The sequence below is a fragment of the Rhopalosiphum padi genome, chromosome 4 (assembly GCF_020882245.1).
Source record: "Rhopalosiphum padi isolate XX-2018 chromosome 4, ASM2088224v1, whole genome shotgun sequence".
Classification (NCBI taxonomy): domain Eukaryota; kingdom Metazoa; phylum Arthropoda; class Insecta; order Hemiptera; family Aphididae; genus Rhopalosiphum; species Rhopalosiphum padi.
Window position 1 is genome coordinate 19,005,593 of NC_083600.1, and position 144,179 is coordinate 19,149,771.

General features: G+C 29.7%; 5 protein-coding genes and 2 long non-coding RNA genes across 9 annotated transcripts; 3 read left to right on the forward strand and 4 right to left on the reverse strand.

Annotated features, from left to right (window-relative positions):
• Positions 1-9,445: 9,445 nt before the first annotated feature.
• LOC132929194 (heme peroxidase 2) lies at positions 9,446-19,181 on the forward strand. Its single transcript, XM_060994368.1, has 20 exons — positions 9,446-9,664; positions 11,312-11,487; positions 11,555-11,704; positions 11,777-11,912; positions 11,974-12,172; positions 12,242-12,431; positions 12,498-12,630; positions 12,731-13,009; positions 13,116-13,327; positions 13,392-13,530; positions 13,651-13,922; positions 14,005-14,178; positions 14,243-14,629; positions 15,323-15,577; positions 15,664-15,836; positions 15,929-16,082; positions 16,144-16,405; positions 16,467-16,613; positions 16,966-17,119; positions 17,213-19,181. The coding sequence occupies exons 1-20, from the start codon at positions 9,636-9,638 to the stop codon at positions 17,540-17,542; spliced, it is 3,951 nt and encodes a 1,316-aa protein (XP_060850351.1). The 5' UTR covers positions 9,446-9,635; the 3' UTR covers positions 17,543-19,181.
• A 4,589-nt stretch (positions 19,182-23,770) lies between these two features.
• Positions 23,771-49,949, forward strand: LOC132928812 (axin-2). 3 transcript variants are annotated; one of them, XM_060993708.1, is made up of 17 exons: positions 23,771-24,267; positions 44,899-45,084; positions 45,170-45,256; positions 45,331-45,622; positions 45,719-45,940; positions 46,022-46,258; positions 46,584-46,757; positions 46,863-47,013; positions 47,083-47,202; positions 47,262-47,367; positions 47,832-47,989; positions 48,052-48,193; positions 48,255-48,363; positions 48,491-48,627; positions 48,695-48,869; positions 49,021-49,227; positions 49,345-49,949. In XM_060993708.1, the coding sequence occupies exons 2-17, from the start codon at positions 44,967-44,969 to the stop codon at positions 49,469-49,471; spliced, it is 2,562 nt and encodes an 853-aa protein (XP_060849691.1). In that variant the 5' UTR covers positions 23,771-24,267; positions 44,899-44,966; the 3' UTR covers positions 49,472-49,949. The 3 variants fall into 3 exon arrangements, with proteins under 3 accessions (XP_060849691.1, XP_060849690.1, XP_060849692.1); XM_060993707.1 differs by lacking the exon at positions 23,771-24,267 and adding an exon at positions 34,886-34,955; XM_060993709.1 differs by lacking the exons at positions 23,771-24,267; positions 46,584-46,757 and adding an exon at positions 34,886-34,955.
• A 452-nt stretch (positions 49,950-50,401) lies between these two features.
• Positions 50,402-53,469, reverse strand: LOC132928813 (IQ and ubiquitin-like domain-containing protein). Its single transcript, XM_060993710.1, has one exon. The coding sequence runs from the start codon at positions 53,215-53,217 to the stop codon at positions 51,139-51,141; it is 2,079 nt and encodes a 692-aa protein (XP_060849693.1). The 5' UTR covers positions 53,218-53,469; the 3' UTR covers positions 50,402-51,138.
• Positions 53,470-53,605: 136 nt separating this feature from the next.
• Positions 53,606-54,903, reverse strand: LOC132928814 (uncharacterized). Its single transcript, XM_060993711.1, has 4 exons — positions 54,622-54,903; positions 54,121-54,333; positions 53,957-54,044; positions 53,606-53,704 (listed from the first exon to the last, which is right to left on the reverse strand). Exons 1-4 carry the CDS (start codon positions 54,662-54,664, stop codon positions 53,632-53,634), a joined length of 417 nt encoding a protein of 138 aa, XP_060849694.1. The 5' UTR covers positions 54,665-54,903; the 3' UTR covers positions 53,606-53,631.
• A 3,249-nt stretch (positions 54,904-58,152) lies between these two features.
• Positions 58,153-64,654, reverse strand: LOC132928578 (uncharacterized). Its single transcript, XR_009662047.1, has 4 exons — positions 64,585-64,654; positions 62,075-62,218; positions 58,702-58,815; positions 58,153-58,256 (listed from the first exon to the last, which is right to left on the reverse strand). It is a non-coding gene; the product is annotated as an uncharacterized LOC132928578 (long non-coding RNA).
• A 5,821-nt stretch (positions 64,655-70,475) lies between these two features.
• LOC132930095 (poly(A)-specific ribonuclease PARN-like) lies at positions 70,476-76,299 on the forward strand. Its single transcript, XM_060995765.1, has 15 exons — positions 70,476-70,870; positions 70,929-71,142; positions 71,212-71,354; positions 71,419-71,572; positions 71,825-71,918; positions 72,671-72,862; positions 72,929-73,050; positions 73,123-73,241; positions 73,303-73,413; positions 74,160-74,226; positions 74,310-74,365; positions 74,798-74,884; positions 74,962-75,268; positions 75,342-75,406; positions 76,086-76,299. The coding sequence occupies exons 1-15, from the start codon at positions 70,852-70,854 to the stop codon at positions 76,235-76,237; spliced, it is 1,902 nt and encodes a 633-aa protein (XP_060851748.1). The 5' UTR covers positions 70,476-70,851; the 3' UTR covers positions 76,238-76,299.
• An 8,957-nt stretch (positions 76,300-85,256) lies between these two features.
• On the reverse strand, positions 85,257-123,215 carry LOC132930940 (uncharacterized). Its single transcript, XR_009662299.1, has 3 exons — positions 122,435-123,215; positions 116,845-116,887; positions 85,257-87,423 (listed from the first exon to the last, which is right to left on the reverse strand). It is a non-coding gene; the product is annotated as an uncharacterized LOC132930940 (long non-coding RNA).
• Between the last annotated feature and the right edge of the window lie 20,964 nt (positions 123,216-144,179).

A 144,179-nucleotide genomic window follows, 5' to 3' on the forward strand; every position in this document is an offset into this window, starting at 1 on the left:
CTTTCATAATAAATGTCACCAACTATATTATATTAATATTGTTGTTGACTAGACTCGACTTAAAAAACATTATATCTATATGTATAAGGAAGGTACAATATGAGGATTTTTACAAAACTTTCTCGGAAGCTCAATTTAGTATTTTAGTGTTTAATATTAAATTAATTTATTGATATCATTGAATGAAAAATCATAATATTACTAAGAGTAGCTATTTTGTAATGTACGCACTAACAATTAATTAATTTATTATAGTAACTAAAAATCATTAAAATTATCATAAAAATGATATTTTCATATTTAATTATTGGCATAAAAAATTATTTAAAAATACTTGTGACAATACATAAAATCCGGATTTTATCAATCTATTTTATACTTCGGATTCAACCGATGTTCAAGTATTCCTATTAAACATTTATTAATTTATTATATATTTTTATGCTTTTGATATTAAAAGTTATGATTAAAATGTAAAAGATCTACCAAAGGTATATTTTATACTACCTAGACATATTATAGGTATATACTATATAAGTATTTAGACGGATTGTTAATGATATTTACTTTAATTAACAACTAATTCTCTAATTTAATAGGAAATAGCAAAATTATGAAATCACATAAACGAAATAAAAAAAAAGCTGCATAGAAATATATACCTAGCGTATTAACTAATATACATAATAATTATTAATTTTATAAATATTTTAATAAAATGCATATATAATTCAACGCAATAATAATATTTATAATTTTTAATAAAACAACTGAAGAATATAAATGTGTAAGAGTATTGTTTAATATACGATTACTAGATTATGTGGGAATTATTTTTGTTTTCAAAACAATTTTATATTATTTTTTCTTTTAATTTATCATACACGGTAAAATTAATTTAAAAAATGTATATAAATGTACGTGACCATTTTTTGTAAAAGCCTACTCGAGGGCATTTATAGACTCTAAAAAAAATAGTTTGTAAATACGTGAATTAAATACATATTCTCAATTTTATACCTTGCTTAACGTAATAAACAGGTGCAGCATTATATTAAAATTTAAGGGTCTTTGGACTTTTAAATTACTATTTAATGATTCCTATGGTTTACGCATTCTAATTTAGTTCTATCGTAGATATTTTTCGTTGTTTATTTTATTTTATATTTAATGATAAGTATTTATTTCTACATCATAAAAGTAAATGCAATGGTTCAATCGCTCAACGCATTGACAATTTTTACTCAAAAAATATTTGAACGATTAGTTTTAAAATTGAATTTAGTTAAAATATATTATTATAGGTGATTTCATTTTTATTATTAATAGGATAAAATTAGAAATCAAGCAATAAAAATTATTTAAATAATATTGAATGCATTTGGAAACATTAATAATTAAGAAATAATGTTTTCATTAATTTCCTCATGATGAAGATTAATCATCTGTATAGTGTATAATATTAAATAATGAATAATAAAACATTAAAAATGGTTTTACCCAGTTAAAATTGTAAGTATAGATTTCACTAGTGATTATGAAAGTGGATTCCCTCTTACTCTTGTTACAGCTTCTTTAGTGTGTTATTTTGAAATAATTTCATGAAAAAAAAAAAATTATATTAAGTCATTTAATGTAAACATAATATAACATACAAGTACATCGGAAATACATTTATAAATTAATATTAAAAAAATATAATAAGTAATGATAATTTAAAATATTATCTATAATTATTTACAATAATAGGTATATAGTACCTACTTATATAAATTCAATATAATTATTTAAATGTATAGGATTTCTATCTATAAGACGCTGAATATAGCAACATAATTAAATTATATATATATCGTTGTTATTACTTTATAACCATGTTTCAACATATTAATGAAGACACGAAGTCATGAATTTAATTTAATTTCAATAAATTTATTCAATCCTTATTATATCTTATTTTAATTTAAAGATCTATAAATAATGATCAATTTGTTTATTTTATAATCGCTCACTATGCAAGCAATTTTTTGTTATTCAAACATCCATTACTATAAAGTTAATAATACATTAAAAATAGGTAATATAGGTAATAGGTATAAATTGTATAATATAGGTATATCGTGTGTTTATTTTTTATTTTGTCGAGGTAATAAATAATAATATAATATGATATCACGGCGTTATTTTCTGGCAAATTGTATTTTAATACGAAAATTTTAAAATTATGATTTAAATTATTTTAAATTTGAAAAAAGATAAAACCAAGGCCGTCGTCATGTTTATTAATAGTAGCCAGTAGGTATGTTTTAATTAATATAACACGTTTATAATTATACAGTTCACGACATTAATTTAGAGTAATACATACTATAGTAAATTAGATGTATTAAATGTTTATAATGAAATAAAAAATAACTGTAATATCGATCATATTATGTTGTATATTATCCTAATATTATAAATTACCCCTGTTATTTATGCAATTTATGTATTAATATCCAAATGAGAATTTTTTTCATTTACAAACGTTTTTACATATTTTCCATTTTTTAGATACCATTTGATTAATTAATATATTATATAGTTATTTAATAGTAATATATAAATATATCATTACAATGTTTTTGGATTATCTAGATCAAAATTTAACTGTCTTACAAAATAAACACAATACTCACGAAGAAGAGAAAATCGCATTGCGGAACGATAAAGCGCCGAGTATACATTTCACGGTGAATAAACAGAGGATTTCCCTATTTGGATTATACGACGTATTATTATTATGCGCATTTTATACAATTAAACTCGTAAAATGTTACGTGAAACGGCTTTGATCATCTTACAACGAAATAGTTTACGATAATTATGAATCTAAAAAACTATATAATCAGGTATCATCTATGTAGAGTTAATTATTGTATTGATCTCGTATCAAGAAAAATTGTATACACTTCAACATACTTCATATAGTTTCATTTTTGGTTTGTACGAGTATACTTTACAGCGTAGTTACAGAGTATTATATTTTATACAGTGTTTTTTGGAATAGTCAATTTTGCATTTTGAAAAATAATTTAAATGAGCTAATATAAAAAAATTCTGTAAAAAATATGTGTTTTATCAATGAGACACGCGTATAAGGTTTTTATGTATGTACATATTTACTATTTACATTATAGAAATTTATAAATTTATTATGTTTTGAAATTGAAAACTTTAATATTACTGTATTTTTATTCTATTTATTTTATTCTATATTCATATAATTATGCGGATTTAATGATTTATTGTATACATCATATACATTAATACATTATAATTTTTATTTAATTTATTAATTGTTTCAATATAGGTACTTAATAATGTTTTTACAAAAATTAATATTAAAAATATAATAATTATTGAATCTTGAAAATTTAGCTTTCATTATTATTATTCTATACATAATATTATTAAATTATTTACAAATCAACATAATTTAAATAGTATTTCTAGTTTCTAGTAGAAAAACGTATCTATTAAAATTAATGCTCATTTATATTTTTATTTCCTATTTACAGTGATGTGTTTCTATTTTATACAGGTATATGTGATTACATATGATTAAAATAATAATAAACATTTCATATTTACTTATGTCACACCTATATATATATATATATATAGCCATATAATATAATGTTATATTTACCGTCAATTATTATAAATTATAAGTAACAGTATACTACATTTATGTAATGACTAACAACTAGGTAGGTACATATAACATATAATTATTTTTAAAAAATAATGACGATTTTAGATTTAAAATGAAGAAGCTATTGATTATGTAATATATTTTGTTTATTTTTCATGCATATCTGTAATCAGTGTAATCTATTGTATACCATTCTCTAAATAGTGTATATTAGTAATTACGTTGTTTTTTTTTTAGTTAAAATAAATATTTTTTTAAAAACATTTTCAGTTCCTAGTAGCAGTTCTTCTTATAGTAGTTTATATTTTAGAAATTGTTGCAAAAAAAAACTCTGGATAATTAATCAGACATCTGCCATTCAGCGGACTAATTAATTAACTAACTTCGAGTATTGAAATACCTGCGCCTTAAAGAATTTTAAAAGAATTTAGCATCTTGCAATAAAATCCTCGCCCTCTGAACAGTCATCTTTTATTTTATTTTTTTATTTGATGTTAAGTGCATCTGGTCGGTGCTCGTTTACGCTTGCCCACAGGCCCCACAGTAGAGGTTTTGTAGCTGCTGCACTATGGTCATATCGTAAAAATCGTGAACCGACTATTCACTTGAAGGACATTTCGAGTAAATGTCAATACAAAACACGTCAAAAAAATGTCGCACGATAAAAGTAACGCGTATACCTACCCAAGTAGGCTATGTTTTATGCATATTATTAGAACGCGATGTCAAAATAGTTCACATAAGAAAACTTGTCTTACTCAGGGACAAAATGTCGCGCTAATAACTATTACAATAACGTAATAAAGTCATATAATATATTATATCTATCGTGTATCAGTAGATTTTAATTCATCATATATCGTACTTAATTATTTCATTAACATTTAGCGTTCACACTTAAATTAATCAATCCCAAGATAGTTTTTATTAACTGTTAATAAACTATTAATGTTATAGTATAGAAGTATAGTAGTACGAATACAAATAATTAAATTTTAATTGACATTTAAAATATCAAAATATTCAAAATTAAAATGCGGCCATATTTTCATATCGTCATAGAATTTATACACATCACTCTAAAACACACTAATTTTTATTTGTTACCTTGTTGTGGATACATATTAACATGACTTACGATATTTTTTATTAGGTTTAGCCGTGAACAATTTACGGAAATTTGTTTTTTTACTTATGGTTAATAAGAGATTGTTGAGATATTTTAACTCTATAATCAAATTATAACGCAACGACCAATATACTATATGATGATGTTTTCAGTTTTGGTATTATTTTATAACACTTACGTTCCACACACGTTATAATAGGATATTCAATTCGGATTAAACTTGAATAAATCGTACGGATACCATTATTATATTAGTAGGTATAGTTTTTGAATGCAAATATTTGATAATTTATTTATATTAATAATATCATACTACTTCGTGATAATTTTGAAAGAAAGCGATATATGGGCGATCACTTTCAATTTTCATCCCTCATCGAGACTCGATTAATTTATTCCCGCATTAATATGTAAATAAAACTAAAGCGTAATCATTTTTGGCAATTATTAACAGTAAATATCATAAAACTTTTAAAAAATAATTGCAAAATTGTATCATGATACAATTATTACCCTCCCCCCCAACTTGAAGTTTAGTCAAAACCGCTATTGTACTACCTTTGGATAGGTACCATGTAGTATAGATGTTTTTTGTTTTTGAGTATGTTAGAATCTTAACAAATCTACATCAAAATTAACGATTTATTATACAAACATTCAAAATACAAATTAAAAAAAACTTGTGTTCGAACTTGGCTCATAAATAACAGTTATATTATTGTCTATTGTTGATCGCGAGCTCTAACGTTGTATGTTATTATAGAAACATGTGCAGTGCGCTTGGACTACACACGAATATTATACGATGACCGTGACTTACTAAACACGTGTGTACCTATACGTTCAAGATCATTTTACGGGTATGTATATGCGAGCCTATCCCTGCAGTACCTATACGTATACGTCCAGACGTCCGTCAAGAGTGGTCACGAAAATCGAAATTATTATTAATTCATTATAGATAGAGGTACTCGTGTTGTGCAACAATATAATATAATATATATATATATATACCTATCGAATTGGTTTAATATTGTTGTTAAATTTATCGACATATATATTTGTACGGGATGACAATCGCCGCCGCGCGCCTTCCCCGTCCATTAGACGTTGGAACAATAGAATTGCCCACAACCAACACTTTTATTTATTTATTTAAACGCTCCTTGAACCGATGACGGTCCATTCGGTCTTTAACCTTTGCGTAGAGTACACCTATACCTCTGTACGACACACTGCAGCCGAATGAGTTGGATATTTTCAAAATCGAAATCGAAACATTGTTTACACGCAGTGTTCGTAGTTTCGTACTATTATGTTTCACTGTACAATATAATATGTTTCTGAATGTGTGTATATTTTGGAAAGGTTTAGCCTTTATATCGAATCTACTCGTGACCTACTGACACTATAATATAGTGCGCCCGCTATAATTATGTACGGTAATGCGTTTTTTTTCTCTACAGCTAGGACTTGTTTTCGATAGATTTATTATCATCGTTATACATTATACGTAACGACGTAGGTATAATATAAGTTCCCCAGATCGGATATTATAACAGCTCATTTACGATTAACCCCGCACACTAATATGCATAATTTATTATTTAATAAATTATTATACATCAAACGCGTGCACGTAACCTGCTGCGGACAACCGCAAAATATATGTATATCATATAAAATTATATATATTGACCCTATACTGGCTATACCTATGTGACGGTGTTAATTAATTGAACGCTCGCCGGTAATTGTTTGAATGCTAATAATGATAAAAAAAACTTGACGAGAGCGCGTCGGACACGCGAGATAAAAGCGTTTTTTTCTGTTCGCACACGGGGTGAGAACGTGGTGGGTAAGTCTAAGGACATGTCCTTCCCGCGGGGTGATCCAGCGATTAACTGCAGTGTTATGGCCGTTGTGGGTTTTCCTACTCACAATTGTCGTGACCCAAGTGAGCACTAAAACATTATAATTTATAATAATAACGTCATTACACACCCCCTTATAGAAAAGTGTTTATATTATGTACTTTATCAAATTAACTATATTATGAGAACGAACTTCAAAGCATGAAAATGTATAATGTAAATTATACGGTTACTCCCGCATACAAACAAATTTATTTAAAAAAAATAAAACCTCGTCAAACAATATGATGTTCATTGTTTAAATAGAATTATCAGAGTTATATACAATGTAGTATTTTAATATGTTCAATACAATTTGACAGACATTAAAAAAAAAAGTTTTCACTTTTATAGTTTTAAATATTATACTTAATAATTCAGAAAGAGGTTTGATTTAATTACATTATATATTTATACAACTAATGACATTTTTATTTAATAAAATATGTTTAGGATTTAGTAGACTTTTTATACATATAATATACTATTGATAAGTTTTAATATCTGATATTACGATCATTTCTATACGATATCACTATTATAGAGTGAAGACCATGATATCCATTGACAGAATCTAAAAATCGGTGGGAATTTCATATGTATATATCACAATTATTATCAAATTTAATATCTTGTAAGTGAAAATAATTCACACCAGGTACATAAAACAGATAAATTTCACTATTTTAAATTCTTTAGGAAGTAAACAATTTTAATTTAACACCACTTTTAATTAACTAAACAGGACTAATAAACCTATAACTTTGTTTTAACTTGACATTTATAATTTTTATAAATATATATACGAGTGATTTCTCTGTAAATCTGTTGTGATCGTGTAATTTCTGAACGACTTCATCGTTTTAGATAAAATTGTATTGTTTATAATTTATTTTCAACGATTTCAACAATTGGTTTATTAATTAGTAGAAATACTTTTAAATAAAAATATTTATGAAAACAATTACATTATTTACTTTTATGATTTACAATCATAACTTGCTATTTTAATTCTGAATTTATTTTTTTATAATAATCTTATAAGCATTACGCTGAGTCTTTCACCAGTTTTTTGTATTTATGTCAAAAATAAATCTAGAATATAAAAAGGTAGAAAAATTATAAAACTATTTATTGTAATTTCAGTGTTTGTACTTTTTATTACATATTTTATCTGAATCAAAACGAAAAACGATAGAGATAGATTAGTTTTAACCCTGGCAAATTCGGGTAATGCAGCTAGTTTTATACATAATATTTTATCATTTTGTGTTTAAAATTTGGTGTAATTGCTTAGACATCGATATTTTCGACGTTTGTGTTGATTAGTTAAACGAACCTATACATATTGTTAATAATATTTTGTTTTCTATGTATAGTACCTAGTGTGGTAATTCTTCCTGACATTTGTTTAACCATTAGTGTTGCAATTTATTAAAATGATTGTATAGCAGTCAATGTTGTTATCTTTATAAGTTAGGCATGATAATTACGTATACTAACCGTTTTTATGGTCATTTTTTAAAAAAGACAGCATTACAGAGTGCTGTAGTTGAATATGTACCTACCATACATTTATACATACGCAACTATATGAGATTAATATAAATAAGTACGTATAACATATTTTATTATTTACTAAGTTCTCGAGTGTAAAAATTATAATCCTTTTTTAATTATCATAATCGTGATATTATGTTTATTATGTACAATAACATGTTTTTGGCAAGACCTATGTTTACGTAAATACTTAGCGTTTATTGTGAAATAAATATATTTCTAATAAGTTTTGAAAATCTCAGAACTTGTAACATAAGATAAATACATATTTTAGTGTAGTTAATATATTTATTTATTTTCAAGTATAAATATCGATTTTTGATAACTATATAACCACATACGTATATTTATGTACATTGTACGTAAAAATTTATTAATATTGTTAATTTACTTAAAAGTTAATACCTAAAAAAAAAAAATTAGGAATACATATAATAAGACCAAAAGTAAATTAATTTGAATAATTAAATAATATTTAAACAAAAAAAAAACTTTTTCAAAATTATTCGTATTCTATAAAAAGTAGTATAATTTCTTTTGGCTCGGAGTGCTAAAATAAGAATAAGAATAATAGATTTGGAACTAAAAAAAGATGATAATTTTTTATTAAAATGTTTTTTCCCACAATAATAATTGATTGTTTTAATCGAACATTGCTAAATTAAGTATTATATTATTTTAATAAGAATAATATATGTTTTCATAATTTCGGACAATTCGACAGAAAAAACTGAAGTTACAAAATTACTCATTTTGAATAATATTATATTATATTTTACAACACTGTGTTACTGGACATAATATTACTGATTATTGCATATTGCTGTTCGTATATGCCTCTATTTCTTATTTTTATTTTATTTTATAAATTATAAAATTTTTTTGATTATTGTGGCTGACGTACCTCTGTTAAAGCGTATAACGCGTCGTTCGTATAGAATATCAATACGTATATTGAATATTAATTATTAATATTAAATATATTATGCGGTTCATTCCACGCTCCTTTTTTCGTCGTTTTGTTATCCAATAACAAACGATAGGGAAAGTAGTATTATACTTCGCGGTAAACAGTGAAAAGTAGGAGGACATGTTGGTGGACAAGGGCGTTCTTCGTCTGCGAATCGGTACGTATAGTGAAGAGTGATAGTATTAGTTTGTGATTTGTGAGCGCTCATAACGGTGGTTAATTCGAATGAATATAATGATGTGCACGCTACGTATTGTTTGACTTACTAAGTTAAATCGTTGTGTTTTTACTTTGTATCATATAAAATTAATACAATTAATAAAAGTTCAAAATTAATCAAAACTGATAAGAAGAAAATACACAAGCATGGATGTTCCGAAAACGTTACGGTTGAGGTAAGACCATTATATATCTTAGAAACAAAATAATATATCCATTATTTATTAAATTTATTAAATTGTACAAAATTGTATAACGAAAAATCAAAAAATTAAAAACATTGAGCAGTGCCTTGTTAAAAACGATTTTAATTTTTATGTAGAAACGATAATAATTAACACATATATACAATATATCAATATGTCTAGACAGGAAATATTCTATTCGGTAATATAAATATTATATGACTATAGTTTATTAGGGTGATATTATTTTAATAATTTTCACGTCTAGAAATGATTTAGTCATTTTTAATAATATAAATTAAATATTATAATATTATTAATATATTATTATTATTAATTATTCATATTATTTTAAATAATGTTTCATTTAAATTATTATAATACTACATATTTTATCTCAGTATCATCATATTGTAGGTATTTATAGCAAATGCAATTTTCAAATGGTTATAAAAAAATGGTTTTTTTGTTTTCCATAAAAAAAAAACCATACGAGTACATAATATATCTACTGATTGGGAATTGTTTATTTATAGGTACACAAAAAAGTTTGTAAAGCCAAATATCTAAATATCATATTAAACATTAAGAAATTAGCAATTTGATTATTTTTTTTTTATTTACTTATTATTTTCAATTATTTCACATCATTATTGTTATCATATATTTTAAAATACGTTAGGTACATCATAACTCATTTGAGTATAACAACGTGATAAATAAACATGATATTTTTCTTAAAATGTGTCAGTAGCTTTAGGAAATATGAATAATCAAAACTTTCTACAGTGCGTGATACGTATTACGTTAAATGTTATGTAAATATTTGGGTGAGGTACTTGTGCACATTTTCTAGGTGAAGTTGATAATGTGGGATGAATAACATTTTTGAATATTAAAATCACTAAATTGACACTAATTACGTGACATCTCTAAAATCGTGAATACATTTTTTTTATTGTGTACATTTTGATGTTTATAAAAATTTGAAATATATTTGACACGTCACGCGTATTCTATATCTTATCGATCAACTTCCTCATTCCTAGAAAGAGTATGAGTATACATAATACAATTTTCTCGACATATTAAGTTTAATGTAAGACTATCTGTATCTAATAATACACACCTATATAAAAATACAAATTAGTATATAAAAAATTATATATCTGTACAAATGTAAGTAATTAAAAGCTTGAAATATTTGAATAACTTATCCGTTTACTATACCTATGTGTCTACACCTATAATTAACTATTACTGCTGTAACCTGCAGACTGCTACATCACACGACAGCTGTCATATATAGATATGTTATGTGTTATGTATAGGTATCTCTCAGCGTGATACTATTATAATGACACTGAAATTAATCAGTTAATTGAAATTCTTACAGTAGCATAATAGTTATAAAAAGTACTCAATATATATACATACATGTATACGCTATTCATTTGTCTCTAAATATTACATTTTGCTTTAAAAATCAGTTAACAGTAAAAAATATTTAATACAATTTTTGCAGTGAAAGTGATACTAGAATCTATAGCAGTTTAACTTCTTATTCGTTTTTACATATATACAATCAACGCAATCGTAATGTTGATTTCTAAAAAAATAATATATTAATTTAATTAGGTTGTTCCTGATGCTGGGAGCATATCTTATATTTATTACAACTGCAAGTTGTTCTGTTAATGAAAAATGCACAGTGAGCAAGTACAGGAACGCCGATGGACGGTGCAATAACGTCCATCGACCGAATTGGGGCAAACGGAACTCTCCGTTTCTTCAATTTCCATCGGAAATTCAAAGTAATGTCATTGTATAATGCTTTAAAACAAAATCTTTATTCAATTATTATTGTTTATGATTTTTAAGATGAATCGTATTCGACTAAATGGCCTGAGGCTTCGGATGTATCAGAAATATTAAGTAGGTCTTCACTAGCTGGCAATAAACATTTGACTGTTATGTCGGGGATGTGGGCCGATTTTATCAGATTGGATTTAGCCGTAGAAAATATAACTGGTAAACTAATTGAATATAATATCCAATAATCGTAATATATAACGTATAATATTTGTATTTTCTAATGTTTAGACAATGCGGTTTTTTTAAACGCTGCGACTAGTTTCTTAGATGCATCTCCGATATATGATAGTGATTCTTGTGAAATATCCACTATGAAAGTCACTAAATCTCAATCTGGTCATCTAAAAATGACTCCATGTTCTAGGTTTGTTTATAAAAATTATAAACAAAAATATATATTTATATTTTAATCAGTTTTATTTTAGCTCTTTGTCCGAAAACTCCGATTATTCGACCACAATTCATAATTTATTAATATTGGAACATAATCGTTTAGTTGAAAAATTAAGGGATGTTAATCCAGAATGGTCAAACAATACACTTTTCGAAGAAGCTAAACGAATAACAATCGCTCAATTGCAACACATCACGTATAACGAATTTATTCCCAATGTCATTGGACACGTGAGTAATTTTTTTAATCGATTTACTATTAATTCAATTTTAAGTGTTGTGAGAACTTAATTTTGGCAGGCAATGATGAATGAATGGAATCTAAATCCACTAAAACACGGATATTATTCAGGTTATTCAAGTTCAAATCAACCTGCTATTATGCAAAGCGTATACGCAACGGTTTTACCTATATTGCCATCAATTATATTCGATAAATACAATCAAAACAATTTGGGCGATACTGAAAACTATAGTTTACCAAAAAAAAGTAAATTATAATTTAAATATTTATGACGATGAACACAATAATTATTTGGACTTATATATTTCATAGATATTGAGATGCTGTTGAATTTGGGTAGACAAATGAAAATTCCTGGTTATAAGATATGGAAAAATGTATGTTCAAGTGGATCATTCCAATCCGATGATAAGGGTGTAGATAAAATTAATAAAACATTATACAGGTATATTAGAAATCAATACTTATTTTTAATATTTATCAATGTTATTTTATATAATAATCTGGTTATTGCATTTTACTTATAGTATAAATATTTTTAATAGAACTTACAGTGATATTGACTTGTTATCTGGAGGTTTACTAGAAACACCATTGAAAGGAGCTGTTTTTGGTCAAACATTTTCTTGTTTACTTTCAAATCAGTTTTCTTTAATCAAGAATAGTGATCGATTTTGGTATGAAAACGATTTTCCCCCTTCTACGTATAGCAAAGGTCAATTGCAAGAAATTAGACAAAGTACATTGGCTGGATTAGTTTGTGAAAATTTTGAAGACGTAACAATGATACAACCGAAAGCATTTATTGATCGAGATGATTATTTGTAATTATTTTCAATTTAATATATAGATATTAGATAATACATATACATTTTACTATGTAGTTCTTATAGCATAAACACATGTTTAACTTTTATTATTTATTTTCAGAAATCACCCAATAAATTGTGACCAACATTCTAAACTAGATATTTATCAATGGAAAGATAATTCAGTAATCGGTAACGACCAAATGACAGTTAATAAAACGGAACAAGATTCTGAACAGATTAACAATCAAATTTTAGTAAGAGAAGCGTGGAGAAAGGCCGAGGATGACGTTAGCAGAAGAAAGCAAACTGAATTTCTGTTATGGTCAAAAAGTATGTTAATAGTTATATATTATAAATTTATATTAATGCAATATTATTTATATTTTATTTTTAGAAGGAGGAGTAGACCCTAAGTCTCCTCTTGGAACTGCTGCTGCATTTAGTAAAGCAAGTAAATCATCATTAATATTGGCAAATAACTCATTATTATTTGAATATGCTTCAAAAGAAATATTGAAATCATTAGAAAAGCGGTTAGTTAATAGTTATATATAAATCGTATAATAGAATAATAATATTATAGTTATTTACTTAATTATTATTATTTTAAATATAAAATACTCATATACATATTGTGTATACATGTGTTTTAGACGTCGTCGTCGTCAAGTCTTGGACAGCAGTGGTGATCCATTATTTAGCTTAAATTCTTTAGGACATAACTTCTTCGATACCTTAAAATTTACTGAACTTTATACTCCCCCGATACATTTTAGCGATGGCGAATGTCCTATTGAAACACACCCTTGTGACGTTAATAACCCATATAGATCATTTAGTGGTTATTGTAATAATTTAAATAACCCAAATTTTGGTAAAGCATTGACGACTTTTCAACGTTTAATGCCAGCTGCTTATGAAAATGGTAAACCTTAACAAATTCATTTTACAATAGAAATAATAATAATAATAATAATACATTATTGATAAACAATATATTTCTTTAGGAATAAATCATCCAAGAGTGACATCCGTGACTGGTGTACCATTACCATCGGCTCGATTAGTGAGTGCTATGTCTCATCCAGACATCAGTCATTTACATGGCCGTTACACGCTAATGCTTATGCAATTCGCTCAGATCTTAGATCATGACATAACATTTACACCAGTTCACAAAGGTAGACGTTACTTATAATGTTATATTATTATGATCATTCTATAAATACTATTTTAATTTTCTAGGATACTTCTCATCTATACCTGACTGCCGGTCGTGTGATAGTCCTATAACAGTTCACCCTGAATGCATGCCGATACAAATACCAGAGGGTGACCCGTTTTATCCTCATATAAACCCGACTACTGGAGTTAGAGTGTGTTTACCGTTTATGAGATCATTACCAGGCCAACAACGTATGGGCCCTAGAGATCAAACAAATCAAAATTCCGCGTACTTAGATCTGTCCAGTGTTTATGGTTCAGATTCATGTATGGCTAAAGACCTAAGGGCGTTTCACATTGGAAAACTAAATGTTACTAGACATCATATACCATTGAGAAAAGATTTAATGCCTCAATCTTCTATACATCCTGAATGTAAATCTTCATCTGGCTACTGTTTTATAGGAGGTTTGTAAAGTGTTAATATTAAATGAATAAATTATGAGTAGAGTGCGGATTTATATACATTAAAAACCAACCAAATATGCGCTAAAAAACCCTAAATATGCATAACTATATGAACTAAAATGTTAAAAAAAATAAATAAAAAATATGCATAAAAAAGATTAGCAAAAAAAATTTATTTTTTAAACATTTAATTAATACAATCAAAAATTTTTTTTTTACAATTTAAAAAAATTATCGAACCCAACTATAACTACTTATCTACTTTTCTTCATTTTTTTCATTTTTTTTTGTAGGTAGTTTAAATCTATAAGAAAAAAATAGGAATCAATTTATATAAAAAATGTATCCTAAAATAAATTAACTTACCTAAATGCGAATTGCATTGTATGACAATCATTTTATATTATTATATTATAATACTATATATTTAAAAAATGTCTAAAAAAACAAAAAACATCGAAATATGCACTAAAATATTAAATATGCTATTAAAATTGTAAAATAAGCCCTTAAAATAGAAAAATGACAAAATATGCAAAGATATGCTCTAAAAAAATTTAAAATTGTTATGTCATGAAACAAATTTTGTGCTCACTTAGCATATCATACGATCAACCAGTATAAATATGCAAACGCATACAAATGCGGGCTCTAAATTTATGAGTTATTATTTATTATATTTGTATACTTTAGGTGACGGTCGTGTGAGTGAACAAGCTGGACTGACTTCGCTCCACACAATTTTTTTGAGGGAACACAATCGTATTGCCGAAGTCTTGCACAGACTTAACCCACATTGGAATGACGAAATAATATATCAAAATACAAGAAAAATATTTACAGCATCTTACCAACAAATCGTATACAACGAATTCTTGCCACGGATTTTAGGTTGGGATGCTGTGGATAAATATGACTTGAGACTTTCTTCAGCCGGATATTACAAAAGTAGTTTTTGTTATTATAATATTTATTATAAATATTTTCATAATGATTAGAATGATGCTATTAATAACTATTTATATAAATGTAAGGTTATTCTCCCGATTGTCATCCGGGACCTTTTACTGAGTTTGCTGTAGCCGCTTTTCGAATTGGTCATAGTTTATTAAGACCTCATATTCCTAGAATGTCGCCATCATACCATCCTCTAGAACCAGCATTATTATTGAGAGATGTATTTTTCAATCCTGACGTAATTTATAGGGTAAGTTTTAATTTAAAACTGTGTATATAAGCTATTAAGATTACCAATATTAATTTTATCTATTATTATTGTATTTACTATTATTATTTCAGGACCAAATGGTTGATGAAATAGTAAGAGGTCAAGTTAGCACACCTATGGAAAATTTAGATCAATTTATTACTGGTGAAATTACTAATCATTTGTTTGAAAACGTGAAAGTACCACATTCTGGACAAGATTTACCCGCTTTAAATATTCAAAGAGGTATATAATATTAATAATGTAAAAATATTTTAAACATAAATCATATTATTGAAACGATTAGGACGTGACCACGGTGTACCATCATACAACTCGTTTAGAGCAAGATGTGGTCTTCGGCGTGCAAATACCTGGGAAGACTTAACAAGAGAATTGTCTCCAGAAGTTATTGTCAGGTTCAAAACGATATATGCTAGTCCAGACGATATTGACTTATTCCCTGGTGGTTTAAGCGAATATCCAGTGAAAGGTGGCCTCGTGGGGCCGACTTTTGCATGCATTATAGGCTTACAATTCAGACATTTAAAACAATGTGATCGTTTTTGGTAATATTTTCTATCGGATTGAATCTATTTTTGTTATACGATTTAAAATATGTTTTTATAGGTTTGAAACTGATAACCCATTGTTAAGATTTTCTGAAGCTCAACTTGCAGAAATCCGAAAAGCAACACTAGCTAAAATATTATGTGAGAATATGGATGTGCCTAGTGATTTGCAAAAGGCAGCATTTGATCAGCCAAATGATTACCTGTAAGAAAAAACAATTATTTTATTTAGTTTAAATATATTATGCATGTTTCCTTTTTAAATTTGTAAGGTATGATTTTATAAAAATAAAATAAATACTTAAGGTAATATCAAATTATTTTATGTAATTGTTTTTCATCGTTTTGTTTTACCATATATTTTTAACTAGTGGTCCTCCGTATATTTTATAATAGATATATTTTTTTATTTTTCCCTAAATTTTGAACTAATTAAAAATGATCTTAATTACCAGTTGCTTACAGTGATATTTTATATATAATTTTGTCAATAAACATTAAAAAAATTTTTTTTTAAATAAATCGTTTCTAAACAAAATTTTAAATTTAAATTTTAGAAATCCACGTCTACCTTGTCCAGTATTACCAACAATCGACTTAACACTATGGAAAGATAATCAACAAGGTTGCAATATTAATGGTCATATTGTTGCAGTTGGTGAATCACATTTGCCTTCACCTTGTACTAGTTGTATTTGCACATCTGAAGGGGTGAGTATTTTTATAATTTTATATTCATTAATTTTTAATACATTTTAAACATTCATAATGTAATTATATATATATATTTTATTCTATTATTAGTCTAACTGTGCTTCATTAAGAGTTACTGACTGTGGTCGTTTGATGAATGAAGTCGGGATCGAGAAAATGATGCGAGATGATGTTTGTGCTGCACAGTGTTCTGGATTTGTCGAACAAAGTTTATTGAGCTCAGATCCTCTGTTATTATCATCTAGACCAGATGTGCCCTCATTTTTAATACCTCCGGAGAGAGGTTCAAGGTTTTTAGAAGATATAGATTTATTACCACCTCCTCATACAATAAGAACTCGGCCATTTAGAAGGTTAAAGGGTAGAAGAAGGCCATTCAGGAAAAACTTTCAATTTCCTGAGGAATCAATAATTATTTAATTTGAAATTATTATTAGTTTTAGTTAACCATTAAGTATTTACGTTTTATTGATTGCATAATATTACCAACAGATGATGACATCATTTTTTTATACTTTATAAATTCTACTATTTATATAGTTACGATACTTAGTTCATAATTTTAATTCAATCAATTCCAATAATTATTGTGGTATAAAACAAATAAATAATGAAGGGTTTTATCATCAGAGCAAACATATTAAATAATTAACAATTCAAATAATGCCATTCTTTAGTAGGTATAATATAATAAATATTTATAAATAAGTAAGTTTTTTAAAATGTATTTGTAAATTATTAGTAATTTTGTTTAAAATAATTGCTCCATAAATATTATTATAAATACTACTTGAAAACCATTGAAAGATTAGTCAAGACTGTTAGTACAACATCTAGTTTCGATTTTTTTTGTAAAACCAGATGCATTAAGATATAAATCAAATAAGTACTTACGTTTTCTAATGGACTAAAAAGTAAAACATAATGTTTTTCTTTTATAGTTTCAAATAATAGTTTTCACAAAAAACATATTGTATCATAAATATTAATACGCTTTTTAGTTTTTAATTTCTTATAAATTATATTATTTAAAATCTATAATTTTTATTTCTTATTTACATTAATTATTAATGTGAATGTAAAAATGTATGTTGTATAAAGTATGTAGGTATTAAATATGTAAGTAATTAAATTTAAATGTGTATTCTGCCAACTTTAGGTATTTATAAAAAGTTGTGTATTAAATTTATTATAAAAAATAATATAATATTATTTTTATCTAAAGTTGGCAGTATATTATATTAAAATATACTTTAAGTTAAATTGGTAATTATTACTAAGTATAATATATTGTGCCTATATTCTGTCTGTTATGGCTTATGACTTTTCTAGTTTTTATTTTTATTTTATTAATTGAAACATATAACGGCACTTATTTAAAATTATTTCAATTTATAAACAGCAATTAAATTCAAATGATATATTTTTTCAAATTAAATTCTTCTACAATACTTTGCTTGAACATAAATACACTTCTTTATAGTTATAAAAACTAGGACGATTGTTGCCTGAAAAATTATAGCAGCATAAATAATCTTCGAGCCATACAGTCGTTTCCACCATTTACCACTAATAAGATTATTGAGTGTTATACTTTTAGAAATTTTTTTCTAACATATAAAATATAAATATAAATGTATTTGTCAGCATAGCCATATCAAGAGAATAAATAAAAAAAAGGATAAGTACTAAAACAGTGCTAAGAAGATGTAAAAAAATATAATTCCGAAATAATTTGATGATTTAACTTTCCCTTAAATGTTTTTTATTTATACATAATACAAATTTGTTTTTCTCTTTATAAGTACCATTATAATAAAAATAAACTATAAATTAAGTATTTTTGTACTAACAAATATTAATATATAAGTATTATTATAACTGTATTATTATAGCTTATAGATGTTTATACTGATAGATCAAAGTGCTAATATTAAATGTAACTAGTAATTTAATTAAGATTATGTATATAGTATGAATGTATGATATTTATTTTTTTTATCTTTTTGTTCAAAATGTTGTCATATTATACAATAATAAAAGTTTATTATTGAATTTATTCCAAAAATTTTTACCTTGATAAAATGGTTGCATGTCCCTTAATAGTGTTTTAAACTTTTAACAAATGTTTTCCATACTTAAAGTAGTTGAAGACTGAAGTATATACATGTTACATACATAACAATTTTAAAAATTGGAAAAATATTTAAAAATCATTAAATGTGCCAATGTGTAACATTCTACACGGAGTGATGTATTTAGGGGTATTAAGGGCGACCATCTGCCTAAGCCTAGGGGACGACAATCATAAAATAAAAAATACTTTTTTCTTAGCACATAAATATATTTATATACACATTAATACATTTTTATACAATAATACATACAATATATACAATATATATATATATATGTAGCTGATTGATCGACATAGTATTACGACGTACGAATGTACGACCGTAATCGATTAACAAAGTACCAGTATGAGTATGTACATTATTATGTAGAATTATTATTAGAAATATTAATTTATTATTCATAAATCACACCTAAAAATATAACAATAATTTTTTTGGGGGATTAACATGTTACCCCTTGCACCCCCTAATATGCGCTCCGAGGGGTACTAATGATAATGGAGGAGAGTGATTTTTTGTTTGACTATATTTATATTTGTCAAAAAATGTAATTTATTAAGATATGTGATTAAAGCGGGTAAAAAATAGTAACACTGATGTGACAAATCTGAGCAAATATCTCTGAGGGTACATAGTTGTTCGATAGAGGCTGTTATTCCTGAACCTGCAATCATCATATATTTTATTTTACTAAACTGAATCTTCGATTTTCTAACAATTTTTAGTTTCTAATCAAAATCAATAATAAAAATGAAAATAACTGTTCGGAGTAATTTAGTTAACCATATTGATACTATACTTGAAATATATTGTTATGTCCTATTAGTTTTGAACAAGCTTAAAAAATTTTAAAATAAAATTTGTACAATTAAGTTTTTGAAACGAATTTGAAATTTGAATATACGAGTATGCGTATAGCGTATACTAAAGAATAAGAGTAGTCAATAGCCATTATCTGATACATAATACTATAATAGTACATACTTATTAACTCCTGTAGAAGTATATTATGTTGTATCATTCTACTTTTTCTAAGGCACTTACAACATATAGTTTAAATTAATAATATTATTTATGAGCAACTATTTAGTAGGTATTTAATATATAATGAATAAAATGATTATTAAACGATTTAATTTTTATATAATCATGATAATCTTATCTGGATTATTATAATTTTTATTTTGTTTGTATAATATTACAAAAAATTAAAACAATTTAATATTAATTTTATTACCTACATTTTTAATAGCAATTAAAATATACTTAGAAATGAATAATAACAATTTTAACATCAAAATCGTTTTTATTGTAATTAATTTTATTTGTTATAAATTATTATACATTTATATCAGGATATAGTTAGTTTCTATTTAGTTCATGATACATAATATTAATCGCAAATGAATAACATTTATAAATAACAATGACTACATAGCTAAGTATTCAATTTCACAGAATGTCAGTATCAAACGCGAATCCCGTACACAATTACAAGTACCTAACTACTTGTAAATCTTATACTTAGGACTTGGGTAGTAATATTTAATACTTGTTGTATTACTCATCTATGAAAATCATAAGTATATTGCCTTAGTCGTTTGGGAAATTAGGATTTCATATTAACCTTGGTAAGATTTATTGTGGACATTTTTAGTTATTGAAATATAACGAAATGTACCTGTATTATCTATGCCATTATTAATTTTTATAAGCAAATAAAATCACGAAATACAAGGTATTAGTTTGTATTAATGTGTTTTAAAAAATATTCACAATTATCGTATTATATAAAATGTTAGGTAGACGAGAATAATTTACAATTTTAGGCAGAACTAACTTAAGTTAAGTTGGATTTGAGGTTTTAAGATTCTTTATTTCGTTATGACCCATCATAAACTGAATTTTATCCACCTGTTATCACCAATATTATATCCTTCATTAAATAATCTAGCTTCCTTATATATAACCACTTTTATAAAATTATAAATTGTAAAATTCAATATCGTGTATTTATAGTTAATTTTTGTGCCATAAACCATATAGTGTTTTGATTGATTATGGTAAAAAAAAATTGTTGCTCTTGTTATTTGTTATACATATTACATAGTACTCATTTAAGACTAACGAGTAATCGAGTAAGTAATGACACATTCATAATATTTAAATAACTTTTGTAAATTAAATAGAATTATGACTACATGTTTTATTGTCTATATACAATCGGTTATCGGCATAATATTACTGATCGTAGAAACAGAAAAAACGTATACTATTCATCTAAAATTCAAAAAAGAAAATGTATTTATTCAAATTAATTATCTACATATAATATACGCTTTATGGCAAATCATAAATCATAATTAAACGTTAATAAGTACTCAGTATAATAACATATTTTTATTAAATCTTTTTATTGAGTGCTTAATCTAATAAAGCGTAGTGGAAAATTCATTTACATGTCGTTAGTCTGGTTGATTAGTGTGAGGGGTGGTCGACCAGGTGCTAATCGCCAATTACTATTTGTGTATATTAAAGTCCATAATACGTCACGCGCACAGTTATACACTCACACTGTCATTTGGCACAGACCACACTATCATTTACCAGTGCCGGATGTAGGAGTGAGGGGCAAGTGTGTATCCTTTCCCCCAAGCGCTGTAAGTATAAGGGCGCTTTTAAGTTTATGAAAATTAAAAAAATTCTTGAACATAAAATATGTATAAATTATAATATATTACAAAACTTCCATAAAAAAGAATAATATTTCGCATTAGTTATTTAAATATATACATATAATGTTTATCTTTAAATTATTTTTGTCCAGTGTTGACGTCTTTTAAATAATTGCTAATTCTTTGTCAATTTATTTGTTTCGGAGAAAACCCAACCCGATAACCGACGATAATTGCATATTATTTTAATGTTAAATGGAAGAACGATGCACGAATATATGATAAATGATAATACCTATATTTGGTAGTATTGTTTAATTATTTCCATCGATTTTATTTAAATATTACGATTTTGTTATATAACAATCATTTTACAAAAAAAAAAAGATAATGATTTCAATTAAAAAGCTTACTAAGCTTAGTTTTTAAACTAATTTAAAAAAAATAGAATTTGAAAATTAAAGGAGTTCAAGCAAATAATCAATGCATGATTAATTGAATTTAATAAACTTGCAAGATTTATCTCATGCTCAGCTCACTCCTTAAATTTAATTTGTATATTACTAAATTAAAATAAAGAGATTTTTAATTTGTTTATGTTTTTATATTTGTTAATGATGTTTAAGCATAATATTGATGTGTCCTATTCTATAATATAAAATATATATGAAGACAATGGTTTCAATGAAAATATACTTTTTGTTTTATTTTAACCCCCGGCACACTGCACACCACCTAGGGCGCTCCATTTTTATTGGCCCTCGGCGTCAAATGTCCTAGATCCTGCACAGCCATTTACTCATAATGTTAAATACTATATTAATATATATAATATATTCTTATAAAGTGCAGTGCAATGGGGAACTGCAGTAACCTGTAATGTGTGGTGTGTACCTATACGTTTCTCCGGTCGATCGACATGAATGGGAAAAAATAGGTTAGGACCAGATACTGGCGTACCTATATTATTATAATACAAGTCACCAAGACCGCATAATAAATAGAAATACAATTAATACACATGAAGGGCATCGACGGATAGGCATCTATATAAATATTATTGAAATAATATCGAAATCGGCGGTTTCGCGCAATAAACTATATACACCTATAATAATAACGTGTAATATTATTACACATACACTTATTATATATATAACATGGCGACGTAATATTAATAATATAATATCATAATCGTGTTGTGCAGGCACTACACACGCTGCACGGGCACGGGCAAAACGACAGGGGGTAGCAGAATTACTGCAGACGAACGACACGGGCACACGGCGATTCGAAGAGGGCCGCAGAGAGCGCACATCGGAATATTATTATTTTAACGTGCTCGCACTCTGCTCCGGTACACTTGGGATACCGTCGGCGTCCCGAAATTTTCGCCGCAAAACCAGTTTGGAAACGGTGCCGGGTATTGTTCGGGAGGGTAAATAATGGGTACCCATATAATATTATTATTATTATTAATATTATAATGCCGAGTGCCGCCGCCGACCGGCGTACATAATATTTTATTTTTTGTGTTCGTTTTCAAACCGCTAACGGTCGTCGCATAGTCGGGATGCCGACGGACGTTTCGCCGTTGTCCCACAGGTGGCGGTGCGGGTCGCGCCGGCATCCCCGCCACTCGGCGTTGTTGCCGTCCGAGTCGGTGGCGGGGGGTGCGTTCAAAAATCTCGTCCGCGTGCACCGCGCGCGACGCTCGATCGGCGACCGCCGCCACCGCCACCGCCACCCGTCGCCCGACCGACGCGTTCGCCCCCTTCCCGTTCCCGGCGCTGTAACAAACTATATACCGTACACGGCGTACGCACAAGCGGCGGCACATCACACATTGGCCGCGTACGCACGCACATGATCCCGAAACGCACGCACACGGTCGTCGCGTAAGGGGAAAGAAGAAAAAATAAAAGAGAGGAAAAAATCGAAAAAAAAAAAAAGAGAGAAAGAAAAAACTCCGACGCACACAGCCGCGACCAGGCCAGTGATCATCAGGAATTCCGTCCGTCCGTCAGTGTCCGTCCCGTCCGGTCCGGTCCGCCGCCTCCGCCGGTTTTGTTTATTTATTTAATTTTTTGTTTTGATTTTTAATTTCATAAATATCGTATATTATATTTTACGTCCAACACCGTCGGTCTAGTGCTGTTTTGCGTCCTGTGACATCGTTGGTCGTGCGCAACATGTCCCGCGACGGTATCGTCGTCGTCGCGCACAACGAGTGTCATCGGATTTCCGGCACGTTTCTACGCGGCACGGCGGCAATAAACGTGACGACGATTGCGCGTGGTGTACAACATCAAAGGCCCGTCTGACAGTGGAGGTGAGTGTTCTTCGTCAAAGGCTTTCCGATTCTGCTTTGATGTGGCGGTGCGCGTTTTGCCGTTTAACTCGATACCCTCCCGCTCCGCGCCGCTAGCACTACTGCCGCCGCCACCCTACACGCTACCGACTCCCAGCCCCCCATCAGTTGTGTTTATAATATTAAAATCCCTTTGAAGTCTCCCCAAAGCCCTTTTCATATATATATATATATGTATGTATGTTTGTGTGTAAAACTGTACGACACACGCAACCCATTTATTTTATTTGTTAACAATGAATATCATACTTATACAAATGCCCCAGCTCCCTTTGCGACCTGTTCTTCTGTAATAATTAATCCGATTTAAATGGGTTCCGATTATATTATACCTACCCCCCATCGATACACATCAACACTTGTAGTGTGTACAAACAGTGGCTACTTTAACGTCCATTTGACTATTTGTCGGTCACACAGCGATTAAGGTTGTGCGCATCATGCCATTTACCGAGATAATGTTATACCTAGTGAAAGTAAACCCTTTTATGTATGGTCTTTTGATCTTACACAAGTGTTTTGTAGGTTTGTTGTTTCCTTTGAAAAGTCTACAAACAACGCTTTAAACTTTTTTGATTTGTCGTTTAAACCACAAACTGTTTACAAACTAGTTAGTAACTGCACAAACACAATATCACACACTTCCAGATTGTAAAGATTAGCATAGCAATAGTTACATTAAACAAATTGGACATTTTACAATAATAATGCCTACCTATATGTTAGGACTAGAGGTACATATAATAAATATGTATGTTTTTTTACTAGAAACATTAAGATCATCTACTTGGGCCTATGTTTAATTTCTCACATTAATTTATACAGTTAATAGTTATATTTGTGTTTATTCACCTTCATGGCTTTGCATCTTTAAGGTTACATTTACAATTTTTACTCTATTAAATTTATTTAAATATCTCTAGAATATCATTGTTAACCTAACTTAACCTATAGGTAATAATAAGGTATACTTATGATGCTGGTAAATCGACATGTTAGCATTAAAGATAACCAAGGAATATTAATTATTCATTTATTCATTGAATTATTATTACCTATTGGCTATTCCTATTAATTATTAATATCTAAGTAATGTTTAATATTTATCATTGTGTTGTATACATTATTATATTTGGTATAGTTGCATTGATACATTCCTTCTACAACATTATCGTTTAAAAACTTTATACTTTATTTGCATGGATAAAATATTTTATAGTAATTAAATATGGAAATACCTAAATAAGAGTTTTTTTTTTGATATTTTAGTAAGTTGCTATATATTCTTCTAAAATTCTTGCACTTATGTTGATGTGTAATGGTCAATTTTGTTACCAGAATTGCTACTTACCTATACAACTTAAAAGTAGACACAGAGTTCTACTTTAGATTATTTTGTTTTTAACATGAAATAATTACCTACTTACTAGTTACTAGTTTACTACTACTATTTACATTGTAAAAAGTTTGTTTGAATTTTATTTTTAGAATTAGTAGTTCACATAATTATGATTTACTAAATAATGAGCAATTAAATACTTACACCACTGTCGTAGTATTGTCGAGGGTATTGTTAACAATCAATAGTCAATTATAATTTTTGTTTCATACAATTATTTTTAAATTATATGTTACAGATAAGGTATATTTTGGATACCTAAAACAATAAACAGATATAATAGGCAATTGTAACTTAAATTAACTAGTCATGCATTCAATGATAGATTAATCACAAGTTACCTACCTATAAACAAATTTATACTTAGATAAGAAAAATTTGATTGAAAAATGTTAGGTTCACAAAGAATGATACTTATGTTTATGTTTTATTCCATTTAATTTAAATTTGTTTTGAATCATATTAAGTAATGACAAAACAAACTTAATAATTAAATTATAATTTAAGATCAATGATTCAACTTAAGTTAGTATCCAAAAGAGAATAGTTTTAATATGCTTTATCTAAATTCTATTTTAAATGTATTAGGTATATATTATGTATTTTATCATAAAATGTATTATGAGTTAAAATAAAAGTTAAGTACTTTTTAAAGCGAGGGTTGTCTTTAAGTAATGTATCATAATAATAAATACAAGAATAAATATGAGTATTCTATGCTAAATGCTAGACCATAAGTCTATGTTGATTTGTCAGTATTAATCAAATGAATGTACCTACAATAATATTTCCAAAATAGAATAAGTATAATAATATAATATGTATTATCTAAAAGTAACATACTGCCCTAATTATCTTTTTGGAATATCGATAAATTTAAATGTCTATTTGTCAACAGTAATCTATAAGAATTTTATATCAATAAATTGGAATTTTCTTCTAGTTTGTTGCTGAAAAACACATTAAAATTGTTTATTAATGTGTAATGGTTTTATACTTGGGGTTATATGAATTTTTTGGGACTCTATAATTATTATTTGTTTACCTAATTCGGAAATTTTAATTTTAAATTCGCATGTTCAGAATTTAAGATATTTTAAACCTTTTAGTTATTATTTTTATAGTATGCAATATAGATGTTGGTACTTATCTATAAATAATTAATACTTATAATGCTATTCTTGTTTTAAATTACCTATTTTATAGTTTTATATTATCTACTTATTATGATACATAATTACTTTTAAATAATATTTAAAATATAAAAAAAAATTTTTTATTATTTTTAAAACCACTTATTATGTTTTTTTATTACCTATTCTGTATTTATGAATTATGGTGTTTGGGTCCAAAGTGACGCAGTGGTTATACTGATGACCATGAGGCGCACAGTCACTGGTACGTTTAATAGTATAGTACAAAAAAAATGTGTGGGTCCTGGCGGTCACTATTCCCTGTGCTGTCTTCCGATTGCAATATTACGTCATGCAGTTTAATAGATAAAAATTGTTATATTTTACAATAAAGATTTTAGATGGAACTATTACATTGTATATTAAATATTGTCACATTTATTTTAATTTACACAAATATAGTACATAAATAATTTAAATTATAATTATGGTTAGGATTCATGATAAAATTGTAAAATAAGTAATTTTTAATTAAGAAATAAAATAAGCAATAGCACTAAATTAAATTATCTTAACAATTGAACACAAATTTAAAAACATTTGAAATATTTAAATAACATACTTTATTTATTATCAATATCTAATGATTCCACCCAAGATCCTTTTGGGGGATACTTTAATAAAGTGTTCCATAGTTTCATCACATATTTTAGTTGACAGTTTAATGTTATGTGTTTTATCGTCTTAGTATCTACGCCCTCAAGCTTTGCTTTAGGCTCTTAAAATTTTTCATTTGTGCATACATTTTTCCCCCTTTTTTTTTCTGTGCATTTCTGATTTAATCTGACCCAAGTTTTCTTAAGAAGATCTATGTGTAGTACTAGAATGCATATTTTCAGTATAAATGCCTCCCTGTCTCTTTATCATCTATTCATTTTGTTACACCTCACATATCTGGGGTTAAAAAAATAAGTAATACTATTATAAAATTACAAATCCAAATTTTATTTATGATGTAAGAACTTACTTATAATACACATATTTGTATGTGGAAAGTATCTAAATGTAATTTTGTACTATTTTTATACACAATAGAGAAATTAATGTACCAAGTAATTAATTTTTAAATTAAACATTAAGATGAAATGATTATTTGACATTTTTTTAAACAATTTTATATTATAATAATAATTACTTGTGTATATAGTTGACTACAAAATATATTATTTACTAATTATTTATTTTTAATAATTATTCTTTTTAAACAATGATTTGATATGAAAATAGAAATATACTGTAGTTAATTCAAGTATAAACTTCTACTTACCTAATAATATATATTTAAAGTCGTAACCACTTACTACTATAAACCAATAAACTAAGATTAAACTAGGATTAAAATATTTTAATTAGGATTTTATTTTATTTTTTTGCAATATCTACTGTAATTAATTAAGATTTTTTAAGTTATTACAGTTTTAAGACAATTATGATAAATTTGTTTGATATTTATAGTTTTTTTTTTTTAGAAACCCTGTTAAACAATTATGGCTTTAAAGTTTTTTTGCTATGAACTATGTATCTATGTATACAAAAAAAAAAATAAAAAAAAATATACACAACCGCTTCCAAAACTGTGTAGATACCTATAGAAAGTTGAGAAACTGAAAGGCAACAGTGTGTGAAACGTGATTGGTCACATGATTTGATTTCAAAGAGAGAAAAAAAGAATTGTCTCTCCAAATTTATCAAACCTTGTTTTGCCTTTGATCTGGGGCTACTTCACATCAAAAGAAACTTTTCCTCTTGAGTATTTCCACAGCCACACGTTTTTATTATTATTAATTATATATTGTAAAACCTAAAAAATAAAGGAATGAAAAATATTAATAACTTTGTTGTCAAAGGTCTTTTGTGGAGTTATTTATTAAAAAAGTTTAAGTGGTTGCTTGTAGTTTCGATATTTTATTGTACAGTCACCTGTTTTTGTGATGTCTAGAAACCTCTTCATTTTCCCTCTTTTATTCTAGCTTACGTGTTGGTTGGTACTTGATTTAAAAGTCTTTGGCCTTCATTACATCAAAGGAAAGTGATAAACTTTGAAGACCCATACACTTTTGTTCAGAAATTGATAGATACGACATAATAAGGTAAAAGACTTCGTTTCATGTTTATTTTTAGAAACCTTGTCCATTCTTGTTTTGTTTTTTATTTATTTATTTTTTTGTGAAATATAATGATGTTGAATTGGTTTCAATTTTTATACAAAAAAAATTGGCTCCAGTTCAAAGGTTTTTTTTTTTCGTTAATATTTGAAAGGTTCCCCTCAAGTACACAATTTGGCAGTTTTGCAACAACTAAGTAGCATGGTTTTATTATTTTTATTTTTGATTGTTTACAATTAAACTTTTGTAAACATAACGGTAATAAGAAGGCATTATAAATGAAAAAATTATAATTACATTAGGAATAGGGTTTTGATTTTTTTTTTAAATTTGTTATTACATCTGTTTGTATTTATAATGAAAAAGGAGAATATCAGAGAAAATAAATACTTAATTATGTTTTATAAAATCAACTTATATAAACTCCATATTAATTTTGTAAGAGAATCAATTTATTAGATTGAATAATATATTATATTTAATGGTCGATATAATCGTTTAATATTAAGTAATGAAAGTTGAAAGCTTAATTCACTTTTAAGACAGCCTATGAAAACGCTCCTCAAACTTCGCTTGAGTGTATAACTAACAACGCAGTGACATTTATTCTCAATGACTAGGTAATGCATTTAACATTATAAATTCGTGTATAGCTTGTTCATTTGAATACGAATTAGTTATGAATAGGTGTAGTATTGTAGTACTTGTAATGTTTTAGATGTCTAGAATGTATACATATGTAAATAATAATATATTATGTATATTTTTTTGATAAAATTTGGTAAATTTTTATTTTCGTACTAATATAGAAAAGTATAACGCGATCGAGGTGATTGGCGACTATAGAGGTTTTGTTTTTCTATGATCATTTTCATTCAAAAATTAACTCTTCCACCACGTTTCATTATATATATATATATATATATATATATTATATAAAGTATTCATTCTATCGATCGACGATTATGCAAAGTCGTCGCATGTCCATATGCGTGTGTGTCTAAATCTAAAATTCAAAACAGAATGCACACCATTAAGTTTAATATCCCACCTCCTACACACACACACTAAAGCCATTGTAAATTGTAATATTAAACGTAATCTATATGTATCCATCGTACTCATCACGGAAACAATACCTGCTGCTACAGCTCTATATTATTATTGTTATATCATATTATCAGCTGTGGTTTACATAATATATTATATTCGTAGGATATTAATATTAATTTTTTTTTTGTCGGTCCGAGAAGACGGTAAAATTTGAGACGCACTGCGCTCGCTGTTCGAACATGTGGCATCTCTACTGGTGGCCGTTTGCGCGTACCGATTCAACGCGTCGTCTCCCCGTCTCAGTCGCGCGCGTCGGTTTCTCTCTCGTCCGCCACTATACCACCGCCACTCAACCGCTCGCTCTCGCCCCTCGGGCCATTGTGTGGCGATTGCTTTGATCTGTGACCGACACGTATACGTATATAGCCCCGCGGGCCACCACTGCCGCCTCCGCCACTACCACCGATCGTCCACGTAATATTCTTTCTCGCTTTAATAAGTCCCGATACACAAACGCAGTCGTCGTCGTCGTCGTCATTATCTCGTAATTACAGAGGACCCGTCGCGAGGTGGGTATGACGGGCCTGCTGCACTACAGTTGTATACGTCTTCTCGCCGTATATAATATAATAATATTATAAGCCGCCACGGGGCCGTTGCCGGTGGTGGTGGTGGTGTGCCGCGGTCGACGGACTCGCCGCCGTATTTTACGAAGCGTCCTCGTCCGTCTCACACGCGAGCGCGCGCGACGTCTTTCCGTTGCGCCACACGTTCGCGTATAATTACCCCTTTTTAAAAATCGTTTTTAAATAGCGCCGCCGCCGCCGCCGCTTGTGCAGACGTGGGACGAGTGGTGTTTGGGCGGTGCACCATTAGGAGGCGGCGGCGGCCAGGTCGCGTGTAACGGATTTTTGATTTTTATTTTTTCCACTATACTCGACTCGTCTTTCTTTTTATTGGACGTTATAAAATCCAACAAAACGCAGTACTTCGTTTGAGATATGTGTCTCCTAATCTATATAACATAATGTACTGGCTGGTACTGTATGGTCCGAGCGCGTATAATAAACGTATTATTATATTATATCTATACGGCTATACGTATTATAAATCGTGATATTATGCAAATGTCCACTGTCCGACCTATTGTTTATTTCGGTTTGTTGACGGTGTATAATAAACTGACGTAAAACGAGTCTCTTATCGTGCCGGGCAGATGACAGGGGCCGATCGTGGGGTGGTCGAAAACAGAATTGACGGCAATATAATATACTAACACATCTATATAATATTCGTCGTAACCGCTGCCCGCGAGTTGTTACAGGGCAAAAAAGACGCTGACCGATAAATAAATTAAAAAACGTATCCTATAATATGCTATCACACACGCGCACACAGCGAGCTTAAATGTGAGCCGCGCCTAATGTTCAAATTACCGACCGTGACTAGTTTTTTTCCACTTCCGCGTACAAACGGTTTGCCGCAACGATGCAAACGTTTTACGAAACAATATATTATCATATATTATTCGTGGCGTATACATAAGGTGCTTGATGACCGGCATGGCGTTATTCGTGCTATTGTGTGTCTTATGACTTCTTTAAAAAAGGGGTACGAAAAGCCTTATAAATTATAATATGTTATATTTATATGTATATGTTTATGTAAATAACTAATAGTGAACATTTGGACAGTATCTAACCCCTATAAATAAGCGTTAATAATACTCATATCAACGATATAATATTTGGTACTTAAGTACTTATATATACATATGCGCTAAATCGACATGTATCATCATTACTGATTCATTAGTGTACTGGTTATGAATTTGTAAAACGAGGGTTTTTGTTGAAATAAAAGCAATGTAGGTAATGCTCTGATGACAAAATTGCAATAATTCAGCGAATAACGAATATTATATTTTATCCGTGAACTTAGGGGACACAATGTACCTATTGTATTTTATGTTTCGTATCTTGTCACGGTCCACATAATGCCATTTCCGGTATCTATATATTCTAACTAATCGTTATGCTGCCACCTAGTATACCGTATGTTAATTTAGTTCGATCAATAATATCGTCCTAATATCTATCAATTATTAAATATGCGTCATTACGTGACCATAATATCATTTAATAGTATTCTGTAGATTGACATTAGAAAGGTAGTGGAAAGAAATACGTCATACATCTTAGCAGTCGATGAACTAAACAATTTGGCACTGCAATTTATAGGTTAAGGTCAACAGCGAGGTCCATTTTTAAACGTACGTTTTCTGGGTGTGTGTTAAAAGTGAGATTATTTTTCAAAATAGCCATATAATATATTAGTTTACGTAATGTAGCTGCTTACAGATTTTTCTTTCATATTTTTGAAACGGAAAAAAGGATTCACTATTCTAAGAACCATTAATTAAAACTTATTCTTCTTGTTTACTATGTATAATATATACAATTATGCATCCAGTAATCCGATTATATTATTCACTATCCCTTAATTGTTTATAAAAGTTAGTTTCCGCTATTATCAATATTTAAACTGTTTACACAAATTACTTTTAAGACTTAACTATAATCAATTATCATAATTCAAATTCTTGTAAATTAATCAGTAATAACTCATTTGTAATAACCGGTATTTAAATTATTTTATAAATGCATTAATTAAGTACATTTATTATACTATGGGTGTTTAATTGTTGTAACATATAAAAATACATAACTACATAACATAATCTATTATACGCAACGTTAAATAAATCGTTTATAGTAAATAAAAATATATTTTACATCATCACAGCCACAGGATACATGTATATGATCCAGTACATATTACGTTTTATGATATTGTGTAGGTATCTAGATTTTATCGCCTGAATAAGTATTCGAAGGAAAAAGAAGGAAGGGACATTTTTACAGTTAGAATAATATTGTCTGTCCTAGGCGGCAAAGAGATCGAAGGAAGGCGTCGCCATCGGCCAGACGAACACACAGAAGAAAACATACGCTGTAAACTCCGGGTATAGAAATGTTGTTTGTGAAGGAAGGCTGGGTGGGACCGTATCTAACGCACATAATACCTGGTGTGCATTCTTGTCAGATTATTATTGCGAGAGGAGAAAAATGGGGAAAAAACTATACACACACAACACGGATACATAAAATGAAAGAGAAATAGACGGCACCGACAAAACTGGTCTGTCCATGATGTCCATAGCAAAAAAAATTTAAACGCCGATAACCATCTATATATGTATACTGGTTGGCATCCCTATACATATATCGTTTTGTCCATTCTTTATCGGAAATTATGTCCAGTCAACTTACGTTTTTTAAATGCCAATGTTCGGAATAGACAGCATGTATAAAAGCCTATAATATGTAGTGTATAGAGAAATATTGTTTAATAAATTGTCTCTGTAGTATATATAGAAAGATAGTGTAAGTAAGACAGTATTTGAATAATACGGTAAATACGTTAAATTAAAATATAGGCAATTTAATTTATTCTAAATAAATAATTTGAGTATTTTTCGTTAATCTCCCATTATTTTATTAATAAATTATGTGTTTAATGTTATTTTTATTATTTTACATATCAATGCATTTTTTAATTAAAACTAAAATTACTATTAATCATTATAAGATATTATTAATATACTATTATTCATATTATAATCGTACATAATAACAAAAAAACAATGAAAAACCAATGGCTATTTTTATTTATTAGATATATATATATATATAAAAATAAAAATCAGTATAATATAAATACTAAATAGTTATTAGCATGTAAGAAATAAATCGATATAATTCTCTGAATATAATTTATAGTTTATATTCATAAATTATAATACATATTTTACACATATTTCAATATGAAAATTTGTTATAATGCACAATTCAAAAGCTATTGGTTTTAATGTGTTACGATTTTGTATTTATAATAGTGTACCTACGTACACCTTAAATAAAGCTCAAAGGTTGACGTAATTTAACTTTATATAAGTACCAATTATTAAATTCAGTTACTTAAATGTTCCCTATTTGTATTTGTATTTTTATTATATACAAGTTAAGTATGGCGTATTATTATATATTTAATAAAAATAGGTATTGTCTGAAATATTAAATTTCTGTTGATATTATGAGTATACAAACACATGAAAACATTACATAGTTATTCTGTAAATTACTTGTATTTGACGTTTGTCGAGCTTCAATTTTGATTCAAACAATGAAGTTATTTTCATTTATATCATTTATCATGTGTATATGCCGTACACGGCGTTAAAAAATAAAATGAATCTTCAAACACAAAAACTAAAGTCCCTTTGACATCCGAACTCCCTTTGACTCCTATGCTTCTTTTTTCCTCTTTACACCTCCCAAGTTGACATTTCGTTTTCATTAAACTCTGTCGCGTTTTCGTTTTCGAGTTTTTATTAATCTTTAACACGACGCGTTGCTGCAGTTCTTCCTAGTATACGACGTGGCTGTCAAAGGATCGCAAGTCCTTTTTGATCCTTTTGTGTAATATTTAATCTAGGACACGCCAAGGCTTTATATTATTTAATATCGTTGTTTTCTGATTCGTAAAACAACTCTTCAGCTTTTGTGCGTGGAGTCGGAGGAGCATCAATTTCAGTCGTGACAGTGCTGCGCCGGGGGTGGAGAGAACTTAAAGTGCGAAAGAAAAAGACCCTTTGTCGCAGTCCTTACCGATGACTTTCAGCATTCTGTCTCGCCCGCTCATGTTGACGACACGGTTTTGCCCTCCCTACGTGGATCTTAAATAAATACGATTTTGCTGTGTTTGTTCATTTACGCCGTATTATGACAATGTTAGAAGTTTATAAATTATGCTCTATCACACTATGTGTTTTTCGTGGTATGTATTATTTTTATAATTTAAAAAAAAAATTTAAAACAAATAATTTGAGTTAGAGTTTTATTATATATACCTACTGTTAGTATAATAATATACTTTCATTATAATAAGAAGATATTCAAAAAAATTAAATATATGAATTTCTTAATAATTTTTGCGTTGTATATATAATAAAGGCTACTTAAATATCATTTTAAACAATTAATGCATGATCATATACTATATGATATTTTACTAACGTCTTATACTTTGTCCTATTATTATTGTTGTTAGACAGTTAATATTTGAATAATTATATCATTCTTTATAAATAATACCTACATATTTTTGAATTAATAAGCGTTAATAATTTAATATTTTAATAAACTTAAAAATATGTGGAGTTTAAATTCTGTAGACAATAAAATGGAAAAAATATAGACAATGGTATATAGATAATTTAAAGTTTTGGTTAATCAAATTTTATTTTTTGGTTTGTTTATTATGAAAATGACATCAAATATTCAAATGTACCTATGTAAAAGTCAATTTATTTATTTGATTTAAAACAATTTATATAATTTAATTTTGCATTTTTTGTGAGTTTAATAATTTTTTAACTACCTATTCACCAATAATTTAAATAAATATATTATTAATTTATTATAAAAATGCTACTATAAGCCCAATTAATTAGATTATACTATAAATAATTTAGCGTTTATAAACAGTATATTTAAATATACAATTAGAATAAGTATTTATTTAAATATTATAATTATGTTCTATCATTATAACCTTTAAGATTTTTTGTTAGGAAGATTTTAGTTAAAGCTTTTACCTAAATATAGGTATCCTAAATATATAGCGTGTTCAGTGTTATTGTTCAAAAACTTAATATTTCAGCTAAATGGCCTTTGATTAAAACAGGGTTACCTACTGAAATCGCATTTAGATTTTGAGATAATTTTAAATGCTTAACCCTTTCGGTACAAGTATGTGCTTTACAATCTACTTTATTTTAAAAATAGGAACCACAAGTTTTTTTTACAAATTAGTATACCTAACAGAATATTTTTTATTGATATTTTTATGTAAAAAATTTGTTCTAATTACAAAATTTACAAAGTTAAAATAACTGTGAATTTACTAATTCTCTAACTAATTTATTGTTTTTAATATTTTATTTTTTTATTATTGATTCAAGGCATATGCTTTCATATATGCATACTAAGATTTATTTAAGGTATTGAAAATTATAAAAATTAACACATTAAAAATGTGTCTATTTTTATTTTCTCCGTGTACAAATAGTAATTTCACAATATTCTTATTGTACCTAAATATATCGAGTATATTATGTTCACGATTACAATTTTTTTAAGAAAAGTTTTGTGCAATTTAGATGATTTTTAGATAAGACCAATATAAAGATTGTTTATTTGAAACTCCAAAAAAAGATTGACGTTAATGTTTAAAAAATGTAAATTATATTGCACCAGCACGTATTGTAAGGGTTAAAATTTTAAAAATTTCAAAAATGTAGGTATATGTATTCCTTTCACTTCTCGAAAATCCCATTTCAATCCAAGGTCATCCAACTAAAATATATTTTATTTGTATCTTTTGGTGAACTCACTGTATATAATAAAATTTGATCGTCAAAGATTTGTATAAAACCTAAAAATAATAGTTGTACCGTAAATATTAACATTGATACAATTAATGCACTTTTAATTGATTACATGTATTGCGTACAAACATGTATAATAAACACAATAGTATTTATTGAAAATACGTTTACAATGTTTATAATTTCTACCTATTTAAAAATGTACTCGTGAAAAAATTAATTCGCGCATATTGCATAGGTATTTGTGTTTTTCTAGAAATTACCTTAATCGTATCTTTATTTACTTCTGCTCTCAAATTATCGTACTTGTTTTGTTGCGTCATGATTGTTGGTTAAACATTTTCATTTGGATATTTTTTTTTCCAATTCATTTCTTATAGTTTGCCTACTTTTCCAAAACGGGTTTGGATTTAAGTACCAATCCATTCCACCCCAGGGGGGTAGATTATCCTATGAAGGAGCGGTCTTCCACCGCCAGACCGTTGTTTGTGTCATTGGCATCCCGTCTCGAGGTTCTATTAAGTCTGTCCGCTGTAAGATATATTTATATATATTCATGCTATCGCTTATACACAAACAAACATACACATATATACACACACACACAGTAGAAAATATACGATTTATTTCCTACATTTTTTCCCTTCTAATCGGATCCGGCCGTTTCTGTAAAAAAAAAAATAAATAAACAATAAAAAAAAAACGTTCAAGTGCCCTCGCGTTGTAGACCGTTTCTTTCACCGACAAAGAGAGCTTTGTGTCTGTACCGCCATTATCTTGAACGACTAATCGAACCGAAGAAGTCGGAATACAATCTATATACCGAGGTATTTTTTCTTCCCTCCCTCACTTGCACCGCTCTTACCATAAGTTTTTTTCTGGGATTGTCCTCTATATCTTGTTAGTGACACATTTGTAATTGTGCCTGTGTATCTTGACCTGGCCTCCAGTAACAAAAGGACAACACACACATGTATTCATACGCAGATAGGGCTTGTGACTGACATCGTATACATTATACGTATACTAAGATATATACTATTTGACGAAGTAAATGGAAATTAGATGGTCGGAAACGCGCGTTTATTTCGTCGTTGTGTGATGAGTCGGGTACGACAACACTACCGGTTTTGTCACTGGATCCGTTGATGACTGACTCTAAAACATATAGACGGTCTACAATGCGTTTAGTTGGGAGAGAATCTCTTCTTAATTTAATCACTTTGTCAATACGTTGAACTCTTTCGTGTTGTTCGTAGGTAACATATACCTAGTTTAGCATAATATTGTATTTTACCCAACTATTGTTATTATTTCTGTTTATAAAATAAAAAAAAAATAGACTTTTCACAAGAGATTTTGTAGATTTATCACAAAATAACTTGTTGACAATAGTACTTGCTGTTTATTTTTATTCGCTTTCAAAAGTCTAATTATTCATATTTTAAATTAATACTTAATTATCGTGTTTTAACCGTGTAATAATGATTTATACAATAATTTATATTAAGTACTGTAACAGAAAAAAGGAAACTATTTATTTAAGTGCTGAAGCTTATGCCAGCACACGTAGTAAATAAGTTGATAAAAAGTTAAAAATTGTATTTATAATTAAATTGATTAGACTTGACTACATTATTTGTCTGAATTTGGTCATTATTGATTTTTTTTTTTATCAATATTCGCCTAGCTTACCGTCTTATACGCTTTTGATTTTGTCTCAGTAATATTTGTAATTTATAAAACGAATTAATATAGTATTAACCATTACGTGCTACTTATATGATAGTACCTACATTACTATTACAAGTTACTATACCCATCATTTAATTTTATTGTAATCATAACATTTGTTACGTAACTTTGTTTACTTATAAGTTTTATAAATAAATATATTTATATTATTATAGATATGTCTCATTCAATTTTGGAGTTGAAAAATTCTTCAATATTAAACTTTTAAATGGGTTTCTTGTAGAAAATTGGATCTAGTTGTTACTTCTGATAATCAAAAGTAGAAGGGGGGTTTCTAGTACTTTTTAAAATGATTATGAAAATCCAACAGAATGTAAAAAATGGCAATATTTACGCAACACCTGTTTTTGACAAAAACAATTTTGTTTGATATATCCACTAAAAAATGTCAAAAATGCATAAATATAATTTTAAATTTTGATGAAATTCGATAATTCGACAAAAAATAACTCCCTAAATCCCTAACGATCTAGACTAATTTTAAACAATTATACATAATATATATTAATATATTATAAATTATATTAAAATAACCTATTCCCATCATTAGGTGTACGATTCGTCTATATCTATAAGTTTACACTTCTGTACTTATAAGTTAAAAATAATAATATATTTAATGTTTCGAAATAAAAAAATTTAACCTATTGCATCTATTCATTCTATTCCTTCTAATGGTAGTATATAACAAATTAAAAAATTCTTAAAAACAAATGCTAATATACTGGCTTTGTTCAGAATTGTTTTTCGCAGGTATATATTTTGTAGATATCACTAAATAAAAATTTTAACGCACTCGAAACCTACAGCATCGCGATTTCTTTGGGTTTTTTTTACAAACATTATTTTTCATATTAAGTAAATTTGATTTTTAGAGAACTACTAAAGGAATAAATTTATATCACTTATCGCGTAATTGTTACTTGATAATATTTAAGAACTATAAATTGTAATTGTACTTTTTCATATTTGGACTACCTATATTTTATTTACTAATATATGTTTGTTTTATTAAAAATATTATATCTAGGTACCTTGATACCTATATATAGTGCATTCGTTAAATTTTGAAATATAACTTTGTGTACGCGTTTTGCTACAGGTTCAAAAGAAAAAACTCCAATAACTTATTGTATAATATAAAAGAATGCCTCGTGGCCAACAGACTGTGCTTATTGGTATTATATAAAACTGTGCGCGCAAATAAAATGAAGAAAAAAATAAATCAAAACATACAATCGTGTGGACTTTTTGGAGTGAAATGCGCATTTAAAAAAAAAAGTAAAACAATTTTGTTAGAGCTGAGTGTATAGTAGAGGAAGGAAAAAATTAAATTTCCGAAAGCATACGTTAGACGCAAACCGGATGATTCGATTTCGTTTTCATCCCATTGCGGTTTTCAATGCAATATTCGCTCAGACTCCTCTTTTTTCAGTGCCGATTGCACTGTAACGTTGGGCGGGGAATTGAATAGAAGTGCATTTTCCAGTCTATGAACATCACACGAGAAGATGACTTTGTCGCTTATACATATTTTTTTTTCCGTTATAAATCGATGAAATTATATTTCATGCTTGGCAAGAAAAAATATATGTAATAAATGTAATAGCAATTTTATTGCGTGTAATCGGATAATAAATATATGATATATAATATATATTATATAATAGTATATATATGAGATATACTTAGATAAAATTCAATTTTCCTAGATTTTTTCAAATCCTCGCGTATTCAACTATTAGCCTTACAAGTGACAATATAATATTATTATATCTACATCGAATTGATGTTCATAAATGTAATTGAAAAAGTTTAAATAGTCCTTTCGAGACGACGAGACATGTAAAACAAAACAAACTCGTAATTTCTTCTTTTTTTTTTTGAACATACTGCTTATTTAATATTATATTTGTTTACTTATATATTATAAGTTTTAATAAGAACATAATAATATGTAAAAAAATTGTGTTGGTATTAATTAGTGATCAATCTAATCAATCTTCTAAACTACCATATCATACTTGTATTCAATTTTATGATTTAAACGATATTTTCGAATTTTTATACCATAATATTTTATAGTTAAGTATAATATTATATATAATGATTGATATCGAATCCGCTGTATAAAAATAAACAAAATATAGGTAAGTGTATGAATCTTTTGTAAAACGACAATCCCTACTTCTTTAAAGAATAGAAGCAACCAATATATGTATCTATATATTTTCTTTTTGAATAGGTTCTCTTTAATTCGATCGAGTACTTCGTTTTTAAAAAAATAAGTAAATAAAAACAGTATGTTATAGTATATATATTGTATGATATAGGGTCCAGTGGTCAGCATCTTAATTTGTTCGACCCGTACTATCGTCTCCAGTGAGTTTATAGAATTTTCAATATAATAATATAATGTATATATTCTTTCTTCCCGAAAGAAATCTTTTATCTCATCCCGGTCGGTGATTTGTCTTTAACTTTCGAATCGCCGCTAATTCGATACACGGTTAATAAAAGAAGTAGAGAAGTATCTAGAAGAAAAAACATACAAACGAACCGGAATCCATTTACTCTGGGGCCTTTGATGTTTTTTATTTTTTATTTATTTAACCGTCTATATGTGCTCGCTAATGATATAATATACTGTTAACTGTGTCCAAGTAAAATGTCGGTTTACTGCACTTGTAGACTAAACTATATTATACATCATAATATAATATTCTATGTGTTATTATAATACGCAGCAGATGGATTTATATTATAAAGAGAAGAAACGTCAAATCTTTCGATCCGTTACCGATTTATCACGTACGATTATGGATTATCGTTCGGACATAAGGTCAGATAATAATATATAACATAAGCATATATACGATATATACGTATTAAAATGTATATATTATATATTATTATTATTATTATATTACAAAGCGATGTAATATATTGTCATTAGCGGGACATGTGCGTGTAAACCCAGTTGAGTTTTACACACGATTTCCATTTCGTCGGCGTCTTGTGTACGATAATATTATATATTTTTATATTATATATTATACCGCCATCGCCGCGGTATATATCAATCCTCTATAATACTCCTCTGCTATATATACCTAATACGATCTCGTGTACAATAATGTATTCGTATTTATGTATATATAAATGCGCACGCACACAGAAGGAGTTAACGGCTCGGGGTGGGGTTGGGGTTGGGAAATGTGTATATGAGTAACACAAAGTTTCGAGAATCAAACGGGCGCGCGGAGAAAACACACCTGCCGGAGCAGTGTAATAAATTAATAATAATAAAAAAAAAAAAAAAAAAAATGTATAAACGTAAAAAACCTCCGAGCCGCGCGAACGGCAACCGAGAGAGGAAAAAAAATAACTTTTATGTTGTGTGTGTGTGTGTGTGTTGCTCGCGTCGCGGCATCGGCGTCGGCGAGCGAGCGAAAATCGGGGTGGTGAAGGGAGAGTGTAATTTTGTAATGAACACGAACTGGCGGCGGCGTCGGCGTCGTAGCCCGGCGTCAAAGAGGCCGACCGGTTCTGCGCCGGCGGGTCGGCAGCGGAGCGCGGGGGCCGAGGCTTCGGCGGCGGCGACGACGGTACAAGGCAACCGGTGCAATAATTACATGTGGCCGAGTGCCCCGAGGCAGTTACGCTTCACGGTAGAGTGAATTGTTGTAAAAATCTCGTCGGGACGCGCGTATATAATAATAATATATAATATAACGTATATAGTAATATACGACGTAGGCATAGGTGTATGATATATATATATATATTGTGTTTTTATCTCGAACCGCGGACGGCTGCGTTTTGTATATTTTTTTTTCCTTTTTGCCCCCCTCCCCCGCGTACCCTCACCGTCGCTCGTCACAGTCGACCTTGGGAATCCGGAATACGCGAACGAAAAAAAAAAATCCGAAAACTCACAGCAGCAATATCTATATACATATATAATATTATTATGTATAATATAACTAGCCGATATCTGCCGTGTATCGTATATAATATTATACATAATATTATAAAAAAGGTATATGATGTACTTATATTGTGTGTACTTACCCCCGAAGCCTTATCGAACGTCGCGTATTTAATATTTATTGTTATTATTACACGCGCTTTCCCCCGCGAAAATCGTCCGGTGCGGGTAACGATGATGGTTTTTTTTTTTTCGTTTCCATACCTCCTCTTACGACCCGTCACCATTTCCTCGACGACGACGCCGCCGTATATTGTCTTGGTTTTACATTTAAACGTCAGTTAATACAGAGTAACCGTAGCTCTCGGTTTGTTAACTACCGCCGTCGTACTTGCCCATATAGTAATTACTCGGTAATGGTATTGTAGTATTATAATTTATAATAATTAATACTGTAGCGGTGTTACGCCGCAGCTGTATCGTATAATAATTGCAGTTGAGACTGGAAGAAGAAATTAATAATTTATAGTTAGTGCGTAGGTTTTATATTTTTGTTTTTCGAAAAAAAAACCGTCTCCCCTGAGAGTATAAAAGTATTTTAATATTTTATTAGCTGGTAAGATAACCCCATTCAAAGGAAATATCGTTATCTAAATTGTTTTATGCAATTTTCGCGAGACAGTTTTTTCTTTCTATCGTTTTTCCGCGCCGCTTCGTGATTTTAAAAACCCTGATCCCACCACTACCATCACCCTTAACTGCCGACGTTTCCTTTAAACGTATTATTATTTTATATGACTTCGAGGTAAAAAGCAATTTTTATCTTTTGTCGAAATCGCTAAAAGTAAATAAATAGTTACTAGTGCCTTGGTACTTAAAATAGTCGGTTATTCAATATAATAATTAAACCTTTTTTTTTATTTATTCCAACTGTTACTGTTACTGTTCTATTAATAATATACTTATATTGACTGCTATTTCTTTACCGTGAAATACACTTTTTAAATAGTTTTTTTCTCATTAAAAACACCTTTTGACAATATATTATAACTACCTACTTACTTAATTATTAAGCATGTTGAATTACTTTGGCAAATAAATAATAACTGATTTAGTTTTATTCAAAATAATAACTTAATCTTATCTTGCAATAACCTATTGTATTGAATTTACCTATCATATTTATCATTATTATTTTAATTCATGATTTGCAATTTTACTTCAGACTAATTTATATATAATTAATGTAATCAACAAGGCTAAAGTTTCTTTTCTTCTTAAATTCCTAAGTTGTAATAACAAAATTATAATTGCCATATTAATAATTAATAGCAATTACTTTTATTGATAAAATTAAAAGTTGATTTTATAATATGTCTTATGAATTATTATACATTGTAATGAAAATAAATATCAGATTAATAATAAACATAATAAATATTAACAGTAAGGATTTACATAGGTTATATAGTACATTCCTATGATAAATAAGTATTTAATTTGCTTATATGAATTAACAACTTTATAATAGTTTTGTTAATTCGTTCAACACTCCAAATACTATTCTTTAAGTAAATGTTGATTAATTCTAGTATTTAATATAAGAATATGTTATTTTTTTTATAACAATTATATGAAAATTACTTGGCACATCTATTTCTAAATTTAACAATAAATATTAATGTATAATATTTTATATTATCAATGCATTATTATTTTTTTTTTCTGAAATATGTTCCCTGTGTTAAGTTTCAGCTGTTTATTATATAATACTTAGGGATTGAAGTATACCATTTGTTTATTATTAAATACCAATATAATATCTCATTGTTTGGAGTAATTCCATATTTTATCAAAAAGATCCTGTCAATAATAAACATATATTCCAATCTCAAGAACACAAGGTTAAGGGTAGCTTGTACCTGGCCTTCTGCCACTTATTAGATGTTGATAGACATATGAATTGATCCATAAAATCATAATTTTAGAAAATCCTATTGTGCAATAAAAAGACCCTACTTCTGGCACATATCATATTTTTATGACTTATTGTTCCCCATTCTCCAATCGGAACTGTATTCGCTATCGATTATCCGGGTGGCTTTTATACAGCGTTACCATAACATGCGTTGATTCTGCGTACTACCGCTTCATCGATCGACAACTACTTGAGTCCGGTTCTGTTGTGCGCAGTTCACCCATATCATATTTTTAGTATTATTATATTCACCTTAAAAATATAAATAAAAAAACCACATAAAATGGATTGTGGTATGTATTGTTTAGGATAGTTTTACTTTCATATTTTTCCCTGTTTATTCTATTCAGTTAGCTTATCATAACCAATGTTTGTTGAAAACCGGTAATCATACCTTATGGGTTTGTATTTCCTTAGTATTAATTTTTTTCCCTTGGTTAACTTTTCATCAAAATCATTTTATTATTTTGTTTTGGCATAACATATCATCTAAATCAGGCAATTGAGATTTTATAAAGAGTGTGTGATGAAACTGTTTGGTTACAACAGCTAAGTTACTGCTAAGCAGCCATTTTGTTTTCATTCATCCATGTTTAATAATAATAATAAAAATTCAAACAATGAATAAAAACAGTATGTAATGAATAATTTCATTTTTATGTTGCAGATCTATTTCGAAATGCCTGTAACAGAGGTAGCAAGGAGCGTGACACCAATAGCTCCATACCTACGGTTATGATGAATAATAATATACTAATTGATTCCGCCAGACCAAAAGTTTTACCGGGAGAAGAGTCTGAGCGATCGTCTGAGGACAACGCATGTTTAGGTCAAAAATACAAAAACAGTTTTGGTGAGTTTATAAGATATTTTATAAATTAGATTTATTATGTATTTGAACTAAATTAATAAATTGTTTTAATATTTAAATTTTAAAGAAAATAAATGTGTAAGATGTCGCAAAACACAAACCGAATTATTAATGGCTGGTTCCAAATGCCGTGCATGCAGCATTCAAGATTATGGTAAAATCTTAATAATAATTTTTTATTTAATATTAATAAACATGTATTAATTAGTAAACCAATAATATTTTCAGCTGGATGCGGTGCACGTCACGATTACGAACCAGCCGACGGTGATAGTGGTGATCGGGGATCATTATCCCCAAATGATGGCCAAAACTCTGGGCCCATGTTATGGGCCCGTAACTTAGATAGCTTGTTGGCCGACCCCAATGGTGTGAATCTTTTCCGGCAAAACTTGAAGCTGGAAGAAGAATCTGGACAAGGGCAACAATGCAGCAAGGTGCTCGAGTTTTGGTTAGCGTGTCAAGGGCTCTATGGTCATACAGACCAAAAAGCTGATAAGCTACGTTCAATTATTTACAAGTAAATCCTCAATAATAATAATAATAATAATAAATAAATATATTTTTGTTTAATGTTATGAAATTTATGTAACATAACTTTTGTTTTTTGTTTTAGAAAACTGTTCCTAAAAGCAGATTTAGGCATAGATGAAGAATGTCGGAGGTACGTCATGCAGAGGGTTAAAGTATCCATTGCCAACAAAACAGCACTTCCTAAAAATCTGTTTGACGAAGCCCTTGTACAAGTAGAAAAATTTCTAAATGATACATTGTATCCGGCATTCTTACAATCTGATACCTACATTGCTTATATTCGGTCTCTGGACTGTGGCATTGAGTAAGCTAAATTTTTAGTAATGTTCAATTATTATTGTTCTTAATACCTTAAATTTATTTATATTTTATTAATTTGTTTTAGCTTTTATGATGGTAAAGTAGTGAACCATATACCAGACACTGAAGAAAAAGTGGTGCCCTCAAGATATCAAGCACCTCCAGATCGCAGTCAAACTTTGTTAACTCTTAAAGAAGATGCTGAATTGTCTACCCATGAACTTAAGCAATCTAAAGACTTTCCCATGAAATTGACTCAGTCCCTTTTGCATATGTCCCAAAAACAAAGGTCTCATCTGGAAAAAGGAGAGTTTTTACAAAGGTAATATTTTATTTTGAATAGTTGTTGCACGTGAATTAGAGATGCCTACAGTATAATACATTTTGGAGTGTTTAGTTATTACAATTTATTAGTCAAAAATTATTTAAATAATATTAAAAAAGTAATACTATAACATTCAACATTTTTTATTTACAAATTGTTGAAATGGAATATTTATAAACACATTTTGCTTATTATTAAATAATGGTATTTAGCAATTGAGCGTATTGTTAAATGTATCATTTATGGTTGTGCAATTTTAATGTTAGTTATTGTATTGTATTTGGATTGTTTTTTTTTTTGTGTGCTTGGTAATCAATTGTAGAGCAAAGACTTCAAAAATGGGCATCTACAACCCAAATCCCAGCACCCCTTATCACCAATCTTGGTGGGGCACAAAACCTAGAGCTACGCACGTATCTTACAATCCAACTTCAGCCCAGGACAGTGATCTGGCTAGTCTTAGCGAAGCATCTGTTTCTACTGATTGTTTAAGGAGGTAAGTCTGTCTTTTTATAATTTCACTTCTACCTTACAACAAGAAATCATGTAAGTACAAAAATGAAAGCAAAAACAAAATATTTAATTAAAATTAATTTATTAGGCAATTGGCTGAGATTCGTGACCCAAAAATTATAGCCAAAAAAAGTGCTCAATTAGAAATGAAAGAAGTGCAGAAATATGCTCGTAGAAATGTTGAGGGCTCAATGACAGCTACAATTATCCCCCGCACGATGAGAGAACCTCAATGCAATGTAAGTAATTCTGTGTTATTGTTAATTTTTCAATATTTTTAATAACAATAATAACCAATATGTTTTTAGAAACCAGCAATGGAACCAAAGATGTTTGCTTCTATACTCACTGAAAAGTTAGAGAAAATAAAACTGGAACGTGATAATGAAGAGAAATGGGATAATAAATTGATCAAAAATCTTTCAGAGGTTTGTGAGCTAATTACAATTTTTTTTTTATTATATTTAACTGTTAAATTTTTTTTCAGCTTAAATTTGACAGCGAATCTGGCAAAATTGATGATCCCAAAATGTTAGATGAAATGTTTAGAGCATCTCTAAAACTACCTGATGGTAGTGATGATGAAATATTAGGTGTGTTTATTGAATCAAATGTTAATATTGCATGTAATAATAAAGAAATATACTAACCTCAAAAATATTGTACTAACATGTAAATCAATATAACATTGTTATATGTTAGTTATGGACTAACTAAATGTAACAATTAACTATCTTGTGTAATTTTTTTACTAATACACCTTTAACATTTTTACCTATGCACTCGTCCCATTTAAGAGTAACTTCATGCTGTAAGCTTCTGTACACAGCAGCAGCAATGAGTGTGGTAACACATACTCAACTGATTGTTTACAATAAAAGCTGACAAAAAAAAATGGTTGAAAACTGATGTAATTAATAATTGTAGTCTAACAGAACTGGGCATAAACTAGTCCTCACCTGAAGTTATTCTTATTTGAGACAGAACATACATCCTTGTTTGTTCTTACTATCTATTTTTCTAATTTTCTTCTTATTTACATTTATTATACGTTTAGATCAACATGTACAAAAATACTTTAAATCGCCACCGAAATCACCTGAACAATCGTTACACAGGCGACAAGGGTCAGGCAAAGTCAACCGGCCTGTTCAGCAGTTTGCCAGTACTTATCTGGCAGCAGCTAATCCTAATCTGTGCAAACGTAGAGACAAAGTATGTTTGTTTTTCATTTGGTCAAACAATATAATAGTAACACTTTTAAATATTATTATCAGGATAATCGAGCATCTGGGTACGATAGTGGCAATTACACTGACTTTACAGCAGATAGTTCTGAACCGGGTCGCCATGTGCCTAAGAGTCGATCTATACCAGACTATCAAAATTTCGTTCCAAATCCAGAGCTTAGAGTGTCGAGTATGCACACATTGAAACATAATGAAATTATAAATATTAATATATTCAATTTAATGATTAGGTTTAGGACGTCACACTTGGGGTAGCCGACGTACAATGACTGACAGTGGAATCAGTGTTGTATCCGGACAATCACAATTGCCTACAAATGTCAATAAGACGAGAGAGGAGTAAGTTTATTTTATATTTCAATTTAATTAAATTAAATCTGTATGCATTGATATAAATTATTTTTATACACATTCCATTAATCACTCATTAAAAATAAATAACCATTATGTCTTATTGCTGTTCTAGCCGGTCGACTAATCGTTGTATGGTATGGCTTCAAGAGAGTCCAATGTGTGCTGGTGATGCACTTACCGACTCAGGTCCAGCTTTCAGTTGGTGTACTGCGTCCAATAATACCACGACTGTAAAAGCCTCTTCCCACGGTATGTTAATAATCTTTTTTTGTCATCAACCATTGCATTAATAATATGTATTGGATTTTTTTTTTAGATTGCGCTAACGTAGATTGTGGTAGTAGCGGCTCCTGGACAAATCACATGCCCAAGCAACCATTTGTTGCTGACCCCAATATGCCACCACCACCTTTCCCCAATACAGATAACCAGTTGATCGAAGCCGGTCGCAGGCTCAATGACCAGATGACGAAAAAGAATCACAAACAGAGGTAAACTTTTTATTATTTAATAACTATCAATGAAAAAAGCTGTCATTTTGTATAATTTTAAATCAGTCACACATACATGATACATTATTTAGTATTTCACATTAAAATGCACTTTTACTATATATTTATGTTAATAATAATGGTCATTTAGGACTTCTTCTTCATCATCTGGCCGTGGACTACCTGCAGAAGAATCAGCTACACCGTCAACGTCTAGTACAATGACAGCACCACCAACCACCACTACTGTCGTGTACAATTTCAATGACGAAGAATTCCCATTTAGGAAGAAAATAGCTGGACATCCAATCACATTAAAACAGTTTATTGAATGTATGCCAAAGAAAGGACATTACAGGTAACATTTTTTTTATAATTTGAGACATTAAAAATAAATGTATTCATTCTAAGCTAAGCATGATGTATTACCATATTTTATGCACATTTTTGACATATTACAATATTTGTAACACAGGTATTTCTTTACTACTGAATTTGATGAATCTCCATCAACCGGCATCCAAGAAGAAATCACTGACGACAATCAGATGTTGCCGCTATGGAAGGGCAAAGTTATGGCTAGCCTAAGACTTATCGACTGATCGAACAATATTTGATTAATTTATTATATTTTTTATTAAGTGCCTAGTTTAAGGAACAAATGACTTGTATAATAAATTTAAAATTGTTAATTGTTTTTAAAATACCTTAAGACTGGATTTTAGTCCAAAGGTAACAAAAAAAAAATAATAATTATAATGTATAATGTAAATCAGTGCCTTAGTTATAAACCAAACACTAATCGATTCCCAATGACTAGTGTGAAAGAACAATAAAAGTTTGATATTGGTAAAAGAAAAAAAGACTTATACGTTTTGTAAGAAAAACAAATTTTATTGTTTTTTTTGTTATTGCAAAAAATGAAGAAATGTATAAATTTTTATAAAATGATGTTTTATTTTTATATACCCTAATTATTGATCCTTTTACAATGTAAAAACCTAATTTTTTTGATTATTGTTATTAGTTTTGAATTTAATGTGTCTATTTGTGACCTACAATAAAGAGTACAGTGATGTATTTATGCATTTGAACTTTTCTGATAGAAAACTGTTTGTAGTTTGAGATAATTTAACCCAAAATGTTCTTGAATAATATTTTATAAATTTATAACAACAAAAATATCATAATAGTTTCAATGTTAATGGTCTAATCATAAGATTAAGCCTTTTAATCCACTACGAGAATATAAGTTTAAATATATCAAGTATGAGGAATTATAATAGGGTGTATTTAGTAAATTAAAATAGGTAATAATATAATGTATGACAAGGACTCGTATCTAGTCGAAAACAGTGACAATGCATATCAAAATATTGTAGACCATATTAACTAATAGCTTACAACAAAAACTATAATGCCTAATAATATTTTTTAAATGCGGAAGCCTCCTAATTTATTATATTTGATAATTTTTTTTATATTACTTATATAATTATGTAGGTACCTATATAAGATTAAGATGTTTTTTTAATTTCAAAATACAAGTACCAATTACCTATTATTATTATTTTAAACAAATTATTTCACCGGTAAATGGTTATGTCATATTGTGGTACCTTTATAATTGTAGTGTGGCTAAAATATCTAATATTTATGTATAATATTTAAAACATGCTCCAATTATATGGTTATAACACGAGTTGCATTATTTGCATTAGTAACGACTAACGAGTAACAACTTCTTCACAATCCATTCAAACATTAGCCTAATGCTGTCCGATGTGTGTCCACTGCTATCACAAAATATTCCATGCCGTTGCACTCAAATACTGAAACACGCACAAACCTTCAAGTTCTTGATAGGTAATCCTGATCCCTACAAACCCATCTCTCATTCTTACGCAATTAGCCTAGAAATATCATTTCTCATCAACTAATCAAACAAAAATAGTTTTATGCAAATTCAATTTTGATCAAAGCCTATTTATATTTTATGTACCTACTACCTATATAAATATAATACTTATGTATACCTACTTAATAAGTAATAATGATCATCAGCTGCCAGTTGAGTACCAGAGTACCTCCTAATCGTACAACTGTGTACTTGGATAAAATGTCTAGACGTCTGGTCCCTAAACCTACATCACGAAGTTTTCCGCGGTAAAATTCTAAAAGTTCCAAATATACTTATACGATTCAACCTCAACGGCACAGACTCGTCCAGCAGCACAGTGCGGGTAATGGCCGATACTTACCTACGCGTCTATTTCCGCGTATTGATGTTAAAACGATCAGCGACGGTTTTCCAATGTTTCGACAATGGTTTCGTCCTGTTGGCGGCGGTCCGGTGGTCGACTGCCTGCACCAGGTTGCTGAACTGAAGTCGGGCCATCAGGTGTTTGTTGGTGACGGACCGGACGAACTGATCGTCGTAACAGTCGGCCGGGTCGCCGTCCAGCCGGCAGTGGGACTCCGCTTCTGCCTTGGTAAGCAGTACGCAGTTCCACGGAGACCAGGGCTCGTGACGGCGCCACCGGACCAGTCGAAGCCCGTTGAGCTGACCCGACTCGCCGACCGCCGACTTCTCACGCCACACGACGGACACCAGCCGGTACACCTCGGTGGGCTGCATCAGGAAACACTCGGATCCGTACGCGGCCATCTGCATCTCGTCGTGCCGGAGCGCTTTCAGCATCCGTCGGTACGGCGCCATATCGATGCGCTTGTGTCCCACCTGTTCGGTCCACTCGCAACTGGCGCACACGTTGGTCCGGTTCACGCGGCTCTCCAGCGAAAAGTCGGTGGCCGCCAAGTTGCGTTTGCACCGGATGCACGTGTACACGTTGAGCAGCCGCTTCTCGGTGGGCCGGTAGTACGAGTCCGCTTCCGGGTTTACGTCCGGCTGCCGGATGTAGTGACGAAACATCTGCTCGACCCGGGACCGCGCCGACCGCAGGCTGGCCGCGTCCGCGCCCATTGCAGCCAGGCCCTTTTCCACGGCCACGGCGGCCAGTAAGTGCTCCTTGTACTTGTAACATGACCCAGACACCGCGGCGTGCAGCTCGTCCAATGCTTCGGTCCGGTTCACACCCTCGTGCGGGATCACGATTTTCGCGTAGATCTCCTTTAGTGCACGGGCCTTCTGGTTGCCCACCGTGTCCACGGTAAGTAGCTTGCCCGCTCTGTTCTTGAACATCTTCGGCTTGGACGTCTTGTTCAGGAACGTCACGTCGTCGTGCTTGGTCAGCTCGTACTTGAGATCCGACCGCTGTTTCTCCATCTCCAACAGGAATTTGATCTCTTTCTTGAGCAGGTTCATCTGCGCCGCCTTCCTAGACTTCTCCGCCTCGATCTCCTTGATCCGCTGTCGCTCCTTCTTCCACCACTTTCCGATCATCGTGTACAGCGAATAGAAGTGCTGCTGCTTAGATTCCAGAGCCGATGTTACCACCGCACCGCTGTCCGGTCCCGACGTCGTGCTGCGCGACTGCCTCTGCCGCAGCAGCAGCCGTCGCTGTTCGTCGTCCATCTCCGCTTCGGCTGCAGCCGCCAGACGCCGTCTCTTGCGCGCCGCCAAAGTCCTCCTGAACGCCCGCTGTATCTTGAGCACGCTATTCAGGACGTGATCTTCCCGTAACCATGATTCATAACTGTGGTAACGTCCGGGCTTCACCTGCTTTCCGTCCATCATGTACACGGAACCGCCGCTGCAAAACTCGTCGTGATTGGTCTGCGTCCACGTCGTTCGGCTCGTCGGCCGGCCCACCGCCCTGTCCATGCAAGTCTGCGTCCGGCCGTCCGTCCGGTGAACGACGTTCGCGTCGCTGACCACAGGCCTGCAGGGATCGGTCTGCGCGGCCGCGTGGTGGTACGTCTTGCCGGTCCGCTTGTCCCGGTACCCGCCCAGCCACCGTTTGTGATGGCCGTCAGCCGGGCCACACCGTTCGATTTCCACCACCAGTTGCCTGCGGTTCACGTCCACTGTGATGACGTCCACCGCTGGCAAGTAGTACGCGGGTGGCTTGGGAAGCCGTACGCCGTCACCTCTCAAGCGCAGTTCGAAAATGCCCAACGACGTCGCCCCGAGTTCCTCGAGCGTCTGCTCGTCGCGAGGTCTACTCGACACTTCTCCCCCCACTTCTTCGCGCTCGACAATGATCAGGTTCTGGTCCACGTTCAGCGTCCGATGCAGGTGCGACCTGAGCGCACCGATGTCCGTGTTCAGGTCAAACGCTTGCGTCAGCGTTTCGTTAGCGTCCGTGAGGAACTTGACCGTCACTATCTCGTTGCCGCGATAGTTTTCGGGTTTCTCTTCAAAACTTTGACACGCTTTACCCGGCATTGTATCAACGAGTGACGATATTATACTTTATCATCAAACAACATTTATCAATATAGGTTAAGGGTGGGCGACGTTACGATATTATATATTCACGGTTTTCGCAGGAGGGATGATTTAACACGATCTGTAGTCCTATACCAGCTCAGGGAAGTACTATTGATCACACTTAAATCGCTATGGCGACCCGGGTTGCAGGTTGGAATTGTTATTTATTAATAATTAAGACATTTAATTTTTTTTTCATATAATATATAAATATATATTAGTTACAACTCAGTGGTTGTTAAATATTATTCATTAAATTAAGCTGTATTGTACAAAAATGAAATAAGGATTATTATAATTATTTACAGATGTTCCTAATAAGTTTTGTATAATACGAGGTATAATTTATAACGATAAATAGGTTTTTCCTCAATTGTCTAAGGGTTCTTGATTGTCTCCATCTTTATTCTTAAACATTGTAATCAACACTGTTAAAAGAGGCCTGAAACCAATAAAATTAAAATTAGTGAACATATTATAATATATTATTATATTATTAATATAATTTGAAATAATGCCCAATGGCCTATCGTATAGATAATAATAATAATAATAATTTATTTAGTAAATAATTCAAATTTACACTTATAGTTATAAATATACAAGATACATGTTTGCAACTCCCCTTTAAGCATAGCATAGAGCTTGTTTTTTTTTGAGGGGGGGGGGGGGGTATATAAGTTTTAATACTTACAGTTTTAATGTTTCATCAGTGTCTTCAAGACCTAATAATGAAGTCATCTGCTTACGATAACCATTTGCCTTTAACTCTGTTCCCAATTCTTAAAATAGTAAAATAAATATTAATTAAATATTACTATCCGAATTAATAATTTTTATTTTATTTTAAACGTATACCTTTCTTAAACATTGTGTTTGTGAGTTGATATCCCATCCAATCCATGTATTCAAATATGAGCTTATTAATCAATTCAGTTGTTTCAGATTGTACAGGTTTATTTTTTGCTATATTAATCACACGTTTGTTTACCAAGATTTTCTTTATTTCGGTTTCTACAGTTGATACAAAGTTGTTCCAATTGGGTCCATCTTTTAGAGATTGTTTAACAACTGAGAATAAAACAAAATAATAATAATCAACAAATAGTAATAATATTAATAGCTACATTTATTTTGTTAATAGATTATGGCATGAAAATTATAAAAATAAAATAATGTATGAATCAATAGCTCTAAAATTTAAAATATACATACTTATTACTTAATATAACTTAATGTAATTAATTTTTATGGATAAATTAGTTTTTTTTTCGTGGTCTTTCCTCCCTAGATTCGTATAGCACCGAAATTTATTGTACAAGCAGGTAATGATTTTTAATAGAGGCAAGTCGTGGGTACCTTCGTGCAACTTTGCGTCCACGGCGTCAATTTGTTGTTCCATCGCCACTGCTATAAAAAAAATATATAGAGACGGTGTCTACACAAGTCCTTAGTCCACAAAGCCCACTTGGAAACATAGAACGATGTTCAAAAGTAAGCGTTTAGAGCGCCGGATATCGTCATAACGAGCGTTTCTGGTTTTTAATGTTGCTTTAGTTTTTTTGAATCGTGAACTCGGTTCTCCGAGATCGCGGTTGCTAAGCGACAACGTTTGACGACAAAAACAAAAATACAAAATCGGCGCTAATCACTATCACAATTATTCACAACCGTTGACCGACCATGTGCAGTAACTTAACGGCTAAACCAGAAAACGTATACAAAATAATATTATTATACGGTTACGTACCACCTAGATCCCGCGACAAGTAGATCCACGTACGTCAACTGGATCCCTTTGGACATTTAGAACTTCAAAGACAATTTAGATTCCATATTAACTATAATCTCCCATGTCATTTAGGTACCCAGAAATCGGCGGTAATTTAAAAAGCTTGTCTAAAAAAAATACTTAAATAACAATTTAAATTTAAAAAAAAATATTATGAAATAGTATGAAGTATAAGTAAGTTACATGGCGTTAGTAAAATCTCTAATTCCATTAATTATGATATTAGATTCGATGTTTTAAATAAGTAGTAACGTTTTATTATATTCTAATAAACACGATATATGAATTATCGATTATGTTAATGTAGAGCTTATATATAATTTTTAAAAGAACTTGCTCAAATACCTATTTATTATAATAGGTAAGTACATTAAAACCTAACCATTAACCTAACAGGGTGACTATACTTATTTACAAGAATTGCATGGCCACTTATTCCTTTAATGTTAAATTTATGTTGGACTTTTAAATTTCAGAGTTAACTTTACCTAAAGGCCATATTTTTAAATTCAAGTACACAGAAGTTGTATACATTGTTTAAGCTATGTCATGTAACGGTATAGCCTTATTTTTTCAAATGAGAAACAACCTTTTATTGCGAATAATTAAGCAAATTATTTTTTTGAAAATATTTATAAAACTACATCCACGATCCACATAATAATCCTGAAAAATGGTTTTAAAAAACTTAAAAATAGATGTAATTATGCAAGTAATATTTAATCTAGTAATTACAATAAAACAGTTTTTGCAAAGTATAAAATATTGATGAATTTATACTACCTACCTAATTAACATACTTTTTAAATTAGCATAGCCCCCATATTTTCCAAAATTATATACAGTAGAACATCGATTATTCGCATTAATTAGGATCGAATGGGTGCGGATAATCAAATAAGCATTAAAAATAAAGTAATTCAGCTACCTAGTAAAATACACAATAATTAGTAAATAAAAATATGTGTAAATTCAATGTTTTAAGTAAAGTAATAGATACCTACTAACAATATTTCTGGCAATATTAAACTTGACCCGCTTTTGTTAGTGTATTTGTAAAATAAGAACTAATATAATAACTATACTTGTAGTCTTTTTTAACAAGTCAAAGAATATTTTTTAAATATTAAATATTATTTTATTGAAATACTTAATAAAACGTTAATATTTCTCGTTTCTTGATATAAATAATTATTTAATTGGTATTTAATAAAAAAAAATGTATGCAAGGTAACTATAAGAATAACAGTGTTAGGTAATTTTCCACACCACCTTTATTATTAAACGACGTGCAATAACATTGTCCGTATTGTTTAATAACTTTATGAGGTATTACACAAGGCGCGTTTTTTTATTGTGGTGTCCCCAGTAGGCCTAATCCACATCGTAAGCGTGAACGCATTATATGCAGAGGCGTATTTTTAAAGATTTAGAGGGGCAGCAAATTTTTATTTCGTACTTTATGAGTACTGGCGCAGTGACGTCAATCATTAATATTTTTCACAACAAATGTGTGCCATAGAGGTGTAAAATACTATAATGTTTATATAAGTATATAACATGGTATTCTATGGTATTAACAGTTTGACCAATGCGAGGCATTTTAATTTTTTTTTTAATGGGAGGGAGGCAGCAAAATATGTGTTGCCCTTATCATACAATTTCTAAATACGCAACTGATCATATAAATGCATTCAAATAATAAAAAAAAATATACAATAACTTAAACTATATGTAGATATTAATAATTTTATATAATATAAAACGGGTAATGTGTATAATATGTGTGTGTTGCCGGCCGGCGATAGTCAATGTGTTGGATGAGTGGATGAGAGATGAGCGCTAATGCGTAAGGGGAAAACTTATACTAAATTGCTGCCAATCTTCCTCCGAGTTGAAACGAAGCCGAGTGTTGACACTTTTCCCATCAGCTTTGTGACAACTTCTTCTTCACTAATAAATATTATATATTTATATAAAGTATACTATACCTACTACGATTCTAAAAAAATATAATATAATACAAACAAATACTTTCGACAGTAGATTATCGTCAGTTGAATTTCTTTTTGCTGCTGCTAGACGTCCTCCGTGTTGAAAAACTGCCGAGTGCCGACACATTTTCCATCAGCTCAATGACAAATTCTTCTTCACTAATAAATATTATATATTTATGTAAAGTATACCATACCTACTACGATTCTAAAAATTATAATATATTACTAACAAATCCTTTGGGCAGTTGATTATTGTCAGTTGAATTTCTTTTTGCTGCTGCCAGACGTCCTCGGTGTTGAAATACTGCCGAGTGCCGACACATTTTCCATCAGCTCAATGACAAATTCTTCTTCACTAATAAATATTATATATTTATGTAAAGTATACCATACCTACTACGATTCTAAAAATTATAATATATTACTAACAAATCCTTTGGGCAGTTGATTATTGTCAGTTGAATTTCTTTTTGCTGCTGCCAGACGTCCTCGGTGTTGAAACGAAGCCGAGTGCCGACACATTTTCCTTCAGCTCAATGACAAATTCTTCGTCGGTGAGTAGTCCACGATCCAGCCAAATGTTCGGTTCCTATAAAACTTCAAATAATGTGCAGATTAAATGTAATTTAAACTTATAGTAAAATTTCAATGTTTAAGAAATCTATGTTGGTGTTCTATTATTTTTGAATTTAAATTAATTTGAAATTTTATATTCATAATTTATCAGTTAAAAATGTAAACAAGAACTAAAAAGATTATAGTATATTGCAGTTTAACTTTCTGTTCGGTGGCCACCTTTTTAATTCCTCACTCTCTTTTATAAGAAAGTTAAACAGCACAATAACTATAAAAAATATTAATTTAAACATACACAAAGATGAACTTGCTTTGTGATAAGAAAAAAAAATTGAAAAAATTGGTAATTTTTCAATGCATTATTAAAATAAAAAGAACACCTAAAACCGTAGTACAGTATATTATCTGAAAAAAACCATAAAAATTAAATATAATTTAAGTAAATATTCATAATATACTGTACTACTGTTCAAAAAATTATAGTATTAAACAAACACAGCCCTGCGACACTTTTTTTTGTTTTTCATCAGTTTCCTAATGATACTGCCAATCGTCCTCCGGGTTGACATTATATAAGGATATAGCGTAATTATTTCAGTTTTTTTGTTTTTCCGATATTATGGCAAGATCTGAAATTTTTTGTTTTATTTTATTACTATTTACCACCCAAAGTACCAAATTGATCCATATTTGCTACAAGAATTTATGACAAACAAAAGTAAACTACATAATTGTAAAATCATTATACATTTTTCGCTACGTCCACGTCCAGGATCTAAGGTTTACTATTCTACTACTATTCTAATATAATATAATGTGAATAATACAAATAATACACGGTTGTTATTTTTCACATTTTTTGTCTACTATAACTAATGAGTAAAATAAGTAGGTATTGTGTACTATTTTTTCATTGGACCCTGGAGAATAAAATATGCGTCTACATCAACTACATCATCCGACTAGCGCGGATTGTTCATATAAATTAATATATTTTATTTTAAGTTTAAAAAATAATTAATTAATTTTTTTTTATTAATTAATCCCAAAAAAGAATAATAAAAAAAAACTTACTTAAGCGTCGACTCTTCCCGGGAAACCGAGTTGTACCAATCTACAGTGTTTACGGAGTGGTGCACCGCCGCCGAAGAAACTTCAAATTTTGTTCATACGATCTTCATCATGATTCTAAAAGGGAGTATAAAGATATTTTATGAAAATAAACAGCACGAAATAAAAAGGAGAGTACTTGTCATGTACTGAAAACTGTTGTTTAACGACTGTTCATTAAGACTATTATAGAATTGTTAATCGTCTTCGACGAATGTCGTCGATTGTCGTATGCCACAGATGACGAAAATTATAATATGATAAGTCTATGGTGTTTTTTTATAAGAACTCCTTGTGATATTATACGATCTATTTTTCTATCTTAGGTGTTTGACATATTAACGTAGAATTGAAACATATAAACTATAGACCAAGACCAAATCTTTATAGATATTGCAAAGTATTAATATTTTATTCTAATGAAGATGATTATAAATTGTTTTATTTAATCTATAAAAATAGTGAACTAAACAAAAATAATTATAGTTGTTTCTGAGTTATTATTTCTCCATTTTTTTGGTTTTAATCACGCAGTGCTTTAACTTAATCTTACATATTCTCAGTGGCGGCTTTGGTGGTGAGGCAAGTGAGTTACCTAAAATTTTGTAGCAAATAATACTCTAAAAGTGTATATTTCTTGGCTCACCGATAGCAAACATTTCGCTAATAATTTTTAACATTTTTATGATTTTATTTGAAATAAATTCTTCTTTACGAAGTTTAATAATATAAATAATCATTTATTTTATTATAGTATAATATTATTCCGTGTTTATTACCAAAAATAGCGATAAACCGATAAGAAATGCACGAAATAATAATTCCGTTAACAAACGCTCATATTCAGCCGGCGGAAATATTCCCTATGACGTCAGAATTGTAACTTGTGTACATTAATTACACACACATGCGAATGTACGGACTACGCAAATGCACGCGACTGTTAAATAAGCTGAATTGCGCAAATGATCATAGTGAGGCGACTTTTTCATCGCCTCTGATACTAAAAATATATGTGGTACTATGGTCAGCCCGCAGCCATGTCTACGGCTCGTTCAACAACAACATAATATTGATATTGGATAATCATAAACCGTTATTATTGTCACAGCGCCTGATGAAACCGATTTCATTGTTAGTTTATAATGTTTATATCTCTCTCGTTCGAATCATCGCTCGTGCAGTCGTGCTTATTCGTTTAAATTTGTTTACGCGTGTTTTCGTGCTTTGATTTAACATTAAAGTAATTTAAGTATATTATTATATTTTATTATAGTTATAATTATTTTTATATTTTTAAATTCCATTATTATGAAGTTTAATTTTTATTATGAAGGGGGGGAGTGATACATAAGTTGCCTCACCAAAAAAATACAACCAAAACCGCCACTGCATATTCTTACATGTAAACTTACATATATATATCTGAAGACACCTATCGGCTATCATAATAGAAACAAATTCATACATTTCCTTTATTATGGTTTCATGTAACAAATAGTACCTAGTCAATGCTTTGAGGAATTCAATTTTCAGTACCATTTTACAAAATAATCAAAAATTACCTTGAATTAAAGATAAAGAAGTAATTATTACAGTGTTGCTTTATACATTAGTGATTAAGTTTATTACTGTAATTAGTGGGTGAAATTTGAATTTTAAGTCAGTCAACCTTCATTAATAACTAATAAGTGTAATTTTGATGTATTATGAGACAATTTATGACTTATAATATTATATGTTGATTGATATTGCTAAGTATTTTTTTTTTTTTTTGTGTAAAGTTTGACTAGCTACCTACATTTTTTCCGAAAACATTGCAATAATTATTATTATAATAATTAATATTGTATAAATAATAAATATAATTTATACCGTATTATATTCTTGTTATATACTTTTGAGTTAATAGGTACAACCCTTTCGTAAAATAATTTGAATAAATAATATCTTAAGATTAATCTACGTATGTCAAAAATATCATTGTGTACGTATAGTATAACATGTACAAAAAACTTTTATGTCCCTACAAATAATGTTTTAAATAATAACAAAATATCGTAAATATACATAATTTCAAAATATTTTGAAAAAATACTATTTGTAAGAAATACTCTCATAAGAATTTAATTAAAGTTTTAAGTATCTAAGATTAGATTATTCGTTTTTGAACTATAACAAAATATAAAAATTATTTGAGAAAAAATATTTATTTTTAGGGTGGGTGTATAATAAACATTTAATAAGTTATAGGTATAATACTGAACTTCGAATAGTCATAAAAAATAATGTGACTTTCCAGTAAACATATTATTTTTGTTTTTGGTAAAAAAAAACTAATGAGAATTCCAATATAATATTTTTAAATTGTAGATATAAAAAGAAAATATTTATAGGTATGAATATCTAACGAAAAAAATAATTTGAACATTTTATAGATTTAGCCGAATACAATTAAAATTTTAATTTTAAACGTTTATAAAATATACCGTGACTATACATTTTTTATTACAGTAAATTAGTGAACGATTGATGAAGAAGCCTGTATTAAATTTTATATCATATTTGCATATCTATAATTTTTTTCGGCTTAATAAAAAAAAAAAAAATTTAATTGTTTTAAATAATGAAAATGCTTTTAAAATTATACAATTTACCTATAGAGAAATCATAATGTAGATAATTGGTAAATTTTTCAAAATTCTATAATTAGCATTTTTTAATTAAAATTAAATTAATAAATTAATTTTGTCGATATTATACAAGTATATAGCGTAATAATACATTTGTTTTTATGTGTTTTCGATCTTATGACAAGATTCGAAATTTTTTATTTTATTTTACTATTAACCACCCAAAGTACTAAATAGATCATATTTGCTACAATAATTTATGACAGAAAAGAAACTACATAATTGTCAAATAAATATACATTCATTGCTATGTCCAGGATCTAAGGTATACTTGACGACTTAATTTTATTCTTAGCTATTTTATACATTGGACCTGTGGTCAACCTTTTTGGACTCTCGGGCCACATTCACAAACTAAAAACTGTTTGCGGGCAAGAAAAGAATAAAAATTTAATATACTTAAATTATTTACTATGCAAAAAAAATATTGTTTAGAACTTTAAATAAAAAAAAAAATTCGTCGTTTTAGAATTTAAAGCGGGCCGTAGACAATAGCTCACTGGTTGCCGGCCATTGAATTGGACGATTGGAAATAAAATATAAGTCTGTCATCCAAGTATAGCAGCTTGTACACGTCAATAAATATTTATTTTAAGTATAAAAGATAAATTTAATATTCCATAATTATGGGAAAATTAACTTACGTAAGTATTCTTCGACGCTGTTCGGCAAAATCGAGCTGTACCACATTTATAGTTCAAACGTGCATCGTCACCGCCGAAGAAACAGCTAGCTCTTATTTCTTCATTCGTCTTCTTTGCGCTTCAGAATGAAATTATTGAAATACTCTATAAAAATGAGAGCACTTGTCATACACTAAAGGCTGTTGTTTTAAGACTGTTCAATAAACTATTAGAATTATTAACAGTCTTCTACGAATGACGACGATTGTCGATTGCCACGGATGTAAATATTGTATAATAATGTGATAGATCATATGTTTTTTTTTTATAGAACTCTATGTGATATTATAGTATTTATTTTTATATCTCAGCTGTCTTGTATACGAAACTTTTGGTATTTAATTAATTTCATACGTAAAACCATAATAATTGTATATCCTGAATTTTTTTTTTTTAATTATAATTTTATTATTTCAATAGTTTTTTGGTAAAATTGTTCACCAAAAAATAAAACCATATATATATATGGTAATATTTCCAGCTTTTTTGTTTTTCTGATATTATGGCGAGATCTGAATTTTTTTTATTTTATTTTACTATTTACCAACCAATGTACCAAATAGATCATATTTGCTACAAGAATTCATGGCAGACAGAAAATAAACTACATAATTGTAAAATCATTATACATTTTTCGCTAAATATCCCGGATCTAAATTCTAAGGTGTACTTATAACGATTTTATTTTATTCTTGGAAATTTCATCATTAATGCATGATCGGTAACCTTTTTGAACTCTCAGGCTACATTCACAAATTAAAAACAGTTTGCAGACCAGATAAAATGAAAAATTTATATTCTTAAATTATTTACTATGGAAAAAAATATTGTCTAGAACTTTAAAATAATAAAATATAAATAAAAAAAAAATTTCAGTGTTTTAGAATTTAAAACGGGTCGTATATACAATAACTCGCCGGTTGCTGATCACTTCATTGGACTGGACGATCGAAAATAAAATATAGGTCTGTCATCGGGGTAACAGCTTGTAGAAGTCAATAAACATTTATATTTTATATTATGTATAAATATTAAATTTATTACTACCCCAAAATAATAGGAAAATTAACCTACGTAAGTATCCTTCGACGCTTTTCGGCGAAATCAATCTGTGCCATATTAAAGTTCAAACGTGCACCGTCACCGAAGAAACAGCTATAGTTTATTTCTTCAATCGTCTTCTTTACGCTTCGGAATGGAATTATTGAAATATTTTATGAAAATGAGAGTACTCGTCATGTACTGAAGGCTGTTGTTTGACGACTGTTCGATAAAATTATTAGAATGGTTAATAGTCTCCTACAAATTACAACGATTGTCGTTTGCCACGGATTATGAAAAATATTATAATAATGTTTTTTTTATAGAACTCTTTGTGATTTTATAGGATTCATTATTATATTTCAGCTGTCTTGCATACGAAACTTTTGGTATCTAATTAATTTCATACGTAAAATCATAATAATTGTATATTATCCTGAATTTTTTTTAAATTATAATTTTATAACGATTATTAACGCGCGGTTTTAAACGGTTTGGCAGAACTAAATGATTAATAATTTTAAAAATATTTAAATGTTTAATCATTAAACTGATATTACATACTAAATAGTTAATAGATTATAATCTATTACATATAATAAATAAGGACTTACAAAATTAATAAAATTAATTTCTAAATACAAGCAATTATTCACATTCAACTCGTTATACACATATGACATATAGTCACATATCATTTCCGTTTCGGTACCCTCCTGTTTAGGAATAATACATACTCATACTATTTTTACTGTTTTTAAAATTAATCGATAAGTTCTAACTAATATGCTCAGATAATTTGCGATATTAATATATATATATATATATATATAATAAATGCATCTATTTATGGTATTATGCTATTGTTATTTTATCCTATAGGCTAAAGTGTATAGTCAAAATATTTTGAAAATTATAATACGTATAAGAAATGCAAACATTAACATTTGGTGAAATTTTCAAATAACTACAGTTATTCGTTTTTAAATTACTACAAAAAAACAAAAATCGGTTGAGCAGATATAGTTATCACAGAAATATGAAATGAATATCCAATGTCTTAAAAATTCAAAATTCAAACAATTATAAAAAAATATTAATGCGTCTTTTCGGAAAACTTTTTTTTTTTTGTTAGGGATAAAAAAAACTTATATCAGTCTTATATACAATTAATATAAATTATTATATAAAATGGGTCTGGTAATATACTATGACGATTATGTATTTTTGATCTCACGTATTTTATGCATCGCGCGTTCGGTAATAAAATATGCATACGTATACGTCACCCAGCGTGAATAGTAGAATAAAATATGTGCTTACGTCGATTACATCGTTCGGGTAGCCGATTGTTCATATAAATAAATATATTTTATTTTAAGTTTAAAATGTAAATTTAATCCTAAAAAAGAATAAGAAAAAAAACTTACGTAATCGTAGACTGTTCCCGGGAAACCGAGTTGTGTCAATCTTCAGTCTATACGTAGTGGCGCACCGACGCCGAAAAAACTGCAAATTTTCTTCATACCGATCTTCATCGTGATTCTAAATGAGAATAAAAATACATTTTATGAAAATAAACAGCATGAAATGAAAATGAGAGTACTTGTCATGTACTAAAGGCTGTTGTTTGACGACTGTCCAATAAAATTATTAGAATTGTTAATCGTCTCCTACAAATGACAACGATTGTCGTTTGCCACAGATGACGAATATTATAATATGATAAATCTATGGTTTTTTTTTATAGAACTCTGTGATATTATACGATCTATTTTTCTATTTTAGCTGTTTGACATACGTAAAATTGAAACATATAAACTAGACCAAATCTTTATAAATATTGCAAAGTATTAATATTTTATTTTAATGAAGATGATTACAAATTATTTAATTTAATCTATGAAAATAGTGAACTAAATAAAAATAATTATATTTTTAAGTATTTAAAAAAAAGAATTATGATTAATATCGTTATGTTTCTAAGTTATTATTTCTGTATTATTTTGATTCTAATCACGCGCAGTGTTTTAACTTAATCTTACTTATCTATTACATTTGATGCAATTACCTCTGTCTGTATATATTGTGTCTGAAGACACCTATCATAATAGAAAAAAATTCATACATTTCGTTTATTGTGGTTTCTTGTAACAAATAGTACCTAGTCACTAGTCAATGCTTTAGGTAATCAATTTACTTTTTAAACTTAAAATAAAATATATTCATTTTTATGAAAAATCCGCTACCCAGATGATGTAATCGATGTAGACGCGTATTTTATTAATTTATATATAAATTATATAATATTGAATTTCAAACAGTCATAATATAAGTTTCCAGTGAGCATTTTATTTTTGTTTTTGCATTAAAAAAACTAATGGGAATTCCTATAAAACATTTTAAAATTGTAGATATAAAAAGAAAATATTTATATGAATACTAATGAAAAAATAATTTGAACATTTTAAAAATTTTAAAAATTTGTAATATATAAAAAAATAAAGAACATTGTTTACATATATATAGTTTGAAAATATTTTTAAAATAATAACATAAATAAGAAATACTCTCATAAAAAATTAGTTAAGACTTTAAGTTATCGGTGTATCAGATTATTTGTTTTTAAACTATGTATAGTATTATAGTCTATAACACAATATAAAAATCGCTTTACAAGAAATAGTTTTTTTTTGGGATGAAAAATTAATACTCAATAAGTTATAAAATATTGAACTTCAGTCGTAAAAAATAATGTGACTTTCCAGTAAACCTTTTATATTTGTTATATTAAAAAAAAACTAATGAGAATTACTATATTAAATTTGTATATAAAAAGACATTATTATATAAATATCTGATGAAAAAATAATTTGAAAATTGTATAGATTTAGACAAAATTTGTCAAAATTTTGATTTTAAACGTTTATAAAAATATAATATCGTGACTATACGTTTTTTATTGCAGTAATTTAGTGACTGATGAGGAACACTGTATTAAATTTTAAATCATATTTGCTATCAATAATTTTTATCGGCTTAAAAAAAATATATATAATTATTTAAAATTGTTAAAATGTTTTTATAATTATACAATGTATAGGAAATCATAATGTAGACAGTTGGTAAAATTTTCAACATTCTATGATTAGCATTTTTGAATTAAAACTTAGTAAATTAATTAATTTCGTCGAAATTATACAAGTATATAGCGTAATGATTCCAGTATTTCCGATATTATGACAAGATCTGAAATTTTTATTTTATTTTACTATTAACCACCCAAAGTACTAAATATATCATATTTGCTACAAGAATTCATAACAAATAGAAAAAAAAAACTAAGTAATTTTAAAATCAATATACATTCATTGCTACGTCCAGGATCCAAGGTATAATTGACGAATCAATTTTATTCTTGGCTATTTTTTAACTTTAACCTTTTAGAACTCTCATCACAAATTAAAAACAGTTTGCGGACAAGACAAAAATAAAAATTTTATATTCTTAAATTATTTACTATGAAAAAAAATATTATCTAGAAGTTAGAACTTTAAAATAATAAAATATCAAAAAAAAGATTTCATCGTTTAAGAATTTAAAACAATTAAAACGGGTCGTATACAATACCCCGCCGGTTGCCGGCTATTATCGGAAATAAAATATAGGTCTAAGTAATCGGGGTGACAGCTTGTACAAGTCAATAAATATTTATTTAAAGTATTAAAATTAAATTTATTACTACCCCAAAATAATAGGAAAATTAACCTACGTAAGTATCCTTCGACGCTTTTCGGCGAAATCAAGCTGTGCCATATTAAAGTTCAAACGTGCACCGTCACCGAAGAAACAGCTATAGTTTATTTCTTCATTCGTCTTCTTTACGCTTCGGAATGGAATTATTGAAATATTTTATGAAAATGAGAGTACTCGTCATGTACTGAAGGCTGTTGTTTGACGACTGTTCGATAAAATTATTAGAATGGTTAATAGTCTCCTACAAATGACGACGATTGTCGTTTGCCATGGATGGTAAATATTATAATAATATGATAGATCATATGTTTTTTTTATAGAACTCTTTGTGATATTATAGGATTTATTTTTATATTTCAGCTGTCTTGCATACGAAAGTTTTGGTATAATTAATTTCATACGTAAAACCATAATAATTGTATATCCTGAATTTTTTTTTAAATTATAATTTTATTATTTCAATAGTTGTTTGGTAAAATTCCTCACCAACAAATAAGAACATTTTCGACCAGCATAATTTTACATTATACACAATGCATTAATCATTAATACATTATACATTGAAAATTGAATTCAAATTGTACAAATTCGTTATAGTGACATACTTAACCTAGTCTACATGTAGTATAGTAGTCACCTACTTTAAGTGGCTATACAGCAGTTTACGGGTTGGCTGAACTAAATGATTAATAATTTTAAAAATATTTAAATGTTTAATTATTAAACTGATACTACATACTAAATAGTTAATAGATTATGATCTACGTATAATAAAGAAGGACTTACAAAATCAATAAAATCAATTTCTAAGTATAAGCAGTTATTCACATTCGACTCGTTATATATACATGTGACTATATCATTCCCGTTTCGGTACCGACCTGTTTAGGAATAATATATACCTAGTCATTCTATTTTTTACTGATTTTAAATTAATCAATAGGTTCTAATGTTAATATGCTCATATAATTTGCGATATTAATATATATATATATATATATATGTATATTTAATAAATCCATCTATTTATGGTATTATGCTATTGTTATTTTATCCTATAGGCTAAAGTGTATATAGTCAAAATATTTTGAAAATTATAATATGTATAAGAAATGCAAACATTAACATTTGGGAAAATTTTCAAATAACTACAGTTATTCGTTTTTAAATTACTACAAAAAAACAATATCGGTTGAGCAGAAATAGTTATCACAGAAATATGAAATGAAATTTAATAATGTCATCAAAATCCAAAATTCAGACAATTATAAAAAAATATTAATGCGTCTTTTCAGAAAACTTTTTATTTTTGCTAGGGATAAAAATAACTTATATTAGTCGGGTACTCGGCCGGTTAAAAATGAAAAAAGCTATTTTTACAATTAATATAAATATAAATTATTATATAAAATGGGTCTGGGGTCTGGTAATATACTAATATGACGATTATGTATTTTTGGTCTCACGTATTTTATGCATCGCGCGTTAATAAAATATGCATACGTATACGTCACCCGGCGTGTAGCAGATTGTCCGGTGCAATAAGTATGTATTTATTTTATGTCTAAAAAAGTAAATTAAAGCTCCAAAAGTATAGAAAATTAAACTCACGTAAACATCGATTTTTTTTGTGAAACTTAGTTGTGTCATATTTGATATTTAATGTCCACACGTTCAGTAACCACATCGCCGACCCAGGAACACCTTTCCTCGTCCGTCTTTACCACGTTTCGAATTGAAGATATTGAGATATTTCATAAAAATAAGCTGAACAGAACGACATATGCGTGTAAAATATTATATATATTAAAGTACGGTTTAACGATTTGTACGTCTATTTTTTTCTCCGTTAAAATTATTACAACCGTCAATCGTCTCCGGACTCCGGTGAATAGCGAAGATTGATGATTACCATAGATTATAGATTAATATGATAGATCCATATCCATAGATTATATACTGTATTATTATGTTGTAATATTATTATTAGCCAAACATTTAAATTTATTCGGGAGTCTGCCGTTCGAGAGACTCAATTGTGTACTTATACAAATTTTATATGCATGACATGGCGGAGGGCGGGGTAGATTGTATAAATGTTGTTCAGGACATTGAGACTAGACTCATTCAAAGTTTCTGTCATTGGCATCGCATAAATTAGTAATTAGTTGTTGTTATCGATATTTTTCGACTGTATTGTTATTGAATGACACCCGTCTTCTCATTATTAATGTAAAAATATTATAATATTATCAATAATCAATATTAATATCAAAAACCGTCATAATTATTTTCCAAATAGACAAAAATATTAAATTATAGGTACTACAATTTTCTTCAAACTTTTTTATTGCTTTACTACTTTTTTTTATGGTGGGTCCGCCGTCTCAAAGACCCCTGATGAGCCGCCACTGCAGGTGTTAATAAGTTTATGGCATTAACAGCTTAAAACTAATCTACATAATATTTTGAATACTATTCACTATTATAGTGTTAAATAATAATACGCGAATTGGTGTCTTTAAATAATATGTTTGTAATAACTTAAAACAAAATAGATAATTATACTTATAATATAATCGTTATTTTTCGTTAAAATATACAGTTTTGTTAATATTCAAATGTGGTATATGTACTAACAGTAGTGCCGAACACGGGTATGAACTGGGGAAAATTCCCCAGAAATATTTATGGGTGGGTGATAATCAAAAATAGTTTATTATGCAGTATCTTGTATGTATATAGTTAGAAATAAATATAGTACCATTCGAACGTAACTAACTAAATGTTTTTTTAGTATGTGGGTCTAACACCAGCATTTTTTTCCCATAACATGAAATATAGATCGGCGCCAATGGACCTACGACTAACCTTTGAAAATGGGAGTGAGAATATGAATTGAGTTAAGACTTTTAAGCAATAATAATAATATAATAGTAGCTATAGTTATATAGTTGTGTACTAAGTTATATAGGTACTATTCTGATTAATATAAAAAAAATTATAAGATGGTGACCAGACATGAGTTATGGCTATTGTAACTGAGAAGTGAAATGTTCAGTAACTTCAGTTACTACATTTTAATTTTTTATTAGATGTATAAACGAAACCTAACATTAAGAACGCTTTATTTATGAAATAATTTATGCGTGTATTATTAAAACATTAGGTTATAATAGAAAATATTTTTTAATTTTTTATTAAACAAAAATTATATGGATTATGCTAGATAACAACTGTTATACTATAGTGTTACTACGATATAATAACGTAAAAGCATTTAAATACATTGATAATTAAAAGTTAACAATACTAATTACAAAATTAATTAATTTGTAAGATCACTAAGATCCTTATGATTATTGTAATACCCCGACAATTAGATCCTCATGCGTCAATTGGATCCTCTTGCGTCAGTTAGTCACCGGGATCTAGCTGTCGAGGGATCTATGTGACCGTTCACGCATTATACAAATATTTTACAGATAACGTGCAATTAAGCGTTGATGAAAGTTGCCCAACATGCAACGGCAAACATTTATTGTGATTACTAATCACGGATTAGTACCTATCAAAGTACCAAACACAGCAATTAGTGCGGTACTAACACTGTGTACTGCACTTTCAAAATCGAGACTAATGTTGTACAAATTATTATTTGACATTTATTTCGTTATTTCACGTTTTAGGTATTTAGTCTACGAATTTACGAGGTCAAAATATTTTTAGGACGTTTTAATCGATATTTAATTATCGTCGATAATTTTTCCGAGGCGTTGTACAACACTATTTTTATTTATTGTAATCCGGTGAACAGTTTTTTTTTACCGGCGTCGTTTTTAAATTTTTTTTTTTTTCGTCATAAATGATCCACTGATTTGGTCTTGGTACAAGCACCTCAATTGATTTCACGTCTCACACGTTCAAATTGTGCGCCGAAAATGGATGTGGTCAACGAGAGTGAGTATAGCTTATGGCCGTAGACCCGTTCAATTGTGTTAATCGTGTATTTGTTTAGATTTCTATCAGTTGTTGCCGGAAATCGAACAGGCCATTGCCGAATGTGATTTCATTGCGATCGACGGAGAATTCACCGGTCTTCACAATGGTACTATGGTCAGCATATTCGATACGGCAGCTCAGTATTACCAAAAACTCAGAAGTAATTGTATGGACTTTTTGATGGTTCAATTTGGTTTGTGTGCTGTCAAATATAATGCCGAAAAGAAAAAGTACAATATTGCCAGAAGGTTAAAAATAATTGATCGAAATTTAATATAACTTCTTATTTGTTACATTAGGTTTACATACAGGGCATATAATTTCTATACCTTTCCAAAGCCCATGAGTCGATATGCTCCAGATTGCCGATTTCTCTGTCAGTCTTCCAGCATGGAATTTCTAAGCAACCACAATTTTGACTTTAATAAACTGTTTAAACATGGTAATTTACAATAGTTTTATATGATTTTGTATGATAAATTAATAGTTTTTTTTTATTATTTTAGGCATTCCTTTCCTTACTGTGCCTGATGAACAAGTATTACAAAATGAACTGCTTAATCGATATAAGCAAAATTGTTCACAGGCTCAGACACCATCAAAAGTCTCTGACTACATACCTATACCAGATAATCATAAAGCAGAAATAGAAACTGCTTGGTAAATATTTTCTTAATATTTTATAGTTAAATAATAAATAGGATACAGACTTCTATGTAATTAAAAATATTGAAATATAATTAAATTATGTAACAAAAAAATATTTAAAAAAAATTAAAAAATGCCTTTTACTATCTTAAAATTGTGAAAAAAAAATAGCAAGTCAAGTTTACAAACCAATTTAAATTATGGATATAATTTTTAAACATTATTATATTACTCATATTAATTTAATAATATATTTTTTAACAGTGAAAAAGTAAAGGAACTTTTAGAAAGCGAAACAAGTTCTGAAGTCATTATAGCAGAGAAAACCAATTCTTTTGTTCGTAAACTTATCTATCAGGTTAGTTAGTGGGTAATTTGTTAATTTAAGATAATTACTTATTTAGGATTTACAATTATATTTAAATACCTACTCAATAGTTAATTTGAGATAAAAATTATGCAATTAGCCATACTTAGTGACAATAGACAGTGCAATAAGATTAAACTGTTTGGCTGATAAAATTTGGTAGTGTCTCACACATCCCCACACATAGACAGAAAATGTTATAAATTATATAATTGGCTGACGTAATATAACAGCTATATTATATGTAGGGTGTTAGATTGTATTTGACAGTTCATTTTGCATGTATGATCAGCTCTGAGAGTTTAGTTAGGTAATTATATATAAAATATTTATTCATTAAAAAAAGGATTATTAATTAGTAAGATAAAAAAATATATTTAATACTTAGAAAATGTACTGATAAACAAAATGTTCACTAGCTCATAATATGTAGTTAGTAGTTATCATACTACTTACTGATATATCTTTTTAACCTTTTTACTTTATGTATTTATTATTCAATTTACTAACATTTCATAGGGAGGGGGGCTTGGGGGGATAAGCCCACCCAGTTTTATATGTTATCAATACTAGTGGTGTAGGGGTAAAGCCCCCACAGGTTGCTGATATCAATTTCGCCTATCCAGAAATAGAGCTCTAGCGCCTATGGTGTTTTTACTTTGGTATCAAACCAAAATTTAATATTAAACCAGTTATTTTTAACTGTACTTAATACATTTTTTAATTTTAATCATTTTTTTTAGGAAGTTTATAAAAGGTATTCAGATACCAAAGTAAGTTTACAGTCTAGAACAGTGGAAGATATTGGTAACGTGATGGTAGCTTTCAAGGGAAGAACAAGACTGTTAATGGCACAAGAAAGAATGGAACGGGAACAGATTGAATTAGAAAAAGCTGTTGGTTTTTCAGCAGTCTTAAAGAAAATCATAGCTTCTGTAAATTTTGTATACAATAAATAGTAAATATTTTAATTAACTAATTAGACATATTTTTGTTTCAAGAATAAACCAGTTGTTGGACACAATATGACATTAGATGTTTGCCATATGATTCACCAGTTTTGTTTACCATTGCCATTTAGCTATACTGAATTTCAAGCTATAGTTAAAACAATATCATATCGGTATGTCATATCTTATCCAATAATATAATAATTTCAAATTAAAAACATTGTGTATGATTAATTTGTGCTAAGCTTTTTGGATACAAAGTATATAAGTGGTACGGAACCACTTAAACCATTCTTCGGATCAACAGTATTGAATGATTTAAAAAAGTCACTAGAAGAGCAATGTCCAAATTATACAGATATGGGTAATTCATTTATATCTCTTTATTTGAAGTGATTTTTTAATAAAACTTGTTTGTGTTATAGAACCAGAGGTACCTGAAGTTGGTTACTCTGATGATGTATCTAAGTTGCATGATGCTGGTTTTGATGCATATTTGACCAGTACTGTTTTTGTCAATCTCTGCAACTTATATGGTGAGTTACAACATTTATAATATTTAACAGTAGTGTATAATATAAACAAAAGATATTGTGCTCTTATTTTAAATTATACAGTCTCTGTCTTACATATATAACTTAGTAAGTTTGCATTCAACAGAAACAATTTTATATTTTTAGCTTTAATAATAGAATAAATAAACATGAATAAAAACATTATTTTTATTTTGTGTAGGGTTTTCAATGTTTTCACAATATTGAATATTTTATTGATTATAAATTTATAAAAATGAGAAATATTGTGATTTTAAAATGTTCATAACTTGTTTAAAAATCATTAATTAATAGGTATATCTTAAAATACCAAAATTCAAGTACAACTATATGTACCAAATTGGGTATATTCTATTTTATTATTATTATTGTCACCTATTGTGCAGTGATCACGCCGCCAAGCATATTCTCATACACTCATCACCACATTGACTGGACAGACACCTGTCACCGAGCAGACCGCATCACGCTGATAATTATTTTCTTACCTTTAAGTTTAATGACAGATTAATTAATTTTATAAAATACAAAATTGGTTTTGCTAAACTCATATTTGATATATTTTAAGTTTGTAAGAAAGATCATAACTTTAATATTGAAACTGAATAGAACAATTTTTCTTCTGATCCTAGCCATCTCTTTTACCAAGATAATTCATAGTGCTAATTAGAAACTATAAATAACTACTTAATCAACTCATTGTTTTTAATTATTATATTTGATTTCAGGTAAAGTGAAAGGTATCAAAGAACACATTTCTACTGATTCTGATTATCTTAAGCAGTTTGAAAATAAGTTAGTAAATATTTTTAATTTTATATAATTTAATATTAATTTTTTTATTTTATCATGTTCGTCATTGTATTATTAAATTTTAGACTCTACATGATTCGGTATAATGAAGATCCATGTTTAAACTTAAATGGTCCTGAACGTAAGTTTTAATTACTTTTAAATGTTGTTACTTTATTTTTATTTTGGGCGGGTACTGTGTTAGCATTACTAACATCACAGTAGCATCTTAAATGCTTCTACTAAAAATGGTTATTTGATGAACACCTCGACTTTCACAAAAAAAAAATAAACCATTATCTAACAAGTATGATTTTAAATTGAAATTTTTTTTTTTTAATTATAGAATAACTATCTTAAATTACTAAGATACAGTAAATTATATTTTATCAGGGTTGTAATAGTTACTTGTGGAGTAGGACCCTATCTTATTTTACAAACAACAAGTACATTTAAAAAATAAAATTATAATTATTTTCAACTATTTACTATTAGACAGTCAAAACTGAGGATAGAAATAATATATGTGACTCAAAGAGTTGCATAAAAATTCATTAATTATTTTATTTTCTAGCTCAACTTCAAAGAAGTCATGTTTATCATATTACATTCCCAGCAGAATGGAAAACTATTGATATCACAAACATATTTAGTCCATTTAGTAAGCAACACAATTTTTTAAAAAACACAAAATAATACTTATATATTACATGATAATATTTTACTAATTTTTTATAGCTAATGTATTTATCAAATATATTAATGATACATCTGCTTGGGTGGCGTTGAGAGATGGGACTCAAGCAAAAGCAATGAATAAAATTTTGCCAAAATTACAAGCCCTTCACAAAAACATTATGTTGTTACCTTGGTCTGTTTACTACAAAGATACATATACTACTAATGCATCAACTACAACAAAAAGAAAAATTAGCAATTGTTCGTCATCACCTCCTAAAGATAACGTTGATTCGTCAATTGCTGAGGATTCATCTGATGATCATGATGGCCATACACCAGAAAAAGTACCACGAATTTCAAGAGGGTAATTAATTGTCATTTGTTTAGTTTAATAGTTAATATACATTTTTGTTATTAATTTTTTCTTTAATACTTAGACAAAGAGTTTCAAAAGGAGGAACTATAAGTCCAATATTAGAAGGAGATGAATCTACTGAATTAGGTAAAATCTATTAGTTATAACTTATTAACTTATAACCAGTTTATTAAATTTAACTTATATAATTTATTTTCTATATTATTGTCTTCAACAATTCAACATAATAGTTGATAAAGATTTCAAAAATATATTTTATTTGATTTAAAATTTAACACAAATAACATTGAATAGAACTTTTTTTGTAAATTTGAGAAATCTGATTAACGGTTACTATATTTTTATTAATTTAATTTTTGATTGTTTAATTTATAATTTAAATTATAAACTTAAAACTAATTTTGGAATTCTTTATTTTCATCAATTAGTTAAAGTTGCCACATAAATTGTACAGAAACCATTAAAAATCTGATTATGTAAAAGTTACTTTTATTTATTAATTCAGATGGAGGTTATTTTTCAACTTTAAAAAAATTTATACTATATAGTGTGTTTAAAATGCTGATACATTTTTTTTTTTTATATATATAATTTCTATTTAAAATACCAAATGAAATAAGTATTAATAAAAATTGCAAATTATACTAAAAGTCTTAGAAAATGATTATGCGTTTAAGTTATATATTTTATTGTTGCTTTATATTTAAATATAAAAACTATTTCTTTTTTGATATCTTTCTACGTATTAAATAATAATAATAATAATAATATTGCGCTAAGTTGTATGTTTATATTTTTTTTGTAGATGCTGACTCTTCAGCTGTATCAAACATCACTGATGTGGATTTAAGAAACAATAGTTTAAGTACTCCAAGCTATGCGCAAACTTTAAAGACAAAAAAAGATACAGATACAGCAGAATTAAAAACTATTTTCCCAGTTGCTTCATGGGATTAGTAATACATAATTATTATTCTAATGCAATTTATCTGTAAATATATTATGTTGTACGAATATTATTTCTTAAAAGTTTTTTATTGTAAATGTATTTTAATTTTTAACAGGCCAAATTAAATAATTTAGGATTATTTATAATTGTTCGGAACAATATAATAATGCATATAAGAAAACAGTTATGGTAATACTACATTAAATACATATTGGTTAGGTTAAGTTTACAAAGTGAACAAATGAAATTTGTTAAATTATTTGTCTTTTTATTATTATAAAATAAGTTCTTTAACTGTGTACTAAGTACACTGTATTATAAATATTGAGTAGGAATGAAAAAGGATAAACAACTTAAAGAATTCGGAAATCAATATTACTATCCAAGATATTAAATTTAAAATATAAGTTGAAACTTAAACACATTGTTCTAATATTTCAACTTTCAAGATTAAGATTAAAATTTGATAAGTGTGTAGGTAGTGTACAAAATATGTGATTTTTTAGATACCTTATTTTTAAATGAAAAGATACATAAAAAATTAAGAAATCTTGTTAAATCTTTTACAGTTTTAATTTACAACCTAATCAATGGTGTATACAACTTAAGTTTAATGGGAAAGAAGTATAAGTAAAAAAACACTTCACTTATATACAAAAAACTGGTATTTTAAGGTGTCCTAAAAAAAGTTATAGGTAAAAGGAAAAAAAATGTATGTAAGACTGAAACTCCTAAATTCAAAACTTTAATTATGATTATGTTTGGGTTGAGAACATATGATGTAAAGAAACCTATTAAATATATATAATATGAATTATAAATTGTTAAGGCTTTAAAATTTTTCATAGGTAACTATACATTATTATTATTTTTTTTTCTTATCTTAATGATCTCATCACACAATTTATTTATGATAATATTTTATTTAATTTTGAGTTGTTATCAAAAACGTTCACTAATAAAAGTATTATAGGTAATATTTGTTTATATATTATATAGCATAAACACCATAATGGCATAGCCACATAGGTACATAATTATTGCATAATGGGTAGGTAGGTACATGAATCAAATTTGGTTGCTGTATAGTAACATACTAACATACACCCTATCTATTATAAGATAAAAAAAATTCTTTTTATTCATTTTTATTTGCATATTTCGTACTTATACTAATATGTAATTTATATAAATACTTTATAAGTTAATTATAATTTTGCATATATATATATATATATATATATATATGTATGACTTTACTGTAATATTTTGCTATTTGGTAATATACGATATAAATTGGAATACGACGACTAATATGTATTTAAGTTTGGTCAATGAGGCATTTATAGTAGTCTGGTTTCAACTTTCAAGTACCTAACAATTTTTGATTTCGAATCGTTTCTGGCCAGTGGCCGAAGTGTTGTCGACTTCTAGATCACAACAACCAGAGGTACGTGATTGCATGCATTTTAATTTTCCTTTATATTTAATCATTATTAAAAATATATCCCATAATACTTACAGAGACTTCTATTTTTTACTTTTTTAAATGTCATAACTGATTCAAAATTTCAATCACTGTTAAAAAATTTACTGATATACAGTATACACGTTAACAATATTGATTAACATAATTCAATTAAATGAGCGTACATAATCTTAACTTTATTAAAATCCTAAAAAAATAATATACTTACACATATCTAAACAAAATATTATATACCTAACAATGAAACAATATTAAAATACAATAATATTATTCACAAGTCACAATTAAGTTTCTGTGATAAACTATAATTTCTAAAATGTCTACATTGATTTTTTCAATTTTTCTCATTTTTTGTTTAGTATTTTATTTTGCAAGCTAGAAATTAGTCGCTAAAGTTTTAATAGAAAATTTTTTATAGCTTTAAGCAATATCACAAATTTTGAGTTTCAACAATATAATATTTATCTAAAAAGAGGAAGGTTTAATTTCAGTGCTTGTAAATATAACACAAGTTAATTTTAAAATACATTTATTTAACATATTGCATAACATATTATTTATAAAAATAAATCATAATATGCAAATCATCATTATACATTTAATTGCAACATCCGGTTTTTACGAGTCAAGATTTTAATTAAAAATAGTTAAATCACAGTAAATTATAAAAAGTGTTTGTTGATCATTAAATTATAAGCTAAATAAAATCTGTTACAAAACCATTATAATTATAATCCATTTTCATCTTCATAAAATTATTTTTAGATTAAAAACGTATGGTAATAAGATAAAAAAACAAGGCATCTTAACTACCTACTAATAATATACTGTACACATTAAATATATTTTAATATTTTAAAATTGAAACATATTGTGTAATTTAAAAACAGATATATTATGTTAACTATAAACTAGGTATATTTATAAATAATTTTAAGTACTCTAATTTATTAGATGTCTACATCAAATTTAATACATAAATTTATATATAGGTATTTAATTCATTACAACTTAAACTTTTCCATCTCATTTTACACTTTCTAATAGTTAATATGAAATTATTCTGCATTTTTACGCTATAAAATTAGCCATTCTTTTTTTTTTTTTTACAAAAGACTGGTGTTGTATATTTTAATATCTCATAGTTTTAAAAGTGAAAATGCATGACTGGGGCTCGGAAAAAATCTATAAAATAAAAGCCAAACAAAAATTTATTGGTAGCAGATAACTTTATTAGAGAACATTATTCAAAATTCAAATTTAGTATTTTTAATGGCTAATGAATTTTAATTTTTTGTATAGATGTAAAAATATTCATTTTGAATTATCTAAATAATTAATTTTAAGTACTTAAACACGATGTAAAAAAATGTATGAAATTAAAAATATTATAATAATATAATGATGATTATAATATAATAATATAGCAATATTATAGGTACTTTATTGTACTTCTATAAATATAATTATATAATTTATAATATATTTTAGTAAATTAAAAAAGATTTTAAAATATTATCTAAAGCGGTGTAAAATGTTTGTGCATCGGAGACGTTAAAAAACTGATTTTTAAAACCACGACCGGCAAGATTATAAGGTATTCGTTGACTCGTTGTGGGTAACCAGAAAATCATGGAAATCCGTAAGTTTGGTTACATATCAAAAACGCCTTGTGATCACTCACTTTAATATTATATTATTTAATATAATATTATACCAACCTAACTTAACCACTTTCGGCCCAGGCATATTATATAGTAGGCCCATAGTGTATTATTATTTATTGTACACATGAGCGAATCGCACAAGGGCTTGAGATATGTCATAATATACTAAATAATAAAATCCATAATAAAATAGAAATAGGTACTCTAATATGCTAATTTTATTGTAACTGTAGCACTGCAAACTTTTTAATTTCGTATGAAACATAGTATGTTTTATTGTGCATAATTTAAGTCATTAAAGTATGCATTAATATATTTAATAATCTATTGTCGAATTTTCAAAAAAAATATATGTATAGTTTTCTTGAACATGGTAGGTACCTACATAGGTACAGATATAGCTTTTATATACGTCGACCGAGTGAAACATTATGTAGAAAAGCCTGAGCTCTTATACACGCAATAGTGCAATACGTTTATTATAGACATTACCTTACGTTGGATACAAAAACACAAATAATAATTAATCGACAACAAACTTTATTGAGAAAAATCTGAAAATCACCATCATAATAATACTAAACTTTTATACTTATTATAAAACAAAAAAAAATTGTTGTCCATTGACCCACGAGTTTATAAGGCTTGCATAATATGTATGACTTGTGACGCATGGCGTGTAATGCGCCGTTTCAATAAGGTCCATATAGTTTTATTCGACCTATCGGCTGAACGGTATACAAATAATCGCACCACGACCACTAACTATTTAGTCACTCGCACGTCCTCGTCGCGCCGTTTTCCACATAATGAAGTGACGGTCCTCTATCGTGTCGATGCGTCCGAGGACCCGCGTGACAGTTCTTCGTGGACCTCGAAACGAACCGTATCTGGTCGTCGGCTGACGTGCCACCATCATAAAACCACGTGACCAGACTTCCGTATAAGGGACAGCCGTAATAGGGTTGTCTGCAAGCGTGTTGCGACGGCAAACCGGACGATCGCTGAAAGACGGCCGACTATTAGATGATAATATGTGCGAATCGCCGTCTCACCAGTCAACGGGTACTCCGTGTAGCTGTCACATATATTTCTACACCTGCGGCCCGTCGCCTGCAATCGTGCATTTCCTGCAGCCATCCATTGGCCGTCAATGATCGGTAATGCGATTTGGCGACCGACATTTTCATTTCCGTTAACGTATATAATATCTTATTCATTATTGTTTACGAAACGACATGGTATTCTGTTCAGTATTTCGACGAACGTCGCCCCACGATAGTCGTGATGTTGATCGTTTTGCACTCCAGGCTCCAGCAAAATATGCCAAAAGCGTATAACAAATATTGCATTAAACATGATGATGTGCGTATTATTTAAATGATTTTCAACGAGAGAAACAAATATTAATAACGGTCAGCGGAGATAGTGTGTCAGTTCAAAGACAAATCCGTAATGCTCACATAAACCAATAATAAGTGTTTTATTTAAAAAAATTATTAAAATAAAGTAAAATATTTAATTTTAACCATTAGTGTTGCTGACTTATCAAAGACCTTGCAGGTTTTTAAATTTTAAGTTTTGAAAATACTAGCTCACTCCAGAACCGGATCTAAGTCTTATAGAATACTGGGTTACAACACATACTAATATTGGAGGCTTCTTAAAAAATGGCTGTTGATGCATCAATTATATTATATTTTTTTGGTATTTTATAAGAAATAATAATGATGAAGATAGGCGTAATTTATCATGACTTAAGTTTTTCTTCAAATCGACGAGTCGAAAGTATACGGATAAAACTAAATCCACAACTGCAGCGTCTTAAAATAAATGCTTGCGGGGGTAATTTCTTAAAATAATTTTTTTCTGGACCATTATAATCAACACCATAATAACCATTTGACCAAATGATTTTTGTTTAGTTTTACCGACCACTATTTATGGGCCGCTATCCGGATTTGAAAAAGGAAAAAGATTACTTTATGGGACGATAAACCTGGGCGGCTGGGCGTCTGTATGCAGTTGGACCGACCGTTGCAGGGCGACGCCCATGGCTATGATATTAGGTATGAACATAACATAATATGATCAGCTGGTGCCTATTTGCTATTTACAACATAATCCGTGTTTATACAATACACATACATAGCTTATATGTATATGGGCAGGTCACGTGTCGCGTCATTATAATATATGATACATTGATACCTCATATATATAATATATGTATATAGTAACTATATATACATATACTATATACGCGTGACCACGCAGTCGATCAGTGGGCGACGTCGATCGATGATTTCGGGTCTCCCGGAGCTTTTTACCGATAACCGACTTCTGACGAATCGTCTCGACGGCGCGTGCACGTCGAAACACGTCGTACAGGTACCTATATAATACAACATATATTATTTTATACGAGTTGAAAGGCTATAACTATAGCGGTATGCCGTGTTACATATATTATTAAATCAAACACACATCGACTATATTATATATGGGCACTGTCGTGTATAGTGTATACGTTCCGCGAAATAGTGCCGGGACAGCTGATATTGCCGGTCGCGGACGTCGGACCGCCCGGCGTCGTCCGTCCTAATATCACCGTATAATATTATTATATTATAGACGCGTGTGTAGGTACGTGTGTATATAATATTATACCTCTCCTGTAAGTCGACGACGGCCGGAGACTTTAACGCTGCTATCGCCACGTTTTCCGCACGCGCTGGACACGGATACAATATATATTATATAGGCACCGTGGCCAAATTATATTACTACAACACGACTCGAACACACGTCAACGAGTATCGCATTATATATATATGCAACGGCGGCGGCGGCGGCGGTCGCGTCGAATTCACAATATTTTTTTTTTCCACACACACATATCGCGGTTTTGACAGGTCCGGTCCAATTAAAATAGTTTGGACTCTCGCGTACGATAAAAAAATAATAATAAACAACGTTACAATATAATAATAATATATCATAAAACTCTAATATTATATGGTCTTATAAATAAATTCACATTGTTAGTAGTGTAGGTATACTTAGTGGTTTGTATATAATAAATTACCATTCATGCGCACGCACGTCGCACATACAGCCGCGGTCGTGTCGTTAAAATCTTTCGTCGACCTGTGCATATTATTAGAATCACGACTCGAGATGTGATTTTTCTATCCGTTTCGTATAGAGAGGACGCGTTATTATTATGTGATTATGCCCATATTACACGCACTCAAAACTCACTCGCCGTTCACTTATACCTATATACATTATTGTTGGTAGAAAAAACTTGTCACTCGTCTTAAATATGATGTGAGTACATATTATATATAGTCATATGCCAATATAGGTATGTACAATACAGCGATATCATATTTTACGTATCTTAAACATGTAGCTATACCGTATAGCCGACACGCAACTACAACTTACGAGATATATTGATTTAATTGACTTTTATCGATAATATACTTCGAAGGTATGGCGGTCCCACTTAAATTTGCGCTGTAGATACAGATAGATTGTGTTTAATATTTTAGTGTTCCATACATATAATATGTATAATTTAAAATAGAAATAATGTATATCATAAAGCGACATTATAGGTAATTGACTCGAAGAAAATAAAAACCAATAGCACAGAAGTAATATTTAAAATTTAATACTCTTATTTTTATAGGTACTATATAATACTACATATTACCATCAGGTGTTCAATAAGTTTGGAAACTCTTAATTTTTGTATCCATATTTTAACACATAATATACGTGAAGCAATATAACAGATAACACTACTGTATAATATTAATTATAATGAAAAATATTTAATAACCTCATTTTTAATTATATCATATATTATCGTATATTATCTGCGTTCTAAGACAATAGCCGTTTCCAAACTTATTGAACATTCTGTATGATATATGATATATTTTATAATACTTGTATCGTTTTATCATCTGTCAAAGACTAGAAATATTGCATCCATCCGCAGATAAACAATTTATGTCACTCTTAAAATATATATATGTATATAGTATAGGTAATAGGTATATCTACATATTATGTTACACTTTTTCACTAACGATTGGGATAGGTAGACATTTTTTTAAATTCTTTGACATAGTTCTAATACTTACCAATAATATATTTTATTCTAACTAAAAAGAAAATTTTAAATTTAAAAATAAAAACATTGTTATTTTGTTTGAATATTGTCAAAATGTTCATAGCATTTTTCTGATCAAATTATAAAACTTTTTATTTGAATATTTTACATATAACACACCTTAAATACGGCTCATATTGTATTTCAAAATTTAATAGAACATTGATATTTGTATAAACTTGTTATGATACCAGATTGGAATTTGGACATGGACTGAAAATATATAGCTCCTCTACACATGGGATTTCTAAGGGCATTGCCTCTCGTTAAATTTTGGGTAAATGCCTATTGAAACCCCAAGGTTTGAGGAGCTGCATGTTTCGACAGTATCTTCACAGTCCATAAAATCTTGACTTCTGTCTTCTGATATACCTTTTGGCTGTTATCATAGACGAATTTCATACATTGGAAAAAATAAACTTATAAAAAAAAAATACGTATACAATAAAATAATAGTTTTAGTTTAACCTTAAACATACTTTAAAAATGTATAGAATCTATTGTTACCAATAGTATTACAGTATATTATTTTATGTACATTTAATATTTATGTAATTATATAAAATATCACATTAAATAAACTCAATAAATTATAACGCTAATAATATACAAATTACAAACTCAAAGTTATACAAAAAGTGTTTGAGAACTAATATAAAAAAAACGCATATGATAAAAAAAACTAATAAGTTAAAATTAAGATGTATAAATCTAACTATTTTAACACTATCGTAATGATATAATCTATTAAGACGTCGTTATGATGAACGAAACGTACATTTATTAAGTCAATATGATAAATTATGTACCCCGGGATGATACAGTAGTGAAGGCTTTTATTTAGTTTAAAATTAAATCTGCATGTACACTGCAGTGGTAATACATTAGTCATAAGCGCTAAACGAATAACATGACATGTACATATTATTTTGATATAAAGGAACCTCATCTAGCGATACCATTTTGACATCAGTGAAATCTATAATAAAAATCCAAGTACCTGAAAATATGTTCTTTAAGTAAACTAAAGAAAAAAAATTCTAAAAATTAGAATTCTCAAAAAACTCCATTACCGGAGGATAAAAGTGGGACGAGGAATGGGGATAGTTGGTGCGAATCACACCGCAGTACAAACAGTTACGTAACATATATAGCCGTGACGTCTATGTACAGTACGTCAGAGGCGTTGGCCGAGATCGATAAACAGCTTCTGTAATTGTATAGAGCATAATGTACTAATATATATGTTATATAACACCTAAATATTATAAAGTAACAATTTGCTCAAGTCGTACGAGTAATGTGTTTACTAATACGAGTACGTGTGTCTGTGTGTGTGTGTGTGTGTGTGTGTGTGTGTGTGTGTGTGTGTGTGTGTGTGTGTGTTTGTGATTAGACCTTGCGAATCGAGTGCCAAAAATACAACGCTACATGTAAATTATATTGATAGATACTTGCTATATTATATATATTACTTGTATTTCTGTAATTATTATGATACCGTGATTGTATTTTGTACCAAAATATATGTACACGGTGAGTTGTACTATTTGTACTCAATCAAAAACACGTAGTTACACTAAGTATAATGTATGTAGGTACCTACCGCACGAATTCTGCAGTTCATCAAAGTATAATAAAATAATCAATAAGTTTTTATTTTTTTTTTCCAAAGTCCAGTTTTAAGTCTATATATACATCTGAATAATATCTTGTATTTTTTTCTCTATCTAACGTGCATTATAATTACAAATAATGCTAAGACGTTGAATTTATCTTAAAACGTTTCAACGTTAACGCTTATTAACAGTCGTCTAAATTATTGTGTCTGAAAATCGATTTAAACTACCCTATTTAAAGTCGTATTGCAGGTTTTTAAATGACATAACAATGATTAAACAATATATATTATATATCAGTAGTTATTACAAATTGTGTCTAATGACTTTTTTCATACAATCTTATTGCAGCCACAATAATACCACATGCACGCAATATACATACACACTATCATTCTAAAATATAAACAATAATACACGTCCAAAATTATAATTAATACGATTTACAATTATAATATGGTCTAAATGAATACGTTTTGAATACAATTAAATAATTATACGTTTACTTAAAATATAATATTTGAAAAAAAAATACATTTTGTTAAGACTTTAATTTCGTATGTAAGTGTTTAAGTGTATAATAATAATTATATTGCCATATCTATATAGAATCGAAAAAAATAATTGAAATAATTTTTGATGAAGTTATATGTCCCCGTACAATAAGTATACACCTATTGTGTGTATATTTAATAACTTATAAAAGTCATCGTGTTGTAAGAGGTAAAAAAATCGGACGGTGTGAAAACCTGCCGAAAGAATAATACATTTATACACTAATAAACGATCGAATGATTTACGGCTTCAAGGCGGGTTTGATATACGTAAGTCTTCCGAACAGGTCAATTGCAGCGACCAGCATAATATACAAATCGAAAAAAGTGGTTTGTATAGTAGGACGGGCTGCAGTCACCGGCGTGGTTATAATACGATTTAGGACGCTTACGATAAAATGATTCAGGAAATCATAAAACAAAAATGTACTCGGAAAAAACTATTTTTAACCCCGCGCACCGTATCATGAACTATATAATCCGTTGAAACTATTTTTTCGTTCTTAGAATTTTCTTGTAGACATTTCCGAGAAAATATTCGGCTCTGCGGGATATGAAATTAAAAACCATCACGGGCGTTATGCGGCTAGCAAAAAAAAAATAAGAAATCTTAAAAACAATAAACCGGAGGAAAAATGTATGCGCAGACTTTCCCGCCATTTTAGTAAATAAACGATGGCCGACCCATCACGCAGAGAGTTGTGTATGTCGGGGGGGGGGGGTGGTATGTGGGTAAGTGGTGAAAACGTACGAGGGGCATGTGATAATATTATAATAGATTTGCCATCATTAATTATTTATCAGTATAATACAACGAACATCAACCCTTATCATAAAAATAACCCCGCGGACGGTTATACGTACAATGGAATAGTGTTCCCCCAACTCGTTTCTCATTCGTTACACCGCCCAGTTAAAAAAACGGGGTAATCCGTCCAAAATAATACATATATAGGTATATCGCGTATGGTATGTACAATAATATAGTTTTGAATACACCGTGCGCGGTTTTCAGCTTTCGTGTCCGACTGGAATGTCTGGATCCCACCCGAAGTCGTATAGCGTACGGATTTGTTGTCCCGTGTTGACGCGTAAGCACAACAGTTATGTTTTTTCACTAATTATATTAATCGTTTTTAGTAGGTATATATGAATATTATTATTGACATTCCGTATGGGGTCGCTTAAAGAATAATCTTAATACCTATATATACTATATAGGTAGGTACGTCACAAATAATTAACAACGAAATAGAAATATGTTAAAATTGCATTTTTTTTTTAAATACCTAATTAAGTCTACTTCTAAACGATAATGTTAAATATTATTTTAATATTATAGAACACAGCATAATACAATTATACGTTAATATCGATAAACAGTATAAAAGCGCTACTATTATATAAACGAAATGAAAATAAAACTCGTTCGTCCGTCGTCTGCAGCGTTGACGAGGGGCTTGCTGGTATTTGGGACTTAGCAGGCCAGTAGGACTGTTTAAATCTATGTGTGTCGACCACCGTTGGTCCGCTAAATCCCTAACACCAAAACAAGCATTGGAGCGCGTGTCGCGTACGTCGGCGATCCTTCGTCCTCTGTCGGGCACACCGCGATGTACTGCAGTAGTCAATACGGTCGCCGGAGCCCGTTTCATGTTTTGCGTTAGCATGAATTCCTGCAAATTAAAAACTATGCGTAAGACGATAAAATAAAATATATTATTGTTACAGTGGAAAATAGAGACATGCGCTAGCTGTGATCACACGTGATTTGTATCAGCGTACTTCATATATCGTATGGTAGATGTTTCCTTTCGAAACTATATCGCGGCGCCGAGCTTGCAGCAAGTCGTAACTTCACAATGTAAGTTTTAATCCGATTAAAATATTATACTTCTTAACAAACAGTAAAAATTTAGAAGTATATGAATCTAATGCTGTATTTATATAGGTATAGTGTATACATTTTTTTTTATTATGAACTGCACTGGTAGCGGCCTATTATGCAGACATGATAACATCACGCGTATAATATTAATCCAAAAAACGATAAGACATAATTTATAGCTGTAGACATCATATTATTGATATAGTTATAGATATATGTTAAGATATTATATTATTCAGCTGTATACACGTTCATATATTATTACTTATACCTTAAGTCGTCTAATATTGCGCACGCGTATCGGGGCAATCGTTTTAAATATTATACGACGTCCAGAATTATTTGCTACCTACCTACGACTACTCTATTACTTGATAAAAAAATTGCACACCGACGCCCAAGTCGCCGAAGAAGTGGATTTCGACGAAAACGAACGAATCAATCGCCCGTGTACGCCAACCGGTCGATACGTATTAACCCTTCGCCAGTGTGTCAGCGCGTTTTTTTAATTTGCGCCAAAATCGATTGTTCTCTCGATAATACATTCACGTTTCAAGTGTTTCAACAGTAGAGTATTCGTCGAGAATCGAGATAAATGAGAAGCTCACACGAACAATTCCATTTCAGATTCGAAGCGATGTTATTAAACCAACTCATTGACATAATTCTACGCTTGACCCGACAGTATTGACTTGGAATGAGCAACCCAATAACAATAATAATAATTGAAAAACATTAAAAATAATATTACAATAAATGTATTATTTTTGTTAAAATTTAATAGGTACATATCAAAGTACTGTTTACGACGTACCTGACGTCAAATTTTGTAACGACTATCCCGAAAAATTATTATTTTCATTCGAATCCGCCGAGTCTCGAAATCAACGAGAGTATCGACAAAACAATCGAATAACACAGATACTCGCATTTTATGTAAATTATTATACAAACTACACCGAAAAAATGTTCCCGTATATATCGCTGCTATTCGCATAACATTATCGCGAGTGGCGGTTGATCCTACGAGGGTGGGGTAATATATCGGCTCGTCTTCCCTTTCTCGGCATGCGCAAGCGATCGACCACCATATTATATACGTAACAAATAACAATAATACAAACATAAACTATCTCGATTATCTGTAGAGGTACGCTGCAGTACAGTAATTTATTACGTAAAATGTGCATATAGCGCATGTATTACATTGCATGTACAACAAATAATTACGGTTCCGCGAATCGGGTAAATAATAATACAATATAATATAATATAGGTAATCAATAGTTAAATATTTTTTAATATTTTTTTTTCGTTCGATATAACGATATGCTCAGGTATAATGTATACTCGTATAAAAATAGAATAATCGTGGTATTTTCGTTTTACTTCGATCATTTTTCGGAATTCGCTTAACCGTGGATAATCGCATTATAATATATACTACCTAATAATATTATAATATTATAATAATATACGTTATTCGAATTGACACGACTGGTCACCGTCGCCGAGTATACATATAGGCGCGTATACGATCGCTTTTTTACTCTTTACTCTTACGTATATGATATACATACATATACCAGCTATGGTATATATTACCATATATATGGTACCTATTCCTTCCTACTCGTAAAAAACACATATACCCGTTACTATATAATATATTATTATTTCGTGTACGAAAATTCTCTCATCGTCTCGCGCGTATACGCTGGCACGGTCACTCGCGAGGTTCGCGGGTCGACAAAACGACCGACACGGACCGCGACGGCGAAGCGTTTCAATTTTGAACGATACACGCGTTCTGGCGTATACCTATGTTATTGGAACACCTCCAATAACGATCGCGTATTGTAGTAAGCCGCCGCCGTAGGTTAGGTCTATATAATATACAACGCCGTGTGTATATGATGTAGTCGTTCTTACGACATACGCACTATTCGTCATTATTTAATTATATTATACTATACAGTGGAGTCGCGATAACTCGAAGTTAAAGGGAGATAAAAATTCGCTTCGATATAATAATATGTATTATTCGAGATATCTAACTCGAATTTATATTAATTTATATTTCTAGCAGGGGAATAAAAAAAATTCGAGTCAATTTTTTCGAGTTACCAAGGTTCGAGTTATTTGTATATATATATATATATACACGATATAATTTTAAATATTGCTGTACATTGGATTAAAGACAATATTCTACCAAAATTCACAAATAAAATTAAACGGTATCATTTGTTTTTTGATAAGAGACATGTCCGTCATACATTACCAACAGCCAACAGGTCTGTAACGGGAGTTATTTTGTTATCAAAAAAAACTTTTTATTTCAAAATAATATTAACGTTTTTGATATTATTTTTACAAACATATTAGTCATTATCATTTTGAATGTGATTTGATGAAAACCTACTTTTTAATTCCCGATAGAGCAAATCATTTTTTGGAGTATTTGGATACGTCATAAATTTGAATTTCGGACGAGCAGTTCGTGAGTTAAAACTTGCAAGTACGATATTAAACTTACAAGTTCGTATTTAAAATTTAGTTGAGAGGAGTTGAATGGGAAAGTAGTATCACATAAAACGTAATTCTAATAACACTACTCCGTTCATTGAAATTTAAATAGGCAATTAAAAGTTGTTATAACTAAATCTATAACTGCGTTATTAACTTACTATTCGTTTTAAATTTGATTTTTATGTATTCAAATTTCAAATACACCAAAAAATATTCTGCTTTGGAATAATAAATTAAAATTTTATTTTGACATTCAAAAAAATAAAAAATTTAAATCTTTAACGAATAAAAATGTAATTTTTTTTTTAAGATTTGTAGAATTATGTAAATAAAATATTTTAAAAAGCCATCATCGTTTTTAAATAATGAGTATTCTACGTTAAATAAATCATCTAATATATACTATTTATATGGCAAATGCACATTATAATAATGAATATTTAATAATAATAATAATAATAATATAATAATATATATTTATTTATATATTTTAATTTCAGTTAATACCGTAATGTCCGTAATACTCGGTAATTTTGTTCCTAGTTGCAAACGAGTCGATAATATTTATTATTATACTTTTTAATATACATTTATTAATAATATAGTCACGGTGAGATTACTTACACCCGACGAAGCGAGTATATTGTGATAATGTTGCGTTTAGAATAACGCTCAAAAGCGAATCAAATTATTATTTATTTAATTTTTTTTATATCCGGTTCGAAAAACCAGTTAGAGATATTTATATGTATTACACCTTGTTGTATTTGCGGTGATCCAAAAAAGTTTACTCGAAATCGTTTCTCTACTCGTACTGCAGCTGCTCCTTACCACTGGTATGACATACGTATAGGTACGTTTAGATACTGAATAAACTATATGAAAAAAATATAATAAAAAACATTAATTTTATAATTTGTCTATTGAATTTTAAGTAGGAAAAATGTTCTATTAAGATTTTTGTTATATAAATGTTAATTTACCACATTCGTTGAGATTTAAGTTTTAAATATTATTTTTAACATAACTACGTGCTTATAATATTATATTAATATACAATATTAGATAGATTAATCAATCGGCACATGCTATATTAACGGAATTAATTCAGCCAACAATATTCTCAACGTGAATACGATGCGCCTTTCGTTTGAAGTAATTACAATTTTCCTATTACGAGTCAATTCACATGATATAGTTGCTTTAATGATTTATATATCATAGCTATATAATTATATAAAATATATAAATACGACGTGATTAATTTAAATGTCTTCACTCATTATATTATAGGTACCAAATATATATTATTTTTTTTTGAAAATATATTTTTACATAATTTGTTGTCATAGCAAAACGCTATTTTAAAAAAAAATTGACCGTATCGTTTTCTTAAAAAATAAGGTTAGGTTAGGAAATAACTAATAAGATTTTTTTTTTTAATGACTACACACGCTTTGGCTTTTTATTTCATATTCTAAAGGAAATTATTGTTTATTGTTATTTGATACATAAAAATCGAATTTCAAACGAGTTGTTATTTAGTTATTACAAAGTTTATATAGCTAACCTATAAGTCACTCTCGAAATATTACTCCAACTCGTCAACTATTCCGCTCCTCTAAACTTTAAATACTTTTAACTTATTACAACTAATGATTATATAGGTACCTATATTTGTACTCACTTGTTCGAAATTCAATGTTTATGCATCAATTTACTTCAGAAAATATTTTGCTTTTGAATAAAATATAATTAAAATAGTACGTTGTAAATTTGTAATTCAAAAAAGTATAAACTTAAAAAATGATAATGATAAAAAATTGTCGATAAAATAATTTTGTTTAATACGTTTTGTTTTTTAATGTCATTAAATTATGTAAAAGTGATATTCTTAAAAAAGTCAGAACTTTTCGAATCAACGAGTGCAGTATAGGTACACTTAAAATTTATAATAAACTTACACCACTATACGGCACTACTTATATAGGTACACTACTACACCGAGATGCAGTTAACAGAAACATTAAACATTTGTATGATTATTTATTCAGATCGCGAGTGCAAACCCGATCGATACGAAAAAACACCGCGATTGTACGTGGGCGGGTAAGTCGTATAAATCTGTCTTCACGCCGGTCGTCTATATGGCTATAAATAGCTATATTCGAAAGCGATTAGTGATCGAGCACGTTTCTCACACGGTGTGAAAATATTGTTACGATCGCAATCGTCTAATCCGATTCAAACTAAACAGTAAATATATATTATTATATTGAGAACTACGCGCCGACCATCGACCCCCCTCACCACTTTGTCATATAATTTGTTCATAATGCGCGTTGTGTGTACAACAGATCATTGGAGTGGTTCCGATCGAATTTGCGTACGTAATAATAAAACATTAGGTTTATTGTAATAGCTTGTGCGCTCATATCTGACATATTATATAAATATATAATATTATGACGTTTATATGCACTGCTGAATGGCCGTTTTAATTGCGGGCACGAGATTCGATTTATCGATACGGAACTGAGAGATATATATAGTAGAAACCGTATAGCGTCAATATTACCAATAATATACAGATGTGTGTGTGTGTGTGTGTAATATGTACAAGACCAACGGTGCAGCAGTGCAGCACTTAATAATAATATGTATATTGCCTATAATATATTATGTTGTACAAGTTGTAGACGTCAAACGCGTATATTGCACCTACATTGACGAGGAATATTATTGTTCTATCCCGTAGATAAAATATACATTATTACATAATATAGTACATCATGATGGCCGTTGGTATGCGACACGTAGTCTATATACACCGAGTCAACATATAAATTACGATCAATTATACTGATTATCAGTTGTATATAGCGAAGCAATAAGGCACACTTACGCGTGGTGGTGTGAATGTGTGATTCATCAAGTATGCTCATCCCAATTTTTTCATTTAATAATGAATTTGTTCAAATCTGTTTTTTTTAAATTTTTAAATACACTAAAAACCATATTTTTACAATCTTCAGATTTTTTTGATCAACTCAAGGAGTTTCCTGTACTCTGTGGTGGTAAAAATGTTTGTTTTCCAAATGAGAACCACCATTTTTTACCATAAATTATTTGGTTAATATTTTTTTTGAAAATATTTATGTACCTAATTAAAAATTTAAACGAGTAGTATTTCCTCAATTCTTAGATTACACGATGTCTAATGTTTATATTAGGGATATAAAAGTCATTAAAAAAGGCTTACAAAAATACAAAACAATAGTTGTAGTTAAGAGTTTAAAACTAATGAAATCAAACTACTAATTTTATCTATAAAAATACAATTTCTTTTGCTTTAAGAAGTAAATAATTAAAAACAAAAAAATATAGTATAGTAGTGTATTTATTTTTAATGGTTGGATACTAAATAATATGGTATACGGCCGTACGGACAAGTACTACCGACTCTCTATAATAGCTAGAACCATCACTGATTGCATGTGCGTATGATATGTGTATTATTATTATTTATTCTAACAATATAATATATATTTATTGATTTGATTTGTAATTAAAAGTAGGTGTGTTTTAGGTTATGCAATTAAAAGTTAGTATGCCGTTTAAAAGTTACGCGAGAATTTCAGTGACAAACTTAAGAACTATGGGTACAAAAACAAAAAATAAAATTATTAAATATTATAATTGCATATACATACATTGATATTATATATATCTTAAATTTTCCAAATTTATGATTACTCGACCGGGCGAGTAAGTAAATGCTATATTATTATTATATATTTAAACCCGTACAAAGAAAATTGGTCGATTTTATGTATTATTTTTTATAACGAACGAACATTATTATATTGCGCGTAAGACTATATATATTATATACGCATATGAGGTATAGTGTTTCGTTTATACACTGCGCGTGGCGTCCGCGTCCACCCATGTCGGACAGATTATAGCGAATTAACTACCTACTAATTCTATATGTGTACTTTAGTACTTAATACAGTATAACAAGTCGTTTTATTCTCGTTTTTCATAAATAATGCATGTATGTTATACGCCACAAAAACAATATTAGTTTAATGACTTCCGAGTACCTATCTCGTATATAAGTACAACTATATATGGCTTTAAGTAAAGTATACAACTATTTGCTTATATTATATAGGTAATAAGTTATTGCTAATAACTAATAAGTTTAATGAATTGAACGAATCGCACGTGCGCATAATGTGCTAGGTAATGTTTCGAATATGTATATATATATTATAGGTATGTAGCGCATATTGTTCCGTAATGTTGTAATCCGAACTGAAGTTTTAAATGCAAAGCGCGTAGTTATCTATGATTTTAATGAAAAAATATTTCTATTTTTAATTAAAATAAGCAATCTTTTTCTTTTAATTATTTTTTTAATGTACTCGATAAGATCTATACGAGCCCAACGCTAATAGCCGTGAAGACGTTATCCGTGCACAAGTATACGATTTTTATACACCTACACCGCAATAATTTCCAATTATCATATTTCACGTTATTAATTATATTATAACACATATTCGTTTAAAAAAAAAAATGTTACGAAGTGATAATTAGTAAATATTTTAGTATTTTATGGAATTTGAAACTTTTATACAGTTCCCAAGCATAGTTACATAAAAACTTATGCAAATTATTACATAGGTAATTAACTTATTATTTTCAATGTTTCATAAATATTATTTATTAAGCATAAATTATTCACTTGTTAAGAGTGATTTAAGAGCTTGAAAATAAATGTACCCAATATGAATACTAATATTCGTTATAAATTTAAACATCGATTTAAAAAGATTTTTAAGAAATAATTTTAAACATAACCATTGGCCGAAGTTTGTAAATTCAGTTTGGACATCCTGTTTTTGTGAAATGTAGATACAACACTATAATAGGTAGGTGTGTGATAAGATATTCGTTTATTTATTCAGACTTATAAATATTTAAAAGTTACCATACGATATGCACAGATATAAATATATCATTAAGTAGATTTAGTTAAAATATAAGTAGACTAAAATGGTATTATATTGTAAACTATTATATTATATTATTTATAGTGTATCAATTATTTCGTTACACGTTTAATAAATGTAAAAAAAAAATGTAGGTTTAGGAGGTACACCAGTTGTGGCTTTTAGCGCATACTGCTTGTATAATCGAATCATTGCTGTAGTCAGCTGGTTTTTATTCGGTTACTTTTACATAAGACTGTGGTTTGGAGGTCAAGCGATGGTGATTTTTAAAAAAACATTTTAATTCAACAATAATTTATTAATCAAGGATTTAAAAAAATTAAAACGGTGTATTAAAATGAACAATCACTTTATGGTCTCTATAGACGTAGTTATAATTTATAATTTACACTGTTACCTACTATTATATAATAGGAAAAATTAAAACAAATTAATAGCCAAAAATAAATCACAACATTATTTAACCGGCGAAAATTGTAGAATGAAGAGGTATTGTGTTGCATATATTATACAAGATAAATTGATCACATTTTGTACACGTACAATTTGCAAACGATTTCTGTTTTAAATTGAACATTAAAGTTTTGTCATTTATCGTTATAAGAACGGGTTGTTTGCTATAATATCGTGGAGACACGATGACGTGTCAGAAGAACGTCGATGTGGTCGATCTCACGGAGGCACCTATATATATATTATAATCTATATAGATCACATCTAGCAGGTGTTCACTGTATGCGGACATGCGATATATCGGCAAAGACATCCGATACCTTCGACAAGTTACACTGCACAAATGATCTACACGATGTACATATATAAGTGCTGGCCGTGTGCGAAATTAAATATCAATCTACAGAAGCCGGATAGGTATAATATTATTATAATACACTCGATCGCATTAATATATTATCCTATAATGAAATAATATAATATGACATTATTATATTATTATGATGGCAAAACACAGACGCATTGTGCACCGACATATACCGAGACCGAACAAAACGGTTTTGCTACTGTTCCCAAAGATTATATCTGTTTAACGTTGCCGTGGTCGTCGCCGTCGTGTATAATAATCGCACGACTCCGGACCACAACCTGCGTTGATTTTTCTCAAGGACGACAGTATATTTGTGCATCCGGGATGAAATGAAAAAAATTACCATTATCTACTACGATGCAAATATGATTAATAGAGTCCTAGCAATATATATTATATAGGTATTATGTACATTATACTCTGTACCGTACCATTATGATATTACGATTTCGCGCCCGAGGCGAGAATAAAATGTTATCCCTCTCCTTTTTTCGATCCATCCTTCTACCGATATTCCATTAGTTTTCAAGAATTATAGGTATATATATATTGTATATAGTTTAATGATCTGGTATATGCATCCGGAAAATTAACGCCCGTGGTCCTGTATACGATTTACTGGTAATAGTATATTATATGCAATATTTTGGTAATTGTTATGAAGTGATAAAGCACTAATTTGTTTGTATAATGTATCAACAGAAAATTATTCATACAAAATATAAAACGATTATTAAAACACATTCTACTACCTAGTTAATAGTTCGAGTTAAGCGGCAATCATATATGAAAACACTGTAAAAATAAATCGTTACAGCCTAACTGGATTTATTATTTTGTGATACGCGGTGCGGTGATTGTGTTGATTGTGGTGTGTTGATGTATGGTTCAATGTAATTCATCAAACAATTTTCATATTTAGTGGCTTAGCCAATAGGTGAAATAATATATATGATATGTTTTTACTTATTTTCTTTTAAATTTCAAAACGTTTAATTTGTATACAATATTTATATGATGAGTTACCATGAGACTTAATAATTTTCAAAAAAATTCTAAAAAAAGTTGAACGAATCAGTGTGACGTATAATATAATAATTGTAGGTAGACGATATACAAGATAATAAGTCAGATTATTATTATAATTTTAAGATTGGCTTTGATTAGATAAATATCGATAAGCACTCGATTTTACTTATACTAAATGTCCAGATTAATTCAAATAGTTTTGTAAACGGTATATGTATCATTATACATTATAAAATATACAATGTATTACTTTGAATGACTCGTTGTACCAGCACCCATAATTATATATTATAATGTATGCGTTTTAAATGGCGCTTTTTTTTTCGTTTTTGAGCATATTGTACTAATAAACGTAGAAATGTGTGTCGTAGTGATAGGTTGAATTTAGAAACTCCTCAATTTTAAACGTAGGAATGAAATCTCAAACGGTTTTAACGACGTGTATAATATTTTATTTATACACCAGCCGTATAGATTATATATATAATATATATATATTCACGTGGACACGCGAAAACCCGTTGGCATTTGTTCACGTTGAATTTGAAAAACGTTAAAAAAAAGAGAATGCCATTTTTTGCCCGGTTATTTTACACACATAATAATATATCTTACACGTCTTATACCATAGTATAATATACGCATGTATGCCGCCGCAGTGTCCGGACAACGACGACGACTCGCCCGTCTGCAGCTGCGCGTGTTCTGGGTCTATTGCAGTTCGAACCGTATTTAGGTATAGCTGGTATCCGCCGAAGTAAATATCAATACACGGTCGGGGATCGTCGGTATATATTATTAATAAATAAATTATTTTTATTTATTCGCGTATAATAACTGATATAGTTGTATCACTCGTATCTGCAGCGGTATATGATTTATAACATGTTCGCGATACGCACTCGTATAATACTTACATATTATATACTGCTCGCCGCCGTCCTTAAGATTTCACACAAGACACGGCGTAACGAAAGAAATCGGCTCGCAGTGCCTACTATATATGTAAAGAAAAATAAACGAATATTCTCGAATACCGATATATTAAAGCGATTTCAACGACACAAATTAGAAAACGTACTACCACAGCGCTAGCCATCACTACTACTACTATGTCACTTCGTATTATTTATGTACAACTGACGCAGTAGGGGTGGTATTCTTAGAGGAAACTATGTATGCACTCTTTGTGCTGCGAGATTATAATATTTGAACTGCAGAAAAAAGCTGTGCGTCGGCCTTCCAACATAATATCCACAGCGGTCACGACTGTCCATATACACAGGACGTGTTTTCCCCGTTTTCTCGAGTCATATATTATAACCTTACGAGGAAAATGGAAAAGCGCGATGGCCCAACAATATATATCATGATAATTGTTTCGTTTCGTCGATATATACCGCGATTTCACGTATTTATATACGTATTGTGTTATTATTATTATTATTGAGACGCGAGGAAACGAGCACGTCGTTATATATATTTTCTGCACTAAATCTAACGTCGTCGACGTCCGCCCGCGGAATCAATTCCGGATGGTCGACCGCCCATAGCAGCATTATATACATAAATTCGTAATAGGTATATAAACGCATGATATTATAATATTTACCGAAGCGGCGGCCTTCGTGTACGTGTTGTAAGTTGTGTAACCACTGTAACCTACAATGTGTGTGTAGGGTATACATCTCACACGCGTGCGTACATAAAACTGCAGTTAATACGATATTACACATACATATATAAGTCGTAGTATATACATACGATAATAAACAAAATGATCACTTGGTGTACATAATATAATATGTGCGCACCACCTATACACATTATACACTGCAGGTCTCTGGGCTCAGAGTTTGTAAGTTATCTATATATTGTATCGCGTTAGCGGAGGCGGCGGCGGCGGCTTCATCGAAGGTAGGTATACCATATTATATATACCTAGCTGCTATATTATACTCGTATGTGTTATAATAATATATGTTTTGCGAGCGTTTTCTGATCGTACGTTTTTGTTTTTTATTTTTTATTTTAGCGCGATCGAGTTCCCGCGATAATCCGAGTTGTTTTACGAGTACAACACACATACATAATATACTACACAACAGCACGCGCGTAATTTGATAAGGTCCGAACAACACATAAAACGATAATTACGCGGACACACAGGTATATTATAGGTAATAGGTATGTAATATATATATAATATATAATATATACAAATATAGTATAAAGTTGTATGTATATAGTACCGCGGAGTAGATACATAATATTATAATACACGTACATAATAATATATATATATATATATATATAGGTACGCATTAGACGCTTTTGATGCAGTCGTATCATTATATAGATTACATATTATCAATAATCATAAATTATTATGTATACGTATAGGTACGCACATTCTAATTTATTTTTTTTATAACACTATAAACCACCGCGAAAACTCCTTAACGGCTTATTATAGACGGATGTGAGATCTACTATCTATAAATAGAACAACGTGTACGACTAATTATTGTTGGCGTAAAAGTCGATTTGTTTTATCCGAACATAATCGTATACGCTCGAATTGCAGCAGCTGCAGTCAAGCACGCCGATACATATATAATATATACCGATTCATTTTTTCTTCAAAATTACGCGTCAAACGTTCAAAATTAATTTGATATATTCCGTGATTGGACTTTAATATATAGTGCTCGTTTTGAATAATATATATGTTAACTTTTTTTATTCACATTTAAATCAAAGTAATAATATTATTATTTTATATATTATACCATACTATATATAGCTGATCGCTGATCTTGTACAGCTGCAGTGGACTGTGATTAAATGCCCCCGTATTTGCCTCGTATTACATTTTCTTAAATATAAACCGCTCAGACTTTTAACAAATTTATTTAAGTTGTTTTAACCAAATATAAAATATAGGTTTAAAATTAAGTATGTCTTCCAATCATAATAACTATTTTATGTAATCAATGGTAACTCTATTCATAAACACAAATATATTCATTTACCGTCGTCCGACACACATTGTCATTTATTGATTTAGATTACTATAGGTTATCAACTACCTATTCCTATTAAGCATATAAAATATTAGAAAAAAACTTCGTTAGCACTTATATTATATATATTCAAGATTTAAAACTTTAAAATGTCTGAAGTATTAACTGAATGTTAATTTCCATCGTACAATAATATATTGCTGAATCGTGTGCTAAATAATATTATACGTTTCAATAAAAATAACAATACGTAATATGATTTTCTAATGTTTCGTAATATTGTATATTATATTATTCTCAATGAACTAAACGGCATTTTAATGAGTTAATGACTAATGGATATCTGCGTCTGATACAACAAATGTATTATGGAATAAAACCTGTTTAAGACATTTTTTTTTAACTTGATGAAAATCTTCGTGTGGCTATATAAAATATATAAGTGTGCTTGTTAAATCATATAAGCGGAGGAGGTAAAAGTTTTTTTTAAGTCATACCTAACTCAACTATTTATTATATGATTAGTTTTTAAACGGACAACACAATGGAACAATTTAAAAGTCGTTCCTAACTAAACTACCCTCTTATACTGTAGAAGTTATGGACCAGCGATAATTGATGAAAATACCGAGTTTACTACGTTATTTTCTTAACTGTAAACTACAAGCATATAATAATAATAATAAATTAAAATAAAATAATTTAAACTTCCAATTATCCAATAATGTATTTAAGTCAATGCAAAAATATAATTGGAAATAATGAATTCTTAACATATTTTCACATCGATACTACTCAAACTCACAAAATGAGTTTCAAATCAAAAAATAAAAATACATATCCAATGCAGAAAAAAAAAGTTACGAATGCTTCCGTTTATGTGTTTGATTTCCACGCGTTCGTTACGTAACGCGCGCGTCAACGGAACCCGCGGGGTACGCGCAATACGCGATTGTCCGTCGAAAAAAAAATGTGCACAGTGCACGCACACAATGCATCATTGGACTCGCCTGTAACCACCGCGTGGAAGAGAGGTAAAGAATAAAAATAAATTATAATAACAATAATAAATACGAAATGCACCGGGTTGTGCAGCAAATACACGACGTTTATTATTTCACAATAACCGCTGCATTATGGATGGTGCACAGGTCGCGTGCACTGTATAATATTATAATATGCGAAATTCGTAAAACTCATTTTATATAAACGAGCTGTGTATATATATATATCATAATATATGTTCAGCCATCACGAAAGTGTGTATATATATATATATATTATTATATTTATATCAAATAGGGCTCACGATATCACGATTTCGCCGCCGATAGATCGCCGACAATATATTATATTATTATTGCAGTGTACACGCAGCCGCATATCGCCTGGTCGTCATTGCCACGGGGTCCGTTGTGTATAATAATATTTTAAGTACGTACAGACCACACGCGAGGGAGCATGCGCGTTTCGGGAGGACTACTCGAAAGTCTGCACCTCTCACCGAGTGTAATATAATATTATATACACTGCGGACGCCGCCAGAGACGTACGTATTGTTGGTGGGGGGGGGGGTCAAAAGTGGCGATAATATTATGTTTAGGAGAGGTAAAATGTTTTAGATAAATTCAATTGAGTTAATGTTCAAAACATGCAAATATTTTTAATAAATATTTTTTATAATCTTTTCGGAAAACTGTTATAACAACTATTTGCAGTTATTCAAGAACGCACCAATAAAATGTCCTAAAAACTATTAGATACCTACCTAAATATATTTTTATTGTTAATTTTATAATATATTTTTAAATAATTTTTATAGATATATAATTTATCGAACAAATAAACCACATATAAATGTTAGCACGGTTTTATTTATGATATACTAATTTATTATAAAAATAAAATATTACAAGTTCAACTATATTTAGGGTATTTAAAAAAATACATACTCCACTCAATTGTGGATGAAATACTAAGTCTAATATTAATTATGATGTTTAGGGGTGACATAGATGGTATGAATAATAATAGATTTCATTGATTTCTACTTAAACATCGCCATCGATTCCGCCTTTTTGAAAATTTAAGTTTTAGTAACTCATCGAAGTTAAGCTTTTGTTTTTTAAACCGAACAAATTGTCAACTAGTCAAACCGGGAGATTAAAAATGAGAAAAATGTAAGCTTCCCAGTATATATAGATGTGCAGTATCAATAAATATTTAAGTTAAATAATAAGAAAATTAAAAAGAAAAAAAATTTCACGAATTAAGTCAGAGTAATCAGAGTTAAGATGGCTTCAGGTGATAATCTATAGGTAACGTTTTTTGTATTTTTTTTTTTAAGACTCGTAGGTACCCATTGGGGGAATGTATGGCCGCGTATCGAATATAACCGCGTAATCCAAAAATCCTCACGTAGTCACGTACCTAATAAATGTTCAGTTGTACAAAGCTCTAAACATGCTGCTGATCAGTTATGAACATATTATAGTATTATACATTTACCGTTTTCTTGTATTAGTTTTACTTAATTAACCTTATAGTTTTTTTTTTTTTTTTGTTTACCGTAAACCGCCACGAAGCCCCACCATGTTATGTATATATAATATGCTGGCGAGCTGTAGGTTTATACAAGAATGTATTAATAGAACGTAAAATAATAAGATTATTTGTATTATTTTTTTTTTCTTTACACCATAACCGGACGTAGTCGTTGTAATACAACGTCGTTATATGTACAACCGCCACCGCCGCCTCCGTTTTCTCCGGTTACAATTTCATTTCGCGGTTTCAGAATTAATTATAGCAGTATATTATAATTTATTAATTTCGTATCGTTTTTATTATTATTATCATCAGTATCGTTATTTTCTTTTGAATAAATTTTTTTGCATTTAGCGTGTTAAAATATATGTATCATAATAAATTGAACGGCGCCGTGCACCAGCAATTAAAGTGTCTGGATCACGACCTTGTGGCCCGATCGAAGCGGTTAAATTACGAGGGGGCCTGAGTGCTGCGGACCGCTATTGCGCGCGCGCGCGCGTATAAAATATAATATATCCCTGGCCGGACGTCTCACCTTAGGCGGACACCGTTATGGATATTATTTCGAACACATGCACACACGCGAGCTAATATCAGGCCGTTGACATTGGACTTGTCGTTTAAGGTTTTCATTAAAAAAAACATTTACTGGATAAGTATCCGCCACGATTAATTGTAGTTTTCTATTTTAAATTCTTACTGAACGTGTGTGTACGTATAGAATAATATATTGTAAATTAAAAGAAAAAAAATCTTATACACATTCTAATTAAAAAAAAAATATTATATATACATATAACCAAATGAAAGTGTCACTAATGGGTGGCTGCTTTTCATAAGCTATTCACGATTATTGTGTATAATTTATCGTAAACTATTATCTGTTTTAAAATTGTATATCTCATTTAATTATTGTGTCCTAAAGGTACAAATTTCTGTTAATATTCGTTTAGTATTTAAACTAAAAAACGCTCTAATTTCCCTATTAAAAATCATACGGTCTATTATTTATTATATATATAATTAGCCACATAAATAACAGCTAGTAAAACACTATTACATTATATTAAAAACAATAATTATCATAATTTTTGTAAATCTAAATTTTAAGAATTAAATGTTTTTCATTATTGACGTTTAAGATGGCTGAGATTTAATTTAAAAAAATATTTCTGTTTTGATAGACTTTTTTAGATCGAAGGTTACTCATTAATTATTTATTATGCTTATCCGTGAATAACATAATGCTATAAATTAAACTTTTCAATATCATATCGTTTTAAGCGAATTTAATTATTAAACGATTAATTTATATTTAGGTGTTTGTGATTCTATGGTATTCAAAACTGTATTTATTAATTCGGTATTGTTCAGTAGATATCTGATCTACTGAAAGTATCACAATTCACAGTAATGGAGACCAAATCGTTTTAGTTAATTTACTACTATATAGAGATTTTAAATTTACAACCGAAGTTTGTGAGATCCGCCATTATTTATAGTTCTTACAAATATCAAATACAACCTGTCCTGTTCATCTTGGCATTCAACAATAATCATGAGTTAAAAAACAAACAGTGATCTGAAATAATTTTTGGAAGATATATTTTTCAATATATAATGTAGTTTCCGGACCACCGTTTAAAAAAAAAAAAAAAAACGTACGATTGCCGAGTGCCAAGATGAGCTGGACAGTGGACGGGTTATATCTATATCACTTGGAACCACGATTTCATAATATTTTACCAATTAAATAACATAATCTATAGTTGAAATTAATAACATACAGTATAAAGGTTTGCTTGCCTCATTAAATTTCCACCTATAGAATCTTCGAATCCTCTTCGCGTGCGAATTTTCAGTAAGATATTTAAACGCGTCTATCATAAAGCAAGTACCTATACATTATAAACCTACCTCATGTTCTTATACACCAATATATAACTGACAACGTTGTATTATTATTATGTTATTGCCGCGCACACGAAGGTAAATTCTGAAATATATAGTTAGAAAACCATTTACATGTTATTATGTTTGCAGGAAATAATAAATAAATAATAAATTATGTTTCAATTTGCTGCAACATATGGGATTTAAAATAAATCAGTATAATATACCTAAATAGTGATGTTAAAAAGATCACGATTTCAATGATGGTGATATAGTACGATTTTGTTTGTTATAACTTTTAGCTTTTAACGCTACTAATATATAGTGTATATATTTGACATTTTAATACATGATGAGATATTATTGTATTCTGATTCTGCAGAAATAAATATAACAGAAAAGGTATACATTGTAGTATAACTGTTGTAAATAATAAATTATTAAATACATAAGGGTCGTTCTTATTTAGTTATGTAGATAAGTAATTTTTTGTCGGTACCTCCTTTAAAAATCTTGTATTATAATAGACGTTAAATCATGGCTTTTATTTATACTCGACAGATTAAAGAGATTTTTTATAGGACTATATTTAATTAATTATTTTACGATGACTAACTGTACGAACGCATCTAATTTGAATGATAATTCAAGTACAAGTAAGCAACTTAAAATAAATAGTAAACAAAAGAAACCACAAGCGTTGTTTTCAAGCATTCAATTCGTTTTATGTGATCTGATGGACATTTTATAGGTATATACCTACTTCACCATTATATTATATTATTGCAGTCTGCAGAACCCACGAGTTACACCTGGTCCAATTGCCCCGCAGCCGATGGACAATGCATATATAATGCACTTAAATGCATTTTTACCTCGCCTGTATGTCGTGGTAACGGGAGAACTGCACTCGGCTGGTTAATGGTTATGCGGCGACGTTTATTTTGCCTTGGGGTCTTCGAAAATATTCCCCTCGACCGGAATATAACACACTAGTTCATTGTATTGCTCGCCGAACAATAACTTTTGTTATAGCAAAAAGAAAACACGTCGGGTCCACCGTGAGGCGAGTCTAGACTGGTGTAAAATCATAACAATAATAATTATATGAAAAAAATGGTGAAATAAAACAATTAAGAGAGGGTAAAAATATTATTCGCCCATTGTTCGGGTTTCCTATGTGGCTTTTGCATTCGCATATTTGCCCAGTCGTGCTTTGCATTGGTTTTACGGACTACGCGCTTTTCGTATAATATCAAACTAATATTTTGCTAAAGATTGTACATTGATGTTTTGGCCTTGTTATAATCCACTGTTTTACACATACACAATATAAATAGCCGTAATACAGTTTTATCTGCAATTCAATTTAACGACTTGAATTTTTAATGGTACTTATGTTTTAAAAATAAATTATTACTTTTGATAATCGTATACTACACTCTACCAATTAGGGTTTTTTTTTTATTTAGGTTTTTATAATAATATATTGATAACCTCATATTATATATATTTAAATATTTTAACATGAAATATATGGTAACGTGCGTACCGATTACAGGTAAAAACCGTTTAATGATTACGATGTCATTTTAAAATCATATATTGAGATTTGAGAGACCACTGATGGCACCGAGTTAGTGTACTTGAACTATATAGACGAATATGAATAACTATATTATTATATTAAACGATTATCGAAAAAAAACAACGTCAGTGACTGGAAAACATCAAACTATAGTAAGTATAGGAAATGTGTGCACTATACTCATATACATATATTGTAGGTCCTCTAATGGTTTTTTACACGTATACGTAACCGAATATTATGACGAATGATAAAATCGTCTTAAAGTCCCTTTTTTTTGTCGCGTAGGTACACCTATCATAATAATAACCATCATACGACGAACACGCTCTAAAATATAACGCTCAGCGAAATCACGATAGACGCATACACCTCCCATAATATTATTTGTTAGATTTTAGACTTTTAGTGCGCCTTTGTGAGCGCACAAACTATATATACTCGTATATAATAAAACACTGGATACACCGCTGCAGACCAGCTGATCCGAGTGGAGTTTTAGCGAAATATCCGCGTGTTCGACTAATGTAATAATGATAAAGAAAAAAAAAAGAAAAAATTGAAAAAAAAAACAGGTTTTGGACGGTCGCAACGGCTTGTCGCGCAGTGCATGGGTATACGACGACGTAAACGCGCACATGTACCGCTGCGGTGCACACACATACATATTTATATACACGCACAGCTAGGCACACAGACACCTTTATGTGTTTTCAGCGTCGATAATCTATTGCCGGGGCCGATCGACAGGTTTCGAAGAGCAGATAATACACATATTATATACGTTCCCGTCTCGCGGCGATATATTATAAAACTGCAATAAATGCTGTGCACGCGGGTACGGGTTAACCGTACGTGCAGTTTAATAGGTATATATAATATATAATATACCGTAATGTAATGTACACGTTTCGCGGACAAATTCTCCGCCGCCCGGTCGGTTTCCATACCCCCGAAACCCCTTTTCCGACGTCTGCTGCAAATGACACAGACCAACGGCATATAATAATAATAATATTATATTATTATATATATATATATATATATATATGGTTATCTGTCTTGTGCGCGTGTGCAGTGCATAATATGTCTTGACAAATATTATTATGTTGCGCATGTGTACGTACGAGTGGCCGATTAAATCGGTCCGGACCGATCGACCATTGCGACTACGACGTCTGCGGATAAGTCGCGCGGTCGACCGTGAGTCGGCGGCGGCTGGCAACGCGGTTTAGACGATGACGTGTCCGTGTCCCGCAACAACTCTCGTCCGAGCGCCTTTACAATATATATATATATATTAGGTATACATTATATGAATAATGCGCGGCGGAATGATAATCGGACGTGCCCAACACTGTTATTACAAGTACGTCGATAGACGAGATGTATTATAATATTATATAGATATTATTATAATAAGGTTGTCGACAGCATATCGTCGTCACCCCGTCATCGCGGGCCATTATAATATTATATGCGTGTAACAGCAGCAATAAAATATGTGTATACAATATTATAGTATAGGTATATCGTACATGATAATATATTGTATATTGAGTTATATCGGACGGGGCTTGGAAACTACGTGGGTATGCGTTGAAAATAGTGAAACTTGTACGAGTTGTACGCGATTATGCGTTCCGGTGATATTTATGATACAAACGTTTTGAACAAGAGTTAAAATAATAATATGTTCACTCGATACGCAGATACTAATTTTTTTTGTTTTTCGAATTCGGAAATACGAGATTTTAACCGCGGCAAATCATAGACTGTGATGCTTATAGTCTTTGGGAATTTAAAAAATACTTTTACGCGCGCTACTGTAATTTACTATGATTGAATGCCAAAAAAGGAAGTGCCGTGAAACCGCATTGCAATCGTCATGAATATACATTATAATATTATGAGTTAATTTTTTCTTCACGATGTAAAGAAAACTAACAAAATACGCTGCAAATGTATACGGTATCGTGAAACACATTTGTATCAAACCAGATCTTAAATATTAATATTCATAAAAAATATTAAAATGCATGGAGTGCAGAGTCTTTATTTATATCATATTAACCGTTGATCTAGCGACGGATTTACATACGAAGACCGTACATGATGTTTATCGCCTATTCGTGTTTTTATTTTTAAAATCGATTTTCCAATTTTATTGGGTCTTTCAAAATATAGGCTCTATTCGTGTATATGCGCTTAATTATACCTATACGAATAGGAAACTAGTGTATCGCAATATAAATAAGTAGTCGACGACGATGCCACCGCCGCTCAACGATCGACGAACGTTGAGTTTTTGCGTGGGCGAAAGAGTGCTTATGGCCGATTTCAAAGAGATCGTCAATTTTTCACATTATTATTATTCTTATACGCGTTGGTCGAGTCGGCGATATCTATCTGTTTATAGGAATCGATTTTTCGTAATTCCGCGAGTCAATAAATTAATAATAAAAAAAAAAAAAAAACAATATCTTTCCCGTAAGCCCACGAGCGTATAATATATATAATATATACCGTATAGGTACTATTATTTCCTATTCCCGTGCTACACAGCTGTAATATTATCGACTGTCGAATCGTTATCCATTGTATGTATATATATATATATATGTGTGTGTGTGTGTGTGTATTACTGTATATTACTATACACTGCAGTTATTCTGTATTGAGTTTTACATCGACGACCAGTTTTCGAACAACATCATCGGTTATATACATAAATATAAGCGTGTAATATAATCATATTATACCTGGGTGACCTATTATACCTGCAGATATCTAGGTATATGATATTATGCAGTTGCAGAATCAGGCGGTTCATTTAAGCTCTCACATGCAATAAGTTATTATCGATCATAATACTATTCGATAGTTATTCAGACTTATTCCGTCTACAAAAGTTGCATTGCAAAGTTCGTCAAAGTTCCGTCGTCCGTTCGCTGCAGACGTGGAATTATTATAATATACGTATATTATATTATATAAACTTTAAAGGCAATAATATGTTTATACGCGTACGCGTGTAAGCGATCCACAGTCAATAAGTCTATCTATAAAGGATGATTTTGGAATTTGGTAAATAGTTAATCCTATGCCCGGGGATGTACCACTCGAATTCAATTTTTTAAAATTTAGTATTTAAATTAAGGGCCTAACTAAGGAATATTGTTGGCTCACAATTTTTTTTTCTTATAGATTTGTCATTGGTGTTATAAAATAAAATAGTTATTAAACTATTTAAACGTTTGTTCAAAATCACCCAAAGGATTGTTAACAATATGTGTAGTTTACATAATATGCATAAGAGGGACTTTAAGACACAGTAAATCTATCGAAATTTTTTAATTTGCCACACACAACGCAGTTGTATTAGTTAGTAAGTATACGCTGCATATACGGTATGCATCATGAACTGCAAAAATGTTCGAACTTATCATATTTTATAGGCTTTATAGCATTATGCTGCGCGTACATCACCGTATGATCATTAATGCGAAAGAAGGAGCTGAGTAGAAAAATGACCCAAAATAGGTAACGTCTTCGCAGTCCGAAACAATATTATGTGTTTGAGAATTTATTATAGATAGTATACATCATGCAAAGGAAATTTTCCCAATGGAATTTATTTGTTTTGTTTTCGTTGCAAAACAATATACGTATAGGAAAGTAAAATAATGTTAGCCAATACAATTTATGTTTTACGGAGAGTTATAAATATATATTGCATCGTTATTCGTTACTCATAATACATTCGAATTTAAACTCGTCCAAGTCAAAACAGCAATAATAGCTATAAACGTTTTAACAAATAGCTAGTATAATAACTATAATATGCTAGTATTATATTATATTATATATATAGTGCACTATATAATGTAATATACAATTCGATTGTTGTAAGATAATAATATATGTGTTATTACATATTTAGTCAAGTTATGAAATAAACGTCAGTCACGACGGTTTACATGTTCGCTGATACGTATCTATAAAATACGATGACCATAAACTAATACGATCGATTTATCCGATTACGGATGGCTGTGCATGCCGCGTATATTCTTTTATACGATGGCAATTTAATTCCCTTATACCGAAGACTGTCCGAAGGTTAAGCTTTTACATTTTATTGTTGATATAATTCTAGAGCTTTTACAATATAAAATTAATGATTGCCAAATAAATTTTTATTTTTTAGTATTTAAATATTAAAATGGAAGAGTTTCGAAGGATGGAAGAGATCACCTTCCCTCACATCAACACTGCAGATAGATAGTTACCGAAAATTGAAACCAAAAAGTTATAGTCAGAAATTCTATATGGCTTTTTATTATTATATAGAGACATAGAGTAAAGTGATGGGACGTATATATATATATTATCTTCTATCAATACATTTTCATAGGTCAAAAAACCCACGAGTTAATGAATATACCATATACAATAATATGCATGTTATATAATTGCATTATTATTATATTATCATACTATTATGAAGTACGATTTTAATGATAATCATTTTAACGTGGAAATAAAAAATAATAACATGTTAGTTTTAATTATAGTTTGTAATTAAAGCACGTAGTGTAACCTTTCATAATTCGAATTTGAAGGGGAAAAAAACAAGATCCGATATGTGGAAGTTATCTCTCATGGATAAATTACACTTATTTTTAGAAAATTATTTCCGGTTTTAAGAAGACGTTGCCGTTGGTTGCATAATAAATATTATAAAAATTTAAATAATATTTTCAAGAACACGCGATTTTTTTGTATAATATAAATAGTGGAAAAAATCATGGACAAATAATGAATTAAATCATTTCAACGTTTTTCGTCTACGATTTTTGGTTGCATTGATTCTCTTGAAATTTTCGGACGGTAGTCATTACCAATGATGGATCGATATTCCAGCCGTAATCCGGTGTGTGTGTGTATAGACTTGTAGGTACACCATCACGCGTCTACACAGACACTCGGGCATATTGCTGCATCGTGTGCAGTTTAAATAATATATCTGCGGGTATTAATTAATTATTATACTCGAGTGGTGGGCAGACTACCTATTATAATATTGTACTCGCGGGCGAATGCGGATCGACTATATTATGATGGAAATCGATAGGTCGCGGATTCGCGGTTCGATCATTACAATACATTAATATCATACTATCAACGAATCGCTAACAGCGCAACACCGGCAAAACGGGATAATAAACATGATTGGGACTGATCTCACACTCGCACACGGCGATATCCCGCGCAACGTCTACAACGGCTAGTGCGCGTATAATGATATTATATACCTATATATATATTTTCCCGTGCCGACTAATCTCGAGCGGCGCAGACGGACAGACACAGACGCACACGGAGTAGAAAGAGTTATGTGGACCACACGGTCGGCGGCAAGGCCTCCGCTAGCATACTTATCGTATATACCTATATACACACGATGTGTGTGTGTGTGCGTGTGTGTGTGTAAACGTACAAAAGTACTTGTGAACTCGACGCGCGCGCGTATACAAACTACCACAACGCCAATAAACTATATAGATATATATAATATATACTGCACCACCGCACGCTTCTCGCACACAAAGTCCACATAATATTATTATATAATGTACAGGTGGTTGCGTCCGGTGGACCGGAGTTGTGGAGGCGTGGGCGGTCGACGGGATGAGAATATAGGCGACGGGAAACCCGAACCCATACACACATAATATATACACGCAGCGTGCAGGCGCGGCGACAGATCGGCCGGCTCGCACTTTATACACCATCGGAGCCATGGTTGTGTATATTAAAGAGCGCGTATATATATATTATTACATATTATGTAGACGAACGCCGTAATAATATTATATAGAACGGCACCGACACCGGTATAATCGTAATACTATACTCAATGGTATATAATATGAAAAAAAAACCAATATAAACCCGTGGAAAAACGCCGCCGAACTCGGCAGAAAAGATAAGGTATTGCGCGAATAAAATCGACTTCGATACTTCCAAGTGTGATCATCGCACTCCTATACTGGCGATAAACTACACGCATATTCACAAAATATAAAAATTCGAAATTTGCAGCACTTGATTGCACGGTAAAATTATTAATCAAGTCTTAGGACGGTTAAGCCATTGAGATATTAAAATTATTATAATTGGACCGTTTTTATAAATTAATTAGTTATTAATTATCAATGTCGATAGGTCGACATTAATCACTAAAATGTTCATTTAATCAAAATCTGTGAACCCATAGGACCTTAGTGTGTAATTCAAAAACTACTCGTTCAAATTTTGATTCTAATAAGTAAACATTTTCAGAAAAATTATCTACTAAATATTTTACAGTAGAAGACGGAGTTTTTGTTTTGATAACAAAAGTTTGTATCATTGCAGAATATTTCAATAATTTGAAACTTTAAGTACCTATAATATTCCAAAATTCCAAAAATCAGATTATGAATAACTGCATTATTGAAGAACAAAAGGAAGTGGCTCGGTGAATCACTCTGTACATACCAAGTTGTAATATAATGTATACCGTATCATCGTTTATATTATAATAATATATATAATATATTAATGATATTATTATGTGTATGATGTGTATATAATGCGGTTCCAACACAGGTCGCGGTGTAACGTGCACGACCAGACCCGGACGTATATTCCTACTACCATCAATTATTATATATTCGACTCTGCGCGCGTAGCACATTATACGAAAAGTCTGCACGCGGATATAAATATTATAATATGTACACAGATATTATTATACGATCGCATTGTTGTATTTAAATTAGCGCTCGCCGACTATAATATAATCTATAAAAATATAACGCCGCAAACGCATTTGGTATGTATATCATATTATATACCGTTGTATTATCAAGCATAATGTACCTATATATATATATATAAGATATGTGTGTGTGTGTGTGTATTATGAAGTCAGGATACATATAATAATATGTAAAATAGAAACTAGGCTAGGCTACGATATATATATATATACAACATAGGTGAGGACAAAAGTGAGTTCTTCAGCAGTGATCGCTTGACATGCGATTGCAATAGAACAAATCAGCAATATATTACATGAACATTATAGTACTATATTTTAATCGTGTGTTTTGATTAGTAGTGTACGTATGTCGGAAGCAATCGGCGCATACCATATATAATGCATAGTATAATAATAATATAACTACATAACACAACCATCAGTCTAGTGCTTCGATGAGAGTCTTTTTGTGAGTGGCCTTCCTTACGAATAATGATCCCGTTTAGGGTCGCGGCGCAGTGACGTATTTTAGAGTTAATTTGTTAGCCGAAATAGACTCGCATTCAAATAGTGGTCTTACACTACACCTGTCGAAGCTCCCTCTCTCGCTTGAAAACTAAAATTTACTACATTTTCGAACGAAAACTTTAGTACAATAAAAATGTTGATGTGAATCTTACGAAATGAATTCATTATTTCTTGTTTTAGTTTTGAGAGTCTATTTATTTCGTCTAACACTGACAGGACCAGAATATCATGATATTCTTAGCACTAAACTTGTGTAAAAAATGTATGAATGCTAAAATGGACCGAAATCAAGACTATTTAAAAAAATAAATACGTAATTCTCGAGACTCCGGGGTGACAACGGCAAACGATGTTTACGTCGTTTACGATTCGCATCGCGGAGCGCTTTATATATAATATATATATTATATTACACTGCGGTTTTTAACACAAATAACACATTATATAATCGATTCGACTACACCTTTATCGCGTTTATATCATAAATATATTATTGTATACCTACGGTTGTTGTCGCACAAATTTTTTAAAACATTATAATAATATTTTTATACTCGGTGACCTTCAGAGCTTTGCCGAACCGGAAGCGTTATTTTCGATCTCATCTGGGAAATCTTATTTCGTTCGTCGCGTATATTCTACTCATATTATAATCACACATTAATACATTATATTATACCCAAATGTCGCCGACGATCGACGTACAAGGTGTAACAAGACTATTTAACAAACTTCCATTAAAAATGTTACTATTATATTTGTTAAATAGTCCTGTTACATTCTGTATATTGAATGTACTCGATAATCTATGATTAAACTGATATACATGGGTATAATTTATCATAATTACATCGAATTCAACGCGAGTGTACATTCGTAGTCCGTTGAAAAATGCAAACGTCTCTGTACGCAAAATATACGTTGGCGGCTTCTACTACGATTGTTTTAAATATTTTAATAAACAGCGCATGCCACACCTATGGTTGATAAGCATTCGATATTTATTTATTTAATATTAATGAATATATATACACATTCAAAAGTTTAGGTTCAAAACAGTTATTTTACAATCAGCACACATAGATAACAACGTGATTTTCTTAACTTGGTATATTAATAGGTACCATTTATAATTAAATCAGAGGTCATTATTTTAACCTGGTTAAATTATTTATAGAGTTACTTGGAAGTACTAGATATCAATTAATGGATTTCCTTAAAAATAATATATTTATTTAAATTTATGAAATTGTTGCAAAAATCTGTACTTTATTTTATATATCATTATGTTAAGTGGTAGAAAAACGTCGGAATAAAGGTATTATACGACGAATGCAGGGACAAAAGAATCATCGCGAGTAATAAAATATATACCAAAACATTTACGGCCTCTCGACGATCGAGTTGTTCTCGACCTACCCCATTGAAGTTTGAGTTGGTTTAAAGGATATATATTTTCTTCGCTGTGTTATGCAATAGGAAGTCGTCGACAAAGGTCAACGTACTCGTAGGTATACCCCGTAATGGAGTGCGCACTCGTACGGTAAATATTATATATAGGTATATATACCTATATAATATCGATATGTTGGATCAGTCGACATGAAATATATATAATATATAAAATAATATCAAATATGCGCATTACCAATATCGTACGAGTCGATAAGATACATTACGGTATTTACCTAATGTTGTCACAGTTTTTTTTTTCATATATTGTTTAATCTTTTATTATATTTATAAATAGTTTTACCGATCGTGTTATTGCCATCAGCTAAGCTTATTGATAACCAGTGCATAAATGATTTGCGACATCGGTTAAAATATGCGGTGACTGTAATATACATTTAATTTCATGCACCTCCCATTAAGTGTATACCTATCCAAATTATCGTATAATATTCATAAACCTGGTACACGCGTTGGTTTTTAACCGCCGGTAATACTACGTGTATATAGGTACAACAGAACACGTAAAAAAATGTAATCAAGTCCCACGTGGATGCGGCGTATAGCATGCATTTTTTTTTGATACCTATTAGTATATTTTATACGCGGTCGAGATGAAAGCAATTTCAGTAAAACGGCTGTCCCGGTGTGCTAAATGGAATACCTACCCAATCCACGTGTTTGCATTGCATATTAATCGTATATAATATATTACAACGCGTATTATACGGAATATGCGATGCACAATAATACCGATCTATAATAATAATAATAATAATATGTAATAACCCGGGTGCTTTTTATTTATCAATTAGTATTAAATGGTAGGTATCGAGACGAGATCGTTTGCAATTTAAACGTCAAGCAACAAAAGTAATAATAAACTGGAAATTATAAATTTATTAACTTGTTTCCACAGTAGCTCATCAATTAGACGGTATATATATATATATACACACACACACCTGTTATAATAATAATTATAGCTCCGTTTCGGTGAGCGGCCCCGCCGGAGTCATTAGCTCCTTAATGTATTTCGTGGATTATGACTGACGGGTGTATATATAACACGCATGCGCTGTGGAAATCATATGTATCGCGTACGATGAGTTATTGTGCTATGTCAAAACCGCGGTGTATGTGGTTGCCGTGTAGGTATAAGTATTATACGACAAGTAGGCACCACTACCCGCCGACGATTATAAATACGCGCGACCGTTAACGACGACCATCGCCGGAATGAGGCGGCCGCGGCGTGTTATAATATTATACGAACGCATAAAACGATCGCACACGGATCAAATATTATTAATTCCCCCTACTCCCCCGCGGGTGCCTATAAAACACCTATAATAAATAAAATATAATACACATACAAGCAATAACTACGCTATATTAAATATTATAATATATTGATATACGCGCCGCGCGCTCTTCTAGTCTACTGCGGTGGGGTACACACGAGTACGAAAAACCGCATAAATACGCAGAACACATAACGACGATAGTGTATAAAAGCAAGTGCGTATAGGTACGGTTTACTTCCGTCTCGTATTATAGGTATACTCTATAACGTCTGAATAACGGACCGATTTGATATGATTTAACGCTTTGTTATTAAAATATTTTTATGCGACTTATTATAATATTGTAATATTTTGTTGTTACGCGGGTAGGTCTGATACAGCGGACGTTTTTTTAAATTGTTTTCATTTACAAATTTCCCCGATTTGAATCGACTAAACTTAGTTATAACGATTTAATTTTTTAATATTTATACATCAGGTATTATGATGCAATTAAAGTATAACAGATTTTAACATTGAACGGATTATATACGATTATACGAAGATTTTATACAATGACAATTTATTTGTCATTTTGTTTGCAGTGGACATTATAAGACATTGAAACATACCTATAATTATAATGGCATAGCTATAAGGTACTTACCGTACGGTCGGCGTTCTCCGCAAGTGGCGTTAATCGAACTAATCTGAAACGACAAAAATAAAAAATTTAATGATTATTGGTAAATGGTAGACATTATATTATATTATATTATAATATTAATTGCGTACACACGTTTTAATAGCGAACACGCAACCGATGAAATATGCGTTCGAATTTTTATCGTCTTATATATTATTATTATTATTATTACATTATAATATGCATATTGTATATCGTATATGTAGGTGCAGTGTTTTACTCGATAGCAGAACAAATTGAATAAGAAATAACGCAGTTATAATTTATATGTTATAGATATAATATGATGTATACGATAGTCGAGAATGACTTAAATAAATTATTTTTAATTTCGTTTGATTCATTTTCAACACTCTTATAACGCGATTCACACGACAGCGTCTTGGCAGTTGACAATATATATATATATATATATGTTTATCATTATATAGCATGATACTTGTACGGTTTAATAATTAATAACATTTTTTTTCCGGAGAAAAGTAATAATTGAGATAGGTCGGGCACTGCATTTATTATTCAATGGAAAACATGATTGTAACTTATCACGCAAAGAAATACCTTATAAGTAACTAAAATTGTTTTAGATTTATATTTTTATATACATTTATGAAAAATAATAAATTATATATTTGAACAAGTTATTATACACTTTTAATATAATTTATTTTGTGTTCATTCTTCGTGATCTATTAATTTCTAATAAAACCTATTCATGTGTACATTTTTTCATGAATCTCGTCCGTGAATTATCTGCATATTGCACATACGATTTGAGTTATTTGCATAATATTATTTTATTTTATAATATTTTTATAATTTTATTTGAATACATACTAATAAGATTAAGTAAAATTCAAACATATATGAATGGAAAAGTAATTTTTAGCTAAATCAAGTTCAATTTGCTAGAAATAAACTTCACTTAAATTAGTTAAAATAATAAATTAAGTATAACTAATAACAATAAAATTGTCGAGCCCTTTAAAACATCCTAAGTACAGATTGTACAAATAAATATTTAATTATTAAAGTTTTAAATAAATCAATACATTTATCATTATAATATTATTTTAAAAAGTGATTCATAATATGTTATTCATAAGTTTATTTATCTGAATTGTGAATGAAATTGGGTTATATACAATATAACAGTAGCACGATAAAATATTTATAGCAGTTTTAAGTAAAACCCTCAAAACAGAATTTAAAATTAATTAAAATTAATAATTTGGATACATGGTAGATATATTACAATACACCGTGATAGATAGTATAATATCACAAAAGCAAGTTTGTTAATTATTTTAAGGAAAGAAAAAGGTATGATATTTAAGATGAATACCTACTCATTAAGTTAATCGACATTCCTCAGTAACAAAAAATAAATGTGTTAATTTTAAATACGCTTTTACATCAGAACGTTTGTGATAGGTATATGTATAAATTGTTATAATCCAACGACTCGGCCAGTGTAATTCTTTGAGTTAAAAAACGTCATTAGACGGGTAAGTTATTTTAAGTCAAATAATTATACTACCTACGCGCGATAAACGAATCGCCTTGGCCGGGAATCACGGCGGCCGCAAATGCTTTATTATATATTATCTTATAAGTTGTAATGCCCATGGCTGTAGCCTGTAATATGCACGATGGTGGTGTTATACACGTACAAGTCTGAAACGTCTTTCGAACGGGAAGACTAAATGGGACGCGAGACGAGAAAAGCAAAAAAAAAAAAAAAAGATAACCGATTAAAAGAGACGGAATCTGAAAACTTATTGTGTTTAATTTATACATAAACGCACACGTCATGGCGTTCAATTAATTATAATGACGACAAAACCGAGCGACGCCGATTAGAAGGCCCTCGCCGCGCATGTTTGATAATTATTATTATTGCGAGATACGCGCACCGGACACGGGACGTAAATTTATGCTGTTCCCGATGCCGATAAGAAGTTTAATGGCGCTTAAAACTTCCTGCGGCCCGAAGTTTGCCGAGATTTCCGCTCGCTGTCCAGTCGTATATAATATATAGGTAATATTATATATGTGTGTGTGTGTGTGTGTGTGTGTATGCACTATAATATATCCAGCTATACCTATACCGTGGTAGCTTATACGATTTAATTGATCGGCCGACGGTTTCGTCAAGGTAATTATTATTATTGTTGTTGTTGATGTATACGATTAAATGCATCTCGAGCCCGTCCGGACCGTTTTAAATGTTTTAATGCGGTTCATGAAATAATAAACATATATATAGGTGCGCTCGTACGCATGTATATTTATATAAGTATTTATCATCATCGTGCGCGTGTATATTTATAAAAATAATGCACACAATATTATTATTATAGCGTATACGTTTGAGAATGATGTCGAAAATCGAAATCCTCGTCTACAAAACCGTCAGAACCGAATCAAAAGCAAGTTTTAATCGAGAGGATTAGTATATTATTGTCGTCCGATAAAAAAGACTTGTACGTCGACCGTAAACAAAACACAAATATATTATAAAATTTACTGTGCACTTAGCGTCAGACCGATTCCATACGACACGGCACGACGTGAATCCGTTGACATTATTTTATCAAACTAATGTGTATAGCATATATATATATATATATATAATATTGTTATTATAATCTTGTCATGCTTACGCGGAGAGTGACATTATTGGTAGACCACATCGGCAGACACCGTATTATTATAATAGTGTCGCAATCACTGACGAGCAACGATTTATAAATTTATATATTTTTGATGGTTTTATGCATTTGTCATATAAAAATATAATATATTATATATTGATGCACTGCATATAGGAGTTGAGAATTATATTGTTGCTGTAGTATAGTTATTACAGACATAGCAGACATTTCTACGTGGAAGATATTGATCGCTGCGGATTTGCAGACATCTACGAAAATTGAATCTCAAATGGTATTTTTCGATCTTCCGAAAATGGTGAAATCCCTATAGGTATGCTGTATTACAACAATCCGGTTGCATACACTCGTAGCTAGGTATAGCTGAAGTCATAAAAAAACTCTAATTTTTTTCTTCTTGCCCTTTGAAGTGTTTGTGAGTAAAAATTTGATGATGTATAACCAAGAAAATACATTTTAAATTTAATTTATTAATATCTCTTGTGAGATTTAAGTTAAGGAGATTTTTTAGATTTTTTGAATTTGATTTCAGACCCACAAGTTATTGATAATATGATTAAACCAAACAAACACCGAACAGAACATTAGATTATCTCGAACGGTACCGAATTCTGCAAATTAAGTCGGCAATGCTTTCAGTGCTCAAAATATATATACTCACAAAAATTCAATATACTTTGATAAAGATTTAAAATATAAGATAGCAGTTTAAATATATAATACGGCGTGAGTACAAAACGTCTACGTATGATATTCTGCAAGTAAACATCATAGACAGTGTTTTAGGAAAAATAAAGTTTATTAAAACTCAAATCATAATAGTTATCCGCCAATATAATTATCTATACTGATATAATGTGAAAATACGGGTATTATGTTATATTTTTCTTTTTCTTTTTAACGAAGTTCTAATTAAATTGAGTTTATATATTTCAATCATATTTATACCTACATGTATAATGTGCATACATTTTTTCCCTACCTACCCGAAAATATCTATTTGATTCGGTTACACTCAGTAAATGCTTTGTTGTACACGAAAACTTGTTTGGTCGGTTTCTTTGTACGATAAACACACGGCGGAAAATGATTACTAGTGGACCAAACGCAGTCAGATGTTATGTACGTAAAGAAAAATGTCGTCCTGGTTTTTGGGGTTATCAAAAAATGTTAAAGTCATGGTCAGACACACAGCAGTCCACATGAATTGGTTGACCACAATCTGTCATCGAATAAACGAATTATATAATATAGTATTATAATGGAATGTAACTAGAAAATAAATAAACGAACAAAATTCGCAGATTATGATTAAATAATCATAATTAGATAATATAATTTACCTATGCACATTGCACAGTATAAAAAGTCGATCCATTCGAAATTTCAACAAAATTAAACAATACCTCTGTAAATATACACATATATATAATATATAATATATATATATATATATAAACGAGATAATTATTAAAAACAGTAATAATAGTTATAATTATTTTCAAGAGTAATCTTAAAAGTATTTTTTTTATTTAGGTATTAGGTATTATAAAATAAGATTGAAAAAAAAAACAATTTTAAGTTTTGTAAATTGTAAGTAAACCTCATTAAAGTTGCATAAAAATATATAGCATGTGTGTAAAATCTTGAATTGTAATATAATAATGAATATATAATTAATACAATTCTAGTTTCAAAAGCTATAATAATAATAATAATAATAAAATTAACATTAACATTATAATAAAACTATAATGTATTAACCAATACAATGTATATAAATAACACGTGTTTATAAATACGTATAGATGTAATAGTACTTATAGGTATCTAAGCAAATATCGCGTTTATTGTTATTAGGGATAAATAATGAATTCGAATTAATTTTGTACAGTTTTATGATGCTACTTATATAATTTATGCAGTGTACGTATAGTACCCACGCGCGAATACAAAATATTTATTTCATTGACCTTTAACGGTTATATTGAAATTTATTTGTAAATTAATGATTGAATAAAAAAAACTACATAGAATAGTGCATCATGCAATTTAAAACACAAATTATATGTATTATTTAGAAACGATTATCCAACAGTTAAACGACGTTAATAAATAAAAATCAAATGCAAGCCAATACATTTAAAATGAAAATGTTTTTTCTTTACTATAATATAATTTAAACTATACAGAATTTGTTTATAATTATACTATAAATTATATATACTGTAATTGTCATTAATATTTATTAATAAATTATAATCATAGATTTATTAAAACGAACCATTTATGTTTGTCGCACATAAAATGTAATTCAAAACTATTAAAAAATAAACTATGGAGACTGGAGTGCAAGATGGACAGTGTAATATACATTGTTATTATATAAAGAATATGCTTGCAGAGTTAAATTATCTACTTCAATATTGATAAATGAAGTCGATTAATCGGAATTGAATTTGTTATTTTATTAAAGTATAGTAAATATAGAATGAGATATTCAATTCAATCAGCGTATGCAGTTATTAGAACACTTTTGGTATATTTTCTAATTGTTTATACTAATTTTCTTATTACTCCATGTTCACAGTGTTATGATTGTAAGTAAAATATAAGTTTATATATTAGTATTTTATAATAATAATATACTAAGTTAAAAGCATACACTATAGATATTATATATAAATATATACACTATATTTAATGTAAATAATTTGGTAATATAATATGCATATATTATTGAACCTCAATTAATATATATTTAAGAGTTGTCGTACACGTCGTGTATAACACAAATGAATCACACGTTGAAGTTTTTTACAATACATTAACCTGCTAGTAATAAGAATATTGATGAGACAAAAATATATACTCACGTCGATTATAACACGGGCTGTATAGGCTTCTGCGAGGCGTACAGCAGTGACGGGCCTGTCATCTGTTTTTTTTCTCGCGCGGAGACTTGAACGCCCGATCAGAGTCGTTTGAAAAACGATATTATACTTATATAGATACAGTAATATTATGATAAAAAATATATTTTTTATTATTATTGCGTCACGACGACATGGCATTATGCGGCGACGACAGACGTTAAAAAAAAAAAAGAATCGTAAAGAAAACTCGAACGTGCCCGTCAAGTCGTATATATTATTATTGTTATTTATATATATATTAATATATTTATAATAATATTATAATATACTGTGCAGTATAATAACACGATGGTGATGTGCTCGATAAAAATCGTAAAATAATGATAATTTTATGTCGTGTCGCACAAACGGCGACGCGGCTGTATAATAAATATATATATATATATACTTATAATAATATATTATTATTTCGCGTATATTACGTACATATGTAATGGCGTGCGGCGGTCACGAGCGCATATTTGGTTTTACTCGTGAGCTCACCGGAATACGTATATATATACACATATAGTATGAGCAGAGTGTGTACGTTTCATAACGTCAAGTCGGCGCGATTATAATAATTTACAAATTTAAAGGCACCGTGTGCCGAGAGAGTTGCGCGCGAGCGCTCGCGTAGGGTACACGAACCGTCGCGTATGTCGGAGCGGACTGAACGTAGTCGTCGTCGTCGTCGGCGTCGTCGTCTGCGGCGGCGACCGGCCGGCGTCCTTCCCCGATAGTGTCTGCATCCGTGTGTGCACGACGACCGACGGACAAACTGTACGTATATAAACTTATATACTTGCACATACACACAGACACACACACTTATATATATATATATATATATATATATTATTTGTATATACTTATTTTTACCTTTATGTGTGTGTTTTATATCAGTTAAACTGCACTGCAGCCGGCAGTATCGCCCTCCCGCTCCCCACCATCGCAAGAGCGCCGAACCACACGGCCGCGGGAAAAACGGATCCGGCTGCGGCGGGGCGGGGCAGAAGGGCGGTATTTCGGGGTGGGGATATAGCTCGGCGGGCACATATACGAATAATGCACATTATGTCGTGTGTGTGTGTGTGTGTGTGTGCAAGAAGAGAAAAAAAAATGGCAATAAATCCGTACCGGACGCCCTCTAACGGGTTTCGAGAGCTGCCGCATAATATGCTTTATATACTTATAATATTATTATAATGTGTATATACCTATAATAATAATAATATGCGTTTGCGCCCGCGTATGTCGCGTTTAGTATATATGAAAATGTGACGGGTGTCTGTGTGTGTGCGAGAGAGAGAGAGAGAGAGAGAGTGAATAGATATATGAAATAAAGTACACGGCCTGTGTCCATAAATAATATTTTATTTTATTACAAAATGGTCCGCGGCTAAAGGACGGATAACTTACACGCATATCATATATAATATATGTTAAAGCGGTATATTAAATAAACAAATACAAATCGTACTACATGACATATTAATCAACTATTGTAGGAATGACGGGTGCTCGTTGGCTCATCGTGTATCATCATATATATTAATGTTATAAATTGTTCGGTCACGGCAATAATAGTTGGCGTGGTGTGCAAAGTTGAACGAAGAATAATGGATCGTCTGGGCTGGAACAATAGCGAGTTATAGAGAGTATAACGTCGGCTCAGCACCGAAATGTGCTAAATCGATTTCTTTTTAATAAACATTATATAATTATGTAGGTAGGTAGGTTTAATTATTATCATTATATCTATCAATACACTATAGTGTAAACTCGCAATTCACAAACAACCATTATGTAGCCCCATTATTCGAGTTTGATTCTTTACATAGTGTAAAATCAATACAGTCTCTATACATAATACGCATGGTAGAATTAATTAGTACCTGATATCAAAAAATGTAGGTATTGTTTAATATTTTTTTATGTCTAGTGTCAACCAAACAGTAATAATAAGATGGAACAATACTTATTATCTTTATTGATACAAATCATATTTATGTATAAAAACACAACTAAAACTAAAAAAAACTCGTTTCATTCAAGATCCATAGTGACATGAACAAATATGATGTTTTATGACCACGAAACAAGTAGGTTTCAACAAAAAATTATATAGTCTGAGTGATTTTTCTGAATAAAGTTTGAATTAATTTGAAATATAGTTAAATATCAAAATATGTAAATATATATGAATAATATTATCCCCGGTCATGTTTACTGTAATTAATTCAAAATGATAAGCACATATTATAAAAATGCCCGCATATTCAAATAGGTGCACAGGTCAAAAGTAATATTATACTAATATATAATAGTATTTAATTTCATGTTCGAAAAGATCTAACATCCTCCCTCTCAAGAAGCACACTGTATACGCATCATAATACATATTATTATATGGCTGTAGATCGTATTTTTTTTTCGTGTACTAAAATATGTGTACAATATCATTTAGTAAAACGCTTTTAATTTGTTATACTGTAGTATTTTTTAATGCACTTGTCTTGGACATAACCAATAAGTACCTACTACCTATATATATATATATATATACAAATCCGTGCGCATATTGCATTATATGACATGTGCAGTGTGCATACGTACATAATATGATATAAGTATCCACATTGTACACTAATATAATATATGTGCAGCGTGCAACACGCTGTGCCGGTTTTCCGATTAATATAATACACAATATACATATTATACATATTATAGTAGGCAGTTGACGTCAATTTAACATCGCGGTGTAATCGTTGACTATTTCGCGTACAACCCACGTAATATCACCTCATACGTATAGCAGTAGTTTTAATAAAATTCAGTGGCTCGACCGAGATGATCGGTGTTTGCGTGAGTTTTTTTTTTTATTAGAGTATAGGTAATTTTTTTTTTTGGTTCTCATTTAAATTATCATAATACTCATTTTGATAAGATATATTAATTAACTATTATACGTATTTTATTACCTCCGTGCATTGGTTTAATAAACGTAATTGTCTCATTAACAAGGTACTGCGTGTTGCAATAAGGTACGGGAATTTTGGACTCAGTACTGCACACTTCGGTGCGCTACTGATTAATAATCATATTATGGTCATTATAAGTGTATAGGGTTTTCTCAGGTATTTTAATGCCCTGCACCATCATTATGTAAAAATCGTCTGTGTGTGTACACAGGATGTCGTTAGACAAATGAACAAATATAATTAAACTAATTTAGGTATAACTAATATAAGCAAATCAATATGATATAGTTATTTAATCACTTAAATTAATTCTATATTGTTTAATATATTTCGTACATTTATTTTGCCAGGCGTTAAAGTCACAAACGAATAGCACATTAATGTTTAATATATCTACATGGTATGGTACGAGTAAATAATTCAAATATTGCTGTAACTTAAAACTAATAAATACATATAATATATCTTATTATAATATTATTATAAACATTAGTGTATTACTGCAGTATATAAGTGTATGTCTGTGATCTGTATTTGTATAATATTATGTTTTAGCATACTGAGCTACTGCATACTGCATACAAATATACTTGTATACTTACCCGTTTTTAGATGAAATTTATAAAATATTAAACCGTTTTAAAACTAACCAATTACATATTATATGCTGCAGTTATCTATAAAATTGTACTAACGGAAACAGCGAATTGAAGAGCCTATTGTTATAAATAAATAAATTATTGTTAAACATAATTAAATTAATAATAACTAGTATTTTATAAGTATGATTTTGAAACAATAGTCGAACAGCATATTAAGGGGTGTTATTGCCTTTTGGCACTTCAGCATTTTCCAAACTTCACTGATATCGGCGCAGTAAACTAAAGTGGTTAATTATTTTTATAAATTGAAATGTAAAATTGTTAAAAAAAAAAATTCGAAGGTATTAAAAATATTAAAACGTGATTTTGATCAGAGCTTAGTAGTTGATACCGTATTTGGTTATATGTATTTAAACATTTTTTTTAAGTATTCACATATATAATACATAGATTATAGTTATATTATGTACGTTTTTAAGTTTAAAAAGGACGCTTTTAATAAGGATTTAACAAGCAGTAGACTAATTAATGTGATATACGGATTTAATTTAGGCAAGACACTTGTGCTTTAACTGCTATGTATTATGTATATACGTATAATAGACATTTCAGAGTGTAATATATTATTAATATATACCTAAATGTATATTATGTTAAAGTGGATTATTTCTTATAACTTCTTATAATTAAGGTATATTGCCATATTGGTAGAAAAGTATGTTAATGAATAATGATACAGGAAAAATATACATTTTTAATAAACAGTAAAACTAAATAAGAAAAATCAAATGGTACATCAAAATCCTAGTAGTGTTAATGTAAAATCATATGCTAATGATTTATAAATTTTAATGATTTGACAATGGCTTATAATTTTGAGAGAAATGAGGGTAGCAATTATTATTGGTAACTTTAAAATATGATACGCGAACGAATTATTTTTAAATGCACGATTTTATGAAATCTACATCTGTACGTCAAACATTCACAAATTTTATATTAATTCAAATCAAATTATCCGCCCATATTAATATTTTTAATACAAATGTATTATTAAACTAGTACACCATTAATTATTAAAGTCATTCAATGAAGCTGTTATTATTATACTTCACTATAGGCCCATCATTAAAATATGCATTTCATATAGGTTCTGTGTATTTGTTTTCAGTATCACGACATCACCATAAAATGTAGAAAATTATATCACCAATCATACTCGGTGAATGGCGATTATTTTAAGGTAGTTATTTACACCAACAACGGAATAAGATACGTATTTTTAATGAAAATCAATATTATAAAAAATAATGTAAAAACTCCATAACTTTTGGGATTATCTATTTATGTGCTTTTATTTATTACTGTATACGAGGGCTTATGAAATGTATAATTGTAAAATTATAATTATAATGTACCTAATATAATGAAATTAGATATTTAATTACTAAACTAGTGATTAATTATTTACATGTAATATTGTAATCGAAATGTGTTAAATACAAAAATTGGGTAATTTAAATACGCAAAGTGTTTACTTTAAAAACATAGCAGACTAAAAGTTGCGTGGTAGAATCATTTATAATTTAGAACGAATCAAACTTTTTTAATTTTAAATTTGTTGTCTTAACTTAATGTTTACAAAATAGAATTAAAGTTGATCAATAATTACTGTGGAATGATGTATTCTTAAGTCTATAATTCTTAATGTTTTTCAATATCACAGAAAAATGAAAAATAATAATGTAAAATCGTTTATGTATAACTTATACTTATAGTCTGTAAGTTATACATGTAAGTAATTCTTGTTTATGAAACGTTGTTGGAAATTGGTGATTTGGTTATCAAATGTATAAAATATACTATTGAGTTTCCACAATCATATAATCATCGATAAAATACTTCAAATCAATCGACTTTACGACCGATACAATTTTAAGTGTGATTTATAAAAACAGTTGAATGAAACGGCCGTTCGATTTTATCGCACTCATTGATCACATGACTACCGACCACAGTGGACAGGTTGAGTTTAATATACATTATATTATTTTGTTGAATTGTAATTCAATTTAAATTTAAATACCTTCATGTGCACTTTGCTTTGCCTGATCGACAACTTGGCATTGTGTATAGCGAACGCGCAGCTATTGAGATGACAGATATATATTGTTTTTCATTTGGCACGTCGACGTCATGTTTATTATCGAACATTGTCCAGCAGTGACAAGGTACGACAGATTTCCTACTCGGCCTTTAACATACATATTATACAATTATGGAAATAAGAACCAATAAAACAACTAAGTAAAAATATCTACATATATATGTATATGAATTTGTATATTTATAGAATGATATTGTGTTACGCTATAGACATTGCGTAACGATGAAAACAATATTTTAACCATATTACGTTAAACCCTTCGATTATTATTGTTCGTATTGTTCGTCGTTATCTATTCACTTTGTCCACCCTTTCCATAAAAGGTGTTACAGAATCTTGCATTATGTTATTTTTTAAAAAATAATTTTAAAAAGTTACCCCACGGCTGCATCGTGAGACTAACCGGCTGAGGAGCTGCCGGAAGGACCAGCTGAGACGTGCAAAATGTAGTATTAATTTTATGTGTGGTCCTATTGTGGCAATACCTCTTGTGCACAATCGTCCTGATATATTGTTTTTTTTTTCTAAGGTCTTTTCAAACGATGGCCAAATACCCGGGGATTTGGCGCAATGTGAAATCATCCACCACCTTTAATTTGTTCAGGACTATCAGCAGCGGTGACCCGCTAGGACACGTAAATAACGATAGAATTAGTTGTTTTTTAAAGGCTAAAGGGTTCGGTTGACACAAGAAGGGTCAAACAGCACATGAGAGGGTGCGCATTTGTATCAGTCAGTGAATTGATTGTGGTACAAATGGCCTCATATAGTACGTTTAATAAGTCTAAATTCAAACATTGTTACAGCAGGTGATTAAGGTATATTATAAATTTACTTTTAAGATTATTTGTTCGTTATCAACAAATCATAGTAATCATTGTAATTGAATATTCCGATTACTTTAGTTTCAATTTTTAATGTCTGATAAAAAAATTGAGTTTAAAATATGTATGTGTATAAATGTATTGTGAACTGCATGCGGTGCTATTACGTAGGCGTGTAAATTATCTTGAATAAGTATTGATCGTCGAATGCTTTGAATTCTGGTACTTATCCAAATCCGTTCACATAGGTATACTGTTCAATTTCTATCAAATTAGATTGCAGTACTTACAACAAACGAAAAAAATGTAATATTTTAGTGAACTTTGGGTTTTTTTAAATAAAAATCATTGATCGTTCATTTGACGATCGATATATTATAATGTAATACATTCTGATGTACATCATTTCATCTATATTTGGTCAAATAAAAGATGTCGATTTAAAAAAAAAACAACTTTTACTAACTATCTTTAAATTAATCAACGCACGAGAAATTATAAAACAAAACACATAATTAACTGAACCAATAGTGAACCATTGATTTATTTTAATTTAAAACCCGGTTTTGACGGAGTAATGACTGATAATATTGTATTATTAATTTTTAACAATTTGCCTACTGGGTGCATTATAATTGCAACGGGGAAGGTGTTCGTGTGCATAACAGTTATATGTATAGTATGTACACGTGTGCATAGAAACCACAATATTTTTTTTACACTCGATTAGCAATTTAGATAAATTATATAGTATGCGTTATGTGTAAATTGTATCAGCGTGTGTTTAAATTAGCTCATATATTATATTTATTATAAAGTTGGACAACAATAATAATAGTATTTACTAATGTCGATTTCTTATCGAAAATTATTCATAATTTTTATGATTATTACAAAATATTGTTGAATTTGTAATATTGTTAAACTTATCACATAAACGCTTAATGATAATTTTTTATGCACGAACACTCTAAGAAGTCGAAACAGCGATATTTAAAATGAAAGTCAATAAATAATAACACTTAAAGGTAATACGGGGAACGTTAAAATTGATTGTATTTTTATTAGACTATCGGAAAATTGTATGTATTTTAAAAATTAAAAATCTATATAGTGTGCATAAATTATAACTTTTAATACGCGAAATTAACCACCGTAGTATAAATTGTTGTATGTGATTTTATTATTTTAGTTGAAACATATTATTTACGGCGGTGTTCGATTTAATGTTGTTCGATACCCGTATAATATTATACCGTTGACATAATATCGTTATAATAATTATTATTCTACCTATAGTACCTACCTACTGTGAGCTTATGATTTATAATCGTACTTTATATACAGGCAAGTATAAACGGACATACCCAAAGAGTGCTTTTATGATATATGGTCCCAATAATAACATCATATTACCTACGCAATAATTAATACCACAAGCGTATTAATAATATTTTAAAAACTATATAATCAAATAATCGAATTATTCTATAGACTGCACTATAATATATCATGGAAATTGCACAGCAATAAAAAAACTAGAAATGCGTTTTGAAAATTATATAGGTACTATGTCAGAAGCAGATCGGTAAATTGCTGTTCCTTTTTTTTTTCTGTGTACTACTGTAAATATAAACTAATATTTTACATCTATATTATAAAATTATCGATAAAACGTTTTACAGGACGTCTAGAAGACGCGTCTATAAACTGGAGTTATGACATCAACTTTTTTTTTTTATATATATAATTCTCTTACACGCGTCTGTGTATGGTAATTATTGCAAACACATTAATACATTATTGTAGAACGAACCACTCCTCGGGTCAATGAATTTCATGCTATTATACTTTTTTGTTACTTCCGTCAATCAATATATATATAGTCTCAACAATATCTCAAATATCGAAGTATTACTAACTTATTTCATTTCTGAATTCACGTCCAACATTAAGGCTATCGGTTTTATCTTCTTAACCCGTTACTAAATAAAGTTAGCACTCTATCATTTATTTCCAATCGACGAACGTGTCTTATATCTCTGATATCTTATTATTGTGACTATCATCTAATCGTTTAATCTTTAAATAAAATTTAATTAATGTTAGTTAATGTAAGTTTTTCCATTTCTTGTTCTCATCTAAGTGTCAAATCTAATTGTATATGTTTAATATTATAGAGAAAAAAAATGGGATCGTTGCAGTGAGTCACTGTAAAAACAAGACCTAGAAATCGCTTATAGAAATAGTTACTTTAATTACTATACACGTACACACAAAATTAATTGGTTTAAAACAAGACCATTGTTTCAAGTATTAAGTCTATTAATCCGTATTAGTAACCGGTAAGTTAATACGCTGCAGTGACCGTCTAAAAACACCGAAATCGGCGTTCAACTGCGCGTTGTGCACTATGTACATATAGCATATTGTCATTATATATACTAAGTTTTTACACTTCAGTATTTGGTGGAACTTGGACGGCACGTTAAATGTCGACATCGACCGTTAAACGGCGACTTTTAAATTTTCGAGGGTTACCACCTGTCCACCTATAATACTTATACTTATACTCATATACCTACACGACGCACTACATCGGCGCACGGCTTACCTACACACGCGCACACCTTACAAACGCGGCCAGTGATTTATCGCACCGGAACACAGAGAGAGACGACTTTTTTTTTCACCACTCATTCTCCCGCCCGATTGCGCGCGATTGTCCAATAATACGCGTGCGAGTGTACTTATATACCGTATAATATGTGCAGGTACATATAATAGATGCTGCAGCTCCACACACACACACACACACATATATATATACACTGAGCTCGGTGGAAGTCCACACGTCTTAAAGCGTGTGCGCGTCTGAGGGTATATGCAACTGGTTCCTATAACGTTATTATTATATTACGTGTGTTTAATTTTTCACCACGTACGTTTCTCACGGGATACGCCCCCACGCCGAAGCGGTATTTTTATTTTATTTTTTTTAGTGTGCGCGCGCGTGCACTCGTGTATTTCAACCGCATATGCCCGACATCCGCGCGAGAGACGTAGTCACTTTGTATTCCGACCCGCCCGCCGGTGTCCTCCGCGACGGAACCTATGCCAAAGCTGTGTCGAAACGCGACAAATTAAACGCTCTTTTTTTTCGTTTATTTGAAAGCCAATAGTGACTGTAATAATTAAAAGTAATAATTTGCTCGTATGCTGGACGTATGCAGCAACTGCGACTATACTATATACGCGCATACAGCGTGTTGTCGGATTCGGTGTTTTCCAGAGCCAACTCATTGACATTATTATAACTGTCGTTATTTTAAATTACCGGTATAAATAGGTAGACATCTACAGCTCTATTATATGTAAAGTATAGTATTATTAACGTGATCGCTGACTGTATGCATATATTATACGAGTATACATTAATACGTCATACTATACTTATTTCTTCTATCGAGATGAGTGTCAAGTCTTACAAGATATAAGTTATATCATAAAACGTGAAATGAGAAATTTACATAACATAATATATATTTCATCGGAATCGATCTCGAACGCTAATGAATTTGGAATAAAAAAAATGATATTTTTAGACCAAAAAAAAAAAAAAATATTATGTATAGACATATAGAATTTATACAATTAAAGTTATTTATTTTATGGTAATAGAATTGTTGATTGATTTCTCCGCATAGCTTGCCGATTGAGCCCACCTACATTTTTAGCCATTTAGCTATGGACAACATTATTACATTAATGGTTTATTACTTTATTAGCAGTCGTGTATAGGCACGTTTTAAATCAAATAACATTAACTTATTTCAATTTCTTGAATATAAATTGGTTTTTAAATTAAAATAAGAAAATACCTCTACCTATTAAGCCTAAGAATCATAATTTGTAGTTACAAATGAAAAACGTAAAAAACGCTTACAGTGGGTAATGTGAATATGTATGCGACGCCACCGAATTGAAGTGTATAACGAGTTTGTATCATAATATGCCTTGTTAACCATTAATAATGATTTTAGACAATACACCTTCGGGCATTGCTTCCGTGTGGATATCAATATAATATCGACAATGTTTTAGTGTGCAGGTTAACAACAATGTTCTAAAGATTTGTGTCTATTCGTAAAAATTGTACATACAATTTTTTAAGAAAATATAATAAAATAACACATACTTATAATGTCTTAATAATTCATATTGTAAAAAAATTTTTTTATCTATTTTTATAAGACAGCGGTTTTCAACCGTTTTAATTATACATATATTTTTTTACCTTTATCTATTTTGAAAGTTTTTACGTTCTGCTTTTGTTTTAGGACAATAAGTAAATATGTTAAGAGGAGATAGAAGTGAAACTTACATATTTTGATGTTTTTGTTGATTCAACGTATAAAATTAAAGTTAATTGATTATTTAGATGATCGTGACACCATTTTAGCTTTAGACGTCTTAAAGAATTTCCTAGAATAGATAAGACATAAAGTTGTTACATTTTTTATAAAAGGATATGATGAAGAGATAATATTTACGTGAGATTTTTTATAGATATTATAAATATAAAAATATTTTACTTACCGTGTACGTTTACGTGCAATTAAAAAGTTAATCTTAATCTACGTTTTTCTATGAATTTTAATTCTTTTGTTTAACATATTTATGTCAGATTTCATAAAAATTGATTATTTTAATGATTTAATAAAATTTAATGGTCCAATCTTGAGCTACTAAATCATGTTTATGGGGCCATTAGCTCACTATTAATAGTAAATAAATTGATTCATTTGGTATTTAGTACTCAACCCAGAATTAAACTTGCAGATAAAAATGATAGGTATATACATATAGGTATGCACTATACAGTTAGTTAATAACTATACAAAATTGTGTGATGCCTATTGGTACATATATTCACTCTTTTAATATTTTACAGTTATAGGTACAATAATTTTTTTTATTTTCCAATATTATATTAATTATTATTTATGATTGATTTTTAGTCATCGAATTTGAAGATCTAACGTTCATAAAATTAAAACAAAAATACATTATAGTTTATACGATAAATGTATTAAAAAACTGTTTGGACTTTTAATATTCGTTTTCAATATATGAACCTACCTAATTTCTTTACAATAAAAACACTATACATAAAAAACAACATATCAATAATTAATAAATGTCACTGTATTTTGAAATCCCCATTGAATATTTTTTATTTGTGCACTATTATATAGAGTTTTAAAATAAATCCTATACCTACCTAAAAAAAAATATTTTTATTTGAATAAATTTAATTCACGATATAATGCTTTTATGTAATATAATATATTAAAAGTATTTGATCACTCTAATACATTTCTGAATTTTATTGAATTTATTAGTCGAGACGGAAATCACTTTCAGCTCAAGTTTGGTTTAGCCACCTAAATTGTATAAAGCTTCTAAAATGTTATTTCTCTTATAATTATTTTACATTTATTTATAAACGTCACTATAGTTTCTAATTGTATGCAATACGTCAATGATTATCCCTGCGAGCGTGACATAGGTTTTAAGTAGGTATAGGATTTATCGATTTGATTGTAAAATTCCACCGAATGCGAAAACCTAGCTATGATTTATAACTTTTTAAGGAATCGTCCAATCAGACACAAATTACCAAATTAATGACTAAAGGGTTTATTTATTTTGAAATTATGTGTTTTCTTATGAGATAAGCAATCGGGCAAGAGTAAATGTTGTAAAATAATTACATTTTCCGAATTCGATGCCGATTTTATTTACCCGCTTGATGGTTTGCCCGAACTATATAATTATAATCAATATATTTTTAATCAATTCAGCGGCGGTATTTCATCTCGAATGCTGATCGCTCTCTTATACTCGTATACTCGTATAGTAACTTGTAATCAAAAGACATACCGAAAAATAATATACACGTAATATTCATCGACTGGTTTGATATTCTTAAAAATACGTACCTACGTACCTACGTTGGAAAATGGTGACCGACCGTGATTAATCTATTCCTGCACGGACTGTGATTACTGCAGAAACATATAACAAAAATAATGGTCATAATAATTATGTTTTTACATATCACGTGGTCCAGCTATATGGGTAAAGATTAGTCGCGGGGGTAACATATTGTATATTTTACACGGACCTACATACTGGTTCATCATCTAGTAAAATATGATTTTTTGGAATTTTTAAATGAACTTAATATCACTAAATTATTAACAGTATTGAATGACTTGGAAAAATGGGGGCGAGTATATCTGTGAATCGTTTTGTATATTATTTGTATACAATATCGCGAAACAGGCAAACAGTACATTAAAGAAAATAAAGACAAATATTTATAACAATAAATGAAATTAACAAAAGTACAAATCATTATTTGAACAGAAAATTGTTGACCTCAACTTTGCATCGGAATCACGGCAAGAACGAAAACATTTTACCTATAATTACCAGAGGTTAATAATCGATTAAATGGTGACTTGAGCCCATAATATTACAACGGTGTTCGTACTTTATTTTAGATTGTGTAGAAATTGGCGAAGCGGAAACACCTGAACATTTTAATTTCTTGCCCCGCATTCGTTACTCGAACACCAATTTCGAATACTATGTCAATATTATATTCGTAGGTAGGTATAGGTACTCACATTGTTTTTGATAGAATGATAAATTTCTAACAACGGTATTAAACTTATACTTATACATTTATTAAAAAATGTCTATGCAGGTACCTACACACAACACGCGCGGTAATTATTTTCTTCCACTGTTTTCTTTTCCAAACATTTCTCGATCGGACTTGCCCTGCAGCGAGTACGCACGATATTGTAGCCGCGCCGAGTACGAGTATTTGATAAACATTAATTATCGGGTTTGGCGGTTACGAGGGTTTGATATCATATTATAATAATGGTGGGAGGTATTCGTGAAAAGAAGAAAGGGCCGGACAAGAGCCACGCGGCCGTGCACAGTGAAAAATGCGAATTTGTTAACCTGTTTGCGTTGTACACAGAACAAAGTAAATAAAAGGGGTCATAATTGTACAGTGTATTAATTGCGTATACTTATGTAAGCCATTAATCTTGTTTCTTTATTATTACGAGTATTTATTTATTTTTTTTTTCATAATAGAATCCTCAGTAAATGCGTGACAAAATTACCATAACACAGTAACAGTTTTAAAAATACCACACAATAATAATGTATACGCGTGTATTAACGAAATAATTGATGCCGATTAAAGGTACGGAGGTTTTTTTTTATAGGTATTATGCACCTGAATGTGCATACCACACTTGCGTATTATGTTTGTATTTAACAACTATAACATAAGATTATAATTCAATAAAGACAAACGAAATTGTTATTGAACAAAATAAATGTTTCCATTTTTACTGTCGGCAAAGAACATTTGCTATTTTAATCATTACTGAAATGCTCAGCACCATATAATACGTACCTACTGTTATTTAGATTATCTATAGCTATTAGCTATAGAAGGAACGATTGTACATAAATCGTACATATCATGCAAATTAGATCGCATAATACGTTTAAAGTTATAATAATACTTGTGTGGCTAGTGGCTACATTACTAATGAGTGATGATAGTTATTATAGAAGTTAACTTACTATTAAGTTGTAAGTATTGTAACTGTTTATTAAAATATTAAATATGACTATATATTTTACATTGAGATGTAGTAGGGGTTGTACAACGCGTGTGTGTATTAACAATAAAAACGATTTATACATTATTAACTAATATCTATAAATTTGCTATATTAATAAAATGTATATGTTTAAGTCTCTATAACTACTATATTATATATGCTATGACTTATAGTTTGTATTTTTAATAGATCTGAAGTAAAAAGTTTTTGCACACCGTGGTGTTTGAGAAGATTGAAAATTTGATACGGAAACTGGACTAAAGAGAATTTGGCTTAATTCAATCAATTAATTATTAGATAATAAGAATATAAATTAGTTATCTTGTTGGAGTTTTTAAGTTGCTCACACTTATTAAATTAACTTATGATAAAAATTATTGATGTTTATCTAGGTCCTACGCTAAACATTAATGTATTCGACTGACGATTTATTTATATTATTATATTTTATTTATTAACTGACAAACTGCTATAGGTAATGAACTGAAGTTTAATTAACAGTAGATTTTATGTGTAATCTGTATTCTGCTTTAATAGTTTGCATTTCTGATTTGTTTTTTTTTCTAATAGTAGATAGGTATAATACATATTAGTATTTATCGCATGTATTTTTTTTCTAGTATGATTTATATACCTATAGTACTTTTTATAATCGTATTTTAATACGTATCAATGGGACGACGAGTGAAATATTTGGTCGTTAATAGATCATAAGTATATAAAATAAGTATGATGTGGAAACCAAATAAGGGGAAGTATAAATAATAATAATACCCTTATTTACTTAAATAACCCGAGTGTAAAATATAAGATGCGGCTACCCGTCTTATTACACGTTTTAATTTTTTTTTATACTGTAAAACCTGTTTAATCTAATTCCAATACAATTCTCAATATGTAATGTAATCTTCCATTATGATAGCCCTTCAATCCTTTTTTTTCTTTGGGGTGAGGGGCACTTATTATATAACTACTAATTTTCAGAATTATAAAACACAAGTTTAAATAAGCAATGACAATTTATTATAAGTAAGACATCTCTGGCGCAATATCATGTGAGTTAATAATTGGTGCTGTTTTTCCTAATTCTATTTAATTTGAAAATTCAAATTCTCGTGCATATTTATTACATAAGTAATTTAATTTAAATAATCTATATGAAAATCATATAAGCTAATTTAACATCATCAATCCATGATTTGGAAAATAATAATTAAAAATATATATACATTTCATTGTGGAGACCTGCGACCCCCCTTGAGTTATTACAAGGCCATTGGCAATTTCCATACCGACTTAATCAATTAAACTATTTGATAATAGAGTCGTTACAATAAATGTCTCTGTCGCAGTGATCTCGCTAAAAAAAATATGTACGTATCACCCCTATATCTCCATCTCGATTAAGATAATACGTCAAACTTATCGTGTAACCTTTATCTAATATCTTTATACTTATTAAAATTATAATACCCATTATCAGATACATCACCAATAGGAATATATTCAATGACGTTTTATTGTTAGGAAGAAAAGTCGTTTTAAATAAATCGCTTTTTCCCGTTGCCGCGAGATTGTGCTGTATTTTTTCACAGGTAAAAAGTTAAAAATGTGTGGCCGTGCTGTGCCGGATACCAGTCGTACCTCGTGAAAATAGCGTTCAACTACCACGTATAGGGTATACGTATACATTATTCGCGCACAATACAATAATAGGTATCTAATATTATAATATATGCGTTTATAGTGCATATTATAATATCGTGTAAACTGCAGTCGTAGTGCACACGTTTACCGCGGCGGTGCGCATACAAAATAATATTCGCCATTAATAATAATAATATATTATATTTTCTAACCTGGCAGCTGGATCATATTTCTCGTATATATATATATATATATATAGGTATATAATATACTACGTAAATTTTCGCTCGGTATTATTGAATAGTCGATAGTTCGAGACCCGAGTGTTTTATTACTACGTCATATAATATATAAATAAAAAATAAAATAAAAAACCGGCCAACGAATTTATGAACGATGTTGGGTATATACACACATACCACGACCGCTATTAATCTTGCGCACGTAAGTACTTATACCTACGTGTTCACATATACATATATATGTAGGTACGCGTGTATGCACGAATACGCATGTGTGTGCACATATATATATATCGTGTGTGAGTGTGTGTGTACTGTGTATCGCATATATATCGGCACAATCCGCGTCGCTTGTTACAACCGTATAACGAGGTGTAGGTGAACCGTGTACGTGTTAATAACAATATTATATCATTTATATTATCTCGTATCGTTTAAGTACGTGTATTTTGCCCGCCCCTCCGCCCTCGTGCGCGTCTCTCTCGCCACAACACGGTGAGAGATATATATCGCCTTCTTCGCGGTGTCTTTGGTGTTTACACTCCGCGACGTCTGGACCGATATAACGTCTTTCTCTTTCCACTCTGTGTTCGCTTTATACCGTGGGCCATTTCTCCCTCGCTCTCGAGTCTCTGCCCCTCTTGATAGATCGTTCGCGCTCTCCGCGCTCTTTTATTTCGGTCCGGTTTTACGCGCAAATCGTGCCACCGTCTGAAAACCCGATAATGGGCTCTGTTCGATTGGCAGTATTATGACAAAAACCGTTATCAGAGACAACGACGTAGGTGACTTATCGTCCCGATCACCACTGAAAACCATACAGAACCGTTTAATTATTCCTACACCAGAGCGTCGAATATTATTACACGCGCTTCATACAAGGGATTCCGAAGGTTTGTTTATTAGTGATAGATACCCACTGATGATGGTAAAGGAACGTCACAATAATTTACTATAAAATAAGCGGAAATTATAGACGGTAATAATACTATAATGATATATATATATATATATATATATATGTATATAATGTGACTTGGTATTTAAAACTGCGAGTTGGTGATGGTTATAGAATGTAACGAGTTGATGGGTTGATTTTTAAGACGGGAGTTAATTAAAAATTGCAGAATAAACTGATAGCGCCAACGTAGATAGCCATTAATATTAAACACTATACATAACTGGTATGAGTATATACACCTACTTTTCAAATTTCATATATCGGATCTATAGATCAAAAGGTGTTAAAACAATTCCGGGCCCCCGCGCCCGGTTTGTAGGTCGATGCTTTGATAAAACACGATACATTTGTGACGTATTTCATCATCAAAACCTTTATAAAAGTTTCCATAATATTATATAAATATTAAATGTATATAATAATAAATTCACAAATTCGATTTTCACTCACAACTATATAGTTTAAAAATATAAATCGGAATACCTGCTTGGCCGCTTATAATAATTGCATTCAATACAAAATATGTTACAACATTTACTTGTTTTTTTTTTTTTTTGTGGTAACGGTATGTGCTTTTAACGTATATCTCTTTTTCAATGTTTAAATGTCAGTTTGCGAATTGTATTACTTTTCCCCTTCAATGCATTAATATAATCATTGTATTTGAAAAACGATTTTTAGCTGAGCTGAGTTAATACTGCTCTTGTCAAGATTCAATTAATATTTATCGTCGATTGTCATTGTATAATTTTTCCTTATACGTAAGTACCTACTGCAAGAACCAAACAGTTTTCTTTTTATTAATACATGTATTCGAATCTCCGATTGATTGATAGATCGATCGGTTGATACATTTATCTAAATAAATTGGGCACTGACAAGACTTATTTATGTTTTAGTGTTGAAAATCATACGTTATACGGTACATATCATAAATCATCACATCTTATAACATATTGTATTCATGTTTTATTTATTTATTTGTGTAGTTTATATTTTTATCTGTGTTGAAGTGTTAAACTATGGTAGATATATAGAATATAGCATAGGTATTATATGTATGAATATTATTTTAAATTTTAAACTGGACAATAATGACGTTTCGAGTTTGATTATGAACACATACCAAACAGCTATTATACAGAAGCTAAATGTTTGATATACATTTTTTTTTTGCTAGTATATGTATAAACAATTACCTGCATCGTAAATGCGATTGTTATATGTTAGTTATGTGATTATATTTTATTCCTATTCATCATATAGGTCATGTAGATTGATATTTTTTTGCTTTTTTTGAGCTCAAATAATAAAGTCACGCAAATAGTAAAACATTGCCCAACTCAAATTAACACTATAGTAAGTCACATACTAATTATTGCGATTTAGTATGTTCTATTATGGATCTCAGGAAATATATTGACTATTGAGTTTGAAAATTCTATTCATGAATGTCCTATGCATTTTTACAACTGGAAATATTATGAAACTTTAAAATAGATCAAGAATTGGTCGTACAAAATTAAACACATATGGCCACTTGATGGACAAAGAAAATCTCCTACATGTTCAATTTATGGAATACAATTAATAATAAAACAATATATCTATATCCTACCACATGCGTAATCACGGGATTACAAATCTGAAATTAAAAAGCATACAACAAATAAAATAATAGGCATTTATATTTAAAACAAATAGATTTAAAAAACTAATAGATATTAAAAACAAATAATGTAAATATTAATTATAGCATTGCTAATAATTACTATAGGCAAAGCTTATAAGATGAGATAGAATAAGAAATATATATTATATTTATCGCTTGGTGTTAATGTGCTATGCGTGTAGTGAAACGTTGTGCATCGTGTACCAATAACTTCATTTGTTTGTAAATTGTAATGTTTATTGTTATTATTTTATAAATTTTATATTACCTCGGTTGCAAGACGTATAAATAAATATAGTAATTAAATTATTCCGTGTCCGTCCACCAGATCAGTAAAGAATAACATCGGCGATATAGCTGACGATGGTAGGTATATAGTGTAACGGCTATCTCGTGCAGTCGGTAATAAAATATTCAATTTAAATTTAAAAAAAAGATTACATTCGTTTTGCCAGTGAAATTTGGCTTTCCACCATCTCAATCATCTCATATTATGAAATATTAAAATTATATAATATTATCGATAAAATTTAACTATTATATTCACGGAGCACCCGATTATAATAATATTAAAATAATAATTATTATATTATTATATTAAAAACAATGATTATAATAGCAATAGGTATGTTTATAAAAATAAAAATTATCGTACAAAAGACACTCATCGGAATCGTTTTTTTTAAATGTTTAATCGGAAGCCGTACGATAATATTATAATAACATTATTAATAATTATTATTCGATTGCGGAATAATCCGTTACGAGAATCGGATATTACCGTTATAATATTATGTACTGCACCGGCAGTGTAGGTGCCTATTAATAAATATATACATATCTCGGGGCGAATAATATCGATTTGGCATAATCGTGTGTAGTAGGTGCACTGCTCGCTGTACAGGGTGGGCCGCGGTGATTTCCCGTCTTCTCGTTAACCGTAAGCGAAAAAAAAACAGCATCTCACTCTGTACAATAAAGCATTTACTGCGATAATAATATGACGCGTAGATTAATAATATAATATTAAAATGTATAAGTACATAGTATTGTAAATTAAAACCGTTTTTTTTTTCCGTCCGAATGTACCTATTTATAATAATATTATGTATTATATACTGAAATGGCGGCGATGGCGCTGGTACGGATGCAGAAGAGTTTCGACCCGTAACCGCAGAAGCAATAATACCACAAACAGAGTAACAATTCTGAGATTATACACACTTTAATAATAATAACGAGCACGCTACGTCCATATGCCCATTTAAATTATTGTGTGTATTACAATTTACAGCGCCGTTAACGATCATTTTTATTGATTGTTTCACGCGCGCGGAATAACATAGCCAGTGTATTATAATATATAATAGGAACATGTTTGCTGTGTAGTATACGCATAGTATGGTCAATAAATTATATTGTTCGGTAAAAGTAACTATACGCGGCGGTGGCCATCTATATAATTCGAATAACAAATTAATTCACACGATAGTCATGAATATTACGATGATGATAATACTATGTGTACAGATATACTATAAACGTATATTACGCATATCTATAGCTATTTTAATAATTAATATATTGTGGGCTGAACATACCTACAATAACGCGCCGCTGCCGTAAATCGAACGAATCGACGATGTAGATGTTTGTCTGTGTTACGACTATAAAGACTTGCGGTTTTGTTTATATTTTCGATTTGAAGCCTCAAGGACTTTAAGAGATGTTTTACTTCTGTACAATCATCGCAATATACAGGATGATTTTTTTTTTATCACGAACCATTTATGATTTGAATGCCATTAACGTTTTTGAAAAAATATATATTTTTTTATATAATCACGAGAAATAAGTTTGATTCATACTCGTCACGTAGAAATACTATGAAACAGTATTCTGTTACTGTATAAAAAGTGAAAAACTTAAAAATATAATTTTTTAGAGCGTTTTCGTACTTTTATTACTTACAACTAATATGTATAAGAAACATTTTTCAAAAAATTTAATTACTTTTGAAATAATTATTAGTGATTCGTCATAAAATATTTACACGATAATATAACTGTTTTATTATTACTACTATATTCATTGTATCTGTGTATGCATATGTACTGTATGTGTACGCTATATAGTGACCGTGTGCGCATTTGCATATGTAATATTACTTTTCAATAATATTTCCTGTTATATTCAATCATAATAAGTATATTTTATTTTCTGTATAATCAATAGCGACATTAAAAAAACAAACAAATAATAATTTCCTGTTAGCAGACAAATTAAAAAAATTGCCTTCGAGGTGCTCATCCTCCTCAGATATGGGATTACTTGAATACCAATTTTCAAAATCGTCACGATTATTGTGCACACACAAATGTTGTCATGATTGCTTGCGTTATCGTCAACCCAGTTACACTGACATTTTATGAAGATCGTATCCGTAGATTGACCAGGCAGCTGAGTCGCACAACGTCTGACGCTATAGAAAAGCCATTGCGAATAATAGATTTCGTGTAAAGACATTGATATTGAGAGATTGACGTACATTCTGAACTTCAAACTATATATACCTTGTATAGGTATGTCAGCCGTACACAGAAATAACGATCACGGATTAAACGTCTATTAAGTAATAAACACTGCAACGACACCAACACTATACTACTGCTAATACAATACTGCAAACCGTCAACGACTGTCGTTGTTTATTGTAATTCAATGTAATCGATTAAATGCATATCTAATCTAATGATTTATAAGTTAAGACAAACTGACAGATTTCTATTCACGATAGAAATATACCAATATGATAGGCACAGCAGTAGATAGTGCTCTTGAGCTTTATGATTATGATGTATATTGAAAGACTAAATATCT

What these genes read in the sequence shown, in the direction of transcription:
- LOC132928813 (XM_060993710.1), bottom strand. Translation starts at nt 53,217, where the DNA reads ATGCCGGGTAAAGCGTGTCAAAGTTTTGAAGAGAAACCCGAAAACTAT.
- LOC132929194 (XM_060994368.1), top strand. Translation starts at nt 9,636, where the DNA reads ATGGATGTTCCGAAAACGTTACGGTTGAG. An exon ending in AGCCGTAGAAAATATAACTG is followed by an intron (nt 11,705 to 11,776) that starts GTAAACTAATTG and finishes TCTAATGTTTAG; the next exon opens with ACAATGCGGTTTTTTTAAAC. An exon ending in AAAATGACTCCATGTTCTAG is followed by an intron (nt 11,913 to 11,973) that starts GTTTGTTTATAA and finishes GTTTTATTTTAG; the next exon opens with CTCTTTGTCCGAAAACTCCG.
- LOC132928812 (XM_060993707.1), top strand. Translation starts at nt 34,901, where the DNA reads ATGACAATGTTAGAAGTTTATAAATTATGCTCTATCACACTATGTGTT. An exon ending in CACACTATGTGTTTTTCGTG is followed by an intron (nt 34,956 to 44,898) that starts GTATGTATTATT and finishes TTTATGTTGCAG; the next exon opens with ATCTATTTCGAAATGCCTGT. An exon ending in TAGTGATGATGAAATATTAG is followed by an intron (nt 47,368 to 47,831) that starts GTGTGTTTATTG and finishes TTATACGTTTAG; the next exon opens with ATCAACATGTACAAAAATAC.
- LOC132930095 (XM_060995765.1), top strand. An exon ending in TAATAAACTGTTTAAACATG is followed by an intron (nt 71,355 to 71,418) that starts GTAATTTACAAT and finishes TTATTATTTTAG; the next exon opens with GCATTCCTTTCCTTACTGTG. An exon ending in CAATCTCTGCAACTTATATG is followed by an intron (nt 73,414 to 74,159) that starts GTGAGTTACAAC and finishes ATTTGATTTCAG; the next exon opens with GTAAAGTGAAAGGTATCAAA.
- LOC132928814 (XM_060993711.1), bottom strand. Translation starts at nt 54,664, where the DNA reads ATGGAACAACAAATTGACGCCGTGGACGCAAAGTTGCACGAAG. An exon ending in GGACGCAAAGTTGCACGAAG is followed by an intron (nt 54,334 to 54,621) that starts GTACCCACGACT and finishes TTTTATTCTCAG; the next exon opens with TTGTTAAACAATCTCTAAAA. An exon ending in AAACACAATGTTTAAGAAAG is followed by an intron (nt 54,045 to 54,120) that starts GTATACGTTTAA and finishes TACTATTTTAAG; the next exon opens with AATTGGGAACAGAGTTAAAG.